Below are 144,179 nucleotides of genomic sequence, written 5' to 3'. Positions count from 1 at the left end.
TGTTTCATGTTTTTACAACATCTTAGGCACCCAGTTAACAAGATTAATGCACACCTTTCTTCCTTCTGATAGTATTTATTATTTTCTCCTTTCTGAGTATTATATTTATAATGAAATTTCCTTAGATATATGTTAAAACTTTTAGATCTATCGTCCTTGTTTCCTAACTTCTATTTTCATACATTTTAATTCTCTGTCCTTTATGGGTTGTATTAGAAAAGATTTTTTATTTGGTCTTGTACTTCACTAATTCACTAATCATTTGAGTCCATTCTGACATTTATCCTATCTGCTAATTTATTTATTTTAACAAATTTTAGTACTTGCAAAACATCCTCTTAGCTTTTTTTGTGTTTTGGGAGATGTGTTAAATTTCTTCATCACTTTGAGGATAATTCTGTTATTTCTAAAATTGTGTGTTCTATTCATGCTATTTCATTAGTTATTATTTCTTGACATTCACATCTATTTTTCATGGAGTTTCATTGCTTATGTGCCCAGATATATTTTTTTCTTGTGTACTCATTTTACTAGGAAAACTGGTGAGGGGCAGGATGCTATAGAAAGAACTATATCAGAAAAAAAGGTCCAAGATGGATCAGATAGAAATAGATGTGGAGTGCAGTTCCCAGTGAGAACAACACAGAGGGTGAGTAACCACCACATTTCCAAATGAGATTTTACTGCCCACAGACCAGGAGATTCCTGAGCTGAAAAGTATCATAAGTTTCCAGCATGGCTGTTTCAGCCAGCACTGTGGGTCTCCACACAAAAACTCACACAAATCTGGGCAGACATTTCAACTGGTGCCTGGAATGCCTGGGTCACAAAGCCATCCATTCAACTGAAAAAAATGGGGCTAAAACAGGGAGCCAGTTGATCTGGCTCAGTGGGTCCCACCCCCACAAAGACCAGCAATCTGAAATCCTCTGAATTGAGAGTTTCACAGCAAGCACAGCTGGACCCAGAATGGTACAGCTCAGTGCGGGGAAGAGTGTCTGCCATTACCAAGGCAGCTCACCACTACCAAGGTAGTCCACAACTACTGAGGCAGTCCACCGTTACTGAGGCAGTCAACCTTTACTGAGGCAGTCCACCATTCCTGAGGCAGTCTGCCATTACCAAGGTGGTTCTAACTGTACTTCTGTAAACAAAACCGCAAGGAAGTTCACATAAGCAGCTGGGCAGAGCCCACAGCAGCTCAGCAAAGCCTCTGCTGGGAGACTGTGACTAGCCTACCTCCTTGCTGGGTGGAGCATCTCTGAGAAAAGGCAACAGCATATCAGGAACTTATAAATAAAGCCCCATCTTCACAGGACAGAGTACCTGAAAAAAAAGGTTGTTAGGAGTTCCACTGCAACAGACTTAAACGTACCTAGCCAGCATCTCTGAATGGAACAATGGGGCTCCCAGCTCAGCACTTGAGCTCCTATAAGGGACAGACTGTCTCCTCAAGCAGCTCCCCAAACCCTGTATATCCAAAGAGACACCTCATAAAGGAGAGCTCAGGCTGACATCAGGCAAGTATACTTCGGGGACAAAGATAACAGAAGAAGAAACCAGCAACAACCCTTACTGTTCTGCAACTGTCACAGGTGATCCCCAGGAAAGCAGGGTCTGGAATGGACATCCAGCAGTCCTACAGCAGAGGGGCCTGACTGTTAGAAGAAAAACTAAAATACATAAAGAAATAGCTTCAACATCAACAAAAAGGACATCCACTCAGAGACCCCACCTGAAAGTCACCAACTACAAAGACCACAGGTAGATAAATCCACAAAGATAAGAAGAAACCAATGCAAAAGGATGGAAAAACCAAAAACCAGAATGCCTCTCCTCCACCAAGGGATCAAACCTCCTCACAAGCAAGAGAACAAAGCTGGATGGAGAATGAGGCTGATGAATTGTCAGAAACAGGCTTCAGAAGGTGGGTAATAAGAAACTTCTCTAAGCTAAAAGAACATGTTTTAACCCAATGCACATTCTTCACATGTACCCCAAAACCTAAAATGCAATAAAAATAAATGAAAATAAAAAATAATTCCTACTCTAAAAAAGGATTAAAAACTCCAGGCTTAGGCTCTTTCAGAAAATCAATAATCCTTGTTGTTTGATTACTTTGTTTTTTATGTCCTTAATTTCTTCAAATATCTTGTACATACCTGTTTTGTATTCTATACCTAATAATTTCAGTATCTACAGTCCCTAAAGGGTGCACTGTCCCTAGCTATTATTTGTTGTTTTTGTTGATTCATCCATGGTTGGTTGTGTATTCTTTGACAGCACTTGCTGTCCTTTGAGTCTGAATTTTCTGCCTGATTTTAATACGTATGATGTTCATGTACCTAAATTAAAATATCTTTTCTCCAGAAAAAAAATATATATTTTTTGCCCTGATAAAATGAAGCCAGGTTTATCCAAAAGGAAACTTTGTTTTAAGATGGGGATTTGGCCTATGACCTAAAATTGCCACAGAGGCTTTGTTCACTGTGTGACTGATGCTGGAATCCTGTGGAGCCATTGTACATAGCATAGGTGGGTGTGCCTTAGGATTGAAGCCTGTAGGTATGAATAAAAGAGCTGCTCTATAAGAAGTGAGGCTAATTTTGGAGGGAAAGGTACTCCTACTTAGAGCTCTTGCCATTTAAAAATAAGTGTAGAAAAAAAGCATAACTTTTTACCCCAGTGAATGAATGCAGCATACCAGTTACATTTGTAATAATGGTATTTTCTTATATTTTTGTAGATTGTTTTGGCATAGTAGTTTTATTTCTTCAAGAAGGTTATCTCCCTGAGAAAAAGAACCATATTTCCTACAGTTTTCTTGGTATACAGTAAATTGTTAATGGTATTAATTTGTGGATAGTAAACATTTGATGTGTGGTTGAGAAAATAATAATTCACCTTTATATGGCTTTATGGTTCATAATGTGTTTTCACAAAATTATCTTACACCAGAACAGAGAGGTAGCTGTAACAAATAAAATTGTGTCCCTGAGACTTGAGGAAATGAGGGATTTGTTTGTAGCTAAAGTCTCATAGCTAATAACAGGAGAAACAAAAACTTATAAGTATGATGACAGAATGTAAATTAATTACTATTTCAACTAGTACTAGAGACAGCAATCTAGGAGACTTCAAGCCAGACTTTAGCCACAGATTTTTTTTTTTTTTTTTTTTTTTGAGATACTGGCCTGGCTAGAGTGCAGTGGTACGTTCATGGCTCACTATAGCCTTGAACTCCTGGGCTCAAGTGATCCTCCCACCTCAGCCTCTCAAGTGGCTGGGACTACAGGCATGTGACACCACACCTAGTCTTTTTTTTTTTCCTACCACTTGATGAGATGCTCTCTCTCCAGTTGACTACATTGCTCAGCACTCACAATTAAGCAATACCTGGTATTTCGCAGTGACTCATGTTACCTCCCTGCGCACTGAAGACACAATATCCTAAACTTCACCATAAACGAATACAAGATGTGGAGCTTCTCTAACGGCTTTGGGACTTAGCTTAAAATAGAAATTATTAGTAGTTAGAAAAAAGCAAAGTAAGCAGTGAATGGGCTTGGAAAGATACAGAGTGCTGGGAAAGGACATTTGTTATCAGAAATCCTCATAAAAATTTCAGTGAGCCCTGAGACCTCTGTCATGTCATGATCATCCCTTTTTATAGAATGCAAAGGAATTAAACACTGCGGATTTTTGTTTTAAGCAAATAAACCTCTTAATATCCCTTTCAAGAAATAAGCAGCATATAAAAAAGGGATAAAATTATGTAAGTCTACAGTTTCACCCTGATAATCACTTTGTGCCTTTAATAACAGTTTATAATTGCTTGTGATATTTTGTGTTAGTATTAGAGAATAACTTTATGATTAGTAATCTAAATTTAGGGAGTTTTCATTGAAAATCACCCAAAATCCACAAAATCTGCCAAATTAAGGCAATTAAAGAAGTTAGGATGCATGAATATTTTAGAAAGGGGTCCCAACATCTGCAAAGCCCAAGCATTTCTCTGTGTTCCACCCCCAGTTACTGGGAATGAACCAAGAGCCTCTGCTCAGAACTGGCAAGACAAGGAACAAATCCGAAATGAAGCTGAAACTGAAAGGAGTACTAGTACTAGTAGATTCACATTGCTTAGCATCGTATTTTATAGGGAATTGAAGGATAGGATATCCCTTTCTGGCTGTTTATACTTCTAATTTTTCTGGCAATTTACCCTTCTTGGTGCTCTTTAAAACTAAAACTCAAGTTCAGAGAAGGAAATAACTGTTAATATTCTTGAAAGGATTGCTGTTTTAACTAGTACTAAGAGTGTTTTAATTATTAAAATGCCTTAACTTGCATCACTTTCATTAAAATCTCTGTCCCTTTCCATCTTCTCTAATTCCTATCACATTTATCAAGACTGCATAAGAAGTGTCTACAAATTTTTTAAAGAGCTCTTTGGTGAAAAGGGTCTTTCTGTAGAAAATAAGTCTTTAAAGATTTAGGATTTTTTTTTTCTCTTCTATTAGTAGGTTTGACATAGTAGTTAGTTAAGAGGAGCTATAAGTCTATGCCAGGCTCAGTAAGAGCTTTTAAGTCAATTTGTGTCTTTTTCAGAGGCTTCTGAGAAAGAGTGAAGATGGAAAGGCCAGGCATTTGACACAATCAGTGTGATAATCTTGTTATGATCAATATATCCGCATGATTCACTCAGGTGACTACAGCTCAGGTTTGCTGAAATCCCAGTAAGAAACAAAGATAAGGACTTGGCCAACTTTATCACAAAACTGACAGCTGATCCTGGCTTACCCAATGCCTAAGAATAAAATTGCAGCATGCAGAAGATCCAACCAAAGGAACTGAAGCTTAAGCAGGTCCATCTTCAAAGGGCCTGATGTGGCAACTACAAATCAATTCAACTCTTAATAGAGAAACTCACTTAAGGTGATGCAAATGCTGAGCACATGGTGGATTCAACTTGTGTTTATGACTCATGGCAGTGTTTTCCAGGGGAGAGGAACACAGAACTTGGACAGCATCAAGGGTCAGTTGGTCAAGGCGGAAGCTAGTAGGGAAATGGGGCTGGAAAGTAGAAAGTGTAACAGCAGTTGGGAAACTCTGGCCATGGCGGGTAGAGGAAGCTTGCAGTTAGCTGAGCTGAACATCCCGAATCCTGATGATAGCATTGAAGACTGCAGCCCTAATGACCAGTTCAGCATAGTCCTACCCTTTCTCCAGCCAGTCCTCTGCTCCTTGCCTCATGCTGAGTGGCAGGGGGCACTTTGGATGTGAGATTCTGCCTGGCATTCAAAGTCAAACTGGGACCAATGAGAGTAGTGTGTCATTGGCATCATTGAAAGAAGATCCTTTTCTGAGCTTCCCAGGGAATGCAATCATCATAGACCTAAACTTGGAGTGACCATTTTGACAGCATCTCCACTTTTAACTATGGCAGAAGAGAAGGGCTCAAAACATTTTACCTGCAGATTTCATGCTGCTCGGTACATCTCATAATGTGAACATTTTTTACTAAAATCATCTTGATTCTTTAATAGATGTGGTCTTAAAAAGAGCAGTTTACAGACAGCAAATTCAATTCAAGAAACTGCATAGTATCTGAACACATTCTATGTAAAAGAGGGTTTTAATGTATTTTTTAAAAATAATTTTTATCTGTTTCTGAGAAGATAGTGTCTGCTTTGTAATTCTTTCCGAACACTAGAACATTGGAACAATGCCAATAAGATAAATAATATAATGTGGATGTTAATTTATGCAGGAAAAATATATATGTTACTATCAAATAAAATATGAGAGAAAAGGCAAAATCGTGATCGGTAACTGCCCAAATCTGGAGTTGCCATAGTTTAGTACAGAACTTTCTCTAAATTTAGTACATAAGAATCACCTGGAGATCTGTTTTGAGTCATAGAAGAGTTTGAAAATTGCAGATATAACCAATGTAGAAATCACCTTAAGTAAGAAAGTTTCCCTGGTTGATTTTTAGAGACCCAATTATGAATGTCAAATGCGAACTATGTGTGGGAAGAAATTATGAAGATTATTTTATATGGTGTAATATAATTTTAAATTATTCCATATATCAAAGGGAAATTATCTGTCTTTAAAAATTAAATTGATTTTTGTTAGAATGAATGTGAAAATGCTCAATAAGTAGAATGTTCTAAATGTCCTTCAGTTCTGTAATACAATTTTTGTTTTCTTTCGGTATGTGTACATCTATCTATATCATTAAAAATATAAAAGCAATGTCATTTTCTAATATACCAGAGAAAATATGTGGCAAAGATGTAACTGCTAAAGGATATGTAACTTCTATATAAGAAGAATATGTTAATTTGGCCTACTGAAGTACATTTTTATTTTTGAGAACAAGTCTCATTCTGTCACCCAGGCTGGAGTACAGTGGCGCAATCTTGGCTCACTGTAACCCCCGCCTCCCGTGTTCAAGAAATTCTCCTGCCTCAGCCTCCCGAGTAGCTGGGATTACAGGCACCTGACACCATGCCAGGCTAATTTTTGTATTTTTAGTAGAGATGGAGTTTCACCATCTTGGCCAGGCTGGCCTCAAACTCCTGACCTCAGGTGATCCATCCACCTTGGCCTCCCAAAGTGCTGGGATTACATGCATGAGCCAACATGCCCAGCTGAAATACATGTTTACCATTAGGTTGGTGCAAAAGTAATTGCAGTTTTTCAATGGCAAAAACTGCAATTACTTTTGCACCAACCTAATAAATAACTACATAATACAGAAAAAAGCATTCAAAGAACTAATCCACAAATCATCACTAGTACTAAGAAATTTGTTTATTTTGTATTAATGCCAGTATGAGCATTTTATCTAACTATATGAAAAGAATTTATTTTTCTTATTATTATTAGCTATGAATTCAGACACATAATTTTAAACAAAATATCATTTAATATTACTTCCTCTGTACACTGTGCCGGACTGCGCTTTTTGTTCTTTTATATTTCAAGCTCAATTTTAACAGCATCAGGAAGTAAGTTACATATAAGGCTGCCTTGATTTATAAAATAGTTTCTTCCCAGGAACACAAAATTACTTACATTTATTCTTAGGAAATCTTTGTCAGGCTGCCAGTCTTTATTGCGTTCTTTCATGCTCTAAGATGTGGCTGGCAGAATGTCTATTAACCCCTCCTAACTTCTAATCAAGAGAGTTGGGCAGACACAAGTGGAACTGTATGAGTTATAGGTCTGATTTGCTTATCGACACAATAGAACTTAGACATCCATGTGTTTGTGTCTGCAGAACTTTGTCAAAGTAGTTGCCTCGGAAGGATAAATATTAAACAGAGTTGCTATTGTCTCAGATGTATTTAGTGCCCTTTTCGATAAGGGGTGGCATTCCCTGCAGAGCCTTTGGATGAACCAGTTTAGTACCACACATCACTCTTTCATCTTTCATCACATTCCCCCCTCATCAAACACAGCTCCCACTTATTTTTTTGTTTCTCTTGTTGTTGCCCTCTATCAAATTATACCCATGAGAAAGATTTTGTCACCATTGTAAATATGAAAAGTATAATAAGCCAGTTCCAGCCTTACAGTTCTGTTTAACAAAAATAATGCTCATAAATATAATGTTGGGTAACATTTTAGGGAAATTTTCCTGCAAGCCAGAAACATTCTGAGCCATATGTTTGCCTGATTTTAATATTCAACACAGCTATGTGAAACGGGAACTATTATTCCCATCTAACAATTTTTAAAATGAGACATGGAGCGATCTCAAGCCTATAATCACAACTTGTAAAATGTTCATAGGCAAGCTTGATGTTGCCCATTTTCTAGTTATCTCTGACCAAGGCAGGGAACATATGGGAGGTGACACAAACATACCACTAGTGACACAGACAGTGAGAAAAACATATTATAAAAATATTAACAAGCAAAAAGTTTACAGTATAGAAGACACAACTCCCATCCTTCAGTTTTCTATTTATAAAAGAAGCAAGCAATGGGCACCATTGCATGCCAAAAAAGAAACATACCCTTGGACTCCACTGATTCAAATTTTGTGATGCTTGAAGCATTTTAATTCAGGGTCTGCCCTTTAAGTAAAAGATTATATAAATATGAACAATGATAAGTGAAGAAATTGTATATTTACTAGAAATGAAAAAAGGAACCTCAGCAAATTAAAAAAATTAACTGAGTATCCCAAGCTTCAAAAAATAAATAACACATTAGCATTAAACTGTATATCTAACACTTTATTTCCTACAATTTTTGGTGTATACCCTCTGACTGTCTCTTCCCATGACAACAATTTTGTAACATAATTTTCTAAAAAGGAAATAGAAAGGTAATATTCAATCTCTCTTCTGACATGCTTGATGGAAAGTTGGGTATACTTTTAACAGTTATTGACAAAAAAGAGTCTGTCTATGTCACATTTCTTTACTAATAGTGCCACATCAGCTCAGATAGTGCTCCTTGTCAGGGGACAGTCATCAGAGAACTGAAAGACAGCAATTGGTCCCCCTTGACTGTGTCTTCCTTGAAATTCCAGCCCTCACCAGACCATTGGTGTGCAGAGCACAATATAACTATGAAGCTTGGTCATAGTAACTTCTGGATAGGAAGCAATGGAGGAGACTCTGAATCAGTTCCCTCTTCTTTAGGTCAAAGATGGGGTCCAGATGAACAATGTCATCTACTGGGCATAGATCTAACTATTGAAGGCAAAGATGGTAGCCTATTGGCCCATCCTCAACCCAAGGGCCACCATTGGTGAACAGAGCATGGAACCCAAGCTCGGCATCATGCCATGCTCCCAGCTCTTCTCCACATACACTATGAAGATTTATCCTGCTCATTCTTTATTAGCTTTTTGATAAAGCAGTCTCTAACTGCAATATGTTACATATTTACAGAGAAGTAAGGAGATGCTAGTAACACCCTTGGACTATGCAATAATGGAAGGTTTCTAGCCAGAGAAATGACTGGTTAGAAAATGAAAAAATCCAGGTGAGTCTGAATACCAGCACTGCCATTACCTAGAGAACTTGCGTTCTTCTACTGAGCCAGTTTAGTTCTACTAGCAAATTTTTCGCTAGATTATCAGAACTTTGAGAGACAATAGGGACATTAAAGAGGAAAATTTTCTCCCTCCTAATGCTATAAGAAACAATGAGCTTTGGATCCTGATAGACCAAGTCTGGCCCTATTACTATTTTTGTAAAATTGGAGTAATACATATGGTAGAATGTTGATTAGAGATTAAATGAAATATTATATGTTCAAATAACAGTGCAGTGCTTGGATAATATATGCTTCATGATAAGTCTTTTTATTTATTTATTTATTTATTGTACTTTAGGTTCCGGGGTACATGGGCAGATTTTACAGGATTGTTGCATAGGTACATACCTGGCAATGTGGTTTGCTGCCTCCATCTCCCCATCACCTACATCTGGCATCTCTCCCCATGTTATCCCTCCCCAACCTCCCTACCCCCTGCTGTCCTTCCCCTAGTCCCCACCATTAGACCCCAGTGTATGATGCTCCGCTCCCTGTGTCCACGTGTTCTTATTGTTCAACACTGCCTATGAATGAGAACATGCAGTGTTTAATTTTCTGTTGTCATGTCAGTTTGTTGAGAATAATGGTTTCCAGATTCATCCATGTCCCTATAAAGGAGGCAAAGACATCATTTTTATGGCTGCATAGTATTCCAGGGTGTATACGTGCCACATTTTCCTTGTTCAGTCTATCATCAGTGGGCATTTGGGACAAACACCACATGATTATCTCAATAAATGGAGAGAAGGCCTTCGACAAAATTCAACAGCCCTTTATGCTAAAAACCCTCAATAAATTAGGTATCAATGGAACGTATCTCAAAATAACAAAAGCTATTCATCAAACCCACAGCCAATATTATACTAAATGAGCAAAAACTGGAAGCATTCCCTTTGAAATATGGCACTAGACAAGGATGCCCTCTCTCACCACTCCTATTCAATATAGTATTGGAAGTTCTTGCCAGAGCAATCAGGCAAGAAAAAGAAATAAAGGGTATTGAATTAGGAAAGGAAGAAATCAGATTGTCTCTATTTGCAGATGACATGATTGTATATTTAGAAGACCCCATCATCTCAGCCCAAAATCTTAAACTGATAAGCAACTTCAGCAAAGGGTCAGGATACAAAATCAATGTGCAGAAATCACAAGCATTTCTGTACACCAGTAACAGACCATCAGAGAGCTAAATCACGAGTGAACTCCCATTCGCAATTGCTACAAAGAGAATAAAATACCTAGGAATACAACTAACAAAGGCTGAAAGGACCTCCTCAAGGAAAACTACAAACCACTGCTCAAGGAAATAAGAGTGGACACAAACAGATGAAAAAAACATTCCATGCTTATAGTTAGGAAGAATCAATATCGTGAAAATGGCCATACTGCCCAAAGTAATTGATAGATTCAACACTATCCCCAACAAGCTACCTATGACCCTCTTCACAGACTCTGGAAAAAAACAACTTAAACTTCATATGGAACTAAAAGACAAGTCTTTCTATTATTTTTCCAAATATTGGTCCAATATTTTCCATCAGTGAAATAAGTGACTGCTGTAAACTTGGCAGGTGGGGCATGTTGTTGAGCACTGGAAATTCAAATATGCACCAACTCACAGCCAACTTCAATCTCTGCTCTCTATGTTTGATATTGCACTTTTGAGCTTAGTATGCCAGATCCCCAATGGATTGAATCTGTGCTATAAATCTCTGCTTACTTGACTAATTCTGAATGTATTTATCACAAGGATACTTTGTATTGTCGACTTAGAGACTTAAATATCCTTTGATGTGAGTGACCTTTGCTGCCTTGTTTAATCCACTAAAAATTAGATTGCCTTCAGTGTTGTTGTTTTTTCTGAAGCCTTTAATTACTCAAGTCCCGTAGCACCAAGGGCCTGGCTACAAAGCTAAGTCATTTGATTTCACCTGGAGCATTAAAATGCTTCTCTGTGCTGATGTCTCATGCTGCCAAGAACTCAGCCTGAAGGAGAGTCTAATGCAGTGTCTTAAGCTATCCCTAAGGGTGTACATGAAACTGCTCTCAATAACAACATAGTTGAACAGTACAAATTGGCTTCTAGGATGACTAGTTTGTAAAATCCACATTAACCTAAAGAGAAATTGTAAGAGAGAATGCAGGTACAAACTAATGCTAACAAACTTGTACCTGCATTCTCTCTCTTGCTCTTCATCAGAACTCTGTAAGGGAGCTACATTGTTACTACAGTTTTATAGATTAGAATTTAACAAACTATGGTTCATGGGTCTAGCCTGCTACCTGTTTTTGTATAGTCCATGAACTGAAAATGGTCTTTACATTTTTTAGTGGTTGAAACAAAAATCAAAGGAAGAATAGTATTTTGTGACATGTTAAAATTACATGAAATTCAACTTGTAGCATCTATAGATAAAGTGGTTTTTCTAACACAACCACATCCATTTGTTTACATGTTATCTATGACTGATTAGGCTCTATAAGACAGAGTCCAGTAATTATAATGAGACCCTGTGCCCCACAAAGCTTAAAATATTTACTATCTGAACTTTTATGGAAAGCTTTGCTGACTCCATCTACCAGACAATGAAGCTCAGAGAATTCTGTAACTTACCTAAGGCTACCCTAAAAATCAGTGGTGAAACATATAAAAACCCATGTCCAATTGCTCCCGGAGACGCTACTCTTAACAACTACACACTGTCACTATAGTGCTTGGTTGTTATGAAATCAGGGAATTTCACACATGGAAAGTAAATCACATTTTAGTGACTCTTTAGTCATATTTTCTATCTAGAACATTACAGAAAGGTTTGGCAGAAGGTGACTGCTACCACTTCTGTTAAGTGGTGTGCTGCTGAATTTAGGAGAGTGTTTTGTTTTGCTGACATCTGCAAAGCACAGTGAAGTTCTGGTCCTAGTTCAAGTGGAACGGTTGCCAGCCACATAATATAAACACTTCTACTTCTAACTTAACTTCAAAAGCACAGCACATATGCTAGGCTTTTGGAACTGGATAAAAGGTATGGGGACCATGCCCAAGAAATACTTAACAAATGATTATTCAAAATTATACATTCAGTTAATTACTAGGAAAGAGAAAAAAATAATCCTTTCCTGTTTTCAGAAGCCAGAAATAGTGGCAACAAGAATTGGTCCACTAAACTAATGAAAAAAAGAAACTACTCTGTCAGAATTATTCTCTCACAGCAGCATTCTAAAATTTAATATTCATTTTAATACCTACTTTTAAATGCATTTATTTTAATTTCACCTTGACAAATTTTAAGTTTTAGATATTATGGTTTAAAACAATCATACCGCCTGGTGTTTTAACTATAAAAATGGCAAAGTGCTAATATTCAAGAGTACTATTTTGTATTCTATTAGGACACTCAAGCAGAGGCCTGAAGGATTAAGGAATATCTTTTTTAAATATTTGCAGAGATGTATACATAGGGGCACAGTGGCTAAGTAATAATTAGTTTTGGGATTACATATTGATTAATGAATTAACAAATTTTTAATTTGTATCTCATGCCATCCACATTGTCAATGGTATTAGGATCTTTGGACTGAAACACTTGATCTGCATTTTGTTTCATGGCTACCCATTCTGGAAGATGTTGTCCTACAATTATTGTCATGGTAGATGTTAGGATATCTATGTTTATGACTTAGCAGCAAAGATACACAGTGAAGCTTGGAAGACCACTGCTTTGGTTAAACTAGCATTTACCTTAAATGGAGAAGGGAGATAGCTATTAATTAGAAAGTGATACAGAGTAAACATCTTGCCTAAAAATTAAACTTTCTTTTTCACTTTTTGGTATCTTTGACTCATTGTTTGGACAAAGCTTCCAAAGTAAGTCATTTTCAAACAGTAACCAAAACATGAATTTTCATCAGGTTATATTTTCTCCCTCCTCTGAGTCCTCTTAGCATTTTGTGTACATGCCTCTTACCATACTTTCGATCTTTCATTACAGCTATTAATTCACTTCAGTCACTCTGCATAGTCCTACGTATTGTAAAGTCATTGAAAGCAGGTACCAAATCTTTAAAAGATATTTTTTATTTTGGCTCTATGATAAATGAGAAAGCATTACTTAAAATTAAGTAAAACATTTAATTGTGGAAATGTGTATTACAAGGAAAGCTGTGTGCTTTTGTTTGACAGACACAGGGAAATTACATATATGCCACATAGTTTTCTGTGCTGAACTAAAGCAAACCTCACCATTTATAATGTTTAATTTGCTTTCATAATTTGCAGTGATGAAGAGAGATATACATGTAGCAGAAAGGGAAATTCATATTTTGAAAAAAAGAAAATAAGGAGAAAGGGAACTTGAGGGAGAAGTAAGACGACTATGCATGAAAAGAACTTGCAGTTCCTAAAGCAAGAAAAGGATAAGGATTTAATACCAGGAGCCCTGGAGAACATGCCCAGGCTGAACAGTTTTCAGTATTATCTTCCTTTTAGATGCAATCACAGTATCCAAGCATTTTTCTCTTTTTTCCCTGTTTCTAATATTTCTGCTAGGAACCATATCTATATTTTGTAGATTAATAAATTAATTTTAAAGAGTAAATAAATATGACTATTTAAATTTATGATAATAAATCTGGTCTGAACAGACTTCGTGGTTAAGACATTAATGGGCATACAATGTATTTTGAATCACAGTCGATTAATACAATGAAAGATGAATCTGTTTTAAAATGTATTTTTTCTTATGTGGACTTTGAAAGCTAATTTTCTCATTTCAGATTCTAATTCTACCACTTACAAGCTCCTGGTCCTGTGACACCATTAAATGAGTTTTCTAGCTTCAGTTTTCTCATTGAGCGAATGGAGATGTTAGTAAAACTGAGGCTATAAAATTTCTATGATCAATTAAAATAATGTACTTAAAATACTTAGCATGCTATAAGCATTCAGTAAATACTAGTTAATACTGTTATACTGAGTCTTGATTTGTTGTGCAGCTGTCCGTATTATGACTCTCTCATCCTGTGGGGCAGATATTTCTGAATGGATAATTAATGCTGGTAAAGTTTAAATTTATTAATTGGCCTCAATAAGCTAACATTTGTCCACTTAGCATGCTTTATGAAAAGGGAACTCTATCGAGCGCATGAGTCCCTGGTATTCTTTCATTCATAACAATGCACAGAATTTCTAATCCTGATTATCTTTCAATCTTTATTTTAATTTTTGACCCTGCTCTAAATAGTCACATGCATTCAAATATATCTTAAATTCATTATTTAAGTTTAACCTGAACAGTATATATAAACCAATAGTGTGTTTTAAAAAGATAGTTCTAGTGCATCATCTCGAATAGTGTCAACACAACTACCCAATAACTCTTTACTGTGATTATATAACATTGATTCAAGAAGTAAAAGGTTAGACTGGTGCAGTGGCTCATACATGTAATCCCATCACTTTGGAAGGCCAAGGTGGTAAGAAAGCTTGAGCCCAGGAGTTCAAGACCCGCTTAAGCAATATAGGTGGGACCTTATCTCTGCAAAAAATAAAAATTAAAAAATTATCCGGGCATGGTGGTATGCATCTGTAGTCCAGCTACTTGGGAGGGGGGATCGCTTGGGCCCAGGAAGCTGAGAGGATGCAATAAGCTGTGCTTGCACCACTGCACACCAGCCTAGGTGATAGAATGAGACCCTGTCTCAAAAAAAAAAAAAAAGTGAAAAGCTAGTTTATTTGGACTCTGCTGTTATTTATGAAAATGAGGCTCTTATGAGGAGCACCTTATTGTTTCCTACTCAAAATTTTTAGAATTATCTATGATGCTATGGGTTCTCAAAAATTTCAGAATTTGCACTTGAAGTACATGGTATTTGAGGGTGTGTTTCTTTCTGCAAAGCAGCCAGATCAAACTGATTGCAACCGCGGAGCTCTGGGAAACAGCAAACAAGCTGCCTTGTCACAAATATGGCACATCTTTAGAGAAAAAAATGTCATTCTCAAATGACAAATTAAATTTTAATAAAACTGCAATGATAGAGCACAAAATTCCCAATCTAATTTTATGTTATTTATTTAAAATAATATGTATTAGTGCAAAGACAAATAACATTTGTCTCAGTGAGATAAACTAGCACAGATATAATTCCACTCCACTTCTGACATGCATATAATTTTATAGCTAAGCAAGCAAAATCTACAAATTTGGATAAGTCAAATAAATTAACTTTGTACAACTTGAAGCGGGAACATTTTATGTGGGAAACTATTTCTAAGCTTGAAGATGGAAGAAGTATTGTTTCTCACTAATATAATCTCATTTAACCAAATATAGCTCCTAGGAAGTGTGTGTGTGTGTGTGTGTGTGTGTCTGTGTGTGTATCGAACTAGCAAACAAGAGTATATTTTTCCCTATACAATTAAATAAAGTAGAGCTCATCAAATATGTGTATAATAATGTGCATGACAGAAAGATTTTATAAAATGGTGTTGGGAAAACTGGCTAGCCATGTGCAGAAAGCAGAAACTGGACCCCTTCCTGACACCTTACACTAAAATTAACTCCAGATGGATTAAAGACCTAAACATAAGACCTGGCACCATAAAAACCCTAGAAGGAAATCTAGGCAAAACCATCCAGGACATAGGAGTAGGCAAGGACTTCATGAACAAAACACCAAAAGCATTGGCAACAAAAGCCAAAATAGACAAATGGGACCTAATCAAACTCCACAGCTTCTGCACGGCAAAAGAAACAGTCACTAGAGTGAATCGGCAACCAACAGAATGGGAAAAAATTTTTGCAGTTTACCCATCTGACAAAGGGCTGATATACAGAATTTACAAAGAACTCAAACAGATTTACAGGAAAAAAACAAACAAGCCCATTCAAAAGTGGGCAAAGGATATGAACAGACACTTTATGAAAGAAGACATATATGAGGCCAACAATCATATGAAAAAATGCTCATCGTCACTGGTCATCAGAGAGATGCAAATCAAAACCACATTGAGATACCATCTCACACCAGTTAGAATGGCGATCATTAAAAAATCTGGAGACAACAGATGCTGGAGAGGATGTGGAGAAATAGGAACACTTTTACACTGTTGGTGGGAGTGTAAATTAGTTCAACCATTGTGGAAGACAGTGTGGCGATTCCTCAAGGCCTTAGCAATAGAAATTCCATTTGACCCAGCAATCCCATTACTGGGTATATACCCAAAGGACTATAAATCATTCTACTATAAGGACACATGCACACGAATGTTTATTGCAGCACTGTTTACAATAGCAAAGACCTGGAATCAACCCAAATGCCCATTGATGATAGACTGGATTGGGAAAATGTGGCACATATACACCATGGAATATTATGCAGCAATCAGAAATGGTGAGTTCGTGTCGTTTGTAGGGACATGGATGAATCTGGAGAACATCATTCTCAGCAAACTGACACAAGAGCAGAAAATGAAACACCGCATATTCTCACTCATAGGCGGGTGATGAAAAATAAGAACACATGGACACAGAGAAGGGAGTACTAAACACTGGGGTCTATTGGGGGGAAAAGGGGAGGGCCAGTGGGAGGGGGAGGTGGGAAGGGATAGCCTGGGGAGAAATGCCAAATGTGGGTGAAGGGGTGAAAGCAAACAGAACACACTGCCACGTGTGTACCTATGCAACTGTATTGCATGCTCTGCACATGTACCCCAAAACCTAAAATGCAATAAAAAAATAAGAATATAAAAAAAATAAAAATAAAAATAAATAAAATTGGTTTTCCTGGTTTAAAAAAAAAAAGGTGATAAGGAAAATCATTCCTAAAAGAACAACTTTTAATATTTTATCTTTGTGGAATTTATTAAACATTATGATTTCAACATTAAATTCCAGTAGTGCAAACTTTCCTGAAATTAAGACTTAAGAGTTTTCTTAGCATTGCTAAAAAAAAGTTAGCATTCAATGACTCAAATTATGATGCCCAAGCTAGCAGCAAGAGCATCATCCAGGGACTTAGAAAAACAAATTGTCAAGCTCACCCCAGACCTACTGACTCAGAAACTCAGGGAGTGACATCAAGAAATCTGAGTTTTAATGAGCTCTTCAAGCAATTTTGATGCATACTAAAGTTTAAGTCCCCTTGGTCTAAAACAATTCCTCACAAAACAAAGGAAATTTGATGTATGTAATGAAGATATTCAGGAGCAAACACATGAAATCATGCTTAGGTAACTTAAGTTTGCCACTGATGCCTTTTCCAGATGCTTTTGAGTCCTGTCTATTTTACTCCTTTGATTAAATTAAAATGCAATTTATACAATGCCCTATCTGTTCCACTTTTGCTATAAATTCAAGCTCAATTTTATTTTGATCTCTAAAACTGGTCTTTATTATATTCAAGGTAACTCTAGATAAACAATTTGAAGCTCAGTGCTATGATGCTCTTTGCCAATCTAACTTACCAAAGTGGCTAGTTCTACCTTGTCTACTTACCAAACCAAGTTTCTATTTCTGAAGCGTTTATGCTTCATTCTTTTTTTTAGACAGAGTCTTGCTCTGTCGCCAAGCTGAAGCACAGTGGCACAGTCTCGGTTCACTGCCACCTCTACCTCCCAGGTTCAAGCAATTCTTCCGCCTCAGCCTCCCGAGTAGCTGGGACTACAGGCACATGCCAAATGCCCAGCTAATTTTTGTATTTTTAGTAGAGACGGGGTTTCACCATGTTGGCCAAAATGGTCTCGATCTCTTGACCTCATAATCCACCCGCCTAGGCCTCCCAAAGAGCTGGGATTACAGGCATGACCCACTACTCCCAGCCTTGATTCATTCTTATATTTCCATTTCTTACCACAGAGTATACAATGTCTCGCCAAGCATGTGCCTCTGACTACTCTCTCCTATTCTGCAAGGGTGAAATAATTAATTATTAAGCAAACTAGTCAGAGACTGAGTCATTGAATAGGTCATTCTTCACCAGAATGGAAGAAAACCAGTGGGGTGTATGAGAGTAAACACAGTTGGGTAGAGGGACAGGTTGGGGCAGAGAAGGATAGGAGTGCGGTTAGGAAGTACCCAACAGCCTGCCACGTCTAAGTTTAATGCTATTTTTCAGATGAACCTTGAAGGTGGTGGGGCATCAGATGCTTTCTTATCAGAATCCCAGAAGGAAGAAGGAACAGTAGAATGAATGGCCCTTGTGGCCAGCGGTAACTATCTATGTCAACTGCTCTGAGATAAACCATCAGTATATATTATCCTTTTGTCAGTATTTGGGGGACTCATCTTACTCTTTGTTTGTATTTCCAAATGTTGAGTTCTATTTTGGATCATCTCTACTGGTACAAAACGTCTCTATTATACTTCCAATATTCTAACTTCTGCCTTCCTCTCATCAACTCAGCTGGAGATATTCACTTACTCCTTGCCCCATTAAAAGTCATTCTACCTCTAATTCAAGCTCTTAGATCTTTCTTTACAGTTCTGTGGTAGTCACTCTGCTAAAGCCTGATTCAACTATGAAATATAATAACTTTACTCAACAAATGATATCAGGCTAGAAGAGATCTTTGAAAATGTTGCACTTTTGAGTTTGAGTTTTCATTATGATAGACCATCTGGATGAAGAGAAATTCAACAGATGACACACTTAGAATATCAGAACCATCAAAAGTTTCTTTGGTGGTTACGTTCACCCTAAGGCAGTTTTACGGTTATTGGTATCTTTAGAAATTTTGGTATGTATTTATACATATTATAAATGCAGAAGCAGTATTTAAGATATATAGCCAGCATCTTGGTTTTTAATCAGTAGTTTCCAAGTAAAGATTTTAGGAGAAGTCTCTGACTATTTAAAAGACACAATATGTAATAAAATAAACAAATTTTTGGCAGAGAAGACTCATTTACTTTGCAGACATTAATGAAGAAAAGCCAAAAGAAAAAAATTGCCATTTGCTCTTCTCTTTCTCCTGTCTTTACTTCCTTTTTTCTGTCTGTCTCCTTCTGCACTATCTTACCCAGTGTATTAATCATTCAGTTATCTACTTCAAAGCAGATTACTTCCCCGTCTATCTCATTCTTCTCCATTGAGCTCCAGGTACATATCATTAATGGGTATGTACCTATGACCAGGTGTCTCATGGTTAACTGAAACATAACTCAACTGCCAATGACTCATCATTGCTGTGCCCCATGCCCCTCACACAAACACACATTGACCATGCTCTTCCTTCTACATGACTTATCTAAGTTAAAAAGATGATGCAGTTTCCCAAGATAAAATTATTGAAATGATATAAAATTCATCCCCCTTTAAAATAAAAATAATAAATTTATTTTTATTCTAATTCCATATTCCTCAATTTTTCTCCTATTCTTCCCCAATGCCACTGTATTAGTTTGTCGCTCATTGCAAATTTCTTGGATTACTTCAGTAGCTCCCTAGTTGATCTCCAAGTCTCCTTCCAGTCCATCTTATCACTTCTTGAGATTTACTTTTACCAAAAATAAGAATAAAGGTCATTCTGTACCTAAGAGCCTCCAAAAATTCCTCACTGTTACCAAGATAAAGCCTAAACTTTAGCTACGTACATAGGGCCCCTTACAATTTGGCTCTAAAATCTATTTTCTAACATTAACTGTTTCTCCTTTGCACCCCCATAAATTCTGAGTTCAAACCACACACACTTATTTTAGAAAAATACCTTTTATACTTTTTTGTCTCCTGTAAAAAGTTACTTTTATACTTTTTTGTTTTTGTTTAATTTATACTTGTATTATAGCTACATTAGAAAAGAATCCTTAAATTTTAGAGATACATAATGAAAACACAGATATGACTTGTGAGATATACTCCAAAATAATGCAAAATGGTGAAGTAATTAAGAACGTGGACCAAGCAGGTTTATCCACAGGTTAATAGGGGTATTAGTCTGTTCTCATGCTGCTGATAAAAACATAACCTGAGGTTGGGTAGATTATAAAGAAAAAGAGGTTTAATGGACTCATAGTTCCATGAGGCTGGGAGGACTTACAATCATGGCAGAAGGCACAAAGCACATCTTACATGGTGGCAGACAAGAGAAAAGTGAGAACCAAGTGAAAGGGGTTTCCCCTTACAAAGCCATCAGATCTCATGAGACTTATTCATTACCATGAGAACAGTATGGGGTAAACTCACCCCCATGATTCAATTATCTCCTACCAGATCCCTCCCACAACACGTGAGAATTATGAAAGCTACAATTCAAGATGACATTTGGATGACAGCCAAACCATATCAATGTGTATATAGGACAGGTGATAGATAATAAACATTCATTCAAATATCTGTTCACCTTTGTATATGTTTGAAATTCTCAACAATAGTTTTAAAAAATACATTTTCCATCATGACCAGTACTTACACAAATATGAACAATTAAGATGACATCAAATACTTGTTTCTATTTGTGACATACTTTAATATTTCCTTTACTATTCTATATTTAATTTTAATTAAGCCTACTAAAGATGAACCACTAAATTTATTTCAGTATTTGCTAAAAAGTAATGGCAAACACTGTGCTATGTCATGAAATAATCCTTCATGAATTAATGTCTCTCTTATCCAATGCCCACTTTAAAAATCTTCCATAATTCATATTAAATATTAACCTTCTCATAAAGCTCCTAATCTTTTAAGCATCTCCCTGATTGTATTCTAATTTCATCATATGGCACTCATCATAAAGTCTGCTGTAGAAGCATTTTCTGGGGTTGGTCCAACAGTTGAAGATTAAGGCAGGTCATGGACAAAGTTATGCTTTGATTTCACGTATTGTCTTTCCTTGGACAATTGCTTCTTCTGACTCTAGCTATTTGAAGAACTTTGCTTTGAATAAAACAATACTGTCAATAATATTGTCTCAGATGATTAAATTGTATCCTTTATTTAAACTTGACCCTAACATAGAGTCTTCCTCAATGTACACTCTTCCCTATGTTCTGTTCTGTGTACAATCATCTCCAATTCTCTTTGTTTTGCTGGGCTTTCTAGCATTACATTCTGATGATTTTTTAGCTTTGCCACTACAGAGAAACTTCATATATTCTCCAAGCATCCCAAGTCTCTACTTAGATTTATGCAACCCAATTTTTTTCTGATTAAAAAAATTAAATGCCATTTTATTTTTATTAATAAGTACATTTCTCTTTACCTAGGTCATTTGTTTTCTATGAGAAAAGCTAGGCCTCCTGAGATGTGCCATCAACAAACGACAAGCATTTTTTATGTTGGAGCGCTTAGTTTAGTGATACTGTTGAATCCTATGCAGTCCTACTGAACTGCCTTTTCTGTTGTCACCTCCGCTTAGTTTAACTCTGAAATCTATTTTAACGGATCAAATAAGTATTTTACCTCAAACCTGTTTTCAAGCTTCAAGCTTATTTTAAATGACCAAATAAATTTATTGCCTCAGGCCTATTTTCAAGACTCAAATCCATTTTATCTGATTAAATAAATATGTTAAAAATAAAAAATTGAGTACTACTCAGTTCCTGATATTAGGAAGCCATATAGGCATCTAAATAGTGACAAACATATCAGTTTTTGGATTAATAGATATTATCCACACTACTACATTTAAGAATCATAAAGTTTGATAAAAATAAGTATGTTCACCTATACATTGTATCATAATCTCTAACCCTTCAATAATTGTTCCTATTTACATTATTTCTACAGATGTGTTTTAAGGTATTTGAGACCTGTACCCTATAATTCTGAAGACAGCGTTTGATGTGTGATAGCTAATTTGATGCTATGCATGTTTAATTAAAATACCAACTCATGCTAGCTCTTTAACGTATTATTCTGGTATAGGGAGAAATAAGAACAAGGTAGTTTCTAGGCTTAAAAAGAAAATAATCAGGTAAACTGACCTATAAGTAGTTTTTGATTATATGTATTGAGTAATATTATGGGGAAAAAACCCTTGCATGAATTTGGTGAGTCAATATGGAGTCTAACATGGAAAAGTTTGTAACTAATCTAAAATCTGTAAGTTAGTATGTATAATAATCAATCCTGGTTGCCACCTTTAAACACAGATTTTGCCATTAACCAAACTGAGATATGTTACTATTGTAGTAGAAGGTCTGCAGAATCCCATTCCTGTACTTGCCTGACATGAAAGATAACTTAAAAATAACTTCCCAGGTTCATTAGGTATTAAAACCTTTTACAGTTTCTTAAATCATTGACTTTAGGATTCCAACAATAAGAAATGGATTCTGTCATTCTGACTGATGGAGTCATTGTTACTCTATGCATGTCAAGGGTGGCTGCATCAGAACACATTCAGTCTTGGGAGCAGTGGGAGCAGTAGGAGCAGCATCTGCTACTGGCATGCTCTGCCTCTAAATCACTCTATTCCAGCCAGTCTCTGACCTCTGGTTATAGGTCCCTTAAAGCTCATACATAAACATTTTAAGCTAGATGACATTTTAAAATATATTTTACTCCCAAAGACTTAAATTCCAGCATCTGGAAATCTACCCTTTTGTCGAACTTTAAGTCCACTGAAGAGAACTACGAACTTAAATATTATTACTGCTTTTACCTAAGTAAAAAAACAATGCAAGAGGGATGATGATCTATGCGAATATTTTCCTTGTGGAGCACAACTTATAAAGTAGATGTCTTTAATATTTACATATTCCCACAAAGTAAAATATTGTTTTATTTAATCTGAAGGAAACCAAGCACAAATAAGTTTAGTGTCAAAAAGTGATTTCCCAGAAGACAGAAGTAACATTCAGCCTCTCACCTGCTCTATGCTCTTTCTTCTATTTCTAATTTTGTTTCAAAACAGTGTCTCTCATCTTAAATTATAATGCAAAATATCTCTCTCAAATTTTTCCTCTGAAAATCAAATGAGATCATCACTTATTAAGTCCCTTCCCTGTGTCAAGCACTGTGAAATCACATGGTGTAGCCAGTGTTGTTTAATTTTGTATCACATGAAACACATTTTTAAATGCTTTGCAAAGCAAAATAATTATTTTTATACATGAATTAGGAAAACAACAATTTCCTTCTGCGTTTAAAAAGTGACATTACATTCTGCTTGAAGGAGAAAAACAAGAAATCAAACTTCAAGTATTTTTGACTTTCCATTTATAGAAGCACATTTAGTGTTTAGCTTTATGGTAGATCCCAACTAACTAGAATAATTTAATAACTGACTTAGCCTTAGCAGTTAACTAACATTAAATTTTGGTAATGTGTAAAACAACTAACACACAAACCAAAAATATACAAACAACAACAAAAAAGTTCCTTTCTAAAATGTAGGCTCTGAGTCTAATTGAATCTACCAATTGAATTGAGACACATACAGATTATTAAAATGCTTTTTTATATTAAAAAAAGGAATTTTTAGGCAAAATATGCTAAAATTCAAGTATAAACTGAATGTTTTCTAAAACGAATCCCCGATAAAAGGTTTTGTTGTTGAACTTTTTAAAAATTAACTTTTTTTTTTTTTTTTGAGACTGCCAGTGGCACGACCTTGGCTCACTGCAACCTCGGCCTCCCATGTTCAACCAAGTCTCCTGCCTCAGCCTCCCAAGTAGCTGGGACTACAGCATGTACCACCATGCCCAGCTCTAAATTTACCTCTTTCTAATGAAAATAAAATAGTGGTCATTCTGTCAAAGCCAAATTTTGTATATTGTACCTGCAGTTGTTGTTATATTTCAACAACAGCACAAGAGCTGCTGTTGAAAGCAAGATGTCAAGTGTTCTGAGGTCCTCAGTGAAGGTCCTCACTGCTGTCACTCCTGACACCAAGCTGTCTTCACTATAGAGATTTTAGAGGAGCCATTCTTCAATTATGTTCCCACACAATCTGCCTACGTTACCTGAGAATCTAAAGGACTAGCACAAAATCACCATTCCCTTCCCTCATGTGCCAATTGCCTTTGAACTTATTTGTTGAGCTCCATTCTTTTTTCCTTCAGGATGAATTTTTCAGCAATTTTCTTTCCTCAACAAAAATAATATCCTAGGAAGACCAGTACTGCTGGATCTTTAAAGATGCCCAGATTCTAGAGTTAATGTGGCTAAAATTTAAACTAGAACCCCCGCTGCATTAACCTATCTACATCTTTTAATACAAATACCTATTCGGGTAGTTATAAAATGTCAATTTTAATGTATGAACATTAATGGACTATATCTAACTACAGCTAAGGAACTGACTGGATTCACACCTCTAGTATTTATCAGGTATTTATGTACCCCCTTTTTTCTGGCACTAGGAGTACATCAAGTAACAAGTTAGGACAAATGGCCCTCAAGTAAATTAGACTTTTGCTTTAACTTTCAGGTATTCTTAAAACACATATGAAAACTTGCTGGCAGCCTGATTATTTATACAACCTCCTTTTCTTTTGTAAATTTTTATTTTTTCCATCAAAAGCCTACTAAAACTTACATATTTGGAACAAAGTAGATCCCCAGTATGAGTATTAAATAAATGAACCAGATCGTTGAAACATTAATTTTACAGGAGAAATATCCAAACTTAGCATACTACCCTTTGTTAACTCAGAAATATTCTTCCATATATCTCTTGCTTCTGTTTCTCACTGCTGGAAGCTCAGGCAATTCCCTTTATGTGAAGTATTTCACCAAACGGGATACACACATATCCCTTTAATGCCCTTCCATCTTGCCCAGGTCCAATGACTCAAGATGGTCTTTGACTCCTTAAACCAACTGAACCTATTTGTAACTTTCCCTTCAGATGTCCACCGAAGTGAAGTCTTACCCATTTCCCTTACCATTCTAACTGAACTAGGTTTTCTTAAACATTGGCGTTTATGATTAATTTGTATCTTTTTTGTTGTAAATATTCTAGAACCCAGAATCTACCATTCACTAACTAGTTAAAAAGTGTATTTGCCTTTAAAAGGATACAACTTTTAATTTGCAATACACATCATTTCAACTACATCATAGTCTGTGATAAAAACAATTTTTTTTTTTTAGATTCTCTGTCTTTTAAAGTAAAAATTAGGCCCAGAACAGTGGCTCATGTCTGTAATGCCAGCACTTTGGGATCCCAAGTGGGGATGAATTACTTGAGGTCAGAAGGTCGAGACCAGCCTGGCCAACATGGTGAAACCTAATCTCTACTAAAAATACAAAAATCAGCTGGGTGTGGTGGCAGGTGCCTGTAATTCCAGCTACTCAGGAGACTGAGGCAGGAGAATTCTTTGAAGCGGGGAGGCAGAGGTTGCAGTGAGGTAAGATCATGCCACTACACTCTAGCTTGGTGACAGGGTGAGATTTTGTCTCAAAAAAAAAGTAAAAATTATTTAATGTAACCACTGTTATAGTAATAATAAAGAGAATGTGTGTATGTATTTTGCTTAAGGGAAAAGAATTGGCACTGAATTTCAAATATGAATAAATTCATATATGAAATTGCTAATCAAAACAATGTTTTACAGATAATTTCAAAGTTCATGGAGAAATATTTAAAAATATGTACACATCTAAATTCCTGATCAGAATAACTAAGTGAAAGACTGAGCTTGAATGCAGAAATGTAAACTATAAAGATTTAAAAAAACAACAGCTTACAATATATTGATGTTTGTACAAAATTATTTATTTATTGATCTAAAAACAAAAGTTAATTTGGAAGAACATTTCTTTATAACATTGTTCATATATAAAACTTTGAGCTACTCAGGAAGCTTGAGTCCAGGAGTTGGAGTCCAGATTGGGCATACTAGTGAGAACCCATCTCTTAAAAAAGAAAAGTTAACAAGTTGACTCTTTAGTTTATCATTTTATCCTTTTTGTTTTAAATATTCTAAAATCCAGAATCTACCTGAATATCATAAAGTTATTAAAAATAAAAACAGCATCGTACATGTCACACCTATAGTCAATGTAAAAGGACAATTCTACTTTGCATCCCTTAGCCACAGGCACACTAAGAAATCAACAGATATTCACAGAACACAGAAATATTTGTGGAATGACAGTTGAACAGGTGGATCTTGAGTAAAGCTGAATTCAGCCAGAATTAAATTTTTGGCATTATTTATCTAGATGACACTAGACATCTTGAGTAAAAAAGGTATTTGCTTCCACAAGTGTAGACTGACAACATATACCCATACCTCAACACCATGTCAGAATTATGGTTATTCCCAAACTTTTAACAGAGGTAAAGCGGCGTATTCGGGATACAAGTCACTTACACTATTCTCTAGCTGTCTGCCAAGAACTACTTTGAAATTTTACCCATTTGCCTTGTGTTTCTGCTTACAAACCAATGTACAGAACTATGTAGAGAGTAAAACTACCAAACTTTAATATCAAAGTACGTCAAAGTGACATTATCAGTCCCCTAATGTTAATATGGGGAGAAAGCATGTGGCTTAAGACAGAAAGTATATGGCTTAAAACTATTTCATCCACAAACTGTGATGGTGTCTGTTTAAAACTTAAACAGTAGCTATAAATTTTTTGAAGTATTATATTTTTGCTTAGTCTTATCCCTGGAAAGTTTCTTGGCCACAGAGCCTTTGGTAAGTTATGTACATATTCTGAAATATAGGTATTTTTGAAAAAAAAAAACAAGAAAAACAATTTTTTTAAAAGGCAGAGAAAAATAAATCTGCTATGCAAAAGCCTAAGTTACCTGTCATGGGTTGATGAAATAAAGCATTCTGTACTCTTCAAATACACTTATGAGGAAGAGCTCAGGAACTATTTAGAAGGATGTTTCCATAAGCTATCTATATTTCCTGAAATTAAGAAAATTTCTGCACAAAAAGGCAACAGGTTTTTGGTTGTAATCAAACATGATTACACTTCTAGTCTTTATATAATTTCAGTTTTAAAGTTACATTGCACTAAATTTCAGAGCCTTCCATTTCAGAACTGACTAATGGCTCATTATCCTAAATCCCCATCCAATATTAACAGAGAATGGGTAATAACAAAGTCAGTCTAGTTTGGTTAACTGTGGGTTCTGGGCTCTGTTAGGCTTTCTTTTCCTGTCATATTTTCTTCTCTTTTTTTTCATGGTTTCCAAACACTATGGAAAATTACTTTAATTACATAGATATTTTAATGCCATTATTTTAATTATTTCAATGAGACATATTAAAATTTGTATCAATCTTGCATTTTTAAAACAACAGTATACTGCTTCACACAGCAACTTAGAATATATTAAGTAATATATTTAAAGTGATGTAAAAACACTTCACACTTCTCACAGGATATATTGCTTCTTGAATTCTGTTCTTTGCGAATGAAGCAAAGTCAAGTTAAAGTCTCTGGAACAGATATGGAGCTTACACTTCGTTACGGTAAGAAAAAGGGTATCTTATAATCTGAAATCATCCTTAAATCATGGCAGAACTAGGCTAGTACAACTTCTCATTTTCCCAATTATATTCTTATGAAAACACTATGCAGTCATATTGTAAGTGGCACAACTTAAAGAAGAGCAAGACATGTGATCCCAGCACTCTGGGAGGCTGAGGCGGGCAGATCATGAAGGTGAGAGTTTGAGACCATCTGACCAACATGGTGAAACCCCGTCTCTACTAAAAATACAAAATTAGCTGGGTGTGGTGACACCACGCCTGCCTGTAATGCCAGTTACTCAGAAAGCTGAGGCAGGAGAATTGATTGAACCCAAGAGGCAGAGGTTGCAGTGAGCTGAGATCATGCTAGTGCACTCCAGCCTGGGCAATACAGTGAGATTCCATTTCAAAAAAAAAAAAAAAATCAAGAATTTTCAAAAGCAAGACCCCTTAGCATTGTCACGGCAATCTAAAAAATTAAAGGCAGAATTTTACATTTCTAAAAGCTTTTATAGAATAAAGAAAGGAGGGGTAATCATTCAGGTTTTCTAAATTCCTACTGATTTGTTATCAGTAGGTATATGGATTTAACCCATAATGTGAAGTAAGGAATGACTATAAAAAAATCAGCAGCCTAAGGATGGCAGGAGTACAGCTCCCTGCATCCAGAGAAGAAAGAAGCACATCCCAGACAGTTTCAAAGGCTTAGGAAAATAAATTTCTATGAATGTCATTACACTACATGAGGATGATATTTTGCAAACACTTCAGGCAAAATTTGAAAAAAAAAGTTCAAATGGAACTGCTGTTGCCCAAATATCTGTACAATGTTCCACAGAAAAATTAATACTAACAAACTATAACAAGTTATCCTAGAGAATTTAAAGTTAATTTTAAAAAAGCCTTAGTCCCATTTGCTTATATTTTTGAAGATATGAAAACACTATAAAGACATGTTATAAAGGATTACTGAGGGTAGTATGACCTTTTTAAAAGGAAATGGTTAAAATCCATATACCATACATCATCCACAAAAGTCTCTAAGTGAGACTTAAGATCTTCAGTCTAAAGAAAATGATTTAAATATATCTGATATTTTTACCATTACCACTTACAAATTATGTGTTTACAGAGATATTCTATCTACAGCAGACCATAACTTTATCACACAGAAAAATAACTTTATATGGTACACTGGTGAACATATACATCATACCCATCATTCTGTTCTTAGGGAAATCTATTGGCATGTTACAAAGACTGTCCACAATTTTCTTTGGACAAATATTTATAGCCTCATTCATTTTGCATTTTAATAGCTATTTATTTTTGTGTATAAAGTTTCCAAACTTTTGCATAAATCCTCGAAACTTGTTCTCATTCGGTTGATATGAGTGATAAACGCCAGTGTTGTAATTAAGCATTGGACTAGACCTGCCATAACTGTTGCCCATAGTCGCAGATTTCATTTCTGGGCGATGTATACTAGTATTTGGCATGTTGCTTGCTGGTTGAATAGAGCTCTCAATCTTACAAAATGGCTCAAAACGACTGTAAACACGCCGGTCAGTTGAATGAGTTCGTAGAAGTTCATTGGGTGTTGGCCTTGGAGAAGAAGTTGGTCTTCTCTCATGAGTAACAACAGCATTAATCTCTCTTGAATCTCGGTATTGGATCTGTTCAGTGTTAAATCTTGGGGCAGAGGCATGTCCTGCCCTTTCCAAGAACTTGCTTTCAACTGGGCCTGGAGAAGGTGTTCTTTTATTTTCATCTGATGGAGCATTTATCCCTTGAGATGGGCTAACTGTGACATCTTCCTTACTTTTGTGGATGCTGCCTTGAGAGTTGGATGAGGAAGAATGCTTTCTTCTAGGAGATGAATCAACTTTTGTATCTGATTTCTTTGGTTTTTGATTTTCTTCACCCTCAGAAACTAACGTGTCAGAGCTACTACACAATCTATAAAAGGCAGGCGCTTTATTTTTGGATAGATTTTCTTTCTTATCTGGGGTGAGGCTAAGTAATGACCTTAACTTCTGAGACCCCTTTTTCAAAAAACTTGGGGAACCCTTAACTTCCTTCTTTGAAGCGAGTTCTTTGTTGGATTCCTCTTTATTCATGTCAAGTAAAGCAGCAATGGAAATTGATTTGGTAGTGGTGCTGCTTGGAGGGTTTCTCTTGGTAACTTCCTCCTCATCCTCCTCCATATTATGAGTCATATTGTGCATACTTTTACAGCTTTTCAGTAAATCTTCTTTGGGCTTTTCTGGTTGTCTAACTCGATTCCTGGTAAGTGTACTATATGCACAATACTTACTATTTCCAGGATCTAAGTTGGCTTTTGAGTTGTCAAATAATGGGAAACTTCGCCTTTTAAGCAGATTCTCATTCTGTTGATTCTTTAGATTTTCTGTCTGCTTATTTACACACAAGGTTGTATATATATAGTTATTTGATTCAGTATGGCCATTTGTAGTTTCGTTTAAGGCTATTGAGTGGTTTTCAGGAACCTGCAAGGTGTGCATTTTTGGTGCCTCTGACTGCGAAGGGAGCTTTGGAGTTGATTCTGGCAAGGGTTTGTCTGTCAAGTGCTGTACATGTGTAGGGGTGTCTGGGACCTCTTTAGGTGTCTCACTTCCCTGAGAACCAATGATAGTTGAATTTGAGGAGCCAGTTGTACAACTGTTAACTTCCTTTTGCTCAGGTAAAGTGGGTTTAAATACTAAAGAGGAACGAAGCCGAGAATGAGTATAAAGGGCATTGGCCTTTAAATTCTCAGGACTATCATAGCCCTCAAATTGGTCACCTAAAGCTGATCCATTTGAGTCCGGTGTAGCTTCTGAATGATCATTTAGGTAGGATTCAATTCTCCGGTTACGTAGGAATGACTTTGTGGTATGTTCAAGGGTTGGCATTCGTTGTTGCAAAAAGCGGGTATAATTATCTGTCCCATTAAAAGACCTCCGAACATTTGAATTTCTGTCTGCAAGAGTAGTTGTTTTTCTCTGTGCAAGCCGATTGGCAAAACTCTGGGCGGGTGTGTTGTGGTGACGGACATAGCCTTCCCGTGATGAGGATGCCACACTGAGACTATCAGAAGGTCTTTTCCAATTACCAGGTGGATTATTGGATCTATTCAGAGCCCTATTAAGTAGGAGGTATGGCACTGTTTCTGGCTGTTCCCCAGCATAACTATGCCTTTTCCAGTTTTCATTGATCTGACTGGGTTGAAATTGACGTATTGCATTTGGACCACTGAAGTTTGGAACAAAATGAGGTTTGTATCCGTGATTTCTTATATTATATTTGTCATGCTCATTTAAAGTATATATCCCTCTGTTTTTGAAGTAACTAGAATCTAGTTTATGAATCTGGTCTTGTCTACCAAAAAGGTTTCTTTGGCTGGAAACAGATGCTAATGAAGAAATTGAATGCTGGTAAGTGCCATTTTCCCAGAGGGTTTTGCCATGCTTCACCCTTGCTGATTCTTCCTGAGCAAATGAACTGGGGACAGAGGATCTGGCATAAAGAGTTCTAAATTCTTCATCAAAAGACTCAACAAGTTGTCCTGTGATAATCTGAACCATGCTGAGGTGAGCTTTCTCAAATAACCACATATAGCTGGGGGTAAAAAAAAAAAAAAGGAAAAATTTTAATCATTTATGTTACAAGATTAATAAAAACATACAGTTCTACTAAAAAGTATCACTTAATGACTGCAAAATATGTTTTTGTATGGTTTTTTGGCTATCACTATTTAGAATATTTTCCATCATTCCATGCTTATAATACATGTCTTCCGTCCTCATATTCATATTTTAAATAACAGTGCAACTCAGATTATAGCTTTGAATCCACTACTTTCCAGAAGTCCAAAGAAAAACTTGCTGTGCATTTTCAAAAGCAATCTGCAGATTTAATGCAATTCCCATCAAAATACCATCATCATTTTTAACAGAACAAGAAGAAACAATCCTAAAATTCATATGAAACCAAAAAAGAACCCATATAGCCAAAGCAAAACCAAGCAAAAAGAACAAATCTACAGGCATTACATTACCTGACTTCAAATTACACTACAAGGCTATGGCTACCAAAACAGCATGGTACTGGTGTAATAATAGGCACATACATCAAAGATACAGAATAGAGAAACCATAAATAAAGCCAAATCTACAGCAACTGATCTTCAGCAAAGCAAACAAAAACAAAAAGTGGGGAAAGAACACCCTATTCAACAAATGGTACTGAAATAATTAGTAAGCTACATGTAAAAGAATGAAACTGGATCCTCATTTCTTACCTTAAGCAAAAATCAACTCAAGAAAATATTCACCAACTCTGCATCCAACAAAGGATTAATATCCAGAATCTACAACCTACTTAAATCAGCAAGAAAAAAATAAATAATCCCATCAAAAGTGGGCAAAAGACATGAATAGACAATTTTCAAAAGAAAATATACAAGTGACCAACAAAAATACAAAACAAAATGCTAAACATCACTAATTATATGGGAAATGCAAATTAAAAATGAGGTACCACCTTACTTCTGCGAGAATGGCCTTAATTAAAACATCAAAAACTAGTAGACATTGGCATGCATGTGGTGAAAAGTGAACACTTTTACACTCCTGGTAGGAATGTAAACTAGTACAACCACTATGGAAAACAGGGAGAAGATTTCTTGAAGAACTAAATGTAGGACTACCATTCAATATGGCAATCCCACTATTGGGTATCCACCCAGAGGAAAGTAAGTCATTTTATGAAAAACACTTGCACATGCATGGTTATAGCAGCACAATTTGAAATAGCAAAAATATGGAACCAGCATTAATGCTCATCAACCAATAAGTGGATAAAGAAAATGTGGCATGTATATACCATAGAATACTACTCGATCATAAAAAAAGAACAAAATAATGGCATTTGCAGCAATCTGAATGGAATTGGAGACCATTAGTCTAAGTGAAGTAGCCAGAATGAAAAACCAAATATTTATGTTCTCACTTACAAGTGAGAGTTAAGATATGAAGATGCAAAGGCATCAGAATGACATAATGACCTTCAGGGATAAGAGGGAGAGGGTAGGAGAGGGGTGAGGGGTAAAAGACTATGTATTGTGTAGAGTGTGCTTGGGTAATGGGTGCACCAAAATTTCAGAAAACACCACTAAAGAACTTATCCATGCAACCAAAAACCAACTGTTCCCAAAACACTAATGAAATAAATAAGTAGAACATTAAAAGAAAGATAGGAAACTTGCTGTGTATTTTGCATCTGTGTTGAAATTTTATGGCATAAAAATTGATATTATATTTCATATATACCATGGTGGCAGAATATAGTAAAGCTAGTATTGGAGAAAAAATTTGAGAGGCCTGGCTTCTGCTGTGTTGTAGCCACACGAGCTTGGGCTTCACTTTCCTCATGTGGAACGCAAGGATATGGACAGAATAGTAGCTGCAATGCTTTATAGCTCTAACATGGTACAATGTAAGATACAGCTATGCTAATGCATATATTTTAAGAGTCTGTAAGTTTTCAGACTGTTATCTCTGTGGCTTACTGAATAAGTGCAATTTAGGATGCCAAGAGCTGTACACAGGATTTGTGGCCAGCTGCCTCAATCACTAAAGGACAGACTTCACTGTACTCACTTTATACAGTATGAGTAAATGTAGGCCTCAGAAACCATGTCAGTCAAAATGCCAATCAGGATCTTTTAATATAAAAATCTGTGATTGAGCTCAATGGTAAAGGTCTTCCCCTGAACAAAGACAGTATACAAAGACTGGGGGAGGTGACTGCTTATTTTTAAAATGTCTGAATACTAGCAAAAAATTACAAGGCATATGAAGAAGCAGGGAAACTCAGCCCAATCATAAGAAATAAAATAAAACTCCAGAAACTGACCCTAAAGAATCACAGATCTATGAGCTGCCTGATAAAATATTTAGAATAACTCATATAAAAATGCTCAATGAACTAAAAACAAAAACAACAATGCACACACACACAGACAAGTAAACAAAGTCAGGAAAATGATATATCAATGGAATGAAAATAACAAAAATAAACTATAAAATAGAACTAAAAGGAAATTCTGGAACTGAAAAATAAAATAACTGAATAATTCATTAGAAGGGTTCAACAGCAGACTTCATCAGGCAGAAGAAATAATGAATAAACCTGAAGACAGGTCTTTGAAATCACTAAGTCAGAGGAGCAAAATGAAAGAAAAAAGGAATGAAGAAAAGCAAAGATGTACTAAATAATTTATGGGACTACCAAGCAGATCAATATATGCATTATGAAAAGCTGAGAAAGAGGAGAGACAAAGAAGCGGGTAACTCATTTGAAGAAATAGTGGATAAAAACTTTCTGAGTCTGAGGAAAAAAACTGACATGTGAATTTTAAAGAACTCAAACTGGGATAAATCCAAAAAGAATTATACCAAGACACATTATAATCAGACCTGTTTAAAGTCAAAAACAGAGAGAAAATCTTAAAAGCATCAAAAAAAAGGTGATTTGTCACATACAAGGGAGCTTCCATTAGATTATCAGTGACTTTCTTAGCAGAAACTTTGCAGGCTATAATGGAGTAGGAAAATATAATCAAAGAGCTATAAGAAAAACACTGATAACACCAAGAATCCAGCAAAACTGTCCCTCAAAAGGAAGGAGAAATGAAGACTGTCCCAGATAAATGAAATCTGAGGAAGTTCATTACTAGTAGATCTACTCTAAACGAAATGCTAAAGTGGATCTTTTAAGTTCAAATAAAAGGATGGTAGAGAGCAACACAAAGCCTTATGAAAATATGATGTTCTCCAATAAAAGTCAATATGTAGACAAATGAAGTGACTTGCACTGTTGCAGATATGGTTTACAGAATTTAAATGTGAAAGATTGAAAAAATAACTTTAAATTTGTGCTTATTGGTGAATAATATATGTGACAACAATTATGTAAAGTGAGGAACAGAGCTATAAAGGAGTGGAGTTCTCATGTGATTGAAGTTATCAGTTTAAAACAGAATGCTGTAGCTTTAAAATGTTTTATGTAATTCCAGTGACTACTGAAAAGAACATATCTTTAGTACATACACAAAAGGAAATGAGAAGATAACCAAAGCATATGTGTGAAAAAAATAAACAAAACACAAAAGACTATAGTAAAGAGGGAAAGAAGAACAAAGAAGTTATAAGATATATAGAAAAAAAATGAAAATAGTAAATCCTTCTCTATCAGTAATTAGTTAAAAGGTACATGGATTAAATTACCTCACTGGAAGACATAAATTGAATGAATTAAAGAAAACAGCATCCAAATATATGCAATCTTCCAGAGACTCACCTTTAAACTAAGGATACACATAAGCTAAAAGAGGATAAAGAAAGAAATAACATTTTTAAATTAAAATAAAATAATTCAATTTTAATTTAAAAAAAGAACTTACAAGAGATAAAGAAGATTATATAACAAAAAAGGGGTAAGTTCATCAAGAAGATATACCAATTTTAAGTATCTGTACGGCAAACCTCAGAGCTCCTAAAATACAAAGAAAACTTTAACAGAATGGAAGGGGAAAACAGACAGCAACACAGTATTAGTAAGAGACTTTAATGCTCACTTTCAATAATGAATATAATGTCATACAAGATCGAAAGGAACACAGACAACTTGAACAAGAGTACAGACCAACAGCAGGTAACAGACACAAACAGAACACTTGACAAAGGCAGAATTTACATTCTTCTCAAGTACACATGGTACATCCTCCAAGATAGACCATATGTTAGGCAAAACAAACCTCAACAAATTAAAGATTTAAATCACACAAAGTATCTTATCTGACTGCAATGGAACAAAACTAGCAATCAATGATACAAGGAAAACTGGAAAATTCACAGATATGTGGAAAGTAAACAACACAGTTTTAAATTGCCAATGCGTAAAAGAAGTCACAAAGGAAATTAGAAAATACCTTGAGACAAATGAACATAAAAAACACGAGATATCAAAATTTATGCGATGTAGCAAAAGCACTAAGAGGGAAGTTTATAGCTATAAATACATATATTAAAAAAGCTAAAAGATCTCTCCTGACTTAATAATTACCTAGTCTACACATGTAATAAAATATGACCTATACCTTATGAATATTTACAAATATTTGTATTAATAAAACATTTTTTTTAAAAGCTAAAAGATCTCATGCAAAACCTAACTTTATACCTCAAGAAACTGGAAAAAAGAAAAACAAACTAATAGGGAAAAAAGAGAAATCCCGAAAGGTTCAGGAAAGAAAAAAATGGCTACATGAAAAGAATGTGACTAATAGTAATTGTTGAAACCTCTCAGCAGCAACTTTGACTATGGGATACCTTACCAATTCGGAAGAAAAATGGTTCAACTTAGAGTTCCATCCCACGTTAAGCCATAAATGACCTAGAATTAAAAATTTTTGAACTTAAAAGTTCTTGAGCAATCTTGGGAGAAAAATGAAGACTTGTAAACAAAAGCGAGGAAAATGGGATTTAAGAAATCATGGATCAAATCACTGAGAAATATGGGAAATACCAGGCCCCCAGGTGTGCTTCCAATTTAAGGACCTGCTAGTTCAGATGGGATGTCACAGATGGTTGGCAGTAACTGAACATTTGGGAAAGTCATTCATTTGCTGCAAAATCTGTGTGGTCAACTGAAGAAAAAAGTAGCAACAGACAAATAGAAAACAAGATTTTTTTCTGGGTGTTCTATATAAACGGCAATTTTATCTACAAATCATCACACTTTTTTATCCATGTTCCATAACTTATTTTCATTTTCATTTATTTTCACTGGCTAGGTTTTATACAAATACTTGAACAGAAGGTACAATCAAAATTCTATGTGTATCATATGTATCTTTTTCTGGTTTTGGCAAAAAATACTTAAATATATTCTTCATATTTACAAAGCTTGTTGTTTTATTCATCCTGTCTTTCTCATATTGAAGCAGTTTTTTAATATTTCTATTTTCTAACAGATGCTATCAATTGTTATAACATTTTAATTACTTTTGTATCAGTTGGATTAATGCATGTTTTCCTTATATAAAGTTTTATAAACTACTTTTATTTGGTAAAAAGAATAGAAAATAAAGACAATGAATGAAAACAAAATGGCCATTATTAACTTTGTTATAAAAACAACAACAACAACATACATCACTCTTTGGTTCATCAGTGATCCATTATGACAGTTTCAACAATGTAGGCCCGGACTTCTCATTTAACCAAAAATTATGACAGAACTATATTGGAAGAATGGGGACTAGAAGAAATAATAGGTAGGAAATACAATTCTCCAAATATTGAAAGCCAAGATAATATGTGAAATTGGTAAATCAAAAAAGAATAGTATAATCATGTTACTTAAGGGATTAAATAAGTATCAGAAGAACTAACAGAACTGACAGCTGCATCTGGAGATCAAGACCAGAGGTGGCTAGAGATGGAAAACAAAAACCACTGTTTTGTACTGTACATATTTTAATAATATTTGATATTTTGAGAAATATGTGCAAATATTTTCATGGATAAAATAATTATCTACTCCCAGATCAACTAAACACACACTGTCAGACATTAGTCATGGAGTTGACTTAAAAATTCTAAGTTCCTGGCTGGGGGTTTACAGTCCATCGAGTTTAAATAGTAACAGTATGCTGGTTGCAGCATGGACCTAATGATGATGATCTTTATGTATTGTTAAAAATGGAACCTGATTACTGTAGCCTTGTAGTATAGTTTGAAGTCAGGTAATGTGATGCCTCCAGCGTTGTTCTTTTTGCTTAGGATTGTTTTGGGTATATGGGCTCTTTTTGGTTTCATATGAAATTTAAGGTGGTTTTTTTTCAATTCTATGAAGAAAGTCAATGGTAGCTTTATGGGGATAGCATTGAATCTATAAATTACTTTGGGCAGTATGGCCATTTTCACGATATTGATTCTTCCTAACCATTGAGCATGAAATATATTTCCATCTGTTTGTGTCCTCCCTTATTTCCTTGAGGAGTGATTTGAAGTTCTCCTTGAAGAGATCCTTCTCATCCCTTGTTAGTTGTATTTCTGGGTATTTCATTCTCTTTGTAGCAATTGTGAATGAGTGTTCACTCATGATGTGGCTCTCTGTCTGTTATTGGTGTACAGGAATGCTTATTTTTGCACATTGATTTTGTATCCTGAGACTTTGATGACGTTGCCTATCAGCTTAAGGAGATTCTGGGCTGAGACCACGGGGTCTTCTAAATAAACAATCATGTTGTCTAAAAATGGAGACAGTTTGACTTCTTCTTTTCCTAATTAAATTCCTTCATTTCTTTTACTTGCATAATTGCCCTGGCCAGAACTTCCAATACTATGTTGAGTAGGAGTGGTGAGAGATGGCATCCTTGTTTTGTGCCTGTTTTCAAAGGGAATGCTTCCAGTTTTTGCCCATTCAGTATGATGTTGGCTATGGGTCTGTCATAAATAGATCCTATTATTTTGAGATACATTCCATTGATAGCTAGCTTATTGATAATTTTTACCATAAAGGCTGTTGAATTTTGTCGAAGGCCTTCTCTGCATCTACTGAGATCATCATGGGGTTTTTGTCTTTGTTTCTGTTTATGTGATGGATTACACTTATTGGTTTGTGTATGTTGAAACAGCCTTGCATCCCAGGGAGGGAGCTGACTTCACTGTGATGGATAAGTAATCAAAACAGCACAGTACTGGTACCAAAACAGAGATATATACCAATGGAACAGAACAGAGGCCTCGGAAGTAATGCCACAGATCTACAACCATCTGATCTTTGACAAGTCTGACAAAAACAAGCAATGGGGAAAGGATTCCCTATTTAATAAATGGTGTTGGGAAAACTGGCTAGCCATATGTAGAAAGCTGAAACTGGATCTCTTCCTTACACCTTATACAAAATTAACTCCAGGTGGATTAAAGATTTAAACATAAGACCTAACAACATAAAAACCCTAGAAGAAAACCTAGGCAATACCATTCAGGACATAGGCGTTGGCAAGGACTTCATGACTAAAACACCAAAAACAATGGCAACAAAAGCCAAAATAGACAAATGAGATCTCATGAAACTAAAGAGCTTCTGCACAGCAAAAGAAACTATCAGTAGAGTGAACAGCAACCAAGAGAATGGGAAAAATGTTTGCAATCTCTTCATCTGACAAAGGGCTAACATCCAGAATCTACAAAAAACTTAAACAAATTTACTAGAGAAAAATAAACAACTCATCAAAAAGTGGGTGAAGGATATGAACAGACATTTCTCAAAAGAAGACGTTTATGCAGCCAACATATGAAAAAATGCTCATCGTCACTGGTCATTAGAGAAATGCAAATCAAAACCACATTGAGATACTATCTCATGCCAGTTAGAATGGTGATCATTGAAAAACCAGGAGACAACAGATGCTGGAGAGGATGTGAAGAAATAGGAACACTTTTAACCTGCTGGTGGTAGTGTAAATTAGTTCAACCATTGTGGAAGACAGTGTGGCAATTCCTCAAGGATCTAGAACCAGAAATACCTTTGGCCCAGCAATCCCATTACTGAGTATATACCCAAAGGATTATAAGTTATTCTATTATAAAAAAACACATGCACACATATGTTTATTGCAGCACTGTTCACAATAGCAAAGACTTGAAACCAACCCAAATGCCCATCAATGTTAGACTGGGTTAAAAAAATGTGGTACATATACACCATAGAATACTATGCAACTATAAAAAGGAATGAGTCCCTTTGCAGGAACATGGATAAGGCTGGAAACCACCGTTCTCAGCAAACTGACACAAGAACAGAAAACCAAATACTGCATGCTCTCACTCATAAGTGGGTGTTGAACAACATGGACACAGGGAGGGAAACATAACACACTGGGGCCTGTCAGGGGCTGGGGGACTAGGGGAGGGATAGCAGGGGCTGGGGGCAGAAGGGAGGGATAGCATTAGGAGAAATATCTAATATAGATGATGGGGTGATGGATGCAGCAAACCACCAAGGCATGTGTATTCCTATGTAACAAACCTGCATGTTCTGTACATGTATCCCAGAACTTAAAGTATAATAAAAAAGAAATGGAACCTGAGAGCTGCCAACTTCAGTCAACTTGTCTTTTGAAAGTAAATTTTATCAACCTCATGAGATTAGAAATTTAAAAACCTAAAAAATTATCTCTGTTTGATTTAGAGACAATGCTTTACTAAACATTCATCAATGTTAGTTATCATGTTATGAAAAAACTCCTCATGTTTTCCTGATAAAATCATCATCAAGATGAGTGAGCTGTCACACAATGTATAACTGTGTGGTAAATATAGATTCTGGGCCTCTCCAGGAATGGTAGGAGTTTAGACTCCAATGACATCCCATGGCAAAGAAAACGGAATTAAAGAAGGCATTTTCAACTTGCCTATGAGGAAAACAATGGCAATATTAGAATATGAGGGAAAAAGGCTGTTTTTAAACCAAAAAGAAATTCACATTTAACCAAACTAGTTCATAGCTAGTCTACCACATCCTGTTCAAATATCGTTAGCAATAGGAAGGGTCCATGATAATGTCACAGAAATAATAAAAAGGGCAATGATTGACAACCAGGCACTATTTAAAAATATATGCTTAAACTGAATTTGAGATAACAAAGAGAATAGAGTGTTAGTTAAGAGTTGTGATGAATTTTTATAATCCATGGTCCTGGGAATTCCATTAATTCTGCCTCTTAAATTCTGCCTCTGGATTCTGACACAAACAGAAAGACACAGACATATAATTTTTTTTTTTTTGGTCACTGCTGTTGTTTGATTTTCCCCCACATTAAACAAAGGTAGCTCAGCTACAGTCATTGCAACACTAGCACTTATTAATATTTAGTGACAGCAAAACAAAGTTGAGGTAAATTAACTGTTGAAGATAATCTTAAAAGTTAAATAACCATAATAGTATTAATTATGATGAGCTTAAATAACAATCATTCTATAAGTCAGGTGAACTCTCAACTTTAATTAAAAGTTGAATGAAAAACTCTCTAAAACCAAGTGAGTCTGGATAAATATATTCACATACAATGAGTCTTTAAAAGGACTTACTAATTTTAAGCACTAGTTGTATTTTCTGCTCATATTTTCACGTGGAACTCCAAACAGCATATTTTTAAAAAAGGGGCCAGAGATTAAAGAGAAAGTTGGCAGAAAGTAACAGATCAAGTCCAAAAATAATAGTTTACATAAGAGGTTTGGGATGCATTAACTCATCTAATCCCCACAGCAATGACATGAGGCAGATTCTACGATTCTCCTCATTTTATAGCTGAACAAACGAAAGTACAACCAAATAAAGTAACCTGCCCAAGGCCACCATTTCAATGTGTTAGCTCCTTTTCATGGACTTTGTAATTAAGACAGGAGACAAATATTTTTCCTTACACAGTCATGTTTACATCCACAGCTCTTCTGGATTCTTCCCTTGGTCTTTAATAATGAAGCTACCCTGCCTACATTACCTAGCAGTTCATGAGTGTTTGATATGCTTTTGTTTGCCTGTTTATGAAGCATCACTATGTATCTCGTTCAGGACTGAAGCCAGGGATTTACTTTTAAGAGAAGATTAGGGCAGCGCTTACAGTCTCAAGCTAGCCTCACCTAGACTGGGCAGCCAGTTCTGCTTTGATCAAATTCTTAAGAATACAAAATAAGAAAAATCCAATACCACTATTTAAAGTGGTAAATAGCTTCTGTTTTTACAAACGACTGTAACTAAATCCATACTATGTAATGTTTCCATAAGGAGCAAAACCACTTTTGGTACCATAGATCTGTAGGGAAGCTTAGATATTAGTCAATGTCTTCATTTTCTGGATGAAGAACCTGAAGCTCAAGGAAGTTACATGATTTGCCTAAGATCTTGATGCTCTTTAGTGGCAGACCCGTTACTCAAGCCTAGGTCTCGAACCTCCCATGCAAGTGTTGTTGTTTTTTAATTTTTTAAGAAAGAGCTTAACAGATTATATTGAAATGTGAATCTAATAAATCATCTAAATGATTGATCATACTGAAGGGAAACATAATGATCTTACCTGTAAGAACCGTATATCACTTTCTGGCAGTCAACTAACAAAAATTTCTGTTCCATTTTTCCATGGAATTTTGCCCCCGTTTTAAAAAGATAATCTTGGCCTTTTACTGTTCGCACTCGAATATTCTAGAATTATATATAAATAAAAAGCAAAAATTATGGCTAGGAAAACAGTATTTTGAAAACCAAAATCCGTATCATGATAGAACCATAATGCAAAAAAAAATACTGAGATAATTAATACTCCCAAATAATAAATCCTTAAGAAAAGTAATCATTTAAAATATACATTTCAACATAGCTTAAATAGGAGATTTCACTTTATATTTACATAGAATGTCATCAAAAATCACTCAAGATCTGAGTATAACAAGCCCTTTTGGGTTATAATGCCTTGATGATAAATTAACTAAAGTTAAAATTAACCGTACTTTTAAAAAGTCAAATATAACAGAAAATACTATGCCAAAGAATTCTGATAAGTAATACATACTGAACCATAGAAGCACCTGAGTCATTGCTGTCAAAGCTGTGTATGCAAAACTGATGTATTAAATATCAATCAATAAAAGCACAATATAAAGCCCTCATGAAGATGTGCTTTCTGTCCATTCTGAAAAGTACAGGGGACCTTTCTGTGATCAGTCATTCCATAACCTTACATATGGATACTTTTTTCTTTTTAACTTTTATATTCATCTATCTTAACATGCCTTAAATTTGACTGAGTTGAAAATGACATACAAAATACTTGAGAAAAAACACATAATTCTTACCCTGAGACGCTGAACTGAACAACCTTGTTTCTCAGTCATATTTAGAAAATGATTAAAATTGGACTCATCAAGCAGAATGTATACAGATACTCCTCGAGTTGATGCCTCAACTATTTCTTTGAAAATGTCCACATCTGTAAATATATCCATCACTAAAGCAATGACCTGTCAAAGATAAAAATATGGAACAATTTTAGATCCTTAATAGAGAACTATTAAGAAATTGCTTACTTTCAGTAAAGGTCAGATAAAAGAAAACCATTAATTATAGAAATGTACATATATGTAATATATATGTACATACAAATATTCATTTCATTTTCTAAAATAGATAAAATCATATTAAAAATAAGCTAATAACTATATATAGTTTGTAACACTATGTCATTTTCATATTAGCTTTAATTTAAAGAAAATCTGCATTTTAGTAGGATTTTGAAAAATGGGTGAATCCAAATCATGGATTTCAAGACTGCCTATAAGGTAGACAAATGGGACAAGGTTGAAACCAGTGTTACAATTCTTCTTAAAAGACATTTCCAGGGGAAAGTAGAATTTTTTTGTACCAGTCATTAAGAATAAAGGTCTTCAGGAACTGAGACAGAGAAAAAAAAATCCTAGAAATAGCAATATACCTAGGAAAAGATGAAAGATGGAGAAAGAGTATAAGATGACTTGAAGACCAAAAAATTAAACATACAGTTGTTCCTCAGTTTACTGGGACAATGGTTCCAGGACCTCTGCATATACCAAAATCTGCACATACTCAAGTCCACAGTCAGCACTGAAGAACCCACGTATATGGACAGCAGCCCTCCATATATGTGACTTTCACCCTCCATAAATACTGGGATATTCTATCCATGTTTGAAGAAAAATCTGCATGTAAGTGGATTGAAGCAGTTCACACCCATGTTGTTTAACGGTCAACTGTACTTGCCTAAAATGAGTTTAGCAGATAAAATAAGCAAAAGAAAAAAGTGAATTGAAAACGGTATGTAATTGAGAAGGAAATGCCCTAAAGAGCAGGTCCCTAAGATATAGAGTCTGTGTCAATTGTTGAAATGAAAGTAAAATACCACTAGAAGAAGGGGAAAATCATTTAAGAAGGTGTCCCCCTTCTATGTGCCAGTCGTATTTATTGACCACCTACTATGGACCATGCAAGAAAAACAGAATCCTGCCCTTGTGAAGCTTATATTTTCTAGTGGGGGAAGACATAATAAGTAATAAGGATAATAAATAAGTCAATTATGTAGCAAGCTATAAGTTTTTTGGGGAAAAAATAGAGCAGAATAGAGGATCATAGGTTCCTGGAAATTCAGAAGGAAGGTCTTTTTGAGACAGTATCCTTTGAACAGAAGTAAAAGGAAATGACATTATCCACATTGTTATCTTCAAGAAGATTGTTGCAGGCAGAGGAAACCAGCAACTCTGCTCTGGCAATACAAAAAACAGAAAGGAGATAGCAGGAATGAAATGAGAATGAGACAATTATCACAGTGTCTTAACGGCATTAAAAGCCTTCAGTATTTTTTTTCTGAGTAAGACTGTAAGCTATTAAAAGGTTTTGAGTTGAAGTAATAAAGTGATCTGGTTATGGTTTGAAAGGCTTGTTCTGGCTACTGTGTTAAGAACAGGATTGTTAAAATGGTGTTAACAAGGATGAAAACAGGGAGGCCAGTTACAACTACTAGGGCAACTTAAGTGGGAGGTGATGATGTGCAGGACCAGGATGGTAGTGTCACTGAAAAAGAAAAATGGTCAGAAACTGGATATTTTTGAATCCAAAGATCTTGTGGATGGACTGAATATAAGATATGAGAGAAAAGGGAGAAAAAGTGAAGAAGACCAAGTATCAAGTGCTGGGACATTCCAAGTTAAGAAGAATGTTAAAATTAACATTCCAAGTTAATTTCTAGTAACAGAAAAACTACCAGCAAAGGAGACTGAGGAAATGAAGGACAGGTGGAATCCTGAACATCAATAAAGACAGTGCATTTGTAGGAAGGAGTGTGAACTCAAGAGGTTCTGATCCTACTGTTAGGCCAAGAATAGTTTTAGTGGAGAGGGAACAGCAAAAGCCTCAGTGGAAGGCTTAAGAGAGAATCAGGGCAGATACTAGATATAGCAGATATTGAAAACATTTTTCAGTAATTTGGCTACAATAGGAAGCAGAGAAATTGAGCAGTAGGTGGGGGAAAAGATAAATCAGAAGAAGTTGCACTTTTTTCTTTTTTAACTGACATTAAGCTGCATGTAATTAGCATGTACAACATGATGTTAGGATAGAGAACCAACCTAGGTACCCATCAACAGATGTGCAAGGAAAATGTGTGTGTGTGTTTGTGTGTGTATGTGTGTGTGTGTGTGTAAATCAATACTATTCAGCCATAAAAAGAATGCAATTATCCTATTTTACATTTGTTATGTAACAAACACCCCAATGGAGGACATTATTTTAAGAGAAATAAGGCAAACACAGAAAGACAAATACTGCATCTCACTCATAAGTAGAATCTAAAAACATTTTGTTTTAAGGTGACAGAAATAATGGTATGTCTTTATGCTAATAAAATGTTACATTCTAGTAAAATTAATAGTGCAAGAGAAGGTGGGAGGTAAGGTAGAGAAGAGGAGCATGTCTGGAGCAATGTCTTTTAGTAGGCAAAAGGTATAGAGTCTAGGGCAAACGTAAAATAATTATTTTTTTATTTTTTAATATATATAAGATATATGTATATATATATCACAGATATATATCTATTTATATATATCACTGATATATATATATGACAGTGATAAAATAAATACAGTGCAATGTAGTGCACTATATATATCACAGATATATTTATATATCACAGATTTATCTATTTGTATATATCACATATATATCTATTTATATATATCACTGATATATCTATTTTTATATATATCACAGAGTGATAAAACATAGTGCAACATAGTGCACTATATTTTATAGTGCAAACGTAAAATATATATTTATTTTACATATTTATTTTACTTTTGCACTAGACTCTGTGAGAGAGAGAGAGAGAGAGAGAGAGAGAGAGGGGGAGAAAGAGAGAGAGAGAGAGAGATCACAGAGAGTAAAGACCAGTAATTAACAGTCTATTATATGAAGCCAGAGGGGCAAGTATAAAGGTGGAGATGTTGGTGGGAAGACAGTGTGGCAGTGGTGCTATGGATGTTCTCTTCTGGGTTCTTTGATTTTTCTCAGTGTAGAGGGAAGCAAGGTCTTCAACTCAGAGTGAAGATTCCAGAAGACATTTCAAAGATCTGAGAAAAAGGGCACTATATAGTCGTCTAGGAGAGTCAAAAACAAAATAGACTAAGAAAATATAATATGGTTGCTGGTTAGCTTTAAGACTTAACAAGTCATAAATTTAATATGGGACTAGTCAATGTGGTTGTGAGTTATTCTTCAACCATGTTTAGTGGCATGGCTGTAGGAATGGAGTAGACAGAGAGTTTGCTTTAGTCATGGCAGTGGTTCTGCCATGAGTGTATAACACTGAAAGAGGGCAGGGAAATTGAAGGTGTATATAATGTGTAGTGACTGAAATGACTGATCATGGGCTTTAAGCTTGATATATAAAGAAAAGAAGATGTCATGAATGTGAGAGGCAGTGAAATGAGGGTAGGATAGATGAATTTTAGATCCTGCTGGCATTGAAGAACATTACCTATTAAAGGATTATTGCTTAAGATTTAATATATATCTCATCTTTAAAATATACATGTTAATACAGTTGCAGATGAAAACATCATACCTTATATTTACTTCCCATTATAATGGATGAAAAAAATTGTCAAGAATAATAATTGTTGAAGACAGTTGATTGTACATAAGGGCTCCATATACTATTCTACTTCTGAAACTTTTTTATAACATAAAGTTTTAAAAAATTAAAAAGATAAGAATATTTTTTTACTAGCAGATACTAGAGATGGTAGGCAACAAATAGAAACAGAGGTGGTAGTCATATGAACAGTGCTGAAAAGAGTGACAGAGACCAGGGAACAAAAACTGTAAAGAAATTAGAGGTAACGGATGACCTGAGAAAAGGCAAATGGTAATATACAGCATAACGTAATGGATACATTGTGAATATGTTAGAAGATGAGCAAAGTTATGGATAACACAGGAAATCATTTCTATTTACTCTAATTACAGTGTTCAAACAAAATACTGGGCCATGCTCAAATGCTATCTGTGATGACATTCTTCAAACTGCCTGTGAAACATACTCCTATCAGATTTTCTCTAGAAAGAACAATTTCAATCATTCCAGTAGCTTCCCACAATCTTTTTCTTATTTATAAATGATTTGAAGTGCCAGATGAAGGGAGAAACTAGTGATAACAATCATCCATGTTTGAGACTACTTTTCATAAAGTCAAAAACACAAGAAGTCTTAAAATCATACCCAAAATTATTAATTTAATGCATTAGCTATGCATTAATATGGGCATTAACATTTTTTGAGCCCATATTATACACTTATTTTACAAAATAACTTTTAAAAATATATGTCTGCTGCATTCTGGCACTAATTTTTTAACCAGAACTTTTTTTGAATACAGAAACAGTATTATAAAACATGGTATTCTTTAGTCAGCATATCTAAAAATTTATTTTTAATTTGCCAGATAGTCTCATGTAACACATTACTTTAGATAGACATTGGATGTGAACAAAAACACATTACTAGGATACATAAAGGGTTTTGCTTGCAAAAAATAATTGAAGTCACTCAGCCAATGGATGTTTCTGTCACACTAAAGGCAAAACAAATGACAGTCTTTCTTGCATGACAAATAATACTCTGGATCAGGATCCAGGAGACTAGATGACACATCTCTGACAAGCTTATCTGATGTCATCCAAGCCAGGTTGCTTTTCAGGGCTTCTGTGTCTTTGCACTCTCAGCTGATGTGTGAAAAAAAAAATTACTTGAAATCTACAGTAACTTTCAGCTATGCTGAAAAAGGCAAAACAAAATGTAGCTTTCTTTTTTTTTTTTTTTTTTTAATGGTGGGTTACATTCCTGGGAAAGAATAATAATTAGAAATGAGGTTCGCCAAACTTGATCTGAAATTATTACATGGTTGGTTAGTTATCAAAATTGTACTGTGTTGAACACATGGCCACAATCGCTGTATATAATTGGAGAAAAATTACACGCCTGATTAGCATAGGCTTTTCAAAATGTACATCAATCGATTATATTAATACAGAAACCAGTTACATTAATTGGTACTCATTAAACTACCATGACAGCATATGTATTAATTTTTTTCTTGCTTCTTCATTAATTCTTGTCATTAATTCACAATTCTTGTCACGAATTCGCAATTCTTGCATTATAATTTGAAGAGGTAAATAAAAAAATGCATTCATAAGAAACATGAGACTTAGAAAACTTTTAGAACGACATCCCAGGTCGTTAAGACTTGAGTAAAATTTCCCATCTTTTAGTATTAAAGATTTCCGAGATCATGACCCAGGGACATTCGTTTTCACTTATCTTTCTTACCATACTAAATTTTCCTGAAGTGGTCCATACCCCGGAAGTCACCAACAGTATATATTATATACACAGTCAATTAATATTTTGATAAGTTCATATGCATGAGGCAGTTTAAAACCATTCAAAAAAGGACATAATCAAGTGTTAAGTAATATAAACTGACTATATGTACATGGCTGTAAAGGTGGGTATACAGTAGAATGAACTAGACAATAGGGCTTCATGGATAAGCCATAAATAATGAGTAAAATTATTTTTAGCTATCCACAGAGAAAGGCTAGCATTGCTAAGATACAGAGACAAAGGTAAAAAAGATGAGAGTAATAATCTAACAAATGTTTACTGAATTAACATAAAGTTAAATACAAAGACCATTATGCTTACGAACATGAAATAAATTTTGTTACATAGGATTTATACAGATTATAAAAGATCTTGAAAATTTGCTTCATTATTACATTTGGTCTGGAGACCAAAAAAATGCTAGAAAAGAGAGCATCTATCAAAACAGTGTGTTGGAAAAATGTGTCTGAAAGTAATACGCATACTGAAAATATCTAAGTTCTACTGAGTCATACAATTGAGTGAGAACCTAAAGCCTTATGATTTTTATTGTAATTTAATAAATGCACCAAATAATCAAAAAGTGTGGTAAAACCCATTAATAAGAAAAATGACAATAAATGATAGATTTCATAGAAAACATTCATCACAGTGTTGACATTGAAAACTTGCATTTCCTTATAAATATGCTTCACTATCTTCAGTATTTTATGTTGAATCCTACATTGTTTGTCCCTTTGTAGTCTATTGCAATACAGAGCTATTAGCAATATGCTTTTGTATGATCTAGATACTTAACAAAATTTAAGTTTACCTTAGGTTAATGTTCTTTAATCACACAACTGTCATAATCACCCTCAGAATTGCATATTATATCTTTTATGTTTCATTTGAGGGGATTCAGACTTCCTTTGTAATTGCCTATAGACAGAGAGGAGGATTTATTTTTTTCAGCAGAAGAAAAACTAATAGAGAGTTCAAAGTTTAAAAAAAAATAGATTAGTAGAGCTCTATACTAACAGTATTTATAATAATATTGAACAGAACTGAAAAACTTTTAAGAATTAAATAACAGAAATAAAAGAAAATGATCACTTAAGGGCATATATTTCCAAGTCTGTAAACCCTGTCAAAAGCAATGTGCTAAATGATTTCAGAAAAAATAATGAGGTTGATATAAAGAAGTACCTTTGGCCCAAATCCTTCTATAGCCTAAATAAGAGTATGAATTCTGCATGAAATTTATATATAATATAATGTGTGCACTACAGTATTGCTTAGTAACTTACAGCTTTACATTATAGATATATTAATTTCTCAGATATTTAAGAATCTATCCTAATTGCTATATCTATATATGTACTGCTTTGGTCGGCCATAAATGAAGTGATTCTGGGAAAGTTACTGAAATGACTTTGAGTTTCACACACCTCTAAATATAATAAACAAATAAATCAGAGAATATCTTGCAAATACCAGGTTCCAAAATTCTGTGGTTTCAATAACCATTCATTCACTCCAGATTATCATGGATAAAATAATATAAATAGACATAGATTTAAAGTGATATCATAAAAGAGTATTAGAGTTTCATTTATATATACTAAAATATGGGAACTGAGTCACACTAGACATCTTGGCAGCTTGTTATTCAAAGTTGATTTATATATTAGGAGGGGGATACAAACACAACTTATCTATAGTCCTAATTGTAAATAATGAGATCTCACTAATTCTTTAGCAATTGGATTAAAAGGTACGTTGTACATAGCGTGCTTGGTGAAAGTGGGGAAAATATCTAGGGTATTCTAACAAAAGTCAGTTGGGAATGTCAGTGCATGTTTGGGTTCTTTCATGGCAACATTAATTTACAGAACGAATACTAGCATACTTACAGCAACTCAGAAGGGAATTTGCATACATCATTTTCCATGTTCTTTGCATTGTATCATAGACTTGAAAATACTTAATACCACAAAAAATAAATCATGTTTTTACCTTTGTCCAATTTAAGCAAATCTTTATATCAGCTCTGTGCAAGTAGGCATCTTTGCTTTTTAAAGTAACTTTTGCTCTAATAAGGAAATCTACAAGGAATTAGGAGGAAAAAGAAGAGTAGGCCTAAAAGACACTGCAAAAATGAGCTATAGTTTCTTTCACTGATTTCAACAATTCAATCATCTTTCATATTCTAAATTCCTCACTACTTCCTGAAAAGTTACTTTTTTTGAAACTTAGTCTGGTAAACGTCCCAAGCATAGGCCCTCAAAGCCAAGATGTCAGAGGATTGGGATGGAGTAATCAGTGGTGGGAAAAATAAGCTCAAGACCCCTCGGCCTCTCCTATATTAGAATAATCTAGCTCTGTGATCACACAAACGATGCACCTTATAAAGAATAAGAGGAAGCTCTGCTGAGAGTTACACCATTTTAGGGGATGCTGGCAGAGAGAGAGGAGGCAATGCCAAAGTAGATTTTGTTCAACCACAAAACAATTAAAATGCTCCTAACTTTGTGTACAATCCAAATCTCTGTACGTGAGAAGGATGTTGATATGGTTTGGCTGTGTACCCATCTAAATCTCATCTTGAATTGTAGTTCCATGATCCCCACATATGTTGTGGGAGGAACCTGGTGGGAAATAACTGAATCATGGGGGTGGTTACCTCCATACTGTTCTCGTGTGAATTAGTTCTCCCAAGAACTGATGGTTTCATAAGGGGCTTTCCCCCACTTCACTCTGTACTTCTCTTAGTTGCTGCCATGTGAAGGAGGATGTGTTTGGTTCCCCTTGTGCCATGATTGTTAAGTTTCCTCAGGCATCTCCAGTCCTGCGGAACTATGAGTCAATTAAACCTTTTTCCTTTATAAATTATCCAGTCTTGGGTATTTTTCCATGGCAGCGTGAGAATGGACTAATACAGATGTTCTTTAAAATAAAGATGTGTGCTGTGTTACTATAGAGATAGAAATCCTAGTGTTTTCTGACTTGCTGCTACTGAAGTACCAGGCCCAGTTTTAGTAAAATTCCGGCAATATTTGTGAAAATGTAAGGAGAAATATATGTATTTGAAAGTAATAATAGACTTTACTAGGAAACTATGAAGCATTCATAATTTTTTGAAGTGCATGGTTTAGTATTCTAATACTTCATTATCATAGAATCACTTCATTAGGAACAAATACCAAAATGTAATATTTATATATGACTTTTTTCCTTCATTCTCAATTTTATTATTAAAACAATAGCAAAGACCTGGAATCAACCCAAATGCCCATTGATAATAGACTGGATTGGAAAAATGTGGCACATATACACCATGGAATATTATGCAGCAATCAGAAATGATGAGTTCGTGTCGTTTGTAGGGACATGGATGAATCTGGAAAACATCATCCTCAGCAAACTTACACAAGAACAGAAAATGAAACACCGCATATTCTCACTCATAGGTGGGTGATGAAAAATGAGAACACATGGACACAGAAAGGGGAGTACTAAACACTGGGGTCTATTGGGGGGAAAAGGGGAGGGCCAGTGGGAGGGGGAGGTGGGGAGGGATAGCCTGGGGAGAAATGCCAAATGTGGGTGAAGGGGAGAAGAAAAGCAAAGCACACTGCCATGTGTGTACCTACGCAACTGTCTTGCATGCTCTGCTCATGTACCCCAAAACCTATAATCCAATAAAAAATTTAAAAATAAATAAATAAATAAATAAATAAATAAATAAAATTGTCAAACCTACAGAAGAGTTGAAGGAATAATACAAGTATCTATAACCCATCACCCGTATTTTTAAATGTTAAAATTTTGTCATATTGAATTTTACAGATATTTAGTAAGTGACACGGGATCAAAATTCAGAGTAAAAACTGGGATACATCTGATAGGGCTATATTCTTTAACAAGAGTTAGAGAGTTTGGGGTGGAATTTTTTAAGAGACCTTTTTAGTCATGCATTAAAAGTAATAAACATTTTTCTACTTAATTTCTTAATAGCTACTAATTTTTCATTTTTGCACTATAAATGTATACACAATAGGTCATTTTCACTGGTGGTACTTAAAAGAAAACTTATTACAGGGAAAATTAGTATTATAATAATTATTATTTTAGATTGTTAATTTGAACTAAGAAAGCCTGCTCAAAATTCTGACCAAGAAGGTAAAAATTCTGAACAAGAAGGCAAAAGGTACATCATTGTTATGTATTTTTAATTTTCTCTAGCTTTTTCATTTTCACTAATCATGAACACAAGCATACATTAAAATGAGAAATGATTAAATTATTAATTTAATTATGTAAAAAAGACATCGGGAAGAGAATATTTAAAAGTGAAAAATTAAAAATATCATTTTAGAGTTAAGTGAAAACTTTAGTTGTAAATAAAACCTCTGGGTTGGACGAAAACATGTTTGAACTTTCTAAACATGTGTTTTGTAATTATTGAGTTAATTAGATCTTTCCATAATTAACTATTCAGCTTGAGAGTATTTACTCTGCTATATCTAGTTTCTGAGGTAGTTATAACTGAAATATTTCAGGTATTCAATAAATTTTTGTTGGGATGCAGTATCTACATGGCACCTGTTCTTGAAGAGTATACAGTACTGAGACTCATTCATAGAACTATAAATCATTATAACATTTGCCATAAAAGATACATAATACAGTAGAACAAACTACTGTAAGAGAATAATTGCTTATGACTAAGAATTATGTATCATCAGTACCTAGAGCCTGCACTGAGTGAGGCATCCCTGTGGATCTTGTTTAATAAGTGAAATGAGACCACCTTCTAAAAATTAAATGTCAAAAAATGAAAGCACTGGCATTCAAAGTCCCTTAGCAGAGAGCAAGGTCTACAAGATGTAATAATAGCCAGATGAAAGATAGTAACATAACATATAAAAGTAGACATTTCAGTAGAAAAATGTGGAAGTTGGTTGGTAAGTCATGCAAATAAAGTAGAGTCACAGAGACAAATACTGCCCGTATTCATCTGTGTACTATCCAGAAGACAGGAGGAGTATCAAAAGGCATTAACTTGATCTTTCTATAATATTGGCTAGGTATATCTGTTTCAGTAATGGCATCTGAGCCAGATGCATTTTAAACATCCTATTAGCTCCTCTTCTTCTGATTTTATAGCTTTCAAATGTATTGGGACTTAGTGTATATATCGCCACAAAAAGAGAATGAGCCAGTTGGAAAACACCAATCTGAAGGCTATCGAGCAGTTGCAACTGGCACTGTAAAATGAAATTATTTTGTCAGACAACAGTATTCCAAGCCTAATCAATATGAATTTGTGAATCAGGCTTTTACTTCTTAAGTTTAAGCTTCAGAATCTAGATATTGGCTAAATGACTAAAGAAAAAAAAAATTTCCCCCAGACCTCTTGGTAGGTAGCTTTTTCTCAGTAATGTAATTTTCTATGGTCCTGAGATAGCTAATATTTTGTACATTAGTGATATACATGGGTGTCTGTCATGAAGAAAGGAGTGAAGGGCATTGCAGGAAGAAAGAGAAAGAGGAAGGAAAGGAGTAAGAATTCCTCTGTGTAAGGAAAATTGAAAAATAGCGCATGAAGAGGAGGATGGGTTTGGGGAATAGCAGCAGACTCATTAAGACGGTTTGACAACAAAGCAGCACTACAGCAGGAACAGCTAGAGGCCCAATTTTGTTGGGAAATGGAATTCTATTAAGAAAGAGATGGTGATACAGCTAGAAAGATTGTAATGGTAAATTTGCAGCAGACTGCAGAGGGAAGTCCTTGAATACTAGGCTAACTGGATTCTACAAGGCACAACAAGGAACCATTCATAACTTTATAGTCAAAGAATTACATGATTAAAATAACACCTGAGAAGATTAATGTGTTTGTATACACAGGATGAGTCAGAAATGGGAGTTTCTGCCATAGGTAGAGGAGTGTGGGGGTTTCAGTCCTAGTCCAGCATAAGATGCCAATGTGGATGGCGAAGCAGGAATAAAAGGGTTGGAGGATTGGAGGTAAAGTTGTAAAGGATGATGTGACAAGACTCAGTGGCTAATTGCTTCTGATGGACAACAGAGAAATCTTTAGTGTGTAGAGACCTACATTTCATGGAAAATTATTGTAGCATTATAAGAACACTTAAAATTCAAAAGTAGTATTTCATTTTTGTGCATAAAGGAAAGCCATCAGACTAAGTCAAAACAATGTGATAAAAGGTTATGTTACTTTTTAATCTACCTACCTATCAATCCATCTAACCATTCATCCATCTATCCATCTTCACATCCACCCACGTAACTATCTACGTTTCCTTTTTTTTTTTTTTTTTTTTTTTAACTATAGAAACTCAGGAATTTTTATGCAGGAAGTGGGTTTGACTCAGGATTAGAGATTCCTCAGTTAATAGAGAGACAGGTTCTGACATAAATGCCCAAACAGCATTCAAAGAGACTGATGAATTGATAAGAAGAATGCAAAGAGACCAGAAATCAGCGTAAGGAAAAAATTCAAATTCAGTGAGTTTGCTAACTGACCTCTAGGGTGAGACAGAAGGTAAGTGCTGGGTTCAAGATATAAATAAATAGGTTATTTTTTATTATGTCATGAAACTTGGTATTTCTAATATGTAACATAAACTTAAGGTTTTGTCATTCTAGCAGTAATGTTATACAACACATAATTCATGAATAAATTCTAGTTTTTCACATTACTTTGCTGATGTAAATAGAAACACACACATTGGCATCTTATGTTTAAAAGACACCTAGAAAATAGAAAATACCCCACCCCTATTTACCAAAAAAGGAGAGAGAAAATTACAGATTAAAAGATTATTAAGAGACATATCGAAAAAATGCAATGTGTGGACCAGACCTTGTTTGGATTTCAACAAAACAACTGTAAAATTGCATTTAGGGAACAATCAGGAAAAGATCAACACTGACTGGATATGTGATAATATTAACGATTACTTTTATTCTTTAGCTTTGATAATTACACATGGATATGTTTTCAAAAAGCCCTTTTTAAAAAAAGACAATCACATTGAAACAATTCAGATAAAATTTAAAATATATGATGCATGAAATTTGCTTTAAGATAATTCAGCAAGAGTGGAAGATACGAAGGAAACAAAATTGACCACAAGTTGATAATTACTGAAACTGATTCTTCATATAAATGTTTGAAAACTTCCATAAGATGTTAAGTATTCAATCACCTGTCTTAGCTTTCACTCTACCTGTCTTATTCCCCTTCTCATATTTGCTTCTATTTTTATCTCTTTTTAACTTATGTATCATTTTTGCTAAATTTTCCCTGTTTATGTTTGTCCTCATTCTCCCTAGGTCACTTTGCAGCATTTCCTTTTCTTCCACAAGTGTCTGTCTCTGCAAATATATTTGAATCCTGGATCTGCCATTTTCTACTGGGTAAACTGAAAGAAGAAAATTACCTTTGAGCCTCTACTTCCTCATCTATAAAATCAAATAATTACTTCCTACACCATGGTATTACTGGGAAAACTGGTGTTATGAATATCAAGTTGTTAGAGAACTGACACACGGTAAGGAAGCATTAAATAGTTGCTATTATTAATAAAAATGTCAGTGACAATAACTTGAAGAATAGAAATCGATAACTCCAAATGTAAAGAGAAGATTGGTGAGGTGTTTCTCATTTCTCAAACCATTATTTTTAATTTATGTTGACCTTAACTATTCTTCCAACAATTAAAAAAAATACAGCAAAACAAAAGTTTCTATTCCTATTTCGGAGGCTGCATTCTTTACTTGGGTGATAATTGTTTCACTGTGAAGTCAAATATAAACAATTAATTAACCTAGCATAAAAAAAATCAAATATCCTATTTATTCTTTAGTAATTTCCATTTGAATAAAAAACTTAAACATAAAGCAGTTACATTAAATTATGAACTGGTAAAGTAGCAATTTTGTATTTAATGTAACATATTCCTACATGTGTACCCAATAGTCAATTTCAATCTACCTAATCTCCTGTTTATTTCACTCCACTATTCCTCGTTCTTCTCTTGGATACTTTCACACCAATAGCTTCCATAAATTACATATTATTTTTCACTTTCAAGCCTGAAACTTAAAAGACAGCAAGCTTTTGGTGGTAAGAAACAGTTGTTCTAAAAGCTATAAATGTGAGAAATAAATTTTCAGGGGGCCATCAGGCTAAACTAAACAACTTCAGCCATGTTACTTATAATACTAACTGAATATTCCTCTCACAAATATTTAATACCTAATGATAAATGAAAACTGATAATCTATAAACAGATGAACAATATATAAATATAGAGTTTAAATTATAAAACTTAGAAAATATTTTTCAATTGGGCTGTCAGATGCAGTTAATATTTTATTACAATTTCTATTTTTAAGCTTTCAAGCAATAATTAAAATATCATTGTCAGAATCTTTTTATTTTTTTTGGCTGGGGAAATTATGAAATAAAATTTACTTACTTTCCTAAGGCAGGTTCATAAAAAAGAACTTGTCAGTGTTCTGGGTTGGAAGGTTGTTTCTGTTGATTACATATATTACATCTAAAAAATTCACATTTTGTTGAAAATGAGATTGCCTATAACAAAAGCTAAAATAACCACATTTACTCCAACCATTTTCATTACATTAAACCAAACTGTTTTACTTGTGAAATTCAAAAAGTTTCATAGCCTTATGTATCATACTTGATTGATATTCTAAATAAATATGTTATTTGAGAAAATAAAATATGCTTCATATAAATATATCCTCAAGCAGACAGTTAGTTATAAACATAGGGATCATAAAATTTAATGATTAAAGAAGAAGAAGAAAATGAGACAAAGAGGGCAAAACATAGGAAAAAACAGTATAAAAATTATCGGTACAATACATTAAATGCAGTTGTTGTACCAAAAATATAAAATGTCATTTAAAAACTTATTTAAACTTTACATATTTCCAAAAGATGAATAATTTCATCTGTCATATATAAGGACACAAATAATAGTAAAAAGATATATCTGTTGTGATAAGCAACAGACAAATTGGAATTTCAATTTGGGCAAATGAAATATTTTTGAGACAATTTAAATATGCCTATGATTTAGGTTTCTTGAGACTTCATTTTCAGAAACAGATCAAATAGCAAGAGAAAATTATATCAGATGGAAAATAAAACATCCCAATAGTCACAGCAAGGAAAAAATTATCCAAATTATTAAAATATGAAGCAGTTCAGTAAAAAATTATAATCTATTATAATTATAAGCTATTATTACTGACCTGATTAAACACAACAAAGCCAAATATTAAGAAGAAGCCCAAAATATTGTGTCATTTGAGAGGTTGGGAAGACAAGGGTTTTATAAAATATTCTTCTGAATGTAAATTCCTGACAGTATGTAACATGTTCAATAAAATATTTTATTTCAAATTAAATTACAATATGTGACCATCTAAAACAGGTTCCTAACCCCATTTCTTGAGATACGCTTATCACTAATTATCCAGTTAAAAGATCATCTCAATGTTTTTTTAGACTTAATGTCAGATTGTCTTTTTTTCTTCTTCTTCTTTACTTTAACTCAAACTTCCTAAGTAAAGTTTAGAGGTACTTCTTTCAATTCTAACATCTGGATCAAAAAACAAAGAAGCAAACAAATAGTTGGTAACATTCAATATTAAAAACCTATAACATATTTTTCTATTACACAGAGAGAGAGAGAGAGAGAGAGAGAGAGACTGTGTGTCATTCTTTCTTCTTCTCTTGCTCACTCTGTACCCTTAGAAGAAAATTAACAGAAAACAGACTATGAAAGGAAAATAGCCATAATTTCACAATCAGGGAAAATGGTTCTTTCCCTTTCATCTTGGTATATGCATATTTTTATATGCATATAAAAAATCTGAGATCATCTTATATATGTGATACTGTATGTTGCATGTTTGTCATTATGAAATATTTTCTTATTATTACAAACTGCTATATTCCATATATATGCTGCTATATGTTTTTTCTTTGGGAAGAAAAAAAAAACCAGTTCTTCAAAGCAGTATGAATAATGTAGTCTGCAGATAGAAAGATGAGTCAGAAATGTGCTGCAGAAGTCCAGAAACGAGCATCTAAATTGGCAAAGGGGATTCTATCATTCAGGGTTCTGGCGGGAATCCAAATTTCCCTAAGAGTTTTCAATGCTGACATTTACGAAAATGAGTCTTTTATGAAAAGACTATTTACAGAAGTGTGAGCATGGCTAAGGAAATCAGCATGGGAGAAAGAACTCTGGTACTGGAAGAGTGAGGAAGCAAGAGAAAAGTCAAGCAAGCAAACAGAAAGTGAACTCTGCCCCACTCCAGTGTTCTATTATCCTGCTGGAGCCTCTACTCGGCAACCTCATCACCACCAGAAAGGCAGCAAGGAAGCCCAGGTGATGCAGTCAGTGCCATCAGCCTCGGAAAATGAAACGGCAGAGAAGGATGGAAAACAGATCAAGTAGGGGCGGAGACAGAGAATAGCACACTATGGGATGTAAAACAACGGACTCAGATTCCAGAGATATTTAGAAACTAAGTGGCAAATATAAAACCTGACAGTCAATTGGACGGTCAGGTACATGTCAAGAATACTTCCAGGTTTCTTGAGGGGTGATTGGTGTTGTCAATGACAGACATAGGGAGATTGATTGTTGGAAAGAATGCCTCTGACTTTGGGTCGCTGAGTTCCGCCATCTATGAAACAGCTAGGTGGAAACTCTTATGGTGAGATGGTTTTCAAGGTGTGGGAAACAGAAAAAAGCTCCTGATCTTCAATTTCCAATCTATCTTTCAGATAAACTAAAAATAATTTACAGAATCACATAAAAATTCTTTAAAATGGTATTCAGTATCTATCAAAAACTAACTTTTCTTCTTATTTTCATACCATATTACTGCATCTTCTATGTATTCTGCTCTGATGGCCATTTACTTTCCCAATATTATGCTTATGTGATTCCTGCTGTTGAAAATCCCCATCTTCTCTTTTCTTTGTGAAAATACAACTCATCTTTAAAGGCACAGCCTTCCTGCAGGCCCCTTAACAAAGGCTTTGCCAATTCTCTAAGCCTAAAGTAACTGCATCCTAATTTATGCTTCTCTACAGTTGAGGTATACTTTAAGCATAAAGTTTATTGTATTCAGCCTCGTTGCTTACTTATTACTTTCTTGGGGGGTAATAAGTTACTTGAAGGTAGGCGTGGACCTCTCGTTGTATACCATCCAACTTACTAATAAACTCAATACAACTTATTATTCACTGTTATTTCTCCAAAGCATCAGGTACAGTTATTTTCAAAGACTAAACATGCAAATAAATATATTCAATGAATATTTCAATTGTTTTCTTTTGAATTCCTGAAAATGGTAATTTTCTAAATGAAGCAATATCTCAGAAATCTCTCATGGTATCAGGCTGGTACAGAAGTAACTGCAGTTTCACCATTTAATTACAAGAACTGCAATTACTTTTGCACCAACCTAATAGTTTTCATTTGCCATCTACAGCATTCCAAGAGGGAGTTGGATTGGAATATACAGACTGTTGTTATTACTTCACTTGCTGATCTTCTGGTTCTAGGTAATATTTTATGCATGAACACCTGTATGAACCAGCTAGAAGATTCCTAAAGGTCACCTGCCATATATTCAAATAAAGTATAACCTGAAATATATTCAAAATGCTACAAGTAATAAATGTAAAAAACATGAATCTTAGTAAGCTTGGGATTATAACACTTGCATTGTGGAAGGTATTGTAAATGTCAAATTTCTCAAAATAGCTGTATGAGTTGTGTTAGACAAGTAGTATTATCTCCATTAATACAGACACACACCAATGACATCAGCAATAAAAAGCTAAATATTAAAGAAATGAATATTTAAGATCACACAGTAAATGATGCAGTTATTACTAGAACTCATTTTCTTCTAGATCAGTACTCTACTATTATACCATACGACTCCAGACTCCTACCAGAATCAAAGGAAAATGTGTATACCTGAGGGGGTCCAGGACATAGACTCCAAATTGATCACAGATGTATGGTTATGCTCCATTAATAAGAAGGGTCAAGGAACAGTATGATTCAAAGTTCATTCTTGAAGCACACCTGTACCCCATGTTCTGGAATCCTGCCTCAAAGTTCTGGTAACTTCCATGTTACTGTCATTTGGGTGAAGTTAGTATTGAATTGTACATCGTCTCTATGGTGAGCTACAGCTGAAGCAGGTCTAGGACAGAATCTCAAGTCTGAGAAGTCCAATTATAAAAGCACATAAATCCCTTATGGATAATTTCCAATATATTCATAAATGATACTAAATACAAAAATTATTGTTAGAAACTTTCTATAACAATATAGTTACAAGTAGTTATTTGAAAAATCTACCTCATTTTAATTAGAAATTATAATAAAATATAATTTCTAACTTTTTAATTTAGAAATTAAAAATTATCTCATCAGAATAAACCAGAAATCAGAAAATATTTCTGTATGTTAAGTGAATACAATATTTATAAGACAAATTTCAGAGTGTTTAAAGGAGCTCTTCTCCTTAGTAGTAGAACTATGCTTTAGGAATAACTTTCAAAATGAAAGAACTCTACCTATTAAAAGTTAGAATCTCAACAGTGAAAATACAATAGCTCATGGAAGAAATTGCTTAGTTTCTAATAAATAAATAGAGGAAAGAAAGCAGAGTGATAAGGGAATAAGAAGTTTGAGAGTGAAAATGAAATCACTAAAAACAACTTCTATCAGTAGAATAGATATTCTCTACACTGCACCCACCCCTGTCAGTAATTGTTAGAGTTTTGTTTTTTTTTTTTTCCATGAAATCCTAAGAAGGCAGACATCTCCATTTGGTCAACAAATTAGACAGCAATAGCTACCTTGCTATTTTGAAAGTATCAAGCCCACTTTTTTTTCATCCTCTAAATTATGGCCAAAGAGAAACTTAAATAAGTAATGGTAATTTTTTATTCCTCAGGTGGACTTTGTTTCATAACAGAATTCTACATCATATCTGTTTTATGTCATTCCTTTGATAAAAATCATGGTATTCAAGCTAAATGTGTTCTCATAATACTTATGGCCTTGAGTCTCTTCCCAAGCCAATATAAAATAATGTATTAGCTTCAGAAGTCAAGATTCCTTCAAATCTTAATATATCCTCCAATATCTGGCAACATTACAGTGTTTAACTAGAACCTTGCATGGAACAGAAAACTGACCTCTGCGGTGCCTTCAAACTCTGAAATTCTATAATACTGTTTTTTTTAAAAAAAAACTTCATAAAAAATTCTCTATGAAAATATCATCGAAACCTCTCTTCTACTTCCTCAGTCTCACCCTGTCAGAAGGCTCCTTATGTTGAAAGCTAATGAGATGTTAAGTATTGAAATTGAAAGTAAAGATCAAGTGAGAGCAAAGAGAATAAAGAACTGAAGAGATGCAGTGCTAGGTCTCTGAGAATGGTTACTAATGTCACTCAAAAACTTAGTCAGACTGAATTTTTTTTAACTTTTTATATTTTAGCCACATTTAATAAAGCTTTGTGGTCGTTTGGTTATTTTCCATGGTAATACTTCCAAACCATTGAGGTATGTAAATAAAATAATCTACAAAAAATAGCATATTCTTAAATACCATTTGATTAAATAAAACAATGATAGGAATATTTAATTTAAAACATAATAACACTAATGTAAATAATAGCTTTTCTATCCTAAATAAACAACAAAAGAGGCTAGAATATGTTCCTAGTCTGTTTTACAGTTAACTGGCATTCAGGAAAAGGCACAGGCTGATAATGGTTGCATAGCACGTATTAAAAAGTAGGTTTTCTCCATATAACTGTAATGAGGTTTAAATTTGATGGTACTGTTCACCCTTAAAGCATTATAATAATAGAACAAATGGAAATGGGCCTTCATAAAACAGGATGGATTTCAATATAATCAGGAAAAAATGTCTCACCAAAAGGGTTCACAAATTTATATTAGACAAAAGAGACTATATAGTACCTGCTGTACCTGTGAATGTATTATTTCAGAATGTTGTTATGTAGTCATATTACTTGGACTTAAATATAATTTTCAGCAACATCCTCTATCAAATCACTATTTTAAAAATAATCTATTAACTGAAGAATAGTCAATAACTGGTCTTGCTTTAGCTATATACTATATTAGATTGAGTTTTCAGTCTAAAAATAATTGTTTTCTCAGCCAGACATGGTGGCTCACGCCTGTAGTCTCAGCACTTTGGGAGGCCGAGGCGGGCAGATCACCTGAGGTCAGGAATGTGAGACCAGCCTGGCCAACATGGTCAAACCCCATCTCTACTAAAAATACAAAAATTAGCCAGACATGGTGGCATGAGCCTGTGATCGCAGCTACTTGGGAGGCTGAGGCAGGAGTATCACTTGAACTCAGGAGGCAGGAGTTGCAGTGAGTTGAGATCATGCCATTGTACTAGAGTGAGACTCTGTCTCAAAACAATAAATCAATAAAAACAAAAATAATTGTTTTCTTAGGTTAAATTTAGACGATAAAATCTGACAAAATAGGTACCAAAACTCCAACTCAATTTATTTCATGTATGTTAACTATATAGGATAATTGTCACAGATTCTGGCACTTTTATCTGCTCTTAGTAGTATAAATGACTTAGTTTATATTTATATTGAACTAGACAGTCTGGATGTTGTGGTCCTTTGAAAATGCCATTTAAATAGAATCTACAGTTTCCATAGGGATAGAACTGGCTGATCAGTTGAAACAAATTGTCTTCATTTAGAATGTTACTGGTTATTTTAATGAGGATTTTTTTTCCCCCAAATAGCCAGTGGAGTGGAATTAATGCAAAAGAGTGTCAGGGAGAATACATATACACTATTCTTTAGAGAATCTTAACCATGAAAAGAAAGAAGAAAAATCAAAATAAACATAAATAGGATAAACAGTGGGATTTTGTTCTTCCAATAGAAGAGAAAAACATGTTTATAGGGGCAAATGGGGAAAAACAGAAGTGGAGAATTTCCTTTATATTATGATGGTGATCATAAAAGATTGTGATCCTATGGCCGAATCTTGATATCGGTTTTAGTTTTATTCAATTTTCTTAAATCTGTCTCTGTTATTTTGTTAACATATAAGTTTTGGCCTTTACTGAGTTACATAACCTTTCTAAACTTTTTATTTTCTCAAGTGTGTAATTAAGAAAATAGTAAAGACTATTTCACACACAAAAAGTTTTAGACAGGAGGAATACATTTTTGAGATCTACTGCACAGCATGTTGATTATAGTTCATAATAATGTATTCTATTTCAAAACAGCCAAGAATAAAAAATATTAAGAGTTCTTACCACACACAAAAAAGAGAGAATGTGAGGTAAAGGATATGTTAATTAGTTTGATTTACTTACTGCACAATGTACACATATATTAAAACTTCACATTGTACCTGATAAATATATACAAGTGTTATTTGTCAATTTTTTAAATTTTCAAGTTCGTAATTTAGTCCTTTCAGCACAATCGCACACATACCATGAGCTTCATAGAGGGAGGAAACTGGCTTCCTGAGGATTCCTGGCACCTGGTGAGCAGTAAAGCTATGACTTTACCACTATGTGATGCTACTCCCAGAATAGCAGGGGCCAACAGTGGTTCCAAACAGCCCCATCATCTTGAATTTTCTTTGCAGCAAATAAATGCTCCCTGCTCACCTTAGGTTCTTTTTCTCTACCGCTTTCTCTTTGAGTAAATGCAGAAAAGACTTTACTCCCAGTAGGTGCCATTTTGCTGCTACTCCTGTCCACCTATTCCAGTCCTGCCTTAACCACCATTGCTACTACCTATGGCAATCATTTTACACCTTGCCAGAATGTCTTTCCTTTCTTTCAGACAATTGATCTTTCTACTCCCTCCTCTTTCCTTCTTTCTCTGCTCTCTTCTTTTCCTCTAATTTTCTTCTATCTTTATTCCTCTTTCCCTGCTCCTTGGGATGTATTTTTTCTTTGCTTCTCTTTACTCCTTGCCTTCTCCTCAAAGCCAGCGTATTTGCCGCCCATTTCTACCACACCAACTTTGGCTTGCATTAAGTTCACAAAGCCATGGCCAAACTCTGGCTCTTACCATGTTCTGGCTTCACAGCCCTAGGGCTAATGCCCTACTGCGTTTAGTATCTGAGTCTCTTAGTCTAATGTCTTAATTGTCAGTCAGAACATCTTTGGTCCACCCATGGAATAAATGGTAATGACTGGCATGGGCAGAGGTGAGGACAATACCCATATGTTTATTTTTTTATCAAAAAATGTATTGGGCTCTCTTCTCTGACAGGCATCGTGAGAGATATTAAAACAGAGCTGTGGCGTGGGGCAAGGAATGGGGAGGAGTGTTTTCCTTAAATTTCTTAGAAACTAAAGGGAGGTAATGTTCTAGATTAGAACAATGTTTAATCTTTGGAAAACGACACCTCTACATAGAAATGGTAGTGCCTGTAGATTCACTTAACAGGTAGCTTAGAATTTGCAGAAGATCATGCTACTGGTTGCTTTCGAACAAGTTTCGTTTTCTCAAATGGACTTGATAACCACCTACATATCAGCATATGTGTTGATCATCATACTCTAGCACCACTAAAAACTGTGAAGACCAACTACTTTGTAAAGCATTTCAGGAGCGAAAGAGTCATTTATAATTTTTTTTAAAACACTGACTCATTACTTAACAATTGAGGAATGAACAATATGTAAACAGACTTTAAACTGTGATTAGTCTGAGAAGCCTTAAATAAGCAGCAAATTTTCTTGGCCAAAAGATAAGGCACAACAACAATCTAGTATGGGGAGGACAGTTTTCAGCCTAACAAAAACGGGTTTCTCCTAGCCATGTGGATAAGGGTCGACACTTACTCTCAGTGAGGAGGAGCTGGGAAGTGACATGAGAACCTACTCTGTACATGTGAGGTACATAAACATATGGGACAATGATTCAAATGCTGGCCTAAAAAATGAAATGTGAGACTACATAGAAAATTTTCAGAGAAAATAGTAATTAATAAGCCTATTATGCTGGAATAAAATAGTATGTGACTGGGATATAAGAAACAGACCAGTAAAAAGATATGCAGAAAAAAATGAGTAAAAAACACATTTGGGTTGGTGTTTATGAAGATGATTTTACAGCAGGTAAGAACCGAAGAAATATATTAATGTAGTTAGGAAATAATAAAGATTAATACCCCAAAAGAATAATTAGGAAGCCCAATATCAGTGGCCGAGAAACATATAAAAAGATACAAAAAACTTCAATAAGGGATGATTGCAAATTAAACCATCATGTTTTGCCTATCATCTTTTTTTAAAAATTGAAGCTAGTGACAACACTCAAAGTTAGCAGGTGGTATGAGAAATACTCACAGGAAGTCTCAATGATAGTAGAAATGGAGACAGTTTTCCTAAATGGCAATCTAGCAATGTTCCTTACAGTGAAAAGGTAACCAAGCCATACTCCTTTGCCAGACCAGTTCAACTCTTTGGACTTATCCTTAAGGAAAAGCATTATTCAGATATACAGAGCTGTATATACTTGCACATTCAGTACTATACTCTCTACATTTACATTTGTGAGAAACTTAAAAGTCCAATAAATAAGGCATTACAATTATGATACACTTATATAATGAAAAATAATGACAAAAATAAGTCAAGTTCAAAGAATGCTGAATATAAACTCACTTATTAAAATATAGGAAAATATATGCATAGGAACAAATCTATAATTATGTGCAAATTGTATCAGGTTATTTTTATTATCTTCTATATATCTTCTTGTAATACATGAATATTATCATCAATTTGACTTAGTCTATTTTTTCTAGTTATCGAAATGTACTTGTATTAAATATTTGGGAAAATAAAGTGTATAAATTTCATCTTACACTTTGGGAGTTCAGTTATTCTGAACAAATCACTTGTTTTACTCTGAAAAGCTAAAGAACCCTTCAATATTCTTGTACACAGAGAGAAAGAAAGTACAAGATTCTTGTACACAGAGAGAAAGCAATTTTTCACTCCTTGAAAAATTCTGTCTTAATAAGACTTATTTCTGCTTGACTGAGTTACAGGTTATGTGGGGATCACTAGCAGAGTACTGGAAATAAAACGAGGAGAACAATCTGACACACAAAATAAAGGGAGCTATTACCTGGAATTCTGTGGTCCTTTTAATCTTAGGGCAAACATAAAAATATGGAAAAATGTAGAAAAATATCAAAGCAAGGTAACTATAATGATCAATGAGGGTATGTGTAGCCTCCAGAAAAACAAACTAATTAGAACTTCCAGAAAGACAATGATCGTAACAGAGTTGAAGACTGAAATCATGACACCTGTACAATTCCTAATAATGTAACCCCAGGAAAGAAGAAATTTCATACAGCAGATATTGAACCTATGAAATTTCTACCTGTAGAAGTTGGTAGAGTCAAGACAATAGAAATATGATCCAGAATGAGAGCTGAGGGAGGCTGAGGAGGGAGGATCACTTGAGGCCAGGAACTTGAGAAATATAATTAAGAATAAATAAATTCATAATTTATAAATTTGCAAACACTTCCGAAATGGAACTTGAGGGCATTTGGTGACAAAGCTTTACTTTTTGGAGTCAGATCATGGAGCACAATTGCTCTTCTATCTTTAAACATATAGCTCAGTGTCAATGTGAAAAACAAAACATACATATATAGGAAATAATGGTTGACTCAATATAGCAATCCCTTCACTATGAGTCAAATAAAATAAAAAGTAATGGGGCTGAAAGCATTTCAGGCAAAAGGTAGCAAATTTGCATATTATGAATAAAAATAAAGTCATGATTCCAAAGTAAGAGGGACTATGAATGGGAAGACAGCTGACCTGTAAAGGCTTTACAGGAAGGAAATACAGTCTTCAAATTAGCTGTTTGTCATAAAAATGACACATCTGTCACTAAATAACATCAACCTGTCAGAGTTAAAGGGCTTAATTACCTTATTGCTTCTCTATAAATCTGGTTTAAAAAATGATCTGAATGTATAATACTAAACTTTCCTCAAGGTCATTGCAAGAAAGAACCTAGCACCTTGACAGCATAACTTCACCCAGAAAATACTGCTTCTTTTTTTAATGTTGTTTCTTTCATGTTATGTTTCAGCATTAAATAAATAAATAAGAAAACAATGCTATTTTTAGTAAGAACCTGTATATGTTATTAACTTTTTTCTATCATAGTAATGCTTGCATCTCCACATTTTAAAAGCTTCTTTCAGTAAATACATGATGTGTTATACATTATTTCATGACAGAAAATTATTTAACAGAATGGTTTTCAGGGAAAAACTATTTGCCTTATAACCAGCTTTTATCACATTTGCTCAAGAGGATAAGATACAGCGTTTAAAAAAAATCATGAGAAACTTTGTAAAGCTGACACAATTTTACTTACTGATATTCTATACCGAGCCAAGTGTTTACCGGATTCCCCTGTCCCACTGGTATTTAAAGTGTAAGAACACATAGCAGACATATTAAGAGGAATACAACAGTTGTCAAGGATAACAGCCTGAAAAGTAGGATCAATATAAATTGTATTCTGAGGTATTTGTCATCTGTAACCTTCAGGCTTTCTTGTTTTATTCTGTTCAAGAATCCTGGCTTAGCTAGATAAATAAACAGATTCCCAGTTCTTTCCACGTCGATAATGGCTTTTGTTGTTAGTAACGCGACACTTCTATAGTGTCAAAGAGCAGTCATGTTCCAATAGAAAATTTTAAATTTTGACCTGTGATTACACTTTAATGTCTGAATACACAATAAGAGTTGTCTGAATGTTGAGCCTATGAATGTCAGCTGTTATTTATTGGATACACATGTGGGGGTGCTTGTGCTTCTTTGCCCACACTTCCTAGCCATTCTTATAAAGTAGAATGGGGTGGTCTATCACACTTATCAGTTTTGGCATCTCTCGCTTTCTTGTTAAAGGAACATTTTTTGAGGCATACCATCGTTTAACTGCAAGCTACAGAGTCAATTCAGCCTTCCTAAGTCAAGCACTGGATTTCCTATGTATGTGTGTTACATATATGTGTACGTTCTCACTGACACATACTTATTTCCACATCTGGTCTCCCTTTTTTACCCATCAACAACCCTTACTTGACTACGGGCAAAGACAGAATCTGTGGCACCAAATAACTTTAAAATAAATGCTTCATTTTGAATATTTAAAAATATGGGTTATATTTCATATTTTTGAACTATAAAACAAAAATCAGATCAGCTATTAACTTCTTCCTCCAACAGTACTCTCATTTTTTCTGCTTCAATATTCTTCAAGAATAGTACACTCCTGTCAGGCAAAAGCTCACATTACACCTGGTGCTTCCTACTGAGGCCAGAGAAAATGAGCAGTTTGAAAAGGCCCCGCAGAGATCCTGATATGCTGGCATGGAGTGGGATGGGGCCTCACTCTTTTCTCATTACTTCAACCCACTGAAAGGTAATAATCTAAAAATAGATGGGTTCTTTGCTCTTGCTTTCATGTTGTGCCTTGTATTTATATGAAAACATTAAATATTAGGAAGCCCCACCATTAAGGTTATGTGTGCTACAGAAATGATTTTACATCAATAGCTTTATGTACATGATTATATTTTACATAACAAATTTTAATTTTGACAAAAATTAGCTTTGAAATGTGATACTGTGTTTTGTAATCATGACCTAACTATATATCATAGAATAAGTTATTTTAACTGGTTTCTTATATCAGGTTTTCGTTTTAATGTAACTTGTTTCATTTTATTATAATTGAAATATATGCTCCAGGTCATTTCACTCCTCGAGCTCAACTTACTTTCAAGTCAGAAAAAAAGAAAATGAACATTTGTGCAGTATTCAGTTTGGTACTTTCACTAGCTACTGAACAAAACATTGCTATGGTACCAGTCATGTATGTGTTTCCCCCAAATTCTTGTGTTGAAATCCTAACCTCTAAGGAGACAATATATTAGGAGGTGGAGCCTGTGGGAGGCCTCATAAATAGGATCAGTGCCCTTATAAAGGTGGTCCCAGAGAGCTCCCTGCCCCTTCTCTCATGCGAAGACACAGCAACATGAGAGTCTTCTAAAACCAGGAAGTGGACCCTCACGAGACACTCAATCTGCCAGTGTCTTGAACTTGGGCCTCCAAGTCTCCAGAACTGTGAGAAATAAGTATCTGCTGTTTAAAAGCTACTCCATTTATGGTATTTTGTTATAGCAGTCCTGAACAGATGAAGACACTGACAGAAACGAGTTGAAGAGAACACTGAAGTCACTAGATATAACAAAGATAAAATGTGTATTTTGAATCCATGTGGAGAGTTGCCGCATTTACTACAAATAAAGAATCCTAAAATCTCAATGCAAAATTACCCATGCTTGTGATTTCAGAAATCCTTAAAAAACAAATGTGTAGAAAAGCCTTGAACCCATTCTCCCATTCACCAGTTATATGTAACATTCTTCAAAAATAATAGAGCCTTTTCCATTTCTACTTTATTTATATGACTAACTCTAGATTTCATGACAAATTAAAATGCACTTTCTCTATTTCTCATTTTTATTTAAGAAATATGCTGGGCATTTACTATGAGCTACAAAATTTTAAATGGATAAGAAGAGTTCCTATCTCAAGTTCTTCAAAGTCTAGTTGGAGCAAAAGGCATAAACGAAGATTTAAGTCACTGCATGATTAAGTGCTACAGAAAATGTGCATGGGGGCACATTGAAGACAATAATGGACTAACTTAGAAAGTTCAGGAAATGCTTAATAGAAAAGACACTTTAAACCTTACAGAAGAAGTCAAAAGGAACACTGCAAGAGATCACCTCCAAGTTCAAAGGTTCCTGAAACAGTCCAGGCAAACGATCATGCAACTGTAAAGTACAGCATATGGCACTGCAAATAGACAACACAGAGCCAATTTGACAGATGTTGGTGACAGAATTAACAGGTCTTGACAAAAATTTGAATGGGATTAGAGAAAGGTATGGGAAAGAGGAAAGGATTAAAAAATAACTTCAATGTTACTATGCTGAATGAGTGGTTAGATGGTAATACTATTATCCTAGTCAGAAAATATAAATGGTAATCACCAATCTGGAAGTGGAGTAGCGATAAGGAGTTCAGTTGGGGAAGTAAGTACCTAGTTTGGGGTCTATGCAACACTCAGATAGGGATGTCCAGAAGACAATGGCCATGAATTAGCAATGATGGCCAACACTACACTTTTTGTGGTCTTTGTCCCATTTCTTAGCAAGTAACAAATAACCCACAAAGACCAGCCATCTTCATTTCTGAGTCCGCAAACAATGTAGAGTGGGTGGGACCAACCCTGATTCACACTTGAACAGAGCTAGAAATAAATCTCCCAGGAAATCCTGATATTCTTGCACTGCTGTGGGGTTGGCAGGGAATTTCTTTCTGAGCTAGAGACAGTTGGATGGAGAAGAACATCAGAAAATACCAACAGGAAGGTTCAAGTATGTCAGGCACCCCGTGTTTCTCTCAAGCATTAATTCTAAAAGGAAATATAGAGAAAGCTATATTGGATCCTTAGAAAGCCTATTTAAGCTAACACCCAAAAGGGGAGGAAGAATATATCATTAGCCACCCGAAGAAAGACCTACTGAACAGAGAGAGAAAAAAATAAATGTATTAGTTATATACAACCAAAAAGTATACATGATAACATAATCTTTCAATTGTCTGATAAATCTAGTTTAAACATGTGTAATAATTCAGATATGTCTCTTATTCATTAAGGTCTTTTCTCTGCCCCCAAATAATTGTTTTTCTGGATTATGTTGTAATTAAAACACCAAATTTCCTTAAATATTCAGATTGCTGATTAGAAAGTAAGTAGTTTAGGCAATAGTTCTGTTTTACACTTATCTAATCCCTATGTGCTTGCCAAAGCATTACTGATGGTGAACTGGCATGTGAGTTGTTTCATTCTTTTTCTTCTACACATCTTTGTGTTAACATTTCTTTTTTACTGAATCATTATCTTACCAGTTCAGAAAAAAAAAGAGACTAAGAAATTCCAGAATATAACTCTACCCAATACGAAATTAAACATTTAGACCAGACTCTGACAGCTAATTTAACATCGGGTTTCTATGTCGTTTTGCTTTTCTCCAGACATCTGCAGTTTTCAGATGGAAACTGTTATTAGGATTTCTGTCAAAAGTTCTTAAAAAAAAATTAGAGCCTTATATCCCTATATTCTATTTATAGAGAATAAAATGATATATAAGTAAATGTCATAAATTTGCACCTCATTTAAGGCTTTCCTATTTGTAACACTTAAACTACTGAGAATACGTAACAATGGATTCAGGACTTTCATTATCAGCAAGGAGATTATAAATATTGTTTTAGATTAATCATCATACCCATAACTGTTTCCCATATGTGATTTCTCCACTGTCCAGATGCTTCTTGTTTTTTTTGTTTTTAATTTTAGATCACAACATGGTTACTTCCATACCTGTGTGTAACAGCAGTATTAGCTGGTAAAGCTGTCCTCAGGTTTACTGGGGACAAACAGTTTCTAAACAAAAGTTTAAAAAGTCAAATAAGTCAGAAGCACAAATTGGCATATCTACCTGAGGATATAAAAAAGCTTAAAGGGTCTCAGAAAGAGGACAAGGGGAGAAATTTGGCAGTTGCAGTGATATTAACAGTCATGATAAAAGGTAAACTCCAGGGAAGTCAATAGAGACAAATTCTAGCTAAATACTACCAGGATGGTGTCAAATATATTTTCATAGTATTGTACTAATTACTCTTCCAGTATGACTTCTAATAATCTAGACCTAACTATAATATCCAGTTATGCTTAATTTTCAACAAATTTAATTGATTTTTGTTAAACAACTTCCTTCCAAAGACTGTGGCTAAAGTTTTCCTGACAGTTTTAGAAATGTGACTTCATTAAGTATCAAATTATTTTCATTCTGTCAACTTTCAATGGAAAATTTTACTAAATATAGAAGATACTTTCCTGACCTCTCAGAAATAGTATACAGAACATAATTTTAATTTAGTGTTATTTAAAAATACTCTGAGACATTGACAATTTTAAAGGATATTGAGAGTGGCAGTTGCCATATTCTTTTGCTTTATGCTTCTGTGTTTATGGTATTCTTTCATATGCTTCTTAACAGTATTCCTCTTGCTTGTTTTCCTCTTAGATGTCAACATAACACTCCCTTCTCTTGTCAGTGTGGATTGGCCTGTTATGTTCCAGCTTCATACTTGTAATCCAATCTGGGTTTGGAATGAAGATCAGGGAACTTATTTGAATTATGTGTAAAACAAGGGTAAATGAGCTCTGAGGTAGAACCAGGAGGCCTCTTCTACCAACAAGCTTTTGTTTGGCATGTTTGTTTTGGCTGCTCAGTAGAAAATTTGTTTCTTGTTGTTGTTGTTTTTTTTGCACCATTCTAGATGGATGCTACAAGGTAGTCAAATCCAGAAAGGTAGAATGTTAAGATTATTCCTTTGTTATAATCAACTAATAAATTATTTTATCAATGCTTGTTTTTTTTAACCTATACTATGTTACTGGTTATGGGTTTCAGAACCCATTTTTCCCTAATTCATTTGAAGCCCCTCTCAACAAAAACAACCATTATATACAACATATACACTACATACAAAATAAAAACTATGAATGTCAACTTCACATATTCAGTTTCAGAATATAAGTTGCTTGATATGTAAATGTGTGTTAAAACTCTGATGCAGTAACTGTGTTTGAATAGGCATTGCTTGTAAAAGTAATATTGCTTAAAAGATACTGCTTTAAAAGATTAAAAAGTAGTAAAAGTCAGAAGTACCAATTTGGTATATCTACCCGAGGATATGAAAAAGACACTTCATGTCTTACAAAAATAAATGTACAAGTCCCAAGGAAGTATAATAGAATTTTATTCAAGGCTAAAATAATAAAGACTGTGGAGACCTTGAAATGCTATTGAATCTATTCAAGACCTTTCCAAGACCATGGCTTTTCCAGGTAAACCAAATTCATTCTCTTCATACTCAATAGTAATCATTTCTTCAATATATCTTTGTAATGTTTTTCTCACTGATGCAGGCTTTGGATGTTGTTTTCCTACATCCCTCCTCAGTTACAAAATCTACATGAAACAGTATGTTTAACACTCCTGGTAATACATGAGTTAAGACCTGGGCTTTGCAGCCAGAGACTTAGGTGTCAGTCTTGGATTCAGCTGCTGACCTTGGTCAAATTATTTAACCTCTTGAAATCTCAGTCTCTATGTGAACAACAGGAAAATAATACCTTACCCACAATGTTTTCAAAGATCAAGTGAAAGACTCTTTGAGGCATGTACAGCATCATACAGAAGACCTTGGAAAAGCTACATGGTAGAGCTGAGATTCAAAGCCAGGCAGTCTAGATCCCAAGTTTACCCTCTTGATCACTGCCCTAACCTGCCTCACAGTGTCTTTTCAAAAAGCACAACATCAGATTTGTCCCTGATTCTTTCTAACAGTTTTCTGTCCAAAGCAGCCATTTTGTATTTGAATCCTAAATTCTAAGGGCATGTTACCCTTTTCAATATATCATCAACTAAACAAAAAAAAACTTAAGTACCAGGCTTTGTATTCTACTCCAGTAAAAATCAAAATTTGTTAAACGCCAGATGGTTGAGGCCAAACCCCTGTGGAGTTCTATTTCTTAGGTTCCCTGAGATGACACAAATTCTTAATTAAAATCTCTTCAACTATGTTCTCTCAAGTATAAGACACCTGCATAAACTAGATTGTATTTGTACATTTTGTATGGCATGAGTGTGCATTTTTTAGCAGACATCATACAAATATGTTAAGTTACAGAAAGCACATATTTCCCGAAATTACCTATGAGACTATCATCCTAAACAAAATCAAGAGATTCATCAGAATCCAAATAGACCAATGTAGCATCTTATCAAACTCTGTCAGGGAAAAAAAAAGGTCCTAGGAATTAAGTTTGTAATTCTTGCCGGATTCACTGCTTACTGAATTCAGATACAGAACACTTGCAAGAACCACTTAAATCAATGGACGCTACAATCCCTGAAGGTCTCTGGCTATCTATATACAGCATTTATATGATGAAAGCACAAAAGACACACAGAAATAGAAGCTCTGAAAGAACTCTTCCCCCTCATCCTTAAATTAAGCGTCTACAGAAAAACACAAAGGACCAAATGGAAAGGAACACAGTTTACCTCACAGAATAATGAAGAGTGTTGATCTTTGACCATAATAAAACTTACTGACTTGGGTTAAAATAAAGTGAGAAAAAAAACAAACGATCTTTTTTCACTTATAGCACTTCGAGTGATTAGAATATCAAATCATTTCCAAACTAAACAGAAGTAGGATGGCTATAGTAATAAATATTCAGACCTCACATATATGAATGTGCACTATAAATTACTCATTGGAGGTTCCTTTTATGTTTCTCTGTGTATAAATATTATCAAAGGAAACTCCTTGACACTAAACTTAAGAAGGTTCTTGTAAAAAAGAATCATTTCCCTCTATTCTATACACACACACACACACACACACACACACACACGTTTGTCTATCTACCTGTATGCACATAGATATATATTCAGGTATTTGAATTTGGATTTAAACACTGGCTTTATATGTAACTTACTGTAGTAGAATCAAAATTAATTGGCTCATGTATGTTAGGCATATGTTATAATCAGAAATGTGAAACTTAAGATGAGGATGTCTTTTAAGAACCATGTTGTGATTATAAACAACTATATCTAGAAATCTGCCAAAATATGAAGTATTGAGATAATAAACAGATATCAGAACTTTGATTCATATTGAGCTTTTATGTACTGACATGTGTTATTAAACAGTATAGACTTGGGAAAATTTGCCCTAATACACAAAATTATAAAATGTGTTAACAAATAACCACAATATGAATAGACTGTGACAAGGAACAGGTTGATAGCATAAATAAAAAGTTCTCAGGAGAAATATTATCTTATTAGTAGAGATCGGATCTCCTAGAATATATACTGTATTTATTATCTATTGATGCATAACAAATTGTTCCCAAAATTTAGTGGCTTAAATAACACACACTTCTTATCACAGTTTATGTGGGTGAGGAAACTGAGAGGAGCTTGACTGGGTGGTGCCAAATCACAGACTCTTGAAGAACAAGGCTGCAGTCATCTAAAGCTGGCTGAGAAAGAATATCTATTTCCAAGACGGTTTATTCACACAGCTGTTGGTGAAAGGCCTCAGCTCCTGAGATACCTCATGACACAACAGCTGGCTTCCCAAAGAGTGGGTAATCCAAAAGAGAGCAAGGCAGAATCATGATGCCTTTATAACCCATGATTCATGCCATTACTTCTGCTATGTTCCACTCATTAGAAGGGAGTCACTAAGCCCCATCCAGACTTAAGAGGAAGGCAATTGGCTCCACCTTTTGGAGGGAGGATTGCTAACGTGTTGTAAACATATTTTAAAATTATCACACACAACATTTAAATTTGGTGTTCAAATACACATATATACACATATATAAAATATTAATAGGAGGAGATCGAGAAGAGTATTTTTGAAAGAGAAAAAAGAAAGGAAAGATTCAGAGGTAGCTATAGAAAGAGACCATTTCCTTTTCAGGGACATGGATGGAGAAAGAGGCCATTATCCTCAGCAAACAAACACAGGTACAGAAAACCAAATACCACATGTTCTCACTTATAAGTGGGAGCTAAATGATGCGAACACATGGACACACAGTGTGGAACAACACACACCGGGGACTATTGGAGAAGGTGGAGAGTAGGAGGAGAGAGAGGATCAGAAAAAATAACTAATGAGTACTAGGCTTAATACCTGGGTGATGAAATGATTTGTACAACAAACCTCTGTGACATGATTTTATCTATCTAACAAACCTGCACATGTCCCCCTAAGCTTAAAATAAAAGTAAAAAAAAAAAAGATTCAGAGGCAGAAAAAAAAGTAGTATGTTAAATCTAGAAAGGCAGGCTGTTGGATGAAGTGAGGGCTTCAGTGGCACTTGCAGAGTGCAAAGATAGAGAGACTTATATTCAGAAAGAATGACATGATCAGTGATCATTCAGGCCAGTGGCTTTAATAATATTGGAGAAAGCAGAAATGTTCTTTAGCAAGATAAGTTAAGGGGACTGTTGTAATTAATTATGAAATGTAGAGGGCAGAACATGGATAGTAGCAATGGAAAGCATTTGGAAGAGGTAGACATGGCAATTTCCAAGACTCAGTGCCTGTGGCCAGGCGTGCTGGCTCATGCCTGTAATCCCAGTTCTTTGGGAAGCCAAGGCAGGAGGATCACTTGAGTTCAGGAGTTCTAGACCAGCCTGGGCAACATATTGAGAACCGATCTCAAAAAAAAAAAAAAAAAAAAAAAAGAGAGAAAGGAAGGAAAGGAAAGAAAGAAAGAAAGCCCAGTGCCTGATGACAAATGTGAAGGTATACGATGAGAAAGAAATGAATATGTGATTCAAGACATGGCAGTCTTGGCATCTAAGAATGTGATGATGCCTTTAGCAGAGAGAGGATAAAAAAACTTTAGTGAGTTTCCCAAACTTTTAGCTACTATTTTGGATATATTGCATTTGATAGGCCAGGGGGCCAAAGGTAAAGATGCTGGACCATCAGCTAGAATTACATAGGCTGATGTGCAGAAGACAGGCCACACCATGTTGTAAACAGCAAAAGTGCCGAAGTATGAAAGTGGAAAGCAGCAGTAAGAAATAGAACACAGAGAACAGACCCAAGGCTAAAAGTCTTTAAAACATTCACTTTCAACAGATGGAAAGAGCAAAGAAAATCAAGAAACAACAGTTGAAGATACAGGAAAAAAACAGAGAGAGAAATATCATAGAAACCAATGGTAAGAGAATCAAAGGCCAACTACTTACAGAGGAGTGGAAGAGACTAAAGGATGTTACAAGGTTGCAGGCATGTCTCAGCCATGTGGATGACAGTAGCCTGTGAGACACAGACTAGGGGAGGAAGGAAAGCGAAATTCAGACTGCCGGGCTGAGAGCAAAGAGAAGTAAGGAAGTAAAGCCCTTGATGGAAACTACTCCTTAAAAATATATAATGGTTAAAAAGTAGGAAAAAGAAATAATAACCTGAGACAATAGCAGTAGGGAGACAAGCAACTCACTCTAGAGGACTGCCATGACGAAACACAGAGAAGCAACCATAAATACAAATTAAAGGTATAAAAAGTAAATAGAATCGCAGGAGGCTCAAGATCACAACTTTATTTTTTTTCTCTGAAGAAAACAAATTAGAAAAAAAGGTAGCTGAAATTAAACTTTTGAGGGTAGAAAGATGGGAAGTTTAAAATTCACCCTGAATGTCCTCTGTTAAACAGCAGGGATTTGTTGAGGAAAGGAGAATAAAAAGGTTCAGTCCAGTTTAAAATGTTAACGTACAGGACAAATGTGTACTTTTCTTTTCTTTCTTTTCTTTTCTTTTTTCTTTTCTTTTCTTTTCTTGACAGTCTCAGTCTGCTCTCAGGCTGGAGTACAGTGGCACTGCAACCTCTAACTCCCAGGTTCAAGCAATTGTCCTGCCTCAGCCTCCTCAGTAGCTGGGATTACAGGCACGTGCCACCATACCCAGCTAATTTTTGTGTTTTTTAGTAGAGACAGGGTTTCACCATGTTGGCCAGGATGGTTTCCATCTCCTGACCTCCTGATCCACCCACCTCAGCCTCCCAAAATATGTAAATTTTTTAACTGATCTTATCACTGCTTCTTCTTATTGATGACATAAATTGAGTGCAGTGATATACAGGTTATGACAACCTATAGAATTCTTCTACTATGATGGTGGCAGGTGGTGGGGGAAAATGTGGGAAGAGCAGGGAATGGCTTTTTCTGCTTCTGAAGTTGAAATATTTCACATGTGTAACTGATGAGTGCATTCTTTGGGTCACATTTTCTGTACTATAATGTTAAAATAATTCTTTGGATTTTTAATTCCTTTGATCTCACCCTTAAACAATAAAACATTATGCACATACAAGTTAACATTAAACTAAGCTTTGGGAAATCTATAACTTTGAGCTCCAGGAATTTTGCTACTGTGAAACTATGTAAATAAATCCTAAAAAACTCTGTTGATTGAATGAGAATTGGTCTAGTTTTGCGAAAACAGAAAGAAGCAGTTGACAAGGCAATCTTTTATTTTGGGAATTAGCTGCACAGTGTTTCAACTTGGGTTGCTGAGAATTGAAATAAATTATGAAAGTGTAACTTAAAAAAAGGTTGATGTACTTGGTTAAATAAAACATTTATTATTTCAATGTGCCAAATGATTTTTAAAATCAAATTAAATGAATGTATACTCAAAAAAATTTTGACATTACATTTTCCAAACCTACGTGATCTACAACATAATTATTTCCTAGAATAGCTGTAAAGAATATGATGCAATAAAATTCTTGTATTTTGTTTTATTTATGGCTATTTATGTTTTGAATAGATCATGACTATACATATGCATTTAAAACAAGTTTAACATAAACAGTTAAAATATAAAATTTATAGGTATGAAAAACTTTATTACTAAATTATGTATGTCTGTAGGATATTTATAATCCCATTTTTAAAATACACACCCATAATTAATTTTTTAAGCCTTGGCCAAGAGTATTTAAACTCTATTATGTTTCCAATAGAGTTAAACATTTGGAAGTGTATTATCAACAACTTGGAGATCATTCTCTACGTTTCTAAAGAAAATGAAAATTCTACACATACATCCTCATATGTATGCATATGCAATCAGCCCTCTGTATCTGTGATCCTGATTCCAGAAAATATGTGATCAAAAAGAAATAAAAAGATAAATTTTTGAAATACAGTCTAAAATATTTACACAGCAATTACATTGTACTCAGTATTATAAACAATCTAGAGGTGATTTAAAGTGTTCAGGAAGATGTATGTAAGTTTTATGCAAACACCACATTATTTAATATAAGGCCTTGAACATTCATGAATTTTGATATACCAGGTTGGTAGAGGGAAGGGTGTGGGGGTCTTTTAACCAATACCCCACAGTAGCATTATTTTAAACACAGGGATTTATCATAAGTAGCTTAAATAGACAACATTTCATTGGGATAACAGTTAAAATAATGTTTCATTATGTGCACTGCCTAAAGAAATGTTGGGAAAATAAGATACAGGAAAAAAAAATGCAGGATGGTTTCTATCCATTAAAATGTTGGAAATGCTTAAAATAAGAAAATAAAAACAGACAAAAGAAACAGGCTTATAGGTGAGCCAGATATTGATGTTATCAAAAACAGACTCTGACATAACTGTTATTGAAGAATTCAAGACAACAGATGCCAAGAAAGAAAATTTCAACAAGGAACTGAATATATAGACTAAAGAGAATTACAGGACTGAAAAAAATCAATACCAAAATTAAGACTCAACAGATGGGTTTAATAGTTAAATAGATTCAACTGCAGAGAGGATTAGTAACTGAAAGACAGCTACATAGAAAATATACAAAATGAAGTACAGAGAGAGAAAATTATAAAAAACACAAAAATGAATATGAGATAGATGGAACATGGTTAAACAAACAAACAAACAAAAAATGTATGCCAGAACTGTAATTAGAATTCCTTGAAGGAGAAAAGAAACAGAAGAAGGTAGAAGCTATATTTGAAGAGACACTACCTAATATATTTCCAAAACAGCAGAAAAACCTTAAGACACAGATTTAAGAAGCTCTATTATGTCAAGGAGAAAAAAAATTTTTTTAGTGTTCTCCTAGTTACATAATGTTAAAGCTATTCAAAATGAATGACAAAAAGAAATCCTTCAAAGTAGACAGAGAAAAAAATATACCTTTAAATCAGCAACAGTAAAAGTCAGATGACTTTACAACTGAAACTGTGAAAGCCAAAAGATAAAATAACTCAAGGTCACTGAACTGCTAATTAACAATAATAATGACAATAACTTTTATTCCATACCATGTATACATTATCTGGAAAACAGAAAGAGAAATAAACACATTTTTTAAAAATTGCAAAAGGACTAACTGCCAACAGACTGGTACCAAAATCAATCCTAAAGGGAATTCTTCAGGAAGAAGAAAAATTATCCCAGATGACAGAACCTTAATAAATGTGGAATAAACAGCATTGGATAGAGTCAATATGTATATATAACTAAATGAATATTGATAACTTAAAACAATAATAAAAATATCTTGGAAATAAAACATACATCAAATTCATGACAACAATGACCAAGATGCAAGAGACGCATTAGTAGAATTAAAGCTTTCAAAGGTCCTTGTACTGTCTAGATTGTACTAAGAATACTAAATTCTAATACTAAATATAAAGAATGCAAATTTATTACTATATAAATAACACAGAACAAACACGCTCATAAATGAGGAAACTAAATAATAAAACCTATTTGAATGATCCATAAAAAAATTTCAGAAAAATAAAGAACAGATGGGGTGAGTAAAAGAAATCAGTACTTACATGTTATACATTAATTATATCAATTAAAGGCCAAAAAGTGGTTAAAGTTAATTTTATTAAACATAACTATACACTGCTTATAAGGAATATATCATAATTACGCAGAGAAAAGTTGAACATATACGGATGAAAATATATACCATACAATGGATACTGTATGTGTGTGTGTGCACATAGACACATATAAAATATGTATACACATTTTATATATACACACATATAAAATAATTTTTAAAATTAAATAGTTATGTAATTTCAAATTAAATAAATTATAAAGAAGTTTTTTAGGAGATAAAGAGAACAGTTTCAAAACAAGAGAAATTTCTATGTACCTAAGAAAAGTCTCAAAATACTCCTGTTAAAATAATTACAATTAGTAATAACCAGGTCCATAATCATTAATAAAACAAGCAATGAAACAAACAAACAAAAACGTCCAAGGTGAAAGTAAGGAGGACTATACAAGAATAAAACTTAATGAACGGAAGACTTCACCTAACACCTAACAGCTACTGAATACACAATATAGTCATCCCTGGGAATACACAGGGGATTTGTTCCAGGACCTCTGTATGTTTCAAACTCTGTGCATCCTCAAGTGCTGCAGTCAATACTATTGCTGGTAGAAACAGCATTAGGAAACGTCAGCCCCACACAGATGCAAGTTTCACATGGCAAAAATACTGTATTTTTAATTTGCATTTGGTTATTGATGCAGAATCCTTAAATAAAAAATGACTGTATTTGTTAAATAAAATCTACATATAAATGGACCCACGAAGTTCAAATTTATGTTGTTCAATGGCTAATTGTGTTCTTCAAATTCTCATGAAACATTTACCAAAATGCAACACAGGCTGAATCATAAAACATACTTTAAATATTGTCAAAGTACAAAAGTCATACAGAGTAAATTATCTCATCACAATATAATTTGAATAAAATTCATCAACAAAAAGATAAAAATTCAAAACTATTTGGAAATTTAACAAACACTTCTGAAAAACCAGCAACCAAAGGATCAATTAAAATAGAAACTATAAGATAGTTTAAGTAAATATTAGGGCAAATATAAATATTAAACCTCATAAAATAAACCTAAAGCTATTTCAAAGAAAAATCATTTTCCAATTCATATATTACAAACTAAAACACTGAAAATTAATAGTACAAGTATTCGAGAATCCTGGAAAAAAATAAGAGGACTTTAAACAGAAAAAAAGAAAAAGGGAATAGTGAGATCAGAAATCAGTATAAAAAAAATCAACAAACTAAATCTAAAAAAGAATATCCTGGAGTGAACCTCAGCAGTTGTACAGCAGAGGGGCTAGACTGTTAGAAGGAAAACAAAGCAATAGAAATACTTCATCATCAACAACCTGGGCATATACTCAGAGACCCAATCGAAAAGTCAGCAACTACTCAGATGACAGGTGGATAAATCCACAAAGATGGGAAGAAACCAGCGCAAAAAGGAGGAAAACACCGGAAACCAAAACACCTCGCCTCCTACAAAGGACCAAAACTCCTCACCAGCAAGGGAACAAAGCTGGATGGAGAATGAGTGTGACAAAATGACGGAATCAGACTTCAGAAGGTGGATAATGAGAAACTTCCATGAGCTAAAATAACATGTTCTAAATCAATGCAAAGAAACTAAAAACCTTGAAAAAAGATTCGAGGAAATGATAACAAGAATGGACAACTTAGAGAGGAATATGAATCAACTGAAAGGCTGAAAAACACAACATGAGAACTTCACGAAGCATGTACAAGTTTCAAAAGCCAAATTGACCAAGCAGAAGAAAGGATATCAGAAGTTGAAGATCAACTCAATGAAATTAAATGAGAAACCAAGATTAGAGAAAAAAGTGCAAAAAGAAATGAACAAAGTCTCCAAGAAATGTGGGACTATGTGAAGAGACCTAACCTACGTTTGATAGGTGTACCAGAATGTGACGAAGAGAATGATTCCAAGCTGGAAAATACTCTTCAGGATATTATCCAGGAAAATTTCCCCAACCTAGCAAGGCAGGCCAATATCCACATCCAGGAAATACAGAGAAAACCACAAAGATATTCCGCAAGAAGAGCAACCCCAAGGCGCATAATCGCCAGATTCACCAGGGTTGAAATGAAGAAGAAAATACTAAGGGCAGCCAGAGAGAAAGGTCGGTTCACCCACAAAGGGAAGCCCATCAGACTCACAGCAGATCTCTCAGCAGAAACTCTACAAGCCAAAAGAGTATGGGGGCCAATATTGAACATCCTTAAGGAAAAAAACTTTCAACCCAGAATTTCATATCCAGCCAAACTGAGCTTCATAAGTGAAGAAAAAATAAAATCCTTTGCGAACAAACAAGTACTCAGAGATTTTGTCACCACCAGGACTGCATTACAAGACCTCCTGAAAGAGGCACTATACATAGAAAGGAACAACCAGTACCAACCATTCTAAAAACATACCAAATGCTAAAGAGCATCAGTAAAATAAAGAATCTTCATCAACTAACAGGCAAAACAGCCAGCTAGCATCAAAATGGCAGTATCAAATTCACACATAACAATATAAACCCAAATGTAAATGGGCTAAATGCACCAATCAAAAGATACAGACTGGCAAATTGGATAAAAAGCCAAAACCCATTGGTGTGCTGTATCCAGGAAACACATCTCACATGCAAGGATACACAAAGGCTCAAAATAAAGGGATGGAGGAAGATTTACCAAGCAAATGGAGAGCAAAAAAAAAGCAGTTCTCCTCTCTGATATTCTCATCTCTGATAAAACAGACTTTAAAGCAACAAAGATCAAAAGAGACAAAGAAGGTCATTACATAATGGTAAAAGGATCAATACAACAAGAAGAGCTAACAATCCTAAATATATATGGACCCAATATAGGAGCACCCAGATATATAAGGCAAGTTCTTAATGACTTACAAAGAGACTTAGACTCCCACACAATAATAGTGGGAGACTTTAACACTCCACTGTCAATATTAGACAGATCAACCAGACAGAAAATTAACAAGGATATCCAGGGCTTGAACTCAGACCTGGAACAAGCAAACCTGATAGACGTCTACAGAACTCTCCACCCCAAATCCACAGAATATACATTCTTCTCAGTACCACATCACACCTACTCTAAAATCGACCACGTAATTGGAAGTAAAGCACTCCTCAGCAAATGCAAAACAAATGAAATCATAACAAATAGTCTCTCAGACCATAGTGCAATCAAGTTAGAACTCAGAATTCAGAAACTAACTCAGAACCCCACAGCTTCATGGAAACTGAACAACTGGCTCTTGAATGTTCATTGGATAAACGATGAAATAAAGGCAGAAATAAAGAAGTTCTTCGAAACCAACGAGAACAAAGACACAACATACCAGAATCTCTGGGACACATTTAAAGCAGTCTATAGAGGAAAATATTTAGCAATAAGTGCCCACATGAGAAGAGTGGAGAGATCCAAAATTGACAACCTATCATCAAAATTGAAAGAGCTAGAGGAGCAAGATAAAAAAAAAACTCAAAACCTAGCAGAAGACAAGAAATAACGAAGATCAGAGCAAAACTGAAGGAGATAGAGACACGAAAAACCCTTCAAAAAAATCAATAAATCCAAGAGCTTGTTTTCTGAAAAGATCAACAAAATAGACCATTAGCCAGACTGATAAAAAAGAAAAGAGATAACAACCAAATAGATGCAATAAAAAATGATAAACGGGCCCACAGATTCCACAGAAATTCAAACCATCATCAGAGAATATTACAAACAACTCTATGCACATAAACTACTAAACCTGGAAGAAATGGATAAATTACTGGACACCTGTGCTTTCCCAAGCCTAAACCAGGAGGAAGCCACAACTATGAATAGACCAATAACAAGGTCTGAAGTCAAGGCAGCAATTAAGAGCCTACCACACAAAAAAGCCCAGGTCCAGAGGGGTTCACAGCTGAATTCTACCAGACACACAAAGAAGAGCTGGTACCATTCCTTCTGAAACTATTCCAAATAATCCAAAAAGAGGGAATACTTCCCAAATCATTTTGTGAGACCAATGTCATCCTGATACCAAAACCCGGCAGAGACTCAACAAGAAAAGAAAACTTCAGGCCAATCTCCATGATGAACATAGATGCAAAACTCTTCAATAAAATATTGGCAAATCGATTGCAACAGCACATCAAAAAACTTATCCATCATGATCAAGTAGGATTGATCCCAGGGATGCTAGGCTGGTTCAACATATGCAAGTCTATAAACATAATTCACCACATAAACAGAACCAAAAACAAAAACCACATGATTTTCTCAATTGACACAGAGAAGGCATTTGACAAAATTCAACAGCCCTTTATGCTAAAAACCCTCAAAAACTCGGTATTGATGGAACATATCTCAGAGTAATAAAAGCTATTTACGACAAACCAACAGCCAATATCATACTGAATGGGCAACAACTGGAAGCATTTCCTTTGAAATCCAGAACTAGACAAGGATGCCCTCTTTCACCACTCCTATTCAATACAGTACTGGAAGTTCTAGCCAGAGCAATCAGGCAAGAAAAAGAAATAAAGGGTATTCAAATAGGAAAGGTGGAAGCCAAATTGTCTCTATTTGCAGACGACATGATAGTATACCTAGAAGACCCCATCGCCTCAGCCCAAAAACTCCTGAAACTGATAAGCAACTTCAGCAAAGTCTCAGGATATAAAATCAATGTGCAAAAATCACAAGCATTCCTATACACCAATAACAGACTTAAAGAGAGCCAAATCAAGAACGAACTGCCATTCACAATTGCTACAAAAAAAATAAAATACCTAGGAATATAACTTACAAGGAATGTAAGGGACCTCTTCAAGGAAAACTACAAACCACTGCTCAACAAAATAAGAGAGGATACATACAGATGGAGAAACATTCCATGTTCATGGTTACGAAGAATCAATATTGTAAAAATGGCTATACGGCCCAAAGTAATTTACAGAATCAATGCTATCCCCATCAAGTTACCATTGACTTTCTTCACAGAACTGGAAAAAACCACCATAAACTTCATATGGAACCAAAAGAGAGCCCGCATAGCCGAGTCAATTCAAAGCAAAAAGAACACAGCAGGAGGCATCACACTACCGGACTTCAAACTATACTACAAGGCTACAGTAATCAAAACAGCATGGTACTGGTACCAAAACAGAGATAAAGACCAATGGAACAGAACAGAGGCATTGGAGGCAACACAACATATCTACTACCATACAATCTTTGATAAACCTGACAAAAACAAGCAATGGTAAAAGGATTCCCTGTTTAATAAATGGTGTTGGGAAAACTGGCTAACCATGTGCAGAAAGCAGAAACTGGACCCCTTCCTGACACCTTACACCAAAATTAACTCCAGATGGATTAAAGACTTAAACATAAGACCTGGCACCATAAAAACCCTAGAAGAAAATCTAGGCAAAACCATTGAGGACATAGGAGTAGGCAAGGACTTCATGACCAAAACACCAAAAGCATTGGCAACAAAAGCCAAAATAGACAAATGGGACCTAATGAAACTCCACAGCTTCTGCACGACAAAAGAAACAGTCACTAGAGTGAATCAGCAACCAACAGAATGGGAAAAAATTTTTGCAGTTTACCCATCTGACAAAGGGTTGATACCCAGAATTTACAAAGAACTCAAACAGATTTACAGGAAAAAAACAAACAAGCCCATTCAAAATTGGGTGAAGGATATGAACAGACACTTTACAAAAGAAGACATACGTGAGGCCAACAAACATATGAAAAAATGCTCATCATCACTGGTCATTAAAGAGATGCAAATCAAAACCACACTGAGATACCATCTCATGCCAGTTAGAATGGCGATCATTAAAAAATCTGGAGACAACAGATGCTGGAGAGGATGTGGAGAAATAGGAACACTCTTACACTGCTGGTGGGAGTGTAAATTAGTTAAACCATTGTGGAAGACAGTGTGGCGATTCCTCAAGGCCTTAGAAATAGAAATTCCATTTGACACAGCAATCCCATTACTGGGTATATATCCAAAGGACTGTAAATCATTCTACTATAAGGACACATGCACACGAATGTTCATTGCAGCACTGTTTACAATAGCAAAGACCTGGAACCAACCCAAATGCCCATCGATGATAGACTGGACTGGGAAAATGTGGCACATATATACCATGGAATATTATGCAGCAATCAAAAATTATGAGTTCATGTCCTTTGTAGGGACAAGGATGAATCTGGAGAACATCATTCTCAGCAAACTGACACATGAACAGAAAATGATATACCACACATTCTCACTCATATGCGGGTGAGGAAAAATGAGAACACATGGTCACGGGGAAGGTGGCACTACCTACTGCGGTCTACTGGGGGGAATAGGGGAGGGACAGCGGGGTGGGGAAATGGGGAGGGATAGCCTGGGGAGAAATGCCAAATGTGGGCAAAGGGGAGGAAGGCAGCAAAACACACTGCCGTGTGTGTACCTATGCCACTATCTTGCACGTTCTGCACATGTACCCCAAACCTAAAATGCAATAGAAAAACAAAAAGAAAATCAGAAAACTAGTCATGAAAACAAACCCTCCAATATGAAGGATGAAAAGATAAAAACACAACAAATCAACAGTTATTAATACAATGAGATATTATAAAAAATTTTATGCCAATCCATAAAAATACTTAGGTAAACTATACAATTCCTATGAAAAAACATAACATAAAAAGTGTAAAAACAAAACATAAAAGAAAAAAATAGAAAATCTGAACAACCTTAAACCTACTGAAGAAATTAAATCCAGAATTAAAATTAGACTCATAAAAAAGACTTTGAGCACAAATAACTTCATTGGCAAATTTTTCCTAATATTCAAGGTTAAAATCTTACACAAACACTTCCAGAGAACTGAGAAAACAAAAAACACAAAAACATCATTATGAGGGCAGCATAACCTTGACACTAAAAACTGACAAGGACAATGATAAGAAATGAAAACTACAAGCCAGTATTTCTTCTGAACATAAACACATAATGTATAAATAAAATAACAGCAAATATAATCTAGCTTAATATAAATATCGCAACCAATTCAAATGTATTCCAAGATTGCATTGGTGATATATTTCTAAAAAATCAATTAATGTAGCTTAACATATTACCAGAATAAAGGAGGAGAATCATATGACCAACAACTCATAATAAAAACTCTTCAGGACTAGAACTTCCTATATATGATAGTTTCTTTTAAAAAAAAATTTACAGCAAGTATTGTTTACATTCAACAATAAACATAGCAATTGAACACCTACCCAAAATACTAAGGCAATAAAAAGATTTAAAAGTTACATGGGTTGGAAAAGAGAAAAAGAAAACTATCATTATTTACAGATAATATATCTAGAAAATCCAAAATAATCTATATATAAACTACTGTAATTAATAAATACATCAATCCAATCACTAGACCCAATGTCAATATACAAAAAGTATATATCTATGTAAGCAAAAAAGAAAAAATAAATAAAATTAAAAAACATTTCCTGGTGAAACCCCGTCTCTACTAAAAATACAACAAATTAGCTGGGCATGGTGGTGCGTGCCTGTAATCCCAGCTACTCAGGAGGCTGAGGCAGGAGAATTGCCTGTTCCCAGGAGGCAGAGATTGCAGTGAGCCGAGATTGTGCCATTGCACTCCAGCCTGGGTAACAAGAGTGAAACTCCATCTCAAAAAAAAAAAAAAAAAAAAAAAACATTTCCAACAGGATCAAAAATAACAAATAGGAATAAATCAAAGAAATAATATCTGAGTCCTATACACAGAAAACAACGAAATTGTATAGAAAGAAATTAAACATAACTAAATAAAGGAATATATCTTGTTCCTGGATTAGAAAACTCAATATTGTAAAGTTCAGCTCTACTCAAACCGTTCTATAAATGTGACAAAATCCCAATAAAAAACACAACATTACTTTTTTTGGAAAGTTGACAAGATGATTCTAAAATTCCTACAGAAAAGCGAAAGATTTAGAGTAGCCAAGGCAATACTGAAAAAGAACAATCCTGGAGGACTTACACTACCAAAGGCAGAAGCTTAGAATAATAACCAAGACACTGTGGTTTTGGCATAGTAATGACAAATAAATCAATGAAATTAGAATAGAGTCTAGAAATACAGCCATATGTATTTCTTGAGTTACAACAAGAGTGATACAGCAAAAACTGCATATTAAATGGAAATAAAAATGGACCCGGACCTCACATCATATGAAAGACAAAATGAAACTTCTAGAGGTCAATTAAGCAATTAAAGAGACCATCTTCTTGATCTTGGAAGAGGCAAATATTTCTTTTTTTTTTTTTGAGGCGGCGTCTCACTCTGATGTACAGGCTGAAGTGCAATGGCATGATCTCAGCTCACTGCAACCTCTGCAACCCAGATTCAAGCAATTCTCATGCCCTCAGTCTCTCAAGTAGCTGGGATTATAGGCATGCACCACACACACCCAGCTAATTTTTTAATTTTTAATTTTAGTAGAGATAGGGTTTCACTGTGTTGGCCATGGTCCCAAGTGATCTGCCCGCCTCAGCCTCCCAAAGTCCTGGGATTACAGACATGAACCACTGCACCCAGCTGCAAGTACTTCTTTGATAAAACACAAAAATAGCTAATTTAAAAAAAAAGGATTAAAAAATTGGGCCACATTGAAATTAAGAACTTCTGTTAATCCAAAAAATATACATATGTACATATGTACACACATATGCAAGCGCGTGCACACATGCACGCACGCATACACACACACACACATACACACCCCATTATCAGCATTACCAGAGTGAACAAATAAGCTATGTGCTATCCAAGATATTTGCAACATATGTGTCTGGCAAATAATTCATATACAGCATAAAAAAATCATTGCAAATAAATTTAAAAGGAAAAACAATCTAGTTTAAAAAAATCACTAAAAAAATCATAGGTCCTATGAAAAAATGGAGAACATATCTCATCTTAAAGAACAACTTTAAACTTCACATGGAACCAAAAGAGAGCCTGCATAGCCAAGACAATCCTAGGCAAAAAGAACAAAGCCAGAGGCATCACACTATTTGACTTCAAACTATATTACAAGGCTACAGTAATCAAAACAGCATGGTGCTGATACCAAAACAGATATAGACCAATGAAACAGAACAGAGGCCTCAGAGGCAACACCACACATCTACAACCATCTGATCTTTGACAAACCTGACAAAAACAAGCAATGGGAAAAGGACTCCCTGTTTAATAAACGGTGTTGAGAAAACTGGCTAGCCATATGCAGGAAGCTGAAACTGGACCCCTTCCTTACACCTTATACAAGAATTAACTCCAAATGCATTAAAGATTTAAACATAAGAACTAATACCATAAAATCCCCTAGAAGAAAACCTAGGCAACACCATCCAGGATGTAGGCACAGGCAAGGACTTCATGACTAAAACACCAAAAGCGATGGCAACAAAAGCCAAAATAGACAAATGGGATCTTCTGCATGGCAAAAGAAGCAATCATTAGAGTGAACCAGCAACGAACAGAATGGGAAATAATTTTTGTAATCTACGCATCTGACAAAGGGCTAATATCCAGAATCTACAAAGAACTAAAGCAGATTTACAAGAAAACAAACAAACAAACCCATTCAAAAGTGGGCAAAGAATATGAACAGACACTTTTCAAAAGGAGACATGTATGCGGCCAACAAACATATGAAAAAATGCTCATCATCCCTGGTCATTAGAGAAATGCAAATCAAAACCACACTGAGATACCATCTCACACAAGTTAGAATGGCAATCATTAAAAAATCTGGAGACAACAGATGCTGGAGAGGATCTGGAGAAAAAGGAACACTTTTACACTGTTGGTGGGAGTGTAAATTAGTTCAACCATTATGAAAGACAGTATGGCCATTCCTCAAGGTTCTAAAAATAGAAATTCCACTTGACACAAAAATCCCATTACTGGGTATATACCAAAGGATTATAAATCATTCTGATATAAGTACACATGCACACATATGTTCACTGTGATGCTGTTTACACTAGCAAAGACCTGGAACCAACCCAAATGCCCATCGATGATAGACTGGACAAAGAAAATGTGGCACATACACACCATGGAATACTATGCAGCCATAAAAAGTGATGAGTTTGTGTCCTTTGTAGAGACACAGATGAATCGAGAAACTATCATTCTCAGCAAACTGACACAAACAAGAACAGAAAACCAAAATACATGTTTTCATTCATAGGTGGGTGATGAACACTGAGAACACATGGGCACAGGAAAAAGAACAACATTCACTGGGCTAGGTTGTAGGTGGTAGAGGGCAAGGGCAGTTGGGGACGGGGAGGATGGGAGGGATAACACTGGGAGAAATGCCTGATGTAGGTGATGGTGGTGGGTGGGGGGAGGATGGAGACAGCAAACCACCTGCAGGATGCAGGATGTGCACATGTACCCCAGAGCCCAAAGTACAATAAAATTTTTTTTTTAAAAAAAGAACAAGTATAAAGTGACAATAATATAAAGGATGACTAATTAAAGTCTCGTAAGAGAATCAAAGTTTTCTCAAACAAGTATAATTTAACATGGATTTTAAAAGATGAATTGGAGGCAAAAATTTGGGAAAGGATGCTCCAAGGAGTTGAATAATCATGAATAAAAGCAAGAAGGAATACCTCTACAATGGAAGGCCCAGAGCAGGCTGCAGTAGCCCTGGAGTGGAAGTGACTGAGGGAGGCAGGATATGAAGCACAAAGCCTCATTGTATATGCCATGCTTATGAGTTGGAGTCCATCTGTCAGATAGCCAGGAATTAAACGCAGTAGTACTGTCACTAAAGCATTGTTGTGAATGTTCATTTGGTTTGCATGGTGCCAGCCTGGAGTGGTCTATCAGAGGTAATATACTATAATGGATAAACGCTCAAGCAGGCTCTGTCTTGAGACCTCTACTCAGGCTCAAATACCAGACCTGCCATTTTCTACTTCTGAAGCTAAAAAAAATCATTTAATGTTTTTATTCCTCACCTCCAAAAACAGGGCAAAAAAGGTATCTATGTTAGATAAAGGTTGGGAAGATAAATGTTTTAGTGCATTAGTATATATAAAGTGCTTCAAACACTGCCTGGCACATAGCATTACACATTAGCTATTAGGGGTGTCATTAACAAATTTCTCCTTCCCACTAGAGAAGCAACATGATACAATAATCTTAGAATAGAAGCCCAGATGCCTGAGTGCTTTCAGTGCTTATGGTTGCCAAACGGGTGACTTTGGACTTTCTAAAATCCCCATTGCCCAACTGTAAAAAGACTACATGATCACAAACCTCACATTTTTTTTTTTCAGTAACTGATCCAGAATTCAGCATGCTGAAATATGACTACTATGACTCAGGTTTTTTTTATGATTATAGATTTTTTCAGCAGCACATATTGGATTGATATTTAGCCAAATGATAATGTTTTCCCTTTCAAGTTTATTTATTGCCTGTGTTTGAGTTCAAGGAAGAACAAGAATCAAAATGTGATTATTAATATGAAATTAATATAGCCCAAAGGAAAGTTTGCATTTTCAAAAGAAAATGTATAGTTACCAATTTTTCTTACTGATGATTACACAAAAAGAGTCATGAGGCTTTCTTCATTTGTGAAGGAATATCACCATGAGACTCTCACCGTATCAGCATTCGTATGCCAAGGGGTAGAGGGATGAGTAAGAAATGGGTGGAGGTGGCAGTAATGAAGGAGTATATTATCACTAATATTATTCACAATTGTCAGCACATGCTCTAATAAAAAGCAGACTGCCCTGTTAGCCAATCTTACTGTTTTTAAATTCTGTGGGAGACAAGGCAGCTCCCATTACTCCCTATTTTACTATGCCATTGCATTTTAGTACAAAAAATCAATTATTTTATTGTAAGAAAAATCCTAAGTAAAAAAAGACAGGCAGCAATTTTTAAAATATTATACAACATATGATCTCAAGTATATCACATAGGAATCTTCTATTTCAGGGATTTATATAAGATATTAAAATGCATACACACACATTTGTGTATACATGTATTTCTCTGTCTACTTAATAGATAAGAAATTTCTAACATTAGTAGCAGTGATTATCTCTATTGGGAGATTATGATTGCCTTTTCTTAACTCTTTCTTGAATTTTTCCACATTGCCTATAAGGAATACATGTACCCTAATAATAAGAAAAAATAAACCACCAATATATACATTTGTTGCATTAGTAAAACACATGTACTAATAAATATTTTGGAGGCATTTTATCTGTGTCATATTTTTTTTTTTACTTTAAAATTTCAATAACTGTCTCTATAATCCTTTGATACTTAAAGAGTAAATAGGTGGAAACAAATCCAGACCCTATATAATACATAGATCATCAGGGGATGCCCAGAAACACACACAATTTTACCAATATATTTCCCATGAATCTTTTACCCTATCCCTCAAAAGTTAGATTCTAAATCACTTGAAGTGGGTTTTCCCCCCATCTGTATGAATTAACAGAGTGCCTTACACATAGCTGGGCCTCAATAAGCGTATGTAGACTTAAACTATATGTAGATAGTTAAAAATTTTTTGGACAGAAATAAATTGTGTTAGGTCAAAATCAGATAATTAAGACATCTTGAAAATAGCTTTTAAACAAAAAAAAAGCACCTTCCTTAAGATACAGAATTAAGTAGTTATATTTATATTCTATCCTAGTATGAATTTGAAGATATATTTTCCCTTCGAAAGACATTTTATTTGCTACCGAACTTCAGTCAGCTTCAGCTTATCAGCTTGTTACTATTATCCCATTGCCCGTTACAACCTGTCTTATATTCTTCAGTATGTTAATTAACCAAAACAAAATATTAATATGTCCAAAATCAGATTTAACAACATCATTGTCACTAAAAAACATCTCACGACTTCTCACTATTCACTTCCACAAAGTTTGATCAAAGGACCTTCACAATTTGACCTTAATCAACCTCTCTCAACAACTCTGCCTTCCTTTTTTTCCATCCACTTCTCTCACACTCCTCTGTTGTCTGAAAATGCCAGGCTCTCCATCGTTCATCTCCTGCTTATCAAAACCATTCATCCAAATGGCCCGTTAAAAAAAGCAACCTCCTCCGTGACCCCTTCCCAGTTTCTTCTTGTGCGTCTTCCACTCACCTGACCCTGCATGAGGGAATTGCGAAATAACTGCCTGTAAAGTTTGTTTGTAAAAACTAAGTGTTGGGAGGTTCTGCTTCTCAGCAGGGTAGATAACCTCCTGTTTTATTAGGTCTTGGGAGAGCATCTAATCAGTCTTGTTCTTATCTCATACTCTCTATTTACCCACTCCTTTGCATGTGAATCTTATCCAAGTTAATTAAGTCCTTGGGGTCAGCTCTATTCTCCAAGTCAGTCACTATTTGGGTTCCAATGTGAACCCTCATCTAGAGATATTTAGACACATGTATAGCCAAGTGTCAGTGGCTGGGGTTACGGATCAATCATCCAAAAGCTATGGTGTAGTGGTAACTTAAAAGTCTTTGTAACTCAGTGTCTATGCCTGCTTCCTGATCCCAGTTGTGGGGCCTCTGACACCATCTTCAGATGACAATCCCATCACTCCAACTGCTCAGGCAAAAAATGTTGAAGTCATCCTGTATTCTTCAATCTATTTCACATCCCATGTTTCACTACCTTCAAAATATACCTAAAAACTAGCCATTACTGCCACCATCTGACCATCTAAGATACCATCATCCCAAACCTGAATTATTTTAGTAATATCTGATATGCTCATTCTTAGTCCCCTACAGTCAATTTTAAATACTGCAGCCAGAAGTATCCTTTTAAAATACAGCAGGTTTAAAATTGATCATGTCTCTCTTTTGCTCAAAATTCTCCAGTGGATTCCCAATTTACAAAAACCAGAGCTAAGTTCCTTAAAATGGCCAGTGGGGATCTCCAAGATCTAGTCTCCATGTTTCCTTTCTGATTCATCTTCTACTCATCTCCTCTTTTGCTCTCTTGGATCCAATAACTGGCCTCTGCTCTTCTTCTAAAGGACAAGAAGCTGTGCCTCTATCCTAAAGCTTCCCCTATGTCTCCTGTGTACTGCCCACAAATATATGCATGCTTATTCCTTCTTTTCTCAAATCTTGGCTCAAATGTTACTTTGTTGAGGCCTACTCTGAGCACTGTATTTAAAACTGCAAACTACTTTCCATCACTACCCCTAGCTCCCTTTACTCAACCATATTTGTGTTTTGCTTCTTCCTCTTAGCACTCCTTATTTATTAGTTGATTATCCCCATTTGTAGGTAAACTTCATTCAAGGGCAGGCAGGGTTTCTTTGGTACTTTATTCTCCTATGTATTCTCAGAAGTTAGAACAGTATCTGATACATCATTGGCAATAAAAAATAACTGCTAAATGAATAAAATGGCCTGCAATACCTTTAATCTATAAGGCTGGCCAAAGACTTACTGATTTCCCTCATAGCTGAACACAGCAGAGGCCAAAAGACAACTACATTACCTAACTCCCCTTTCTTCATGCTTCAAATTTACCTTATATTTGAATTCAGAAACACATCTTCTTTCAGTGCCTCCTGGCCTGGCCTGCGTTCTAGGTACTAGTACCTCATCTACTTATCATGGAACTTTTGTCAGTTCCAGGTGAGTTACTTCTGACTTCTAATAACAACCACATCATACCTTATACCTGGCTTATTAAGAAACCAGTGCTTCCACATCTACACCCAACTGATTTCAATCTTAGACTCTCTCAACCAGGTCTTCAAACACCTCTGAATATGTAATCACTACACTTCCTAGTCATGATCATTTTGGTTTCATTCTGCTTCATTACCACTGACCAACCTACCACATGAAAGCAGTATTTTTCATCAGTAAAAAGTGGATAATAAAATAACATATTTCACAAGGTTGTTATGTAGGTCAACTAAAGATAATGCATGTAAAGTGCTTAGCACAGTGCCTAACACCTAAGTGCTCAATAGATATTACCTGATACTGTTACTAAATTATGTAACATGAATTCGTTATTCAAAATCAGATGTGAGTTCCAGTCCTTAGGATAAAAGTTGCCTTATTTTTTTCAAGATAATTTGAAGAGTGACTAGTTAAAGACATCAACAATTGACAGAAAAATATATGCCCCATGATGGATCTGTAGCAACTGTAAGAGATCAGGCAGAATCCTTAAAATGCAAAATGTTGGTGTGTCAAAAAGTCAGCCCTCATCATCTCAAAAAGGCTCCCATAGCAAATCTTCATGACCTTTTACATATCATTGAAAGGACAGACAAGTAAAGTAATATCTCCTTATTTTCATGAAACTTAACTTTTGATAATTTGCCTAAATTTGTACCTAAGGTCCTAAGAGCTCATCACATCTGTAACAAATGCCTAAAGAATGCCCCTAAGTCAGGTCAAGTTATCTCTTCTTCCATGTTCCTTTCATTCCCCATTGGAATACCACCTGCCCTTTCTCCTTTGCAGAGTTATTTTTGTGGCTTAGCCCCAAAGGCATTTGAGCTTGTAAAACTAAATTCTACCCCTCTGGAATTTAGGTGTTTAGGCATTAAGAAATCTCAGTTTTTCCAGATGAGGTTTTATGATGACAATGAGCTTTGCCATTCTTACAAACTACTAAAGGTGTATCATCAGAAAATATTACACATTTCAATAAGTAACTCAATAAGTGGTTTTTATTTTAAACCAGAGACAGGAAAGAATGAGTAAATATAAACAATCGCAAAATATAAAAAAATTCTCCTTCAGAGATCCCCAAACACACAGAACTACATTTTGTACCATAGTCAATAAGACTACCTCAAAGCTCAGAGAAAGACTGTACACACTATGTGCAGTCTCTACAAAAATTGTTTCTCACAGCTTATTTTATATTAAAAAAGAGAGTGAATTTAAAAGTACTAAAGAGTAACAGCTGAGTAATGAAAACAGTCTCAAAAACATTTCTCCTAATCAGATAAATTTTATGCACTCCAGCTGGGTTCAGTGGCTCATGCCTGTAATCCTAGCAATTTGGGAGGTCTAGGTGGGTGGGTCACCTGAGGCCAGGAGTTTGAGACCAGCCTGGCCAACAAAATCCTATTTCTACTAAAAATGCAAAAAAATAGCCAGAAATGGTGATGGCACCTATAATCCCAGCTAGTCAGGAGGTTGAGGAAGGAAAATCACTTGAAACTGGGGTGCAGAGGTTGCAGGGAGCTGAGATTTCTCCAATTCACTCCAGCCTAGACAAAAAAACAAAACTCCATCTCAACAAAAAAAAAAAAAAAAAAAAAAGAGAGAGAGAAGAAAAAGAAAAAAGAGCACTCCTAAATACCTTGCATTTTAAATTATTCCTTTCCAACTATTAATAGAGAATAGGTTAGTATTAACAAAGCAAAGTCTCTGGTAAACTTACTGACACCTATAAGTAACTGTATTTTTTTCTTTTTAAAGCTAAATTTTTATCTAAGTTGTCAATTTTTAAAAGACGGTTTCTTAAAAATACAAGTCACTGATGATACTTAGACTTTACCTGATAATACACTGCAGAGTAAAACATCTGAAATTCCTAAGATACTGATGACTTTGGTGTGCAACCAAGTTGGAAATCTCATATAACAATTTCATATTCATCTTTTCCTAATTTTTTAATCTTGTGTTTCAACAAACACAAAATAGATACGAAATGTGTGTCTCTCTGTATAGCACCAGGAGTTTGTTAACAACAGAGTATTGCCATACAGACACTGCAATAATTGGCATGATGAAGTCAGTGCAATTTTAACCAGATCTTTTTCTTTCTCCCTCCCTCCCTCCTCTCCTCTCTTTCCCACAGTTACTCTCCCTTTCTTCCACCTTCCCTCTCTTTCCCTCCTTCTCCTCTCATTCTCTCACTCTCACACATACTCAAACATAAATATATATATTAACGAGTAATGCATTTTATTCACAGAAGAAATGTTCAACTTAATATTCCAGGATGGAAATGTCATGAAGTTTGACTAAGCAAAATACATTTCCAGGAAGAAATCAATTTTGACTCAAATTCGAAGAATGACAAAATTCACAGTGAGAGTTGGGACAGGGATAGGGTAGAGAGGAAATTCTTAACAAAAATTAGCAACATCAGGACAGAGAAAATTCTAATCTAATGAAGGCACAGATAAATATATAAATATCACTTAGCTGGGCAGGGCATGGTTCCAAAGGGATGCAGATGGAAGTAGCATATCATGACACAATAAAAGTCATTTCTATCATGAACTAATTCATTAACAAGGAGTATAACATATCAAAATAATCTTAAATTGGTAAGCAACGTTAGAGATTTGGATAGAAACACCAGATTTTTAAATATGAAAACATTTTTGCTTTATATCTTTTCCTAAATAAATGAAGATACTTGAGGATATACAATGACTTGTTTAATGCTACACTAGTTGAGTCCTAGCGACAAAGCCTCTAGTCTAGTCTACGTTTACAACATCAGTTCACTCCCAGGAAGACTCCCTATCATCTGTTCATCTTCCTCTTTGCACCTGCAGGCCCAACTGATGGTTAATATTTCTCTATGTTACTAATACCTCCCAAGGCCATAATAGACACACCCAAGAACAGTGACTCAATGAGGAACCAAGCCCTGAACTCAGGTAATGTGGTACAGAGCGCATCAGGAATTGCTCTGCCCTATTTCTCACTAGACTTTTTTGCTTATGTGTCTTGATTCCATATTTCACAAGATTAAGATTCTCATCTCACCTAAAAAGCTAGCCTAGAATTAGAAAACAAAGATGCAAATAACATTGTGGGTAAACATTCAGATGTTCAAGACTCTCAGAAGTAATAACGTTGTAAATACGTACCATTGAGTGGACAGGGAAAAAATGCTTTAATGAAAGATGACTTTTTTAAGTAATTAGAGGGGATGTTTTCACAGGAGGAGTTCACAGTAATTAGGAATATGTGCATATATCATCTTGGGAACACTTCTTGACAGACACATAATTACCTGGGAAAAGTCTTGCTAGACACTATCAGACTTTATAAAGTTGACCCAAATGTAATTATGTCAATCACAAAGTGAAAAATAGAAAAGGTTTTAAAAAAAGAACCAGTAAATTAAAATATGTCCCTTTAGCGCACAAGATATCATCTACAATTGGATTTTCCTAAAGTAAAATTCTCAAACAAACAAAATAAGCAACATACAAAAGAAATAAAACAAACAAAAACTCTAAACAACTTCTAAGTGACAAATAGCAAAAACAAAATTAATAAGTAAAAATATAGATTTTTCAAATACTATAAAGATTACATTCTGCTTAATAAAAATATAGATTTTTCAAATACTATAAAGATTACATTCTGCTTATAAAAGCAAAATGATCAAGAGGTCATTTAACTATATAACTTAAGCTAGAAATGAGAGCATATACATTGCTAAAATTCAAAAACAAAAAATGTTTCAGCTTTTTCCAGTAAAAACAGTTGAGATTGAGAATCATTTTTAATTCCTTTCACAAGAGACTGGAAAGTTAACTTGGTGTTTATAATCAGACTTCAAATGTTTGGGCCTTTAAGCAGATACCTTTTATATTCTTTTCATTAATTTCAGATTTTTCCATAAAATGGCATGGAAAAGTACTTACTTTCCTAAGTACCTTATCTCAATTGCAAACAGAGAAAAGTGAAAATGGAGTTAAAGCCTTATCTGAGATCTTTTCCTGGGTTCTGTTTTGCTAGTGTCTGGCCCTACTGGTTTGGCTTCATATCTCTGTAGAGTTTTACAATGTTTATTACCAAAAGACTCCTTCTGAGATATTTGGAAGCAAAAAAAACAAAAACAAAAAAAAAATTTATCCATTAAAATACACATTATCCAAACACGATATAAAAAAAAAGATCATCCCTTTACAATGCCATGGCAATTACATGGTAATCACTGAGTTACCAATAAAGATAATTTATCCTCTGAAAAAAAAAATCAAAAACAGAAAGCCTATCCTGATGACTATTAAGCTCCCATTGATTCTGAAAGATAATAAGAGCATAACATCTGTTGAGTTAATGATAGTCATGAAAACCACATTTATTCTTTATAAAGCAATGTGTTCTGGCGAGCTTTTATTTCATAATATTTGCATCTTAACTTTTTTAAATGGGGTCAATAACTTTTTCCCAGAGTATTTAATCCTTCAAAAATCTTTAAGTAGATATGGGGACATGTGAAGAATCTTCCAAAATAATTGAGAAATACATATTCCATGCAAAGACAGCCAATTTGTCTTCAATATTTATTGCATCCGGGTAGAAACTAACACATTCCCCAACACCTTAAAAAATAACGACTGGGTGTGGCAGCTCATGCCTATAATCCCAGCACTTTGGGAGCCTGAGGCAGGAGGATCACTTGAGTCCCAGAGTTTGAGACCAGCCTGGATAACAAAAGAAAAGCTTGTCTCTGTGTTAAAAACAAAAAACATGCACACAAAAAGCTAAGTCATCTGTTATAATTTATACTTGATTGGCAGTATATTCAGTTTACAGGATCAAATAATTCTCTTATTTTGATGTCAGCTTAGATATACGTATATAAGTAGAAAATAGACACAATTTGTTATTTTATGCCACATTGGTATTATAAAAGAACAGCACACATCACATTACTGTTTTATAGTATGGACTTGAATTTCTTCAGCTCGCTAATTCAAGTGGGAGTTCTCAAAGGATAGTGACCAGGCAGAAGATATTACTTTTCGAGGCTTATTAAATACACAGCTGCCACATTAGAAAGAAAAATACATCAAAAGGTCATGACTAATGTTCAGTTCCCAGTGAGTGCTAGCCCAAAAACTTATGACATCTCCTGATTTAACATTTTGTGTCAGAGCAATGCAATGCCCCAAAGGAAACTAGCTATCATGCAGTTTGATAAACGTATTACTACTAAGTTACCACAAAAAGAATCTTAATCTTCACTGATGTATTTTTTTCAATTTTCTGTTAACATTGTGCTTCAAAAGCATATCATGCTTTTGAATGTTAGCAATCATTAATACTTGATATTTATTATTTTGCCATTACAAAGACTAATATATATATATATATATATCCTCAAATTTTTTATGTTGCCTTACAAAATGCAGTTATATAACTTTTTCGCAGAGCCCACGATAATACTGTTTAAAAAAAATATTCATGGTTCAATTTAGAAAACTGAATGACCATTCAATACACTCAATAAAAGTGTGGTCACTTAGAGTGAGCCTGATTCTATACCTAATTTTTAACAACTGGAATGGATTAGTACTTTTTTAATATAATACTGTTAAAGAAGTTAATACAACTAAAAAGACAGGTTATTTGAACTCAGAAGGGTCAGGGAAAAAATTACTACGTTTCTTCAAAGCTTCGACATTTGCTTCAGAACACTGTGTCCTACACGATTGCTAAGTTTTACTTGCCTGTCTTGCAAAGTGCCATGTCACTGAGGAATTCAAGGGTCTTATATTTATGTACTTCATGAAAGCATACTTTTGCAAGCATATTTCTGTGTCTTATTGGCCTAGAAGAAAGCAATGTCAGACATGCATGCTTTCTAAGGTCCCTTTTAGATCTAAATTTCTGTAACATATAGTCATAACTAAAAAATACACATTTTATAATTAAAAATTGTAATTTTTTCCCCATACTTTTTTATTTTTTTTATTTTTTTTTACATTTTGATAATTTCTTTTTTAATTTTTTATTGGATTTTAGGTTTTGGGGTACATGCATACTTTTTTATTTAGACAGGGTCTTTCTCTGTCACTCAGGCTAGAGTATAGTGGCATGATCTCAGCTCACTGTAACCTCTGCCTCCTGGATTCAAGCGATTCTCGTGTCTCAGCCTCCGGAGTAGCTGGGACGACAGGTGCCCACCACCACATCCAGCTTATTTTTTGTTGTTGTTGCTGTTGTTGTAGAGATGAGGTTTTGCCATGTTGACCAAGTGGTCTCAAACTCCTGACCTCAAGTGATTTGCCCAACTCAGCCTCCCAAAATGCTGGGATTACAGGCGTGTGCCACCACAGTCGGCCTTGCCCATATGTTTTAAAACTCTAGATTGAGCTTGGGGAATTTTGTTGTAGTCTCCAAAGTGCCTACTACAGTGCTGAGTAGACAGAAAACTCTTAATAACTTTTGTTGATTAATTAAAGAGTTCTACAGTTTTACCTGAGCTCTAAAACAAGATTTATGAGATGTATAAGACAATATAAATATTTGATAAAGAACACCAAAGCCTTAAAATGCTAAATATCTCAGAACCTTACTTTAGAATTTTATATTATGACAATATTATACTGTTTCCACACAACTCAGGAAAACAGACAAGTAAACTTATGGCTTATTTAGTAGCATAAACCATATTCAGAACAAGAATTAGTATTCAGTACTGTTATGCACAAAGAAAACTTCAGCATATCCACCAACTACTTTCTTTTAGAGAGGAAGAAAAATTTAGATGCTTTCAAATTATGAGTATCAAATCACCTTATTCCCAGTCAACATACCTTAGTCTTATGGGAGAAGAGGTCTCTTGAGCACATTATGAAGAAAAGCAAATCTCTTTCTTTAGCTGGTACCTAATGCCACGCTCCTAAATATATGCAAGATAGAGGAAAGACAACCTTCCTCTGTATCAATAGGTAAATTTCCTAAAAATCATAGGCATGGCCTATACATATAGAGATTCTTTCATTAACGTACATATTTGTTATATTACTCTCTGTACTTTTCTACATGTTTCAAATTTTTCATTTCAAAATAGAAATGTTATTACCTTTCTTGCTTCTTTAATCATCTTCCTAATAGTTTCCTTTATTGTAAGTAGATGCGCTCTTGGTGGATGAAAAAGGAGATCTATATGGGTACCCCCTAAGAGTCCAGGCATCACGTATGGCCAGCCTAAGTCAAGATTTGGAGCTTCCACATCAGACTCAGTAGGCCAGTAAGTCCCTGAAGATGATGTATCATCACAGGAATCATCAGTACCATGTGCTGTGCTCTGTGCAACTTTCTGGACATTTTTCAAAATATAATTAATTTCTTCCTCAGCAAGAAAGTCTGAAACTTGTTCCCGGGCAAGAAATTCTTGGTATGCTTCTAACCCATGTTCAATCAGAACATCAATGGCTATTCGATACCATTCCTTGTAATGAGGCTCAATGTAGTTGTCAGATTTACACTCATCATTCAATGAGGAAAGCATTGATGAGGTCTCCATGCTTGCAAGCGTTTGGCTATGGCACTGTCAAATGTCCGTTCACGCAGTGGTGAGAAGTACCTGGTATTTGAAAAGAAGAAAATCAAGATCAAGTTAAAATTCTGCAATAGAATGTTTTATGATACATATCAGCTATTATCTTTTATTTATACATTTCCATTACCAGCAGCTCAAAATGACACATATTTCATATCCAAAATGACATTAATAGCACCACAATTCATACATCTATCACAAATAAACTAGGCAGATTTCTCTTACAGATTGCTGTTGGATTTTCCTTTGCCAAGGTATCTGAAATTAAAACCAAATTAGAAAACAATCAATGCCTAGTCAGCCATTAATGTAAGCCTCTACTGAGTACCTGTCATGCATACAGTAATATGCTAGATGTAACGTTAAAAACACAAAAACACTGGTCTTTCAGGAATGTATTCATTAGCTGAGGAGGCAAACTATATACACAAAACTGTTAGTTACCACTTTGAAGAAAGCCATATACTGCTAAGGGCCAAAATGCGTAATGACCATATTCAGTGCTTTAAGAATAAAAGCAAGGAGAGATCAATCGGGTGCAAATGAGTTATGAACAGCCCTGAGCAAGAGGTGGGCTTCAGCTGGACCTGGAGCAATGAATAAGAATCTGATCAGGTGGCAAAAAGAAATATGTCCATCCCATACAAGAATAAGAACATAAGCAAAAGCACACAAGAAATATGAGTTTGGTACATTCAGGAATCAAGGAGAAAATAAAAAAGAAAAAAGTAACCTGGCATGCGGGAAAACAGGTTATTTTTACTAGGAGTAAGAGATAAAATTGAATAGACAAGATAAAGCCAAGAATGGAAGGACACAAATTTTTGTGATTCAACAAAACTTCTATTTAAAACAATTCTGGCAGTATCAGGGGACTGGAGAAGGGATAGATAGCTAGGAAAGTGTTTCAGTGTTCAAAAACCCAGTGAGGAAGTGGACAGAGTATTCCAGAGATGGTCTGAAGGATCCTTGAGATTCGGAGCATATGAAATGAAATTTAAGACATGAAAGATAATTAAGGAATTTCTCTTAGGAGTCGAAATCTGCCTATCCAGGCTCACATTGCATCCCTCATAATGCCCACAGAATGTTCTTCATTCAATCATTCAGTCACTACTTCATACTATATGAGATACTGGAATGGGCTGTCTCAATCAGATGACGGACTTTCCAGTCTTTTGAAGTCATGATCTCCATTTTATGGATTCAAGATACAGCTTTATGATGTGCTACAAGCATTAAAAAGCTGACTTGAAGAGATAACTATTTGTCAGTGACTCTGCCTAAATTTTATATTTCATATTTTCTATATAACTCAGTCTTTCCAGTCTCAGGCCTACCAAAAATCTGATTTGGGAGGGTAGCCCAGAAAACCATCACCATTGATTAACTGCTTAGCTCAAAATATGGAACAAGAGTTAAAAACTAATCATACAGAAAAGTCTTGAAGAATGGACAACAGAGTAATGAATTTTGCTGGGGAACAATGATCAGAAAAGATCTAGCAACTAACAGAACTGAGGAGTACAGAAGACAAAAGGTGTCTCCATTTACCATTTTAGTGGAAACAATCCTGTTCCCATCTCTGGGCTCAGAAGTTTTACAAATAAAGTCTACAGTACAGAAAGCCCAAAAACTAAAGACGATACGGGAACAAAAATAGAACATGTTTTTGTCTGTCTCTTGGAGAGCCCTCAGCTTGAGTCACAGTTTGATCCAAGCCCAGACAACTAGAACTACACCTGAATCCTTGGCTCCACAATGCAGCATCTGAATTCTGGGGATGCCAGTCTTCTTGCCCTAAACAGTATTATGGTGAAGCTTTACAGAAACATTCTCTTCTCCAAGAGAAAAAGGAAGAACACCTAGATTGTCTGCTAGTATAAAAACTATCACACGGAGAAATAAAATTTGTTCCTTTTGTTACCTAATTAAAATTAATCTGTTGACATGTACCAGGGATACATGCTGAAACTTTCATATCATTCTAAAGTTTCATGCTGAAACTTTCTCAGTCATTCTAGGATGTCATCTCTTTCCCAATTACATTTCATTCAAGTTCGATGATTTTCAAAAGGGAAGATTTGCCCCTCATGTGACAACATCTGAAGACATTTTTAAATAAAATCACTTGTGAGGAGGAGGGCTACTAGCATCTAATGATTAGAGACCCAGGATGCTGCTAAACATACTACAATGCATGAGACAGACGCCCATAATAAGAAATAAATCTGCCAAAATGTCAACGGTGCCAAGGTTGAGAAATCTTCATAAAGTCGCTGACTTCATATTTATATCACATGACTAATAACCTTTCAGCATTCATTAAAGTTATCTTTTGCGCATAATGCTCATTTTTAACAAAAATATAAATAAGATTTGCATTCACTGGAATGACTCAATTCTTATGCTTATAGTTTTCTAAGATTTGGTGAGGTACAGTTTTCACTTGATAATTCCAGTCCATGAAAGAACAAATAGCTGGTGATTACATGATACATCACATCTGTTATAGTTGTTCATAAACAATCCAAGTTTCCTAAACTTTAATTCACTTTATTTTTGAAATGTAACTTTTGAATTCCTATGTGATATTAAACACCTGTTACCTATTTGGAAGTTAAATGCATAAAGTACTTTTAAAATACTAATTTCTGAGCTATACCTTTGCAAATAAATATTTTGCAGCTGTAAAAAATTCATTCTGGAACTGTGTAACCTCTGAAATCACAGATCTCAAAAGGACCATGAAGACAAAATAAAACCATGAAGACATAGATAATCTGAAGAAAAAAAACTGGAAATAAGAAGTAAAAATTCTTATTTATAATTAATTACAATTATAAGACTAATCAATAGCCAGACACCATGCAGAAAAATATATGAAAAATATAACAGAATGAGCAATGAGGTTACAATATTATGTACAAGAGTTAAGATTATTATGAAATATATTTGATACTGTTCTGGTGGAAAGGCTATGTTTTAGCCACTGTCTAGACATACTTATCACAAGAGCTATTTGCAAGGAATACTTGTTAAGGAACCATCTATAAACAAATTTTATCAGAGAACAACAAGGTAATGGTACTTACATCGTAAGTATTGCAATAAAATATCTCCTGTATGTAGTTGTAGACTTAACAAAGAACTCTCTACAGTTCAATCCCTGAATATTAAGAGGGCTTTGAGGACAAAATTAATTAGGTGTGCCTTCAAATATATATTTTAAAAGGCATTATTTTATTAATAACTAATAAAAACTCCTAAGAAGTATATTCTTTTATCATACACAGTAGAATTAATGAGTAGAGAAAAAAAAGATATCATTATGCCGTGTAAGCTGAACAGATTTATCTAACAGTTAAATGACTCATTCCAGAGAAAAGTGACCCTTACAAATCCATGCCTCAAAAAACATTAAAAATTGCATTTGATATTGAACGTACAGTCTAATGAAATCCTATAAATACAAAGGATATAAAATTGGTCATAAAAATTTATTTCAATTCATGGGCTGCTCTGAAAAAACAGTTTGGCAGTTTCATTTATAAAATGACACATGCAACTAACATACAACACAGCAACTGCACTTCGGCGATTTATTCACAAAAAACTGAAACTTATCCTGTGCACAGACGTTTACAACAGCTCAATTCATAATAGCCTGACAATTGAAACAACCCAAATGGCTTTCAGCAGGTGAATAATAAACTATGGCACACCCACACCGTGGAATACTACTTAGTAGTAAAATAAATGGCCTATTGATACATGTAGTGACCTGGATGAATCTCCAGAGAATTATGCTGAATGAAAAAACACCAATCTCCAAAGTTTACATGCTGTATAATTCCATTTGGTTAGATGCTGCACTCTTAAAATGACAGGAGGAAAGGTAGATGTGGCTATAAAGAGGCAATCAGAGGAATTTTTGTAGTTACAGAAATATTCTCCATTGCCAGGCATGGTGGCTCACACCTATAATCCCAGCACTCTGGGAGGCCAAGGCAGGCAGATCACCTGAGGTCGGGAGTTTGACACCAACCTGACCAATATGAAAAGACCCTGTCTCTGCTAAAAATACAAAATTAGCTGGTTGTGGTGGTACATGCCTGAAATCCCAACTACTCAGGAGGCTGAGGCAGGGGAATGGCTTAAAATTGGGAGGCGGACGTTGCAGTGAGCCATGATCATGTCATTGCACTCCAGCCTGGGCAACAAGAGCCAAATTCCATCATACACACACAAAAATATACATATATATTCTATACCTTGACAGTATCAATGTCAGCATACTGGTTGTGATACAGTATTGTAGTTTTGCAAGGCAGCAGCACTGGAGAAAATTGGGTAAACAATGCAAGGAATCTCTGGATTATTGCCCTCAACTGTATATGAAACCACAATTACCTCCAAATAAAAAGTTTAATGAAAAAAATCATACTGATGACCAATATCATGAGCCTTAGATAGAAAAAGAAAAACAACATACAGCACAGAACATAAGAGTTCACCTGTAGGGTCAAACTTCCAGGTCAAAACTCTGCTTCATCAATTACGATGAAACTCTTAGACAAGTTACACATGTCCACAAGCCTCAGTTTAGGCAGAGGTAGAGGGAATAACAGCCACCTTTATCTCACTGGGGTATTTTAAGGAATAAATAAGGTAATGCACTTCAACCCTACTATTATTATGATATGGTGACTGTTTTACATGTTCACAATCTGTTACCGTATAATTACTATACATATGCAATAAATTTGATCATAAGAGATTTAAAGATTTGAAAAGAGATTTTTTTCATACTATTAGCAATATCATACAATTTATAACTATTTAATAATCTACAGTATAAAACAACCAAACTGATCTGAGAGGATTCACTAAAAAGGCTTCTGAAATAATGGGTCAGTGGGAAAATGTTCCAAAGAGAAATTTCAGCTTTCTCAAATCAAAAGTCTAAGGCTGTAATTACCTAATGTTCAAGCCAATAACCCAAAGTCAGAATTTTGACTGAAACAAAGATTAAAAAAAAGATCACAGGTGCTAACATCACTGCAGTCCATTTTCCAATCTGTTTTAAGCTGTTTCTTTCCATCTATTGAATGCTTTATAAGTTGCACTACATCCTCCAACAGGATATGCTGAAGTCCTAATCTGCAGTACCAGTGAATGCAACTTTACGTGGATACAGGGTCTTTGCAGATGTAATAAAGTTAAGATGCAGTCATATTAGACCAGGGCTGGTCCTAATCCAATATGGCTACATGACTTGTGTCTATAAGAAGAGAGGAGGTACAGAGACAGACACAAAGGGAGAACTCAGAGACTACGGAGGCAGACTGGAATGCCAAGAATTGCCTATAAGAGCAGAGATAACAGAAATGAATGGAACAGATTCTCCCCTAGAGCAATGCAAAGAGAGCAGGGCCCTGCTGACACCCTGATTCCAAACATCTAGTCTTCAGAAGCATGAGAGAATCCATTCAGCTGTTTTAAGCCAGTACTTTTGGTACTTTGCTCAGCTGCACTAGGCAGCGGATACAAATGCGTACAAAAACGCTTTTATTTTAAAACCCTCAAAATTTCAAAATTAACTTAAATTAACAAGCAAATTTTCCATTTAGAAATGATTGTTTTTTGTAGCTTATATGATAAACTAGTTATCTAATATAACTTCAGTGTTAAGCAAACTCTCATATATTGAGGGAAAAAAAATTCTTAAATTTGTCTTTTCTTTTGGTAATTGACTTTATGATACGTATCAAATATCTATCTACACAATGTAAGAAAATGTCACATAAAGGATTGTTTCAGAACATCTCTGTCATATAAGATTATTATCCATGGTCCACAACAGTTGAAAATCATGTATCTTTCCTTCCTTCAGCTGTCAAGATTGTTTTTGTCTTCTCATCTGATTACCAGAAATTTAAGATGACAATTAAAACATTAAAAAAGTTTCTATTAAATTAAAAATTGACTATAATATTCAAGCTGTCAAGTGCAATTTGATATCTACTGTTGACATCCAAACTCATTAAAAGATTCTAAGCTGGCTTCATAATAACACTTATGACAACATGGCCCAATAGCGCAGATTACAGTCATCCACACAGCATGATATTCAGCAGGTCACAGAGCATATAAATATATGACACACTTAGTCACAGGGTATTAGGTGCAAACATCTCCATGGATGGATTACCAGTAGAATCACCCATCCCATCAAACTCATAAAAACAACAAACATACTTCCAATTCATTTTATAAATCTCAAATGGGGGAATCCCATTGCTCAATACCTAATTATTCTTTAATCTCCTCAATTTATTTTAAGTGGAGGGAGGAGATAGCAATATCACTTTCACACCAGTATAATTCTGGGGTTTGTTTGTATTGGCTGCTATTTGCCTTCTCAGATCTAAAGTATAGGAATTTTCTATGTCAGAGGTATATAACAATATACGTTAATGACATTAAAACATAATTATTCAATGTGATTTGGAAGCACTCATTGAATAATTCCTGTAAACAAATTCATATTAAAAAAATAAAGCATTTACAGAGAGAGCTTATACTGAATGCTCAAATTCTAAAGGCTTATGCATGGCTTAAAATGCAAATAAAATTAAATTATTATTTTACCAGCATCTAAACTACAAGGCTGTCCTGATGAAGTTGTGTCTTGTGCCATGCCAAAGTGCTATATTCTTGTGTGACCCTGATCAGTAATCATTTGGATGAATAGAGACACATTAAAACAATCTGCAGAAATCAACAAAAAACATATATGCTAGATGCCAAAATAGACACTTAAAATAGTGACAAAGTGGTGAAATAATAAATCAACATGAACATTATTAAGTTCAACTGCAATATATTTGGAGGTTTGAATTTATATAAAAAATTAACTACATTCACACAGAACTAGGCAGGTTTTAGAACCCATTATGTCATGTAAAGCAGTTAAAAAATTGGAACATTTAGTCCAAAGAGAACACTGGAAGACTCACTAAGGGTAGTCTTCGATTATATAAAGTGGAGAAGTAGAATTATTTTAAGGACCAAATGACAAAAATCACAGCAGCATAGTTGGTAAGATGGCACAGGTTTTGACCTCTACTCTGAAATGTATTGGTTGTAAAACCTCAGTCATGTTACTTAAGGGCTTTACGCCCCATGTTCATCACCAGGAAAAAGGATAAAATAACAGTTCTGACCGCGAAGGGTTTCTATTGGAACTAAATGAGATGAAGGCCTTCAAGTGTACATCTGCCATAAAAACTGCTAAAAACTGTTAGGTAGTAATCTAAGATGGAGTTTCATTTAATGATAAAGCTACATAAAAATAGAATTGGTACCTTTATTTTTGTTTCTTATTATGTTTTGTGTGTTTTTTTATGTATTGTGTGTGTGTGTGTGTGTGTTTTTTTTCCTGAAACCCCTCTTTACGTTCATAATTAAGCAGAGGGTACATTTTTGGAGAGAGTCCTATAGGATAACAAGTTGGGTTTCTGAGACATTCTTCAAGTCAGAATTCCAAAATAGTATTTGTTTTGCCTGCTCAAAAGATCTGGGATGTTCAAAAGCTTGCTCAGCAGTGAGCATGTGGTTGGGAAAGTGTTTCCTACACCAGAGTGACAAGAACTCACCTCCGACTCTTCTTCCCAGTTTCTCCAGAATCGGCCTTCAAAGCTCAGCTTCATTTATTTATTTATTTTTGCATTAATTTTTAAAAATTATTTTAAATAAGTTTATTTTATATTATTTTATAAGCATTTTATAATTTAAAATTATTATTTTTAAATAATTTTACTTTTTTTAAGTATTTAAGTAATGAAAACAAGATGACAGGGTTTTGTTACTGTTTTTGGGATGGAGTGTCACTCTGTCACCCAGGCTGGACTGCAATAGTGCAATCTCACTATGCTTCCACCTCCTTGGTTCAAGTGATTCTCCTGCCTCAGCCTCCCGAGTAGCTAGGACTACAGGTACGTGCTGCCACGCCCAGCTAATTTTTTTTTTTTTTATTTCAGTAGAGATAGGGTTTCACCGTGTTGCCCAGGCTGGTCTCTAACACCTTAGCTCAGGTAGTCTGACTACCTCGGCCTCCCAAAGTGTTAGGATTATAGCTATGAGCAACCAAACCCGGCTGATGACAGGTTTGTAGAAAGGAAGAAGAAACACTTGCTGATCCATCTAGCCACTCATTTTACAGAGGAGGAAGAAAATGTCCACCAGGTGCCACACACTCAAAGACACATCCTGGGTAAGAACTCAGGTCTGTTGATTGCCATCTAGTGTCCTTCCCATAGTACTAGCTTCCTCAGCAAGGGTTACTTTCCTCACTGCTTTTAGGGTATACCTTGGATCATCACCCTAACTACACCCTGATGCTGCTCAAAGGCTGGGCTACACCTTCTCCTTTTGTTGCCCTCTTCCTGTGACCCACTGTGCTCAGCCCAGGCTGGTCATATAATCTGAATAGACCTATAGCCTCTAGAAACCTGTGGCCTTCTCTGGCAGGCCAGGTTCCCATCAGCAACCAGAAGAGTCAGTTTCCAATAACCCTACATTATAACTCTGATGTATGTATAAGTTAAACATTAAAGAATTGTGCCTGAGTTTCTGTGTTTCTCAGGCAGGAGAAACTCGTGCCTGAGTACAAGGGCTGGAATACAAAAACAAACCCATTATGACCCCACCGGAGTTTTCTTAGACCCTAATGTCCGATTGAATAAAAGCATTCTTACACATATACATTGTAGTAGGGCAGACTTCAGAAACTTTCCAAGACTCTAGAGAAAACCTTGTAGATCTCAGACTCTAGTTAAAGATTAGATATAGATTGAATGAAACATTCTGGCTTGCAGGTGTACTCCCACACATAGGTCATGGAGCTTAAAATGTACACAAGCACTAGAAAATAAACGTGTAACTTGGAGTTGGTCTGGTGACTTACTCAATCCTTTTCCCTGTAACTGGTTTCAGAAATAAACTCCCATCTAGCCAGTCTGTCTGCATCTCGTTATTGGACAGCGAGAACAAGAAGCCGGCCCTTTCCATCCAAAAACACTGCAACTAGATTTGGGGCCATTTTATCAGGGATTTATTGCTTCCTCCATCATTTTATAAACTCAAAGGACACTTAGAGCCAGAAAGAACCCAAGAGACTACAACACGGACCAGAGCCCTCATTTCATGAGACCACTTCTTTTTTGTTTGATTTGGAAGTGGGGTCTCACTATGTCAGCAGTGGCATGATCTTGGTTCACTGCAACCTCCACCTCTGGGGCTCAAGTGATCCTCCCACCTCAGCTTCCAGAGTAGCTGGGACCACAGGCACACCCCACCACACCTGGCTAATTTTTTTTTTTTTTTGTATTTTTGATAGAGTCAGAGTTTTGCCATATGGGCCACACTGGTCTCAAACTGCTGGGCTCAATTAATCCACTTGTCTCAGCCTCCCAAAGTGCTAGGGTTACAGGTATGAGCAACTGTGCCTGGCCTAGGATACTTCTATACTGGGACATTTTGATGCAGTTTAAAGAATGAAATATTAAACTCTCATCTTAAGAAATATTTACTCAAATTCATCTCAAATTAATAATGATACACTGATTTAATAACTGAAGGTAACAGCGTAAGAGTTGACCAAAGTATAAACTGGAGACTTCTAAAAAATAAATTTAAAAAAATTATACTACCCATGGCCAGGCACGGTGGCTCACATCTGTAATCCCAGCACTTTGGGAGGCCGAGGCAGGCAGATCACCTCAGGTCAGGAGTTTGAGACCATAACATGAACAACCACAATACCCTCAAGAAGCCCTGGAGAGGGTCAGGGATAAGCAGAGCAATGTGTCAAGGATCAGGAGGGTCTGTGGTTAACATACCATGAACATGGACAGAACAGAGTTTTACATTTTGATGAAGCATTTTCCTTAAACAGCTTTACAGTTTCAGATTTTAAACTTTAGGTCTTTGATTTATCTCAAATTAATTCTTGTAATATGGTGTGTGACAGGATTATGTACATATATATTTATATATATACACACACACATAATATAGCTGTTACAGGACTATTTGCTGAAAAGACATTCTATTTTCCACTGAATTCCTTTCATGCCTTGGTTGAATGTGACATAACCATATAAGGAGGGTCTATTGCTGGGTTCTGTATTCTGTTCCATAGCTCTTTGTCAATTATATGCCATAGCTTAATTGTTAGTCTTAGAGTTACTTAATGTAAGTTCTCCACTTTGTACTTCTCTTACGAGATTGTTTAGGATATTCTAAGGCCCTTTGCTTTTACAAACACTTTGACAATTTTTTTACTAGTATACTATAAAGGACACAACTCAGGAAGAGCCAAATGTATAGGGCAAGGTATAGGCATATGGGGAACGGGGAGCTTTCATGGCCTCTCTAAGCACATCCCTTCTCAGCAAGTCAATGGGTTTATCAATCTAGAATCTCCAACTTTATATTTTTTCCTAAATTAACTAAGCGACATTATCAGCACCAGTATTCAAATGCCAAAACAAACAAGAATGTTAAAAGCTGCCTCTAGTGGTTTTAATAGCATGCAGAAAAGCTTGTTATGATGTTATGTAGCTAACAAGCAGGCTACAAAACCATGTAAGAGCAAAATTATAATTGCAAAAAATTCACCCAACAACAAAAGAAACACACACACACACAGAGTGGATTTCTTTGAGTGGTGGTTCTACAGGTGGTTTTTTGAAGCTTATTTTCACTTTTCTGTATTTAACAAATGTTTATCAATGAATATGTATTCTTTTGCAATGGGGAAAGATTTTGTAAGAGAAGAACCTCAACAGTTATTTTCAAGTTTACAATAACCACTTCTTTTCTCATTCACAGATTAAGTTGGCTGTAATTGGTGATTCAAAATGCTTCATGTCAAAGTTTAATCATTCTTACAGAGAAAAACATGAACAAGTATAGAATATCCAAACTAAAGCCATATGAGTACAGACTCATAAAGGAAAAAAAAATAAAATAACTAGATATACTTAATTAGGGCTTAGTAAGTAGCTCACTGAAACACAGTGTCATCTCTAACTCTCTGGGGCTAGTACAACAGCCACTGAAAGGAGCTCCCACTGTAATCCCCGACACATGTATCCCATCTCATGCATTATTTAAATGCATCATCCTCCACTCTCTCCACTAGATTGTGAGCCCTATGACAGCAGAGATTATGTCTGTTTAGCACAATTCTAAATGCTCAGTAAGTACATAATTGTTAAAAAAGCTAATGATATACTGTGTTAATAACTGAAGGTATCAGTGAGAGCTGACTAAAGTATAAACTAGAAACTGTAAAAAAAAATTTTTATCATAATACCCATGGCCAGGCGCAGTGGCTCACGCCAGCTCACTTTGGGAGGCCAAGGCCAGCAGATCACCTCAGGTCAGGAATTCGAGACCAGCCTGACCAATACGGTGAAACCCTGTCTCTACTAAAACTACAAAAATTAGCTGGGCATGGTGGCAGGCACCTGTTATCCCAGCTACTGAGGAGGCTGAAGCAGGAGAATCACTTGAACCTGGGAGGCGGAGGTTGCAGTGAGCCAAGATCGCGCCGTTGCACGCCAGCCTGGAGGACAGAGTGACACTCCATCTTGTGGGTAAGAAAAAAGAATTATAATAACCATGTAGAAATTCTTAATATTTGAACAGATATTTGCTTATGTTAAACTGAGGTTAGGTTTTTGATAATATAAATATTATATTTTATATTTAAAATATATTTTAAAGGGCTTCAGAAAGAATAGCCAGAAACACATTGAGTACTGTAAAAGTAATTAGGTAAATGGGTAGATCTGTATCAAAAACATAGATGTTAATTTCAAATGAGAACATTGTCAGAATAAAGGTGATATCAGGTATCTCGGGATTCTCTGTGAAATTTGCATTTTTCATTGTTTAATTATGTTAAAGTCATTCTGCAAACAGTTTCTGTATATTTATATTAATCATAAGAAAATAAAGTACTAAGTCTTGTGTTTTCAACCCAAGTAGTGATACAAATTAGCTATAAAGCATGACTCATTTTTTCTTGTGTTTCTGGTATCAACTTTGTTATGTAAACTTATTTCAATAGCAAGAAAGGATTAATTGGGTGTTTAAATAAATTATGGTTATGGATATTTAGTATATTGTGAAATTGAAGTCACTATGTATTTCAGAGCAGCCCCTGGGAAGCTGAAGTCTATATTTTACAACTTGATATAACAAAGCAGTGTAAAGCTTAATTAAGTTTATCCAATAAGTCATCCCGATGTGAATCCGGATTCCTTTTCAAGAAGAATGCATCTCTCACTCTATCTAAAGGCAGGCAAAACTTGCAACAGGATGACGATCTCCTTCTCTTGAAAATGCTGGATAGGTGGGGGAAATGACTTTTAAATAGTGACTATTGTTAACTCCAATGGTATTTGAAAATCAATGCTGAGGTATGTAGAAGACTAAGAATTTTCCTCAAATGCCATCAAAGCTATTCATTTTCCTGTTTTCAGGGTTTGAACTTGGGAGTCGCCATCTCTCTTCGCTCTTCTTTCATTACTCTCCCCAGGATAATCTTGTCCAGTCTTTTATCCTCGTGTCTTGCAAAACTCCCGACCTTACTGCTCCCTTCTGCTCTAGACTCATATATCCAGTTGGTTTGTGGACATCTTCCCTGGATATCCAACAGGTTTTCTTTCTTTACACTAACCTCCTGAGTTAATTTCTAACTTAGGATCTTTGTACTAGCTGTCCCATCTGCCTGGAATGCTCCTTTTTTTTTTTTTTTTTTTTTTTCATTTCTATCTTACCCATATGTTACCTTCTCTGAGAGGTCTTCCAGACTACCCATTGTAGAGAGAACCCACCCTCTCTCTATCACACTTAATCTTTTCACCATGCTTTATTTAACTTATAACACTTATTATGCAGGGTAAGTAAAATATTTATTTATTTATGTGCTATTTCCTGTATCCCCTTCAGTAGAGTAACAGCTGCTTAAAGGTCACTGAGTTGATGTGTTCTAATATACCAGTGGCCCCATCATGTTGGTTAGTCCATATTTTAAGTATCATCACTGACTTGAATAAAACCTATTCTTTTACATCACAAGTAAATTCAGTTCTGCCCTCACGGTATAATTATTAAGGAGAAATAACTAGAGATCTACGGACCTACCCTTTACTTGTATCCACCATGACTCTCCCCCTCCTCCTCATTTCACAACACTCATACATAATTCCCTCAACACCACAGGAAGTAGGGTTCAGTCTCCTTCAACCTCAGTTTCAGAAATGTAGTATAATTTATAACAAAGACATATTTGGACAAAAACACCACAGGCAACAAGAGCCCCATGGAGTGAAATGTTGAATGTGTCATGTGCCCTCCTGTCCCACCTCTGAGTCTATTTAAGGCAATAAAGTCACTCTTGGTGCATGCTGACATTTGCACAGTAAATGCTGTAGGAAAACCAATTAAATGTGTGTTCTAATATGAACTCTTAAAATGACTTCCCAAATATATTTAACAAGGGTAGTGTGCCTCAACTATAAATGAGGAACTCTATAAATAAAATGTCATATTAAGAAAATGTATTTTGCTTAGTTATGTTAGGAATCGCTTTTCATTAAAAGTAAAATTGTTATATACATTTAGTGGCAGAAAAGCAGTCTCAGACTGTTATAATGTAGAGGTTTAAAAACAGAAATAATGTTGTGCCAAGTATGTAAGTGGACACAAATTTATTTAGTTAGAATGCCAAATAATATTAAATATTAATAATATATCTAGCCTGGAAAGATTTTAGTTTTAACTTGGTTAAAGAGCCATATAAATAATCAGAATATCTAAAATAATCCCAATACCTACCAATTCTTTATTAGTAGTTTCCCTTAGGATTCACTTTTAATCAAGCCTGCCTAGACAGCTGTATCACAACTGAAATAATGTGTTTTTCTCTTTATATTACCCCAGAAACTGAAAACAAATCTGATCAGGCAGATTTTAATCTAGTTCAACTTTTTATTCTTTTCAAAATAACCTTTTTCGTTGGCTTCCTCACTTGTTTATAGACCACTTACACTAGGGAAGTTAATAAATAAGAAATAAAGAACTTTGGGAGGCCGAGGCGGGTGGATCACGAGGTCAAGAGATCAAGACTATCCTGGTCAACATGGTGAAATCCCGTCTCTACTAAAAATACAAAAAAAAAATTAGCTGGGCATGGTGGCGCATGCCTGTAATCCCAGCTACTCAGGTGGCTGAGGCAGGAGAATTGCCTGATCCCAGGAGGCGGAGGTTGTGGTGAGCCAAGATCGCGCCATTGCACTCCAGCCTGGTTAACAAGAGCGAAACTCTGTCTCAAAAAAAAAAAGAAAAAGAAAAGAAATAAAGAACTAAACCTTTTAAATGTGTAAAATGCTGCTAGATTTGTATAGACAGATTTCTAGGACTTGTGGCTTACACACGAACAGTAACTTGGTTTCCCAGCTTTCTCTATATACAATTGTGCTTAATTCCTCTGACAGTGGGGCTAACTTGCAAAACCGCAATTCTAAGACAAAGCTGATGTTTATGGAACTCTGCTAGTCACACTTGCTTACACCACATCTGAACCAGAAAATGCATCTGGCAGCTCATTTCACTTTCTTTTGTCCATAAGTCCTGTGTCAGCAAAACAGTGAGGGAGAAAGAGACAACTTGGCCACACAGTATCGCGACTATCACTGGCTTACTTACCACTCTGCACAATATACCTATGTATGTGTATGCGTGAGTCCATGGGTAAATCTTGCAGTTTCCACTCCTTTGCAGCTCAAAGTTCTAACTAATTTCAAAGACAGGCTCCTCTCTTAGTCTCTCAATTCAGCTTTCCCCAAAGAGTTGTGGCCAATATTTAGTAATTGCTACACCACTACATATCTTAAGCGAAAAGACCTTGGCACCCTTTTCGTGGAATGAATCATCACTGATTATGTTATCTAAACCTATCTTCTCTTTGTTTGTTTTAACCATCCTCTATACAAATTAAAAATATTTCTCATATGTATACAAAATAAACTGAATTATTTGGGATACAATGGCATTTCTACATTGTTACATTAAAAGCAAAGATGATTCACTTAACTCAAGTAATTATTTTATCAGATCATTTACTGTGTGTGTGATACATCCACACACATACTAGGATCTCAAGGGCTCCTGCCCCTACTTTTTGGTGAATCATATTTTGGATCCCCTCCAAATTTCTGTGGAATCACAATTTGGATCCAATGACCTTGGAGAGATTTAACTCCCTTCTTTTCTTCCAAATGTCTTATTCTAACTCCTTCACATACAAGATTTAACATGCTAAATGGGAGTAAAGACACTCCATAAACAAAATATAGAATTTCAAATAGTTTGAAGGCTCTATATTAATAACAGAGCGATGAGTTATGGCTTTGAGTATGAACCAAAGGTGACAGATTTCTCAGAGAATATACTGAGATATGAGTGTACATGAATTGGCCTAGTACCACACTAATAAGTGCTTTGGCAATAAAGCACTTTCTAGACTTCTTTCAATGTATACTGTCTGATGTTTTTCTCTGACATTAAGATACATAGAAATTGTGGCCATATGCTGTAATTTTCAATTACATGTATAAGTGATTTTCTACTTAGCTCTTTTGATATTTCAAAATCCTGAACTTTTCTGCATGAAAGACTGACACTCAAAACAGCTTTAATAATTCTAGTCTTTAATCAATTCATTACTAATTATTCATTTTACTGTACATGGGGCTGCCAGCATGTCTATATGCAGTTTCAATATCATTGTATTTATTTTTCTGTGAATTTACACACTTATTTAAATATTTTATTGCAATTTGAACTTATAATAAATTTTGAAAACTGGAAAAATGAAAATCCTGAAGTTAGTGACAGGATGTTTATAATCTGAATATAATTAAAGCAAATGGACTTCACTGTATGTGCCAAAAGAAGCAAATCTTTGGTTTTGATCAAATGACCATTGCACATATGTTCCATTGTGAAGAAAAGGAACAATTTTTTAAATATAAGAATACTAGAAACATATTGTTGAAAATTGTCCTTACAATGTTCGAAGAGTAATTGCCCATTTTATTTCTATTTTAGCTATTAAAAAATAAAATTTGCCTTGTATTAGAAAATAAAATTTGACTTTCATACATAGGCATACCTTGAAGATATTACAAACTGGGTTCCAGACACCACAATAAAGTGAGCATCACAATAAAACGAGTTAATACATTTTTTTTGGTTTCCCAGTGTGTATAAAAGTTATATTTACAACATACTATAGCCTATTAAGTGTGCAATAGTATCATGTCTAAAAAACTAATGAACAACCTTAGTCAAAAGATACCTTATCGCCAAAACAATGCTAACGACCATTTGGGCCTTCAGCAAGTCATAATCTTTTTGCCAGTGGAGGAGCTTGTCATGATGTTGATGGCTGCTGACTGATAAGGGTGGTGGCTGCTGAAGGGTGGGGTAGCTTTAGCAATTTCTTAAAATAAGACAATAACAAAGTTTGCCAGATAGATTGACTCTTCCTTTTCATAAATGATTTCTCTGTAGCATGCAATGTTGTTTAATAGCATTTTACATTTGGTGAACTTCTTTCAAAATTAGAGTCAATCTTCTCAAACCCTGCTGCTGCTTTACCAACTAAGTTTTTATAATATTCTAAACCCTTTGTTGTCATTTCAACAATGTTCATAGCATCTTCACCAAGAGAGTAGATCCCATCTCAAGAATCCATTTGTCTGTGAGAAGCAACACCACGTCCATTAAACTGTTACAACACTGAAGAAACCATACCACACCTTCAGCCTCCTCTTCTAATTCTATTAATAGTTCCTTTGCTGTTTCCTTGCTATTTCCACAATATCTGCAATTATGTCCTCCACAAAAGTCTTGAACCTTTCCAAGACATCTACAAGAGTCAGAATTAACTTCTTTCATACTGCGGTTAACATTGCTATTTTGATCTCCTCCCACGGATCATAAATGTTCTTAATGGCATGTAAAGTGGTGAATTCTTTCCAGATTTTCAATTTATTTTGCTCAGAGTTATTAGAGGTATCACTGTCTATGGCAGCTACGGCCTTTTGAAATGTCTTTCTTAAATAATAAGACTTAAAAGTCAAAATCACTTCATGATCCATGTGCTATGGAATAAATGTTATGTTAGCAGGCATGAAGACAACATTAATGTCCATCAGCTCTCTTAGGTAACCAGGTGCATTGTATATAAGCATTAATATTTTGAAAAGAACTTTTTTTTTTTTCTGAGAAGTAGGTCTCAACACTGGGCTTAAAAAAATCAGTAAACCTTGCTGTAAACAGATGTGCTCTCATCTGGGCTTTGTTGTTCCATTTACAAAGCACAGGCAGACTAGATTTAGAATAATTTTAAACACCTTAGACATTCTGGGATGGTAAATGAGCACTGTCTTCAACTTAAAGTCACCAGCTGTATTAGCCCCTAAAAAGGCAGTCGGCCTATCCTTTGAAGCTTTGAAGCCAAGCACTGAGTTTCCCTTTCTAACTCTGAAATACTAGATGGCATCTTCTTCCAATAGAAGGATGTTTTGCCCACATTAAAAATGTGTTGTTTAGTGTCACCTTCTTCAACAATTAGCTAGATTTTCTGGCTAACTTGCTACAGCTTCTCCAACAGCACTTGCTTCTTCACTTTGCACATTTATGTTTTGGAAACAGCTTCTTTCCCTAAACCTCAGGAACCAACCTCTGCTAGTTTCATATCTTTCTCCTGCAGCTTCCTCATCTCTCTCAGCCTTCACAGACTTGAAGAGAGTTAAAGTCTTGCTCTGGATTAGACTTTGGCTGAGAATGTTGTGGCTGATCTATCCAGGGGTGTCTAATCTTTTGACTTCCCTGGGCCATACTGAAAGAAGAATTGTCTTGGGCTACACATAAAACACACTAACACTAACAACAGCTAACAGGCTAAAAAAAAAAAGTTGCAACAAAAATTGCATAATCTTTTAAGAAAATTTACAAGTTTGGGTTGGACAGCATTTAAAGCCGTCCTAGGCTGCACGTGGCCTGCAAGCCACAGATTGAACAAGATTGAATTCTAGACCAATAAAACTTTCTCTCTATCAGCAATAATGCTATTTTGTTCTCTCATCATGTGTGTGTTTACTGGAGTAGCACTTTTAATTTCCTTCAACAACTTTTCCTTTGCTTTCACAACTTGGATAATTGTCTAGTACAAGAGGTCTAGCTTTTGGCCTGTCTCAGCTTTTAACATGACTTCCTCACTGAGCTTAGTCATTTCTAGCTTTTGATTTAAAGTGAGGGCACGCAACTCTTCCTTTCCCTTGAACATTTAAAGGCCCTGCGAGTTATCAAGTAGCCTAATTTCAATACTGTGCCCAAGGAGTGGGAAAGAGACAGGGAATTGGCCAGTTGGTGGAGCAGTCTGAACACATACCACATTTAAGGATTAAGTTCACTGTCATATGTGCACATGGTTTGCAGCACCCCAAAACAATTACAAGAGTAGCATCAGAGATAATCACCACAAAAGATATAATAACAAAGAAGTTTGAAATATTGTGAGAATTACCAAAATGTGACACAGAGACACCAAGAGAGGACATGCTGTTGGAAAAAATGGCACTGACAGACTTGCTTGAGGCTGTATTGTCAGAAACCTTCAATTAGTAAAAACACAATTGCTGCAAAGTACAATAGAGCAAAGCACAAAATAACGAGATACGCTTCTAATTTACTTGTACAGATTTTTAGAATACTAAAGTAGAGAACTGAGCTGATAAAGATGACAGACAGAAATAAAGAACTGTAAATAAATAAGCAGTTCAACAGATGGTGAAATAGACAAATAAAAGTAGGGAATGGGAGAGAAGAAAGAAGAAAGACTAATGGGTAAAAAGGTAAATCAGAAGGAATGAGAAGTGGTAGATAAAAAGGAAGGGAAGTAAAGAGAAAAACATAAAGGGAGGGAAGAGAAGAGATGCATGAAGAAAAAAAGAAGAGAAGGGACAAAAGGAGGAAAGGATGAGAAGCAACAAAAAAGATGAAAAGGCCAATAAAGATGAAAAAGGAAAGGAAGGGTTGAAACTAAAAAAAGAATCATGAGGGAACACTTAACAGTTACTCTAAAAGCACCTTAGCTACATTACCCTCTTCTTTAACAAATAACTCGAAGTTTATATTTATTAGAGAAAAATATAGTATTTTGAAACATCAGGAAACAACTGTTGAACGAGTCAAATGAGACTAGGTATTTGGAGTAACATACTGTTAAGAATTAAAGCCATCATTTCTAGTGCCTGAATATAAATGACAACTCAAACATCTCACGTTTAATGATTCCATTGCTACCATTGAGATGGAAGATGCCACTCTTTAGTTTTTTGAGCAATCCCATTGCTGGGTATATATCCAAAGGACTATAAATCGTTCTACTATAAGGACACATGCACACGAATGTTCATTGCAGCTGTTTACAATAGCAAAGACCTGGAACCAACCCAAATGCCCATCGATGATAGACTGGACAGGGAAAATGTGGCACATATACACCATGGAATATTATGTAGCAATCAAAAACAATGAGTTCATGTCCTTTGTAGGGACAGGGATGAACCTGGAGACCATCATTCTCAGCAAACTGACACAAGAACAGAAAATGAAATACCGCATGTTCTCACTCATAGGTGGGTGTTGAACAATGAGAACACATGGACGCAGGGAGGGGAGCACCACACACTAGAGTCTGTTGTGGGGAATGGGGAGGGGCAGCGGGGGCTGGGGAGTTGGGAAGGGATAGCCTGGGGAGAAATGCCAGATATAGGTGAAGGGGGGAAAGGCAGCAAATCACACTGCCACGTGTATACCTATGCAACTATCTTGCATGTTCTTCACATGTACCCCAAAACCTAAAATGCAATAAAAAAAAAGGAAAAGAAAATTGCCTTTTCTTCCCCAAGTAGTAAGTGATGTCTATGTAACAGAGAAGGAGACTGATGTTAAGAATGAAAATCCTTTGAAATGAAAATTTGGCCAAAGAAGTGGAAATAATAAGCTTCACAGTGAAACTCTGGGGAAACCTTAGTTAACATTATTTTATGATAGTCTCATAAGGCATCACAGAGAATTTCAGAGCAGTATGGGTGGGACACAGGAGTGATGACACAGTCTAAACCTTTTACAATACCAGTGAAAAACCTGCGAGGCCTAAAGAATGTTAATACTTTGTCAAAAACCATGACTATCCCAGGGCTGCTAATGTTCAATTTCACAAATGATTAATGAACACAAACACCATCGCTGTGACCTTCAGAGAATAGGAAGGAACTACAAGAATCAGTGGACTTGATCCATTTATTTATTTGTGTGTTTATAATTATCATTAGGTCCCTAAACAGGCAGCTTTCTAAGATCTAGGAATATCTTTTTACTTTCCTACCCCTGGAGAGACATATATTGCTTGGCAGATAATGGTCAATAAATATGTTTAATAACAGGATAGTATGAAAGAGCATAAAGTTAGAGTAGTTAAATAATCATCATCACTGAATAACTTCTCTATAAACTCTTTAACACAGGCCCCTGCCAGTAACCTGGAGATTACACCTGACCCTATGTCAGTATGCAAGAGAGGCTGACAGTGACTACTGTAAGTTCCCCGCGGACCAGTAATCTACAAATTATGTAAGACACAGATCAAAAGATAAATGTCATGTGCTCTTAGAGGACATCTAACTCCACTCCTAAGGACTGTGTAAAAATAGAAGACAAATTGGGCAGTAATTAGATGTCCCCAGAGGAAAAGTTTCCTATCATTCATGATCATGCGATTCCAGGACTTTCTAACATAAACAACATGTCCAGTGAAGATCCCTTATATTTGGATAATCTCTCCATCCAGGCTCACCTTCTGTACAGCCTCACAGCCACTAAAACCATCCTTTGTCTCCTCCCCCACCCCCACCTTCTGTATTAGCCCCCTGCCTCCTTAAAGCATCTCCTCCCCAGCCTACAGCCAACTTGCCCCCACTCCACCTCACCTCCACACATATCCTTTCCACTGAAGCCTACCAATTCCCCCAGCTCTTGTCTCAGGAGCCCACAGCACTCAGCCTGCCAGTCCCCTTGGGAAGCCTGCTTTACCCCTGGGGGCCGGGATACATCTAGACAGTGTCCATGCCCATTGGCACACCTCAGGAGGAAGGAAACTCCCACTGAAGACTGTAACACATTTTCTCAGAGAAATGTTGGCTTTGATTCTTGATGGAGTTTAAGTGCTATCTGTACAAATTTTTATCCATGGCATCCTTAAAATCTGGGCTGTGAATAACCGTCATTTAGAACTCTCTTTCCAAAGGGGAGCAGATGTATTCTGATGTTCAAATGAGAAATTCATCGACAAAATTCTGAAATACATTCCATTTCCAGATCAGAAATTAAAGAAACAAAAGCACATTTCAAAATGAACAAAACATTGTGTTTAACAAACTGAATTGTGAAACATCCGTGGAACATTCACATTTTGCAACGCATAAAGGGACAGACAGGCAAACTTACCTAACGAGCTAAACAAGGGCAACCTGAAATTTTAGTAATAATTAGTTAAATTAAGCTAAGTGGGCTCTTTTCAAAAGGTTTCCTCCAACCAGATTTATGTATTGGAAGAGTCCTGCTTTGATAGGCTCACAGTTTCACCTCAAGATTCTGGGCACTTAAAAGTATAATAACACTACATTTTCGCAACTCAGTATTATATAATGCAATTAAATGGGAAATAAGTAGGTGATTTGCTGCAAGGTGAGTCACAGGCAAGAAAATACTCAGTGAATGAACCGCCACCTTAAACTACAAAGAAAGGTAGAAGCTAGAGGGAATAAAATAGAAAGATTAATAAAATTAATTACTTCATCCCAAAAAAGTTTACCCAGTTAGAGTCATAAACTCAAGGGCACAAATGTAAAAAAATCACCGAGTCAGCACCAAAGGTGTGGTTTGTCTCCATCTATACAATCTCTTTCAGCAGCTGTTCAATTGGTGATGCTTCCCACAATAAATTCTCAGCATCTGCGGTTTAGAGCTTGCCAGCTTTAAAGGGAGGATCCACCCAGCCCCTTGGGCAGGCTCTAAAGGGTGTAACCAGAACCCTTAGTAAGAATATACACCAAGTGTGCCTGAGCCTCAAAGGCAAGGGGGTGGAATTTCCAAATGGAAGGCGTGAGGACTTCTACCTTTCTGGGGACTATAGGAAGGCAAGAGAGAAACGAAGCCAACAAAGACCTGCACTCCTAACTTTCCATCATGCTGTTTCACACATCATTCTCATTCTCCAATCAATTTGAACCCTCCCACTCACCCAGCACCTCTCTTCCCTCCAACCGTCAAAAAAAAAAAAAAAAAAATCCAACTTTTCCTTCTAAGTCCCTTTCATCACTGTCTCCTTTCCTGTTGCTTGTCAGCAATGATTCAGCCTCAGTCATGGATTTCCTCCGGGCTCTTGCACTTGTTAGGATGAGAAAGGGAAAGAAGGGAGGTACTGCCAGTAACCTGGCAAGATGTTTGGTAAATGGGAATTTGGAAATAAGCTGTTGGGTATGAAATTCTACCTTCAACTGCTTGCCACCTGCACACCTTCTTAGCATTCTGGCCGCCTGAGCTCTCATTTCCACTTCTAAGTCAGAAAGACCCTATTACCTCACCACTCCAACCATGGACAACGTGCTGTCCTGTGTTCCCATAACCTCCCAGTCTCCTCCTATAAAGTACTGTTGTCTCTCTACATACCTATGACTCCTGCAATGAACACAGACACATTCTCTGCCTCTTCCCTCACCTTATACAGGTAAATCCCCCCCCGCCCCCACATATCACACAGAATAGGCCTTAAGTCTCCAAGCCGCGTTCCAGCAGCAATCTGCTCAAGGCATCCGCTCCGCTTCTTCTAGATCGCTTACCATGATCTAGAGCAGTGGTTCTCAAAATTTGGTAGGTACAGACTCTCCTGGAGAGCTGCTGGGGAACAGACCCAGACTCAAGCCGATCCAAGGTTGAAAAACAGGTCGCTACCGGTCTACACCCAAAAACGGGATCCTATACCATTAAGAAACTGCGTGGAAAAACTTTGTCTTCTCAAGTTCGGCTCCCCACTCTGGACCTAAAGAACACCCACGCCCCTCTGCGACCTAAGCTCCCCCACCTTTTCCCGGGACCCCCCACCACCGCGCCCTCCGCTTCCACTCTGGATTTCCACCCACGAGGCACCTCCCAGCTGTCTCTCCTCCCGCCTCCTCTCCCGGGGTCCTCGGCGGACTCCTACACTAGGAAAGAGGAAACGAATCCAACGTCCACGAGGGGCGGTGCCTGTCCTCTGCCCGAGACAACTTTTCAAACTTCCCTACTCACTCTCACCCACACGACAGTGAAAGAAACGTAGAAAAGACTCAAGCGACTGAGTTCTGAGCCCTAGACAAAATCCAATCCCGCGCGCGCTCCCCAGGGGGAGGCCCCTCTGCCTTCTCTCCGCCGCGCGGGCCAGGGACGGATGAAGCCCCGGGCTCCCCAAGCACCCCGACCGCCCCAACCGCGCGCCCGCTGGGGTCCCGTCCGGCGAGGTCCGGGGCAGGGGAGCCGAAGCCCCACTTACCTCCAGGAGCGCCCCGAGCCGCGCGCAGCCGCGCCCGCCGCACCGCGCCCGCAGCCGCCGAAGGTGTGCCTCCCAGGAAGCTGCGAGTGCCGGGGCGAGGGCGGGGAGGGGAGGGGAGTTACCTGCCCAGCGTCAGGTCGGCGGAGGAAGGCTCATTCCGGCCCGAACCGCGCGTCGCAGAGTCAAGGTGCAGCGCTAGAGGAGGCGGGAGTGGGGACGGGTTGCTACAAGTCCCAAGTCGGGGCGCGCCAAACCCCGCGCAGCCAGAAGGCGCTCGGAACCTGTCTGAACTCAAAACACCCAACCCTTTCCCAGCGGAGAATAAAAAAGCCTTTCTTTCCTGCCCGCCCTCGGGGCTACGGGGCAGTTACAAGTCCCGACACCCTGTTCGTGGGCCGGGGCGAGGAGCGACCCCGGAGGACAGCTACGCTCACCTGGGAAGAAAGCGGATCTAGGCTGAGCGGGGCCCTAGTCCTGGCCTCGCTTTTCCCTGGGCTGGAGAGAGAGGCCCGGGGGCCGCGGGATGAGAGCAAGGGTTGTAGCACCCTCAAGAGTGTGGGGCGGATTCAGCCCACTGCTCAGCGCCTAAGAGTTTCAGGCTTGGAAAAGACGAAATGGGTGGAAAAGTAGAAGAAAAATTGCATGTACATGTACCTTTTTACGTAAAAGAATTTTAAATATCTTCAAAGATTTTGGTACTGACTCTCAACAGTCCTAGTTACGGATTTGGGATGAAAGGACATTGTTTAAAATAGGGATATGTGCGTGAAAAGCAGGTCACTCTAGGTGGGATACTGTGGAGCAATGTTACGGAAGTAGAGGCAGTATTATTTAGTTTTAACATAAAATACACGGCAATTAATAACATTTATTCTTTTAATTTCCTTGCCTACACCTCAGTAAATCATGAGTATTTATAATAATTTGTGTAATCACGTAGACTTCAAGATGTAGTCATTTGCAGCAAATGTTTAAAATGCAGCTTAGAACTGGAAGAATAAAATTTAGGGTAATAGGCATATTTGAAGCTTCTGACAATACATAAATTATCATAAAATGGAATTGACCCTTAAAAATGATTTTCATGACTATTTTGTCCCGAATAAAACAGTGTAGGAAAATGCTAAGCTATTAAGATTTGGATTAGTTCCTGACCGATGTGCTGATTTAGACTGAAGTATAAATTCGCATTAGTCTAGATACTGAAACATCAGAGCAAAGGCCAAAGTCAGAAAAGTAAAAGCAAGTTCCAGGGTACTACAAAGCTCATCAAACAAACCTTGGTTTCTGATCTGTAGTTTCTTTTTTTCAAAAGAATGTAGAGAATTTTGATGTTTTATGTATTTTTTCCTTCTGTTCCTAATTTTCACATCTCACTTTTCAATATTTTTTCAGTTCTCTTCCTCATTTTTGGCATGCAATCCTTTGACTAAATCAATATTCTCTATGTGATACTTCATATACTGGCATGTTTCTACAACCTTCGAGAATAATTCTGGATGTTTCTTAAAGGTGCAATATTTATGAATATTTTGAGACTGCACTTACCCTATTTTAAAAATATCAAGAATATATAGAGTAAAATGAGGCCCACAGGAAGTCTAATTTTCTTAAGATATGCACTCATGCTAAGTCACGTGAAATCACGAAGAAAGAAGGATAGCTACTGGAGTGTTCATTATTAAAAGCAAATAAAAGATCAGAAAATGTAAGTGGAGAGGGAAAATCTATTAAAGGTGTCACGCTATGTAAGCCCTTGCTATCCTTAATGGGATGGAAAAATACATAAAATTGATCTCACCTCTTAAGGAGCCTAGAAAGTAGGTGAGGAATGTGGACAGAATTTCACAGAACTATTAGAATTTGAGTTGGGTCCTGACTGATGAGCAAACTTGTCAGGAGAATGAAATTAGCAAGTGATTAGATGCTGAAGGAGCAGAGTAAAGGCTAGAGGAAGAGAGTTAAAGCAAGTTCTGGAACAATGCAAATCAATTACCTGATTTGGCCACGGGCATCACATGATTGTGGTGGAAGATACATTTAGAAATAAAGTTTAGACTAATTTTCTCACAGAATGACATCAAAATTATTTGCAATCTAAGATTGTTGTGAGAATTATAAATTAGATATGGCATGTGGAAAACATCCCAGTTCTTGATGTGTGGTAAGCCTGTAAGTGGCCATTACTCTTAATTATACTGGGAATCAGATTGGGAAGAACCCTGACTGCATGCTGAAAAATAGGGACTTCTGTCTCTTGCTGGTGATATGTTGACTAATCTAACAGCTGGTGCCTTTGGCATAAATTCTAGGGAGTCAGGAAGAGCAGATATGCCTTGCTGTGGTGTGAATAGTATGACAAGGGGAGGAATAGTGAAAATGAAAAGAAGTAAACCAATTTGAGAGCCAATGAGATTGAAAATCAACATGATGTGAGTTAGATAGATTGCATGTAGAATTTAAAGTGAAATAAATAACTAGGTTTTCTTTTCTTTTCTTTTTTTTTTTTTTTGTTGTTGTTGTTGTTGACATAGGAGCTCGCTCTGCCCCCTAGGCTAGAGTGAAGCGTCTCAACTCACTGCAACATCCAACTAACCGACTCAAGCAACCCTCCCACCTGAACCTCCCTAGTAGCTGGGATTACAGGTGCACACCACCAAATCCAGCTAATTTTTGCATTTTCTTGTATAGACAGGGTTTTGCCATGTGGCCCAAGCCACATGGGTTTTCACGCTCCTAAAAGTCAGTAGAGGGAGGGAAGAAATAAAATGGCCATGCGTATGAAAAGTAGGAAGAGGCAGGAGCAGGATAATGTGAAAGGTTATTTTCGAGATGTTGGGAATCTTTCTATAGCTGTAGGGACTCAGGAGAATGTGTTAGAAAAGAAATAGCAGAGAATAGAAAGAATAATGGTTAATGAACAAGGTCCATATGATATGGGAAGGGAGATAACAAAACCTCAGTCTCTCCATGTGAAAACTATGCCTAGTACATTCTCAATTCTATTTTTTAAATAGTTTATATTTTTAAGACAGAAATGAAAACTAGACTTTTACAATTAATACTTTAAAAGTAGCTAACAGGATGGATGGGAAGATTACACTAATGATTAAGAGGCTCTTAAAACAATATTTGTTGAGAAAACTACAAGTCAATCTTCATTTAATCTTTACCCAATTCTACAAAATTTAGTATAAAATCTAATAAATTAGTGGAAATAGGAGGTTACACTTAATAGGTATGTATGTGTCTTACATATTGAGTTTAAATATACAAGGGGGTTCAAAAGCCATCAGGTATTTTTCCTGCTTTCATAGTACTTATAATTTAATTGATAAGATAAAATATATGTGAAATAGAATCATCCAGAAAATAATATGTATACACATAAATATGATAAAAAGAGACAGAAGTTATAGAAGAGAAAAAGCAACTAATTTTATTGGGAAAGAAGGAAATCATATTCTGAATGATGTTTCTTTTCAATTGTTGATTTGTTTTTAATAAATATGTTTCTTCAAAAAATCCTTAGAAGTATGAGAAGCTATTTCAATTGGTTAACAGGTCTCAGTCATTATTTGTACACAAAATAGCACTAACATTCTAGTTCCTTCAAAAGCTTTAGGATGTATGTATTTTAGTTCAGTACAAGACAATGGTTTTCAGGCACATAAAGCCTTTAATTCAGAAAGAATGTCATATCTAACAATAAGAAAATGGATGTGTCTCTCAAAAACATTTTTCTTGGCTTGGTGCAGTGGCTCATGCCTATAATCCCAACACTTTGGGAGGCCAAGGTGGGTGGATCATGAGGTCAGAAGTTCGAGATCAGCCTGGCCAACATAGTGAAACACTGTCTCTACTAAAAATTAGCACAGCATGGTGGAACATGCCTGTAATTCCAGCTACTCAGGAGGCTGAGGCCGAAGAATTGCTTAAACCCAGGAGGCAAAGGTTGCAGTGAGCTGAGATCAAGCCATTGCACTCCAGCCTGGGAGCCTGGGTGACAGAGTAAGACTTTGTTTCAAAAAACAACAAAATAAATTTCCCTTGGGTACTTTGGGAAATTACCAAGCAAAATTCCTGTCAGTGTTGGCTAAATGTATGGCTACATGAATTATCACATTAGTTTAATTGTCTTATGACATTTCATCTAAGACTACTGTGAAAATTATTGAAACGCACTTCATAATCATTTTATATATCTCTCTTAAATTGTTACATAAAGTATTATGCAAGTGTTATAAATACATTTATTGAAAGTTTTCTAAGGGAAAGGCATTATGCCAAACATTGGTTGGGGCAGATGATGGAAAGACTAATAAAGCATAGCAGATAGTATAACTAGGAATCGTGTGTTTATTTAATGCCTTGACTTATGTTTGTTCAATGGTATATAAAGAGAGAACAAATTAAAGACCAGTTAAAGTTCAAAAAGATGGTACAAACATTTGTGAAAAGAGGTGTGAAAACAAATGTAATAAAATTCCATAGATATGTAGATTAAGAATATTTTTTTCCTGCTTTTGTTATCAGGAATTTCCTTTAGAAGGATGAAAAACACATTATCCTACTGTGCGTTTCATCCATTCTTCAAAATTATGGTGTAGTACTGGGTAATTATTTCTCCTAATTTGCATTCATTTGTAAAAGGTTGGATAATTGTAACAAATTATTTTAGAGAATCAGGTAAAGAGATATAAAATGACTTAATTAAAATAGCAGAAAATCATGTTCTGTAATTTTTAATTTGCTAAACTCATTAGATCCTCTTCTCTCATGAATGCATTTCCTCTTCTCTTTCTCTTGGGCAGATCAAACACATGAAAATATTAGGTTTCTTACATTCTTCATAATTAATATAAATAACATTAAAAACCATGCTGATGTTTACTGGTAAATTGCCTAATTATGCCATTAGGTGTAAAAATAGAACATAGAGTGAGCTAATAGAATCTATTTGATACAAAGTACTGATTATTTTAATTATTCAATTTTTAAAATATCCACTCATCTTGTTATTAGTATTTGTTAAGACATGAGAATCGTCCATTTTTAATGTCTTTGAAAATATTAACTCTAAATTCTGAAGTCATTCGTTACTTATCCTTATGATGGATGAATATGAATAGCCATCTTCAAAGGTATTTTATAATAGCAATATGGAAAGGTCATTATCACTAACATTGCTAACATAATCATAGACATCCATTACTACTCTACGTTGTATGAATTATAAAAAAAATACATCAATAGTGATCGTTCTTGGTGGCCTTAGAGTCACTCACTATCTGTACTGGATTTCACAAACATCAGCTGAGGTCTGAGATATAACTTGTATTTTTATAATAAAGACAGAAAGAAGGAGAGAACAGCAACAAAAAAACGGGAGCATCAGTAAACTGCCAACTCCAACTGCCTTTCTAGAAGACCTAATTTGAGGATATCCGAAATTTGTTATCACTGATTCCCAGACATATCATGTTTATTTGTACATCACACCTTTGCCCACCTCTGCTCCGTGGACTTCTAGCCAGCAATGCCTCTCCTGTTCCTCTGTCTCGCTTCAGGTTAATCATTGTTCATAAGCTATTTCTGCATTGTCTTATTCCAGCTTTGACTGGTGTGGGCCCCTTAAAATGCCTAAGACTTAATCCTTTTACTGTTTTCTCTGCCAACTATATGTGATTTTATAGCATCCCTTTTATTGTTTTTTCTGAGCTGTTATTGAAGTCTTCTGGTACCATGTGACATTTCCAGTGTCTTGCCTTCCAATCAGATCAGTGGCTCTCAGTGGACCAACTGATAAGGAACGTTTGGAAAATATTACAATGATTGCGGGTTACACTGGTATTTGGTGGGCAGGGAATATGTCCTGTGATGTATCCAGCACAACAGAAAATTATCTGGTGTCTTGGGCAATTAACAGCAGTCCTGCCAGACAAAATGAAGGTGAACAATTTATTTATAATTGCCTAAGTCTACAACTTCTCTCTGTTTTACATACAAATACAAGGAACGTTTGGCATGGTTTTAATGTATACTGAATTACAGAAATCTAATTACAATATATTTTGCTTAATGTAGACATCTAAGAATTATTTATCATTGTGTAGATCACGACACTAACAGAACTGCTTCAGAGATACAATAAATCTCATCAGTCTCCCCTAGCATCTCTAGGTCAGACATCTCACAGCCTCTTCATGTCTTCTAGTATATTTGTGTATGAATGTTTATATATTATGACAAATAGCATTTTTATATATTATTTTTATTTACATTACAATCAGGACATAACATTACTTTTAAAAGTTATATGTGTAGGTTAAATTACATTCTTCATAAATTTCATTGTTTTACTATAATGATAATATTATAAAATATTTCTTTTTTTTTTTTTTTTTTGAGTCTTGCTGTGTTGCCCATGCTGGAGTGCAGTGACACAATCTTAGTTTACTGCAACCTCCACTTCCCAGGTTCAAGCAAGTCTCCTGTCTCAGCCTCCCAAGTAGCTGGGACTACAGGTGCCTGCCATCACGCCCAGCTAATTTTTGTATTTTTAGTTGATACAGGGTTTCACCATATTGGTCAGTCTGGTCTCGAACTCATGACCTCAGGCGATCTGCCAACCTCAGTCTCCCAAAGTGCTGGGATTACAGGCATGAGCCACCATGCCTGGCCAAAATATTTCTTTAAAACCAAGAAGAGACATTGAGTCTGAGAGTTGAAAACTACAGTACCATATTATATGGATTCATGGGAGAAAAGGACTGGAAAGGGGACAAAGTGAAGAAAAACTAGAATTTATTAAGTATTTCCTTTGTTCCGGGTATAGTGTCATTGATTCTAAAATATAGTGAATACCACACAGAACTCCCCCAGTGATGACATGCAATCACTAAGTGTTGGAAAAGGAACTATTCAAGGTATAAATCATCTATTGAAGGATAACAACAAAGTTCTTAATGGGGCTTTCTCTTACATGCTCTGACTTGTCTGCTTCTCTACCCAGTATCCCTCCCACCTTCCCTCGTCCTACAGTCCCTGATTTTATTTTCTGAGCTCCAGCCTCTTTACTCTCCTTTCAGTTCCTCTATTTTAGCAGGCTATCTTCTTCCTTGAGACATTTGCACATGCTGTTCCTTATGCCTAGGAAGCTCATCTTTACGCTACTTCCCCTCTCTTTTCCTTAATGGAAAAGCTGCTCTCCCTGTGCTTTTTAAAACACATGCCTCTTTTCTCACTTTCTCATTACTTCATGGAAATCCCTCCATGTCAAAAGACAGAGTTCTAATTGTTTATTTGAATGGGTGCATAATACCCCTTAATGAGGATATATATGTAGCACTGTCTTATCGATTAGAATTTTATAACCAGATTATTTTTTCTGCTATTCACAATATTGCCATCCACTTCTTTTATTTAAAAAAGATGTACTATGGACTCCTTCACAGTTCAGCTTCACTCTCTCTTTCACAGGAAAGTCTTCTGGCTTCTTAGACTCTCAATTCTAGGCTTACAAGCTTCTATGTACTTTTTCTTCCTAATTTATTAGGCCACTCTTTGTGTTGCTTAAACAATACTGAGGCTGGGTAATTTATAAAGAAAAAAGGTTTAACTGGCTCATGGTTCTGTAGGAAGCATGGTGCTGGCATCTGCTTGCCTTCTGGGGAGGCCTCAGGAAACTTGCAATCATAGCAGAAGACAAAAGAGTAAGCCAGTGTCTCACATGGTGAGAGACACAGCAAAAGGAGGGGTAGGTGCTATGCATATTTTAAACAACCAGATCTGGTCATGATAACTCACTATCTTGAAGATAGCACCAAACCATGAGGCTGTTATAATCAGAGTTTTAGGTTTATTTATACAAAAGATCAACTCTTCTGGTTTTCAGAGAACATGCAATTGTTTCTGGGGGAAACTGTAAGCTTCAAAGGATTCAGCATCTACATTACTCAATATCAAACTTTCAATATCAAAATTTATCTCCTAGTCATTCCTGTAATTGTTATAACATTATTCATAGTTTACAGTGAAAATGTTTATATTTAAATCACAAATATAATGGATACTTTTTTTTGAGACTGAGTTTCACTCTTGTTGCTCAGGCTGGAGTGCAGTGGCACAATCTGGGCTCACTGCAACCTCCACCTCCAGGGTTCAAGCAATTCTTCTGCCTCAGCCTCTGGAGTAGCTGGGATTACAGGTGTCCACCACCACACCTAGGTAATCATTATATTTTTAGTAGAGACACGGTTTTACCATGTTGACCTTGAACTCCTGACTTCGGGTGATCCACTTGCCTTGTTCCAAAATGCTGGGATTGCAGGCGTGAGCCACCATGCCCAGCCTAGCTACAGTTTTGAACAATTCTCTTTTCTATATTCCCTAGTCCCTGTATTCAAACTAAAAATATATTTATCTTGTAGGGATTAAACAGGAATCCCCACTAAAACACTAAACTTTGTTTAAGTAGACGTTTGCCAGGGCTCCAGTTATAAATATATGTAGACAGAATAAAATTCATGGTTGTTATTTGAAAAAAGGGAATTATGGGAAAGTGTTTAATCAAAAAACATTACAAAAACATATAAGATACTATTGCTATAGACAGATTGCATTGCTGTTTTTTATTGTATAAAGAACAAATGATTTTTAGTTTAAAAGTCTATTATGAAAAGTGGCTGGGCCATTAGAGCATTTGGAATGAGAAATGGTAAGAAGAAAATTAAAATCCAGATGGAATAGAACTTGAACACCAATACCATTACTAAATTTGAGCCCAAATTTTAGAGCCAGTTGATTTTAGTTTGGTTTTTTTTTTTTTTTTTTGAGATTTGTTATGACTACTTAGCACAGCAACTTAAATTTCTATGTCTTCATACCCTTATCCCTAAACCTAGCATAATTATAATAATACTGACTCACCTCAAAAAAGATGTTAGGTAACTTGTAAAACCTGCAATTATCATACTAAAGTTCAGTATTACTATGGTTATCGTTACTGCAGACATTCCACATCTATTTCAAACATCAAAGCCAAGACAAACTCTAAGATGAATTAGACAGAAACATGGACTGTTTCCTCTAAGTGGCAAAATTTTCATTATAATGATTTATCTTGAATGATTATGTTTTAAAGAGATCAGCTGGTACTTCAACATAACTCCCCCAAATTAAATTTTCACTTGGTACAACCTGTGGACAAGGTGAAGGTATTTGTCTTCAATTAGGCCAATCAGATTTTCCCTTGGAATTTGGAGACAACTTCAGCAAGTGTCTGAAGCTATAAAAGCAAACTGTGGAGTAACTATATATGTAGTCATGTAGATAGAAAAGCAAAGAAAACTAATCTGGAAAGAGGACAAGGACACAAAGGCACAGGACAAAGTAAAGACAAGAAATGAAACTGAGTCCTGATTGATTTTTATTTCCTAGGTCCAGCTTCTGTGTGAGGCTTGAGTGTGATCCTGTCCTTAGGTTCTAGGAGATGAGATATGCATACATTCTCATAACCCATTTTCCATTCCTGTATTTGTAAACACAAATGCAGGTTTCTGTTACTTGTGTTCTAAAGAATTCTAGCGAATAACCTATTTTAGTATCGGGTGAAGTGCTGAGAATAACAGACCTTCAGAAAATGTGGAACTGGCTAAATCAGACAAGGTTCAGGTCTAGGAAAGGATGTAGGTGGGAAACCACCCTACAGGAGAAATTGGTAGTCTACTATACAGTGATGTTTTTGATTAAGCCATTTTCTGTTAGTTCTTAAGACTTAGGTTGAGTGCTTACCAATGATGAAACTTTTGTAGAAATAATAGCATATACCTGCAGATTCGTGAGAGTGTGCTGTTTGTACCCTGACACATTTCATTTTAGTCCAGAGTATGCTCCAATCCTGTGCTCAGTTGTAAGTTAAAAAAAAATGTGTGTCACTGATTTAAAATATTTGAGGTCCGGCCAAAAGTAATAATAATCATCATCATCATCATGAATCAAATGAATTGCAGTAGGTAGATTCAACTGGAACTATGGATAAGATTGATGCTGATTGAAAATCTATCAAATCTTAACATTGGATATATACATATAAAACTTGACCTTTTTTCCTACCTCCAACCCCTGTGTCTTGAGAACAATCCTCTAACATTTTCTCTCAATAATAATAATTTCTACTTCATTACATTGTAAAACTCATCCCATCACTACATTGTCAGGAGAAAGAAGCAGGACAGGATCATGGTAAGAAAGGCTCCTTCCTTATCCCACTGTTACCCACCCATGGTCATCGCTACCCATGTGTGGTCTGTGGCTGAGTTTAACCCACAAGAAAATATGAGGACAGTTGAGTACTCTCAATAGCTCATCATCACAAGCAAGGCGTTTTCATGGTAGAATAGGGTTTGGGAAGTGTCTTTACAGACGGTGTCTTACAGAAATGTTTTGTTATTGTTGTTTTTGTTGTTGTTTTTAACAAACCAAGTCTCACAAAATGAAATCAAAAGACAGCAAAAAAGAGCCTTAGAGATGGTGTGAAATTCTAAAGAATAGTGACCCATGGTAATAAACAGTAAGGGGAGTATTAGCCACTTAGGTTACCCTCAGATCCAAATTTAAACACTACTTGGAAGTAAGTGGTGTTTTTATACCTGTGTATGTGCAAACACACACACCCAATCACAGGAACCTTCCTCATGTTCCTCTTGGAAGTGGCCTTGAACGGTACTACCTAAGGAAAAGATTAAGATTTATTTCATTTAAAAAAAAATTCTTTTTTCACCACCATTGCTTATCAGGTGTGTTGGCCATGGTTAAATTTCAAATTTTAGGGCACAGTTTACAAAGTGTTAAGAAGCTATACCTGGACAGATTAAGAATAAACCAGAGAAAGGAATGAGCTTTGCATAGGGAAGATTAAACCAGATTAAAATGGCCCTCAGATGTTTTTGCCTAGCCAACATCGTTTTCTTTAAAAAATCACATTTCCCTATTCCTTTTGTATATAATGGATCTGGAAACCACAATATCTTTTTACCTAACCCACAGCCACATTGATCAGCACATGACCTAGCCATCCACATTTTACTGGGAAGAAATAAAGGACTAGGATGCTTGAATCATCCAGACAGGACCAATCTGAGGTTGTCTCTGGAATCCAAATCTCCTAACATTAATAAAAATTGTTTTTTTTCTTTTCTTTTCTTTCTTTTTTATTTTTTTGGAGACAGAGTCTCACTCTATCACCCAGGCTGCAATGCAGTGGCGTGATCTCTGCTCACTGCAACCTCTGCCTCCTGGGTTCAAGCAATTCTTGTGCCTCAGCCTCCTGAATAGCTGGGACTACAGGTGCATGCCACCACACCTGGCTAATTTTTTGTATGTTTAGCAGAGACTGTGTTTCACCATGTTGCCCAGGCTGGTCTCCAACACCTGACCTTGTGATCCATCTACCTTGACCTCCCAAAGTGCTAAGATTACAGGCATAAGCCACTGTGCCCGGCCTGGGTTTTTCCTTTTTTAAAATTATAAAAAAAAAAATTGGCCATACTTACATGTATAAAAAAATCATATAACAAGAATCCATATAACTACCAACTAGTTTAAGAAATAAAATATATCCAATACAGCTAAGGTTCCTATGTGCCCCACTGCACCTCACTCCCCCATGGTCCTGCAGAAGGAATCACTCTGCTCAATTTAATGTTTATTATTCCCATGTTGGTCATGGATTTTTTTTATGTAGACATCCATAAGGAATAGATAGTACTATTTTGTGTAGTTTAAAAGTATTCCGATATTTACTGTTAACTGCAGTGCAATAGAACACCATAGTTTATTCCTCCTATCTAATTACAACTTTGTATACATTGGCCAACCTCTCTTCATTCTCCCCTCCTCCTCTTTTTTCCCCCTCCCCTCTCTACTCTCTGCTTCTATGATATCAATTGTTATTTTTTAGATTCCACATATAACTAAGATCATGTGGTGTTTGCACTGAAACATCAAATTGTATGCCATACATGTGTACAATTACAAAAATGTGTCAATTTTACAAATGGAAAATTTTTAAAAACTGTATCAATGTATCATGTTGTAATTTGAGAAGTAAGCAGATGTCTTTCTGTTAAGATTGTTAAACTGGGGTGCGTAGCCTGGAGTATTGCCTTACATCTTTCTTAACTGCATGTAGGAAAAATGTGTAAAGGAAAAGAATATGAAGCTAGCTTATGAAAAAAAAATAATAAACCATGGGGTGAGGAGAAGGTGGGGGCAAAAAGAAGGGAAAGAGAGAACAAAAAAAAATCACTAAATTGATAGAGTTCTGAATACAGCCAAGTCTAAAACTATCAACCCATTTCCCATTTTAAAGTTAATCTGGCCAGGTACAGTGGCTCAGGCCTATATTCCCAGCTACTGGGGAGGCTGAGGCATGACAATTGCTTGAACCTAGGAGGTGGAGGTTGCAGAGAGCAAGATGGCACTACTGCACTCCACCCCGGGCAACAGAGTGAGACTCTATCTTTATATATATATATAAATTTTAAAAAGTAAACAATCTTATATGAGTTGGTTTTTTGTCCCTGTATGAGTTGGGTTTTGTCCCTGTAACCCAAAGAGCTCAATACATAAATTGGTATGTTAAAAAGTAAAATTGCAGGTACAAAATTTTGAAATGAGAAATTGTCTGAGTCCAGATTTCTTTGCAGGCAGCAATGATCTCTGTATCTCTGCAATGGAGATTGGAAATGCTTGTTATGTTTCTGATATACCTTGTTTAGGTGGAACTTTGGAGGACCTAAAAGAGATAGATAAGAATATTGGCAAATACTGTTCATTTTCAACAGCTTCCAGTAAATTCCTAAGTGGGCATGCTTAGGTTATTAAGCCAGTTATCTGCAGTTAGAAAGACAGATATATTTAGCTTTGTTAATATAGCACAACAGAGGAATCTGAGATGGCTGAGAGTCAGAAAACCAGTGCTTTGTGAATTTTGAAAGAAAATAATTTATTTGCTCTTAAGCAAAAGTGAGAGCAGACAAAATCAGGGAGGTAAGAAAATAAGATTGCTGGCTGAGTGAGGTGGCTCACACCTGTAATCCCACCACTTTGGGAGGCCAAGGCGGGTGAATCACGAGATCAGGAGATCAAGACCATCATGGCTAACATGGTGAACCCCTGTCTCTACTAAAAATATAAAAAATTAGCCAGGTGTGATGGCACATGCCTTTAATCCCAGCTACTCGGGAGGCTGAGGCAGGAGAATCACTTGAACCTGGGAGGCGAAGGTTGTAGTGAGCCCAGATTGGGCCATTGCACTCCAGCCTGGGTGACAGAGCAAGATTCCATTAAAAAAAAATGAAAGAAGAAAGAAAGAAAGAAAGAAAGAAAGAAAGAAAGAAAGAAAGAAAGAAAGAAAGGAAGGAAGGAAGGAAGGAAGGAAGGAAGGAAGGAAGGAAGGAAGGAAGGAAGGAAGGAAGGAAGGAAGGAAGGAGAAAGAAAAAAAGAAAGAGAGAGAAAGAGAAGAAGAAAGAAACAAGAAAGAAAGAGAGAGAGAGAAAGCAAGCAAGCAATCTAGGAGTAGCTTAAGTCATAGATTTTATCTTCCAAACACATCTTAACATTTGTTCCCAGACTGGCAGAGGTAATACTCTTTCTCTTCAGGAAGTAGATCATGTAAAGCACTCTCTACTGGGATGCACCACAACAGGGTAGAGACAGATTCTCCTTCACTGCCTTCAGCTCAGGGCACAGTGGCAGGCAGTCAACAGTGGCCTCAAGAGGCCAGCAGAGCACTAAAGGCAATTACTGAGAAGACATAGACCTGAAGGGTTAAGATTCAGAGCTCTATGTTCAAGATTTCTGATGCTGATTATTATCCTTTGGGGATTTCAGAAATAAATTAACAAGCAAAAAGCGGACACTTCAGAAAATGTGATTGTCACAGAACCCTGAAGCCTGAAAAACAAAGATCTATTTGTGCCCAACCATTAATTCAACACGCAGTTTATTATATCCACAGAAAATGGGTGGACTAAGAGATTTCAGTTCTACAGTTGAAATCTTATCACATGCTGCTTTGGAATATGACCACGGAGGAAAATGAACCCTGGCAATCCTCCTAGCAGTCACAGCAAAAGGAGGCAGATATGTGATCTGTAATTTACTCCATGGACAAGGTGGGAATCCTTACTACCCCTTCTTATAGAATATGATTTATACTGAGATTCAATGATGGCTATTTCTTATTTTCCTACTCTACTTCATAAAAAGACAGTTATTGCAGTTATCTTCTCTTTTTCTGCCTACTTTCATGGTGGATTTTAAGTGTTAGAATGGTTAAATCTAACACTTAAATGGTTAAATCATCACAGAGGATTGCATCTAGACCTGATCAGTAGATGTGTTATCTGGAGAGGATACTAACTTATTTCCCTTAGGAACTGAGTATATATTTGGTGGTATTTGGAATTATTTATTATAGCTTATTAAGTGGAGAAATTTAAACTTTCTCATAATGTGACTGCTGGGCAGCTAGGGTTGGAATATAGCAGTGAGTTGGAAAATATCTTATAAGCACTCTACCCATATGGAGCCATCTCTTCCCCATTTATGGGGTTCCAGTGGGGCTGTCAATTATATGGTATGTCTTTACCCTTATCTATTTGTCCCAGCCTTAGAGGTAAACAGGTAACAGATACATCTCTATTTTTCTTAAGTAGAGCAATTAGACCTATGTGGGCCTATAACCAAAACAAGATCAGGTTCCTCCAGTTATAAAGTCATTGAGTAGTTTGTTGTCATGCATAAGTTAGTTGGATCATGGATAAGATACCTTTACATATATAGAAAGAAAGGCTTACATATGTGTTGAGGAATTAAGAGTATGTCGTAGATCATTTTTTGCCATACTAACAATAATCCTCTGTCTTTTACCCAAGCATCATGAGGATGAGGTGGCCACCATTCTTAACTTGTATCAATTTCTCCTCAATCTTAACAAAGTCAGAAGAAAATTACTAAGAAAAATTGGACTGACTACACTTTCCCTCCTACATAGAAATGGAATTCACAGTCAACTGGTTAGTCCTACATGTGTCTGGGCCTTCAACATGTAAATTCGGAGGCTATGGCGATGCCATTACACCTTAGGGATGAAAAGCAGAGATTTCTACTTCTTTCCACCACTATGCAGAGACCAAAAAAAAAAAAAAGAAGAAGAAAAAAGGATGCAAGTCTGCAGAAATAAAAAGTAAAGAGAGAGATGCTTAAATGGAGTTTTGATAGTTCTACTGGTTCTAATCCCATTGTCTTCTGAGTCCTAATACCATTCCAGCCCTTATGTCACTCCACTGCCTCCGTAAATTCAATTAAGATCCGTTGTATGCTTGCACTACTCCTAGTTGAGTTCTGTTAGTTCTGTTTACTTGCAACTAGATGTTTCAAAACAAAACAGCTATGTAGTCAAAATAATAATTATATAACAATAATATTAGTTAATATATATTAACTATATGTTAATATACAGATATACATTAATTATGTAATATTCACTATAACCTCATGAGATAGGTGCTATTATTATCCACAACTCAATATATTAACATATATTGTTACATGTTTAACTGGAAAAAAATCATTCAAGTTATTACTATGAATTAAAGAATCAATAGATACTGAGTTTCTTTAAGTAAACTGTGATATTATAATAAACCTCCAACCAAAAAGATGAGAGATAAATATTCTCAGGAAGGCTGCAAGTTCTCTTCTTAAAATTGGTTATTCACTAGCATGGCATGATGGTTACAGGTAGTTAAACACCAGCCATCCAGCAACATTATGAGTCACTCTGACAGATAATACTATTTGGTCAAAAAAATTCACCCCGAACAAAAACAAAACAACATCCCACTGACACGAGCTTGTTTTAAGTTCTCAAGAAAATCTGAATATTAGATAACATCCTCTGTCTTCAGCATCCAGTATCCAGTTTGTTTTCCCCTGATTTTTTTTTTAGCTGAAGCTCTAACTTTAAACTTTAAACAAATACTCACGTGACTCAGATAATTTGACGTAACATGAAAGAATAACTCTGCCCCTAGCTGATCAGAGCTCATGCCCTGCCTAAATAAAATGTCTGGGAAAAAAAATCAGCCACAGAGAATCTAACCTTTGGCAAGCCCTACCACAATATAATTCAATATAAAGACAGGGTTAGAATTTAATATATAATTCTGTCTTCCACCACACTTTGTACACTCTTATGTGGTACTCACTAGATATTTTTGAGAGACTCAATGTAAGGTGGATCCAGTTTTGAACTGCATCTGGAGATAACTTGTATATGATCAAGGCGGCTTTCATTTCAACAATTCATAACCACATAATTTTTTGTTGTTATTGTTTCACAGATTGTTGAAATGCATTTTTACTGAATTGCCATTTGTTTGCATGTTTGCTGCCTTTATTAGAATTGTTTCCTTAATAACAGAGGCTGTGCCATCCTTATACACCTTTCTTTCTTCAGTGCTTAGTATCTTGTTAGCATTTGATAAAAACAGGTAAAGTTAACTAATGTTATATCAAATATAGAATCATCTCAAGTTTCCAGTGTATTCACATACCTAAGGCAGTTCAGTTAAGGAATTAATGAGAACTTTGATATCTATGACTTCTATGTCACTCTGTAATTATTTGAATATTGATATGGTTTGGATCTATGTCCCCACCCAAATCTCATGTTCAATTGTAATTCCAGTGTTGGAGGTGGGGCCTGGTGGGAGGGATTGGATCATAGGGGCAGTTTCTAATGGTTTAGAAACCATCCTTCTAGTTCTGCTCATGTGATAGAGTTCTCACAAGATGTAGCTGTTTACAAGTTTATAGCATCTCTCTGCTCTCTCTTTTCCCCCCACTCCTGCACGTGAAATGCCAGTTTCTCCTTTGCCTTCTGCTATGATTGAAGCTGAGCACATGTTGCCATGCTTTCTATACAGACTACAGAACTGTGAACCAATGAAAACTCTTTTTAAATAAATTACCAGTCTTAGGTATTTCTGTATAGCAGTGCAAGAATGGACCAATAATAATATTCTAGGCACCTGGTTTTTTCTCTAATTCTTGGTGAGTGCAATATCCACATAGATGAATTTTCCAATACTGTGATCACTAGGTTTTTTACCCCTTTTCCAATAATCTTAGCCTCCAACGTGCCTCAGGTAACCACTCTATGTTAGTACCTTGACTTTGCCATTACCAAT

At 35.6% G+C, this 144,179-nt stretch overlaps 1 protein-coding gene across 1 annotated transcript; it reads right to left on the bottom strand.

Annotated features, from left to right (window-relative positions):
* Window positions 1–25,704: 25,704 nt before the first annotated feature.
* Window positions 25,705–126,985, bottom strand: FAM83B (family with sequence similarity 83 member B). The gene is made up of 5 exons (XM_035295933.3): window positions 126,919–126,985; window positions 102,696–103,199; window positions 42,374–42,538; window positions 41,599–41,723; window positions 25,705–31,067 (listed from the first exon to the last, which is right to left on the bottom strand). Exons 2-5 carry the CDS (start codon window positions 103,137–103,139, stop codon window positions 28,766–28,768), a joined length of 3,036 nt encoding a protein of 1,011 aa, XP_035151824.2. The 5' UTR covers window positions 103,140–103,199; window positions 126,919–126,985; the 3' UTR covers window positions 25,705–28,765.
* Window positions 126,986–144,179: the final 17,194 nt, after the last annotated feature.

This window comes from Callithrix jacchus, chromosome 4, assembly GCF_049354715.1.
Source record: "Callithrix jacchus isolate 240 chromosome 4, calJac240_pri, whole genome shotgun sequence".
In the NCBI taxonomy this organism is placed as follows: domain Eukaryota; kingdom Metazoa; phylum Chordata; class Mammalia; order Primates; family Cebidae; genus Callithrix; species Callithrix jacchus.
The sequence above is the reverse complement of the archived record's forward strand: the minus strand, read 5'-3'. Positions and strand labels throughout refer to the sequence as shown.

Excerpts from the sequence above, each read along its gene's own strand:
- FAM83B (XM_035295933.3), bottom strand. The coding sequence starts at position 103,139 with ATGGAGACCTCATCAATGCTTTCCTCATTGAATGATGAGTGTAAATCT. Across the intron at positions 41,724-42,373 it reads GTTCAGTTCAGCGTCTCAGG|AATATTCGAGTGCGAACAGT; the intron begins GTAAGAATTATG and ends ATATAATTCTAG. Across the intron at positions 31,068-41,598 it reads GTGATATACGGTTCTTACAG|CTATATGTGGTTATTTGAGA; the intron begins GTAAGATCATTA and ends TTTTACCCCCAG.